The sequence below is a fragment of the Nyctibius grandis genome, chromosome 19, assembly GCF_013368605.1.
Source record: "Nyctibius grandis isolate bNycGra1 chromosome 19, bNycGra1.pri, whole genome shotgun sequence".
Taxonomy (NCBI): domain Eukaryota; kingdom Metazoa; phylum Chordata; class Aves; order Nyctibiiformes; family Nyctibiidae; genus Nyctibius; species Nyctibius grandis.
In genome coordinates, this window is record NC_090676.1 from 5,918,055 (window position 1) to 6,062,233 (window position 144,179).

General features: G+C 41.8%; 3 protein-coding genes across 8 annotated transcripts; 1 reads left to right on the plus strand and 2 right to left on the minus strand.

Annotated features, from left to right (window-relative positions):
* Window positions 1-3,525: 3,525 nt before the first annotated feature.
* On the minus strand, window positions 3,526-13,498 carry RAE1 (ribonucleic acid export 1). 6 transcript variants are annotated; one of them, XM_068416318.1, is made up of 13 exons: window positions 13,254-13,351; window positions 12,791-12,887; window positions 12,533-12,637; window positions 11,602-11,694; window positions 10,023-10,109; window positions 8,953-9,039; window positions 8,649-8,720; window positions 7,992-8,099; window positions 7,548-7,654; window positions 7,387-7,462; window positions 6,656-6,850; window positions 4,955-5,040; window positions 3,526-4,370 (listed from the first exon to the last, which is right to left on the minus strand). In XM_068416318.1, coding segments are annotated over exons 1-13 (1,161 nt in total). In that variant the 5' UTR covers window positions 13,301-13,351; the 3' UTR covers window positions 3,526-4,369. The 6 variants fall into 6 exon arrangements, with proteins under 6 accessions (XP_068272419.1, XP_068272417.1, XP_068272418.1 ...); XM_068416316.1 differs by having other exon boundaries at window positions 3,526-4,479; XM_068416317.1 differs by having other exon boundaries at window positions 4,949-5,040.
* A 1,608-nt stretch (window positions 13,499-15,106) lies between these two features.
* Window positions 15,107-28,779, minus strand: SPO11 (SPO11 initiator of meiotic double strand breaks). The gene is made up of 12 exons (XM_068416371.1): window positions 28,682-28,779; window positions 26,014-26,127; window positions 22,995-23,083; window positions 22,323-22,389; window positions 21,996-22,104; window positions 19,728-19,764; window positions 19,396-19,505; window positions 18,403-18,502; window positions 17,851-17,888; window positions 16,217-16,293; window positions 15,902-16,013; window positions 15,107-15,226 (listed from the first exon to the last, which is right to left on the minus strand). Exons 1-12 carry the CDS (start codon window positions 28,777-28,779, stop codon window positions 15,107-15,109), a joined length of 1,071 nt encoding a protein of 356 aa, XP_068272472.1.
* A 28,398-nt stretch (window positions 28,780-57,177) lies between these two features.
* On the plus strand, window positions 57,178-102,424 carry BMP7 (bone morphogenetic protein 7). The gene is made up of 7 exons (XM_068416237.1): window positions 57,178-57,691; window positions 81,927-82,119; window positions 92,990-93,138; window positions 98,042-98,239; window positions 100,118-100,194; window positions 100,853-100,963; window positions 102,275-102,424. Exons 1-7 carry the CDS (start codon window positions 57,178-57,180, stop codon window positions 102,422-102,424), a joined length of 1,392 nt encoding a protein of 463 aa, XP_068272338.1.
* Window positions 102,425-144,179: the final 41,755 nt, after the last annotated feature.

The window sequence follows — 144,179 nt, forward strand, 5'->3', positions numbered from 1 at the left end:
AATATACAATCATAATCTAGACTCAAAACTAATATAAAAGAATATGACTCACTCAATCCTCAGAGGAAGCAGACAAGGATGGAGGCATCGCTGGCCCCCAGGAGGTCACGGGTATCACTGTGGGGTGCCGGGGACCTTCAAGGCCAGCAAGGAAGGGAGTAATCAGCCTGGCACCCAAGAATCTTGAGGCTCGTAGGGAGGGGAAGAAGAAATCTGGTTTGTCTACTTGGTTCACAGGACCTTCAGGGCCTGATAATGAGGGAAAGGGAACGAATACATGACCCGCTTGGTCACAGAGAATGGCTGCTTGCCTTATAAAATGGAGTTAGTTATGCTAACCACATCAGCAGGAGTCAGGAGCAGGGGCTACTGGTCACATAGGCCTCAGGGACAAAATAGCTACACGGGGTAAATAAGCAATTTAAAAACATACCCAAATCTCGTAATTCAAGACTATTTCTCCCTTTCATTATCTGGTGCATTTCCCAGCTTTGAAAATGAAAATAAAAGAGACACTGCATTTCAAATTGTTGGAAAGAAGTGCTCTTAAGTAGCTTATCACTGAGCTTACCTGTTTGTTTTTTAGTGAAGTATTTTTATTGGCTTTTTTCTTTCTTCCTTCAAGAAATCCAGTTTAGAAAAAAACCCCTAGAGTTGCTTACCAGTTTTAAACCTACAGTTTCCTACGATAGCAGTATGAAAAGTAGTCAAGTTATTAAGATTTGTCTTAGAAAGGGAAGTTAATTACAACACTGGGAACCAATAGTCAAGCTCATACGCTAACTCACTCAGCTCCACCCTCACCTAATTCTAAGCTCTTAAAATGTCTGGTCCCCAAACATGCCACCAACACCTTTCATAGTACCTAGGTTTCCAAAACTCAGGCAGCCATACAGATGTCTCTCTGAGCAGCTAAAAGAGCATCTCGTCGTTTGTTCTAAAAAGGTCTTGGTTTACATTTATGGACAGATATCATGTACACTCCTGTAAAACTCAAAAAGTATCTCCATCTTGTATGTACCTTCATCCATTCTGAGTATTTTGGGATAGCTTGGTATTACAAATAACTGTATCTTGCATTATAGCACACGTGCAGTAGCTCTGCACGGCACTGCCAGCTCCACACAGAACTCCAGTGCAGCCAAGTGTGCAGGAGTCCACGCTGCAGGAAAAGCTTTCAAGAAGCCACCAATGCTGCCATCTTCTGGCGCAACAGAAGATTTACAGCAACAGCTTTAAATTACACCTTTAGAGCATTTTGTGCAAACTGCAACTGCTAGTGTAGAAAATTTTATTAGGGAATTGTTTTTATTCTGAATTTGATCCATTCATTATTTTGTGTTGCAGCACTGATGATGATGCTTACCTGGCTGGTAAACTGAACAATCTAGGGGAAATGTTATGCACAGTGAATCTCCATCAAAAACTTTTGGAAGAAGGTAGCGTTAGTCTTACTTAGCGAATCTGGAGATGTAAAAACATAACAGCATAAACCTTAACACTTCACTTTGCCCTGGTTCGTCTCTACAAACAGCAACAGCAGAAAAGCAAACGAGAAATAAGTGGCTTCTATAACTTCAAAGGCCAGACAGTGTAAACCTTTTGAGACTGGTTTGACACAATTCCTTACAGCAGACCGTTGCCCAAGCACCTCGTCTGCGAACAGCACGTAATCACAATTAAATTGAAACAGGTCTAAGCAATAGTTTTATTGAAATTTCCCACGTACACCTAACCCCACCTCTATCCCAAAACCATACTTTCTGGAGAATGACTCTAACCTGTTTTCCTAGCTGAGGAGCTAGGCTGGAGTACTCACCAATTCAGCTATTGTGTTTCATCTGACAGATGGTAAATTAAGATACTCTGCCTGACTGCTTGCCATTGTGCGAACACGTCTTGCTTTCATTTGTGAAAGCTTTAGCAGACAAAACTTTTTGACAATTGCTTCATTTTCCAAAATACACTTTATTAAACCAACATGCAAGACCACTGACATGTGACACTAACAGGAGGAAGGTTAAGATAACTCATCTGAAAATGTTTATAAAATGTCCCCATTTTGGGGGGCTTAACTGAGTCGCTCTTTATGCCAAAGATTATTTATCTGCAATAAAACACAAACATTTGACAGCAAACTTTCAAAAAATTAATGAAAATGAGTTATTTGATAAATCTAGCATTCCTACGGTTAGCTTTGTGTACACGTTAGAATCTTACATTCTATTTCATTCAGGTTTTTTGGACAGGTAACTGCCATTGAATAGCAAGTTAATACTCCAGAACCAGTGCTAACACTTATTTGTGTGTGAATAAGCTCTCGCTACATGTTTGATGCTTGAAGGGATACAGCTGTATGTACTTTACAAGAGAACCTCGCAATAATTCCAGGGAGGAGTAAATTGCCAGTGCATTCTCTTAACTTGGGTAATGGAAAACAAATCAGTTCAAAGTTTGACTCTGTCCTCCCAATTGAATATATCTAATGAGCACAGCAACATAATGGAAAATATGCCCTTCTAAAATTAGACTGAACAATTAATGTGATGACTACTTAATTCTGAAACCTCGCTGACAGATAAGGAGAAATTGATTCCAACAAGAGAATAAGAACTCAACATATTAATACAAAACTGTGCTACCAAACAAGAGAGACTTACCAGTGCTGGCTTCATAATAAAAATATATTTTGGCTAAACTTAGTATCCACTTAAGTAGGTGCAACCCCATCGGATCTAGCAGAAACATCCCTGCTGAACTACAGTAAATCTATTTTCTCATCACTCGTTCACATTTTTAAGTATTTAAACAAAGAAACAGATTTTTTTAAACAAGAAACAGATGATACATTCCATTTTCCCTGTTTACACCAGTGGGAGTCCTGCACACAAGATTTTTTTTTTTTGCCATCAATGATCACACACACTCAACCTTTAGCATGCAATTGCTTGGTGATATTCATTTGAGTGGGAAGACTGGAAAAATGTGCTAACAACCAAAGATTACAGTATAACTATCACAACCTTTAAAAATAAAATTCAACAAAATCAAAAGAAATGTTTGAGCAAATGACCAGCTATTGATGTAACTGCTGGAAACTTTTTCGTATCTTAAAGAAAACAAATAGTCCATGAATATGAAGTCTAAAACCATGTAAAACATAGAAGTAGCAGGAAAAAAACTAACTTGAGAAATATAACTCAGAAAAGAGCACCTCTAAACAACAGCACAGTACACTTCATGGACTTTCCTCAACTATACCAAACAAGAAATACACACCCAACAAAAACTGATGACCGCTGTAAAGAGAAGAGTCTGAAGTTAAAGGACCAGTAAGCTACAGAGAGTTTGAGGATAGTATAATTCATTTGTACTAAAGACAAATTGTCAGGTGTTTGGCTGTTGAAATAGCAAGGAACTTGATTCATTCTCGTACAACAAAAGGCCTTTTACACTAGTCCTCTTAATTCTTTTGACGCAAAACCACAGGAATCATTCATAATGAAACAGCAACTGGAAAAAGCATTAGATTTCCAGCTCAAGCAGCTGGAGGAAAAGTACTTTACTTGCAGAAAATGTATCTGAAATACAGTGAAAGGACAAGCTGCCTTTAGAAATGAAGCACATTACCTTGCCCATGTTATTATAATAGAACTTCTGACTATAAAAAAGCATTTAGTAAAAATTTTATTTGAAATGTAGCATGAATCCATAATCATAAGTGTTACAACATACAGTTTTACAGAGGATTTTTACAATATGACAGATATTTCTATACCTGCGCCCCCCACTTAGTCATTACCAAACAACAGTTAAACAGGAATAATAAGCATTCACTTCTAAAAAGAAAACTTTGGCATGTTTACAAATGGCTAGTTAAAAGTAAACAGTGGTAGATTCAAGTCAGAAAGAGACCCACTTGTTTTGTTTCACAGCATTTTTGATCAGGATGAAACTCACCAGCACTATTTTCTAGTTAAAAAATGAGTCAAAAATGAGTCTAGTCAAAAACGAGTACTTTTTTTCAGTCCAGAAAGCCCTGTTAAGGGACAAAAACATGTTGAAAGAGATGTAAAAGAACCAACTTTTAACTCTAAAAGGTGTCAGTTTTAAAGCAGTTTAGGCCACTGGTATTTTGCACACATTGTTTTGGTCATGAACAAAACAAACCCTTTAATGGTTTGCTCATGCTACTGAACTGTCTATCACTTGGCACAACTGACAATTTCTCTTTTGTACTAGAGAAGCATGAGTGTCGTTGGCCCAAAAGTTATGTCCATCGCTGGAGTGTTAATAAGAACTAAAGTAGAATTTGCACTCGCCCATCTTCTGTCTTGAGTTTCTGTCACTGCTGTTGGCCACTTACGTATCTACCAAATTAATCCAAAAAAATGAGGGAAAACAATTTGAAAGGCATTTCTTCCTTGCGTACAGTAGACAGTATTTCCATTTTAAAAATCAGAAAGCAACGAAAGAACCCTGGAATAATAAGTAAAAACAAGCCTCCTTTGAGAAGAATTACTTGCAATTCTTTAAGTACTTACAAAAAATACAGTATTTATACAACTTCTCCAGAACTATTATAATTAACATATTTTAATGTAGTACTAATAAAATAAATCCATAGATACAAACAGTTGCACTTATAAGCAGGAATACCTAACCCAGATTGAGATTTTGCTGCAATTTCATTATTGCTGTGGAACAGACAGTGCTTAAGTCATGTGAATGCTGGCCTCTCTTTCTTATAACACATTGGAATATCTAATTTGAAAAAATGTTCTCCAGCAAGTCTGAACACATTTAATGTAATTTTTACAGCTCCTGCTAAATGTTAGCGATCCAAAGTTGACTGAATCGTGGTGCAACAGGGCACAAATGACAGAAGAGCAGTGGAGTAGAGGCAGGAATGGCAGAAAACCAGTAGAGTAACACAAGTCAGACTTACACTCACTACTTCTTATTCCTAGGCTTTAATTCTTCTGCTGCATTTCGCAGAAAAATGTAGTTTTTCTTTTGTGGATTATAAAATTCATGACCCTAAAAAGAAAAATCATCTGTATTTACTCTCTTCAAAGAAGAAACATCAGCATTACCTTAAAATCTAAGAATATGAATATTCCATTAGTTTGGTTTATTAAGATTTAATCTTAAAGTCTTTAAGGCCAGATATTGGACAACACTGGTGGATTAGAAACAGCTTACTATAACAAGTAACTACAAGAATTGTGCATATGAAGTAAAATTTAAGGGATGTTTACCCATTTTTGAGGTATAAAAAAGCTTTTCATAAAAGAATAACCACGTATCTCTAAGCTCTACTTTAGAGATGCAGCATAAGAGCTCAATATGATTTTTTTTTTTTTTAAATGTCATTCTAGGCAGAGAAGAAACTAAAACTTTAATGGCCGTCCAGTTTCACTTTATATTTTCTACCTTTTAAATTAAATAAGGTCACATTTTTTCAAAGTGAAGCCCAAGTTCTGTAGGCAACTGCAAAAATACTTCTGTTCTCCAGCTGCATATGCAAATATACTATTTTGCATATTAACATTATTTGTATACATATTATCAACTCAATATGCAAGTATTCAAATCAGGGAGAGTAAACACTAATAAAGTTATTAAAGTTCAACACACAACTTGAACATTACCAACTCCACTTGACATAAATGGTTCTAGAAAGGAAATTTAGTACCTACTGGTTTTACTACTTAATATTGGTTTACAGGTCTGAAACATGTCGGTACGTAGCTACCATTGCAGTCTACCCCAGCGTTTCAAACAGAAGAATTCATCTGCTCTAGCATCTAACAAAGTTATCTTACTTTGGGCAGCATCCAGAAGACTAAATACAATGCAGTAAATTAAAATTTTGCTCTCTTTGTGGCACGCAATTGAGCTCATCTGTGTAATTTCTGCATTCATTTCAGTCAAAAAAACATGGAATATTATTCTCAAATTTAAAAGCACTAGTTACAACAGGAAAGTAATACTTTCAATGGAAGTTGCCATTCCATTAAAATCAGTTACATTTCAACCTTGCTACCCCCTTCTTAAACTATTAAAAAGTATTGATTTTCCATATATTATGGTTTGTTGTGATTCTCTTGCATCTGTATGATTTATTGTTGAGTCAAGTTTGGAAGAGAAATACATAAATAAGTGCCACCAGAAAGCTGCACTGAGTGGTACTGGAAACTTAGTACATGGCACTCAAACACTGGTTTAAGTATTTATAACCACAGTCACAGATTTTTTTAAAGTTAATCTGCACAAGAAGCGGAGATGTGCATTTCAAAGAGATTTGTGGGAACCTGTTATGGTGCCACACTGCCCTATGACACTCCCCACAGCAGAATGTGTGTGAGCAACCAGAATAACTTCTAAATCATGAATTTACATTTTGCTCATCCACATTTGCAAAATAGCATTGTTTAGCAATCTTACCCAACTGAAGCTAAAAACCAAAGAATGCACAGCTTCAGTGTTAAATTTCACCAGATGCCTGAAATGACCATTGTAATTTTTCTTGCATGCTTGTGACATTAGAAAGCCTCAGCTACTACTTATAAAGAACAGTGAAAGCCTCATGTGAAAAGGATACTCTTAGTTGTCAACTGCAAGTATGAGTATCTGTCTAAACCTTTCTTACCTTTGACCAATCGTAACTGGAAGCATATGCGAATATATTGCCATTATGGTTGAAACAACAAGCTGATATTGGCTGGTCAAGTTGTTCTGATGTTTTTAGCTTTGTTCGTGCATCTTTATCCCAAAAGCTGAATCTACCATCAGATCCTACTGTTGCAAGAGTACCATGGACAGGGTGAAATGCTATCCCATTTACCTGAAGAATCACGAAAAACACTATGTAAAACACCACACATATGAACAGGTGATGGGAACACTCACAACACATGTCCTGAATCCCGAGAGAGGAAATACACAGGAGAGATTTTTTTTCAACTAGACATAGTTCTTGGGTGTTTTTAAACGTTTTCAGGTATGTTCTCAGGGAATAAAAAACAAAACAAACCCCACCAAAGCAACAAGGAAAGCATAACCTTTTCTGTAGTACCTAAAAATTCAATGCATAATCCCAGTACACAAATATATTAATTATTGTTTCAATATCAGCAAAATTAACAGGTGTCATCTCCAGCAAGATGACTTAAGGAATGATTCACTGGGTGCTTGTTTTAAGGGAAGTACAAAAATTTGTCTTTCCTCTTAATGTATGACTATGATTGGTCTTTAAGCATATGTCCAAGATAACTTTAGGCAAGATAAAAGGTCAAGGAGAACAAACAATTCATAGCCAATTTTATACTGAGTGTATATTGCCCTGTATAAATGATCTAGTGGTATATGCTGAATACTTACAGCATAGATATCCTGAGGTGCTGATGTGTTTGTTCCATTGGAGCGATGACATTTGAAAGTGAAATTATCTTTTGCACTGGGGGGAAAAAAAAAAAGTCTTTTTACTTTCCTCACTATAAACTGAGCAATAAAGAAAGGATGTTTTATTAAGTGATACTTACGGATTTGGGGGGTTGATATAATGAATAGCTACTCTTCCTTCAATACTTCCAAGGGCAAATCCAGTAGGTTTGTTCACTTTGTCTTTAAAAATAGCAACACAACGATGCTAAATTTGAGAGAGAGAGGATTTTAGACAGCGGCTGAGGGACAGATTTTCTGAATGCTATTTTCCATGGGGACACAAAACATCACATATATCAATGCAAAGTAAGCAAAAACACACACAAGGTCAAGAGATAGGTCAAATTCTGAGTTTGGGCGACAGTATTTACATTTCTAAATCCTTATGAAGATCAGCAATAGATCAATGGCAAACCAGGACATGTGCCATGCCAAGATAAAGTTCTTTGGTTTTGAAACACTGTTTGTTTTTACCAAAAAATGGCAAGCCCAGAATTCCAACAATCTGCATAAATATGCTTGTAATAAATATAGTAATTTACCTGGTGTTTAAGAGGAGATTCTATTCTTCTAAATTCAGAAGGCTGATTCTCTAACTGATAAACTATCAAACCCCTTTCTGCAGTGGCCACAGCAGCCATAGGATGAACCTGGATAATGTTGTAAAATAGGTTCGAAGAGAGACACTTGTGTTAATACCATGGCAGAGAATTCTATTTATTATTTCACAGAAATCCCTGAAGAAGTTAAAGTAATTAGACTACTTTCTGGGGGAGAAGGAGGGCAAGGGGAAGAAGAGAAAGAGCAAAGTTAATTTCTAGAAATATCTTCAAACAAAACAAATCAGCTCTTACCTGCCATTAAAAAATTAAACATATCAAAAACCTTCTCATTACTAGCTGACCCTTCCACTGTGAATCACAATAGTGGTATACAAACTCATCCAGAAATAAGGGTAGGTCAGCCCTAGTGCTGATTTGGTTTTGGGATGCTAGGACACTAAGCATGTTTTGTATGATGCAAATACCTGTTTTCCAGAGGCCTGATCAAGATCAATTTATATTTTCTTGCTAAAATCACACAGAGATCGAATACAAACAGTCAGTATTTAGTGCTAACCTACAGAAGCCTGAAAGACTGCCAGTTTGCTCATATTCCCAGTCATCTACCTGACACTAGTATCATATATCATGCCTTACCACATCTGCACAGTAACATCTTTCAGGGAGCTGCAATGTCATCATAGGTGTTGGTGAACGCGTATCCCAGAACTGATGGAAGCAAAAAAATGAACAAACTTATGCTTGGAGTTGAGGATACACCATTTAAATTACTTTAGTAAAGAGAATGCAATTGTTGCAAGTTGTTTCATTCTTGTCTATAGTCAGAATACTGCAACTCTGAGTTGAGGCTATGTTATTAACCTGTTTTTTGTATTAGGATTTAACAAAATATTTTCACTTCTTTGCTTTGTGTCCATTTGTTCAGGTAAAAAAATCATACCTTCAAAGTTTTATCCCAGCTTCCTGTCATCACACAGCTATAATTTGGTGCTTTAATCCAATGGATAGTCTTCACAGGAGCATCATGCTGAAGAAAAAAAGGACAAACACACATACATTTATTAAGATAACACTCCACATTTCTTGTTTATGCTCCTCATATTTTTTGTGTGTGTTTACACTTTTTATCCATTCAAGAAATGTGATTCATTACTTCAGTCACAGCAGTTAGGATAAAGGTTGGTCATGACCTTATTGTGTTATTTAGTGCTGTAAAATCACCCACGTAAGAAAAAAATGGTTCGTGGCACAAAGAACTTCAATCAAGTCACCCTATACAGGAAGATGGTCACAGCAGAAATACAAATTATGAACAGCAGGGCTTTCTATTTATTTATAAAGGATATTATCCATCATGCTACAAATCAACACTTTGTAATAAATAATGTACTATAATTAAACTAATAAAACCACCAGCTTCTTCTGACAGCAGCTACAGAAGAAAGGCCTATGTTAATTACACCAATAAGATTTAAAAATCAAGGCTGAGAATCTGAATTTTATCACCTCAAATAAGATACGAGAAGCAATCATTAAAAGGACTTTCTTCTTAAATTATGTAACTAGTAACTCATTTTAGTCACCATAACTACACATGCTATGAACAGACAGTCACTTCTAAATTGAGAATGTAAATTATAATCCCTGTTACTGCTGCAGCATAAAGCTGGTATTTGTGAAGGTGAATTCAATGATTTCTTAAAATTTTATTTCACCTATAATGCAGCAGGGTGACTTAGTGAGATCACTGCAGCAATGGAAAGAGCCCTCTCAAGTAAAATAGAGGAAATAGCTGCACAGGTTGTTCAAATCACTTTGATTGCAGGTCTCCCTATTCATGTGCATGTCAAGATCTCAAAAATATAAGTAGTACCCCACAACCTCTTCTTCATACAGCAGTATCTACTTCAGAAGCACTAAATATTAGCTTAATTTGCTAATAAAGGTAGCTTCTAATAAAAATAGAAAAGGAAAAAAACACACCTAATAGCTTGGAGATTGCTTACTTACTTGTGCAATCTGAATAGCTTGATTACTGTTGAGATCCCACATTTTGGCAGTTTTATCACAGGAAGCAGTAAATACTTTACTCCCATCCTAAAAAACAAGAAAAAGGCCAAGAGATTAAATACCTCTACCATGCAGCATCTATTAGAAACCTGTCAGGGATTGCAAGACAAAGAAGAAACATAAAAATGGAAATTTATTTACAACTGTATGTGATGGTGGTGCATTTAGGGATGCCATCAAAACAGACATTTCTCTATGCTTGCCCATTACCATTTCCTTATACCTACCCATTAGTAACAAAGGTTAGGTATGAACACACAAATGTTACTTGCTCAAATACACTGAACCAAAATACTCAGTGAATTTTTTTAAAAGAAGAAAAAAATATCCCATAGGTAATTTTACCACTGCTTTTTTTTTTTTCCCCCCTCTGTTTTGAAACATCATGCAAACACTGATGTCACGGTTTAAAGCTGGGCCAGCTATTAACCAGGTGGCAGATGCTCTCTGTTAACCCTCTCCCCCCCCGCCCCAAGGGAAAGGGAAAGGGAAAAGGGAGAGAGACTTATGGGTTGGAAAGTTAAAACAGTTTTAATAAACTATAATAATGAAAAAGAATATAATAACAATAATAATAGAAATAACCAAATATATACAAATATGTACAAAACCAAGATCAAGAGCTTGGAAATCCTCCTCAGGCAGAGTTGCTCCCCCCAGTACAGGCAGAGGGGAAAAGGCAGTACCTCCCCCCAGCACAAGCAGAGGGGAAAAGGCAGTAGCTCCCCTGCCATCACACCTGCAGGCTTTTAACTGGAGAATTGGCAAAGCTGGTACCAATCAGTGGGAGACAGGAGGGCCCCTCCCTCCTGGGCCCCACCTCCAGGAGGCAGTGGGTTAGTGATAAATAGGAAATTGAGAATGACGTGTATGGGATGGAATACCTCGTTGGTCAATCTTGGGTCACCTGCCCTGTCTGCTCCTCCCTGCAGGTGCGAGCCCCCTTCTGCTCTTCACTCATAAGCAGTGAGGAATTTAGCAGTGACCTTGGTTTCTCTAAGACTAATTGGCCTGGTTTGGGCCAAACCAGGACAACCGATAACTGCCTTTAAACATTTTGCTAGTCAAATCACAAATAGCTAATTTCAGAGATTGTGCACCGTTGCTGTAAACATGTTTTTGCAGAATTCCATGGGCCTGGCAAAATCTTACAGAAAACCACATTGTATATTGCAAAATACAAACAACATACAATGGAAACTCAGCTTAAAATACAATACTGTTTTATATTCCAGGTTCTCCACTCAAGGCCCTCTGTAAATTTTCTTTTAAACGAAGAGAGAAAACTGTGCTACCTATTATCTAGGTTTTAATACATTCTTACTTTCAGATTCACTTTTACCCTTATATGCCCATGCTAGTCTATTCTATCAGGACCTGCTTAGCACATATTTACAGTAACATAAGTCTATACAAAATCATGGCTGCATCTACATGTGGCACTCGTGTCTGTCTGGAAACCACATGCCAACTATTTAGAGTTTTGAGAAAAATTGTTTATTTTTAAACAGGAACATACATCACTCCAGCAGCCATCTAGTACGGGCCCTGCGTGCATCTGCTGAGCCTTCGGAATTGTCTGTCCATTATCTTGAACTTCCCAGCAGCGAACCTGTAGCAGGAGAAGCGTAGACAGATGTAACATATGAACACTAAGAACTTAAAAGACTTCTCTTCTTTAAGACCCTAGCCTTAGCTCATCCAACGAAAAGTATTATTATAAACACCAAGCTTTTTTCAGAACTAGGGAAACCTTATCTTCTCTGATTATGTTCCTTTGATCTGTACAGCCACAACCCAACCCCACAACTTCAAATCCTCAAAAGTGCCTTATGATCATGTAACACCTCCCAGTGCTCTCCTAGAGAGCCCTTAAGTGTCAGCTAGGAAGAAGCTGCCTGCTGCAGGCTACCGGCCAACAGAACAAACACATCAGTTAAAAAATGTGCTGACGTTTGTCTTCCTCTCCCTGTTTGTGCCAGTTGGGATCTCACTCTTCAATCCAAACAAACTAAGGTTCCTGGAACTAAATCTTTCTCAGACTACACTGTCAAACTGGATGATTTACCATTGTGTTCATGGTTCCTTCACTGGGCAAAGCATAACTATGTTAGCGTAATTGTATAAGAAAACGAAGCTAAAAACCAAACAAGTAGGAAAAAGAAAAATCAAAGTAATAAAAACCTAACAGGGAAAACATTGACTACATATTCCAAGCTGAAGCTTAAAACACACGGGCAGAGGAATGACTGAAGATCACAACTGAATTTCTCAGTTGAAGCAGCTCAGCTATGTCAAACTTAGTGCCTTGGCACCAAACACAAATTTTGCAGTTCTGCAAAGTGGAAGATTTTCAGGTGCCCTGGCACAAGTCTTTAGGATCAGATTTTGCAGTTTAGGCACCAATGCTCCCACTTTATTCATCTGTAGGTCTGATTGTGAGTACTTACATCATTTGCCCACGATCCTGCAATGAGAAAATTACCCGGCAATGTTGGCGGACTAAATGCTAAACAAGATATGCTGTCATCAGGTGGAGATGTTACTTCAATATCCTATAAAGGACAAAAGACAAAATAAAATTAGCCACATTTGAAAACTGTGCACTGAGATCCTATTAATTCTATAGGGTGAGTTAGTAGGTACTGCCATCACACATTAAAACACAGCAGAAGGACAGAGGTTCCCATGGGGGCAAACGCACATACCTTCATGGGATTATGGTTATCTGCAGTCGTACTGCCAAACATGCTGGTACCTCCAGAACTAAACCCCGACGTTGATCCAAACAGACTCATCCTTGCCCTACAAACGAGGAAAAGGCTGACTGAGTCCTGCGAGGCCCTCAGGCATCCCTAGGGTGTCTCACCGCAGCCACTGCACCAGCACACCCCTCACCGCCCCTGAGAGGCACCCAGAGATATAAAAACATACGAAATTTTTTTTAAAAAATCGCACTTTTCGTTGCAGTTGGATCCCTGCCATTTCCCGCTGCAGGGATGCCTCTCCAGTCCCCACCTGGCGGAAGCTAACCCCGCCATGCCCCTCAACCCAGCCCCGGCACCCCCGGGCTGCGGGAGACCCAGCGGCCGGGGGAGCCCCGCGCCCGGCACTGCCCGCCCCGGAGGAACTCCCCCCCGGCACACGGCCCAGCCCCGTGTCTATGCCTACTGCCGGCCCGGCGGGGCAGCGACGACCGGCGTCCGAGGACGCGCCATTTCGCGGGGGTCCCGCCGCTTCTCTGCCGGCAGGGCAGAACCGGCCGGCGCGGGGAACGGCCGTTCGGGGGAGTGCATTGGAGCGGGGCCGAGGGCGCCGTTGCCGACGCTGACTCACGCGTGTAACGGGCCCCCTCGGGCCCACTGCCTCCAGCGACGCGGCCCAGCAGCTAAAGCGGCAGCAGCGCGAGGGCAGGCCGCGCCTCTCTGCGCAGGCGCCGCGGCCGGCGGGGCGGTGTCGGTGCCTGCGCACTGGCCAGGCGGGGCGGGCAGGGGCCGGGCGGAGGGACCGAGTGGGGCTGCTGGAGCCCGGCGGAGAGGCTGCGGCCGGGATGTGTGCCGGGCTGGAAGAGCCCAGTCCGGGCGCCGTGCCTGCTCCCCTCGGCCCGCTGGGGACCTCCGTGGCGCTGCCGCTAAGGAAAAAGAATTCATTACTTTTTTTTTCCCCTGCGCTGTGAGGAGCGGGCTCAGCTGAGCAGTGACGGCTGTAGCGCTGTGCCAATAAGGTGTTTTCTTCCGACGTCGAGGGAGAACAAGTGGTCAGAGGGGTCGAAACGCACCCAGCTCCCCTTGGATACTACAGTGGCACTAATACAACTACTGCAGCTTGGGGAAGCGTCACCTATTTAAATTAAAATCGTGTTAACCTTTGGTAGAACACTGTGACAAGTATTTTGGAAACTCACTCTCATGAAAATAAAGGCCGCCTTGAGGTCAGACACAGAAAAGCTCTCTGCTGCTGAGCCCCGCGGGGGCCTGCTGCCTGTGCGTTGGGCTGGCCCTTGTGCGGTAACCCCTGTCCCGTTGCCCCCGCTGGCGGAATAGCCATGTATTCGGTCTGCATCTAGACTGACTGTGCACCCGGGCTCTAGGAATTATTAGCAGGTAGTAACACTGCTACTCTGCAGTAAACCAAAAAGAATTTTAATTCTTTCTGAATTTAATACTGGTGGAACAGTAGTAAAAAAAAGAAAACCAAACACAACTAGATAAGTCTACTGAAAATACTACCTGTAAGATCTGTGCTGATGACTGTATAGATCAACTTCGGAAATATTTTCTAAGCAGTCAATTTGGTTTCCTCACATACAATTTATTGTACTCTTTAATCACCACAGTTACCGGCTCCTTTTTACTGATTTACAGCCAACTAAATAAAGAACATGAACAAGGGATTCTGTTATGATGTGCATCATTAACAGGCTTGTTTATTAAATTCTTAATCAGTAACATCTGCTTGCTTACTTGTTCATTGAAGACAAATAGTAATTTGGTTGCCAGAACATTTATAGCTGCTTGAGGTAAGCAGAAGTGAAGAATTACCTACGACTTTTTGGGTTGAGTTTACAGCAAACACAAAAGGCCACAATGCTGTACCTAAAATAATTTCCAAAAGGAGGCACGTGCAATAAGTTGTAAACAAGATCTTTTACTCTCTTCAAAAATAAAAAGGTTGGTACAGCATCATCTCGTGCTTTAAGACAGAAGGCAAAGAAATTCCTTGAATCATTTTTGAACTTCTTTGTGGCCGGAAAGAACGTATCTCATTACCTTTTTAGGTATGTACCATTGCATTTGGCATTGTTACAGTGCAGAAGCCACAGAATGGAAAGAATAGTATTCTGGAAAAGAATCATCATTTCTCTTATGGTTTGAAAGAGCAAAAAGAGATAATGATAATCTAGATACAGTGATAAAGAAACCTAACAAGAAGCTGAAGCATACTCCTCTCTCTGCGTTTTTTTCTAAGAGCAGTCAACAAAATAAATAAATCTCAAGAAAAACATTTCATTGGCAAACAAGCATTCATAGCCATCCACCAAATTGCAATTTGTTTGGTAAATAGACTCTGGAAAGGTAATCTGATGAAAGAGAAGTTAAAGCTTGAATTTCAGCCTTCAGTTTAGATGCCGCCATAATTTCCAGCTAAAAAAAAGAACAAATTAATGTGTGATGCTGTAACAGCCTGATCCAGGGTGAGGTAATTATTTAAATAAGAATTACACTTGTTGGATGTCCATGTAGAACTGTAAAGTTAGCGTTACTGGAAATGGTGCTGCCAAATCCCTGTCACTGAGCTGAGATACACTTTACTGTATGTCCATGTGTTCGCTAGTGTGTACCTCACAGTAACACAAGCAATTTACAAGATGAGGATACACAGGAAGGAGAAGGTATACAGTGCCTGTTCTTCCTTTCTAACCATTTCACACAATATATGCCTGAATTGAGACATAGGTTTTTAAAAGCTACAGGTGAGATTAGAGGCCTAGTACTGAGTAGGTAACTGCTGTAAGCATTCCCCTGCTTGTGAAGACGTAATTTATCCTGTAATATTTAGGAGAGCAGTAAAATCCCATGTACAGCATGTGATCATCAGATGGCTAATGGCAGAAAAGCTTAAAATGCTGCCAGTTCTGGCCCACTGATTTGGAGAGACAGTGGGCATGGGCTTACTCAGTCTTGCCTTCTTTTAGGGCTACAAAACCTTACTGGTTCTGCTATACTTAGAGTTTGTCATCATAAAGAGGAACAGGACTGCAGACAATAGGATTTGTCCCGTGGGGAGCAAGCAATAGGAAACAATAGGTTTATACATACTTCTTTTTTCCACATTGGCTGACAAGCAATGTAAGGTCTCTTTTGTATACTTGCTAACTTATTTTGATCTTGCTTTGTAAATGGAATCAGGACATCTTTGCATATATTTAATCTGAAAAGAAAATAAAGTATTTACATTTTCTCATATACTTAAAAAGTATTTATTCCAACTTATTTCTTTATATTAAGCCAAAATAACATATGAAAATAATGATGAATTTAAATGTCAGTTATCTTTTTGTGCATTAAGCCAGATTGCATTTCCTGTCTATGAAACAGAAGAATACTTCTGTTTCTTTTGGGGAAATAACTAACCTCTTAAGATCAGATGGAAGGAGACCAAGCCACTTTATAGCTGGAACGGTGAGATGATGGGCCTCAAAAGACATTGACTAAAATAAGAAAGGTCAGCTATAACATTCAGTGACTTTTAGTTTAAATTATTTGAGATATATGCCTTCCGAGGTCATGGTCAGATTTTATTACAAAGATAGTTAGGTATTTTCACTATCGAATGGTATAGGAGAAAATAGTGCAACTGAAGCTTACAGTATCCCCTTGCCGGAAAACGTTCCTTCGCTAGGACTTGCACCCTTCAGCCTATGACAAATTCTAGACTAGTCCGATTTAGGCTGGTCTAGTCCGAATAGTTTTGTTTTGTTTTTTATAGTCAATATGAGTCTGATTGCCAAAAAAAAAAAAATTAAGCCAGGAGGAGCAATGACAATCAAATCTGGAAATTTCTGCTGGAAAGTACTACATCATATAAAAATAGCCCAAACAAAGATTCGTCTGGTCCAGTATCATGGCTACAGTAAATATCTTAGGGAAAAGTGTAAAAACAAATAAGCAATTAATGATACTTCTCAGAATACTCCCCCTGCTCCCAACGGTTTGTGACTCCAACTTTCACCAGAAGTGGTGGTGGTGTAATACCTGATTGTGTCAGGTTGCTTTTAGAATCCATGAAAAATTTTGTCATCTACAGCACCCTACAGCAAAGTATCACCGTTAAATTACATGTTGTATAAAGGAATATTTCAACTGTTTGTAATGAACTTGATGTATTCTGGTTTCATTTGATATACCTGTTGCTCTGTAACTGAACAAAGTAAACTTTGAAAGGAATATGACAATTTAATTTAATCCTGGAAGATGGTGTTTTGTCAGTTTAAACACCTTTGTGGAAGCGCTGAAAGCGTGACAGCTTACCTGAATACTTGGGAGTTCTGTCTCCCTGGCTGTCCTTGAGGCATACGTTATGACATACATTTGAACTCTGACATCATCAATCTCTGACAGTTTTCTGAAGTGTGTTTGTTTGGTTGGTTTTTTACTTTGGATGTTCTTTCTCCATTGCTCTACTGAACAGTTCACCCATCTGCTCCTGCCCTCTGCCTTCACCTTAGTCTGCCTGCCTTCCATATTGTCTTCCTGTACCTCATCTTTTAGCAGTGTAATATAGTAATACCTTCTTGTCCCCTTTGTCTCTTCTTCCATAATGTTCCACACTAACACATGTATCCATAAGCAAATTCTCACCCCAAACCAAAATCTTTACCAACATAACATGACTTTGTGGAGAGTCACCCATCTCACAAGTTATGTCCTCCTCCTCCCAAGGTCTCTCCAGCCTTCATTTTTCTTCTAAGGCAGAAACAGAGCAAAATGGAGAACACTGTTCTATTTGGACTCCTGAGAACTGCCTGTGCAGCAGGGAAAAACTGAAATACAGTTAAATGAAACACCTGACGTTGTTATCCAGTTTCTTTCTGTTGCAGGAAGAAGCCATTTCTGCAGATGCACAAGGCCTAAAAACTCTGTCTTTGTGTTGAAACAAAATGATAAAAGGCAGTAGCCATTCTAACAAAGGCTGTAACATTTCATACATTCCAGCTTCAAGGCTGGGCTACAAAACAGTGTATTTGAAGTGGAAAAATTATACTCACCACAGATCCATATTTGTAGATGCACATTATTTCTACACCTAGGTTGCAGAATACCAAATGTCAAGTGTCTGTTTTATCTGCACACTGGGCATGTTTAAGAAGACTGCATTAAGAATTCAATTTTATGCATAACAGTTGTGGCTTTATGATTAGTGAGGTTCTTTATGTTTTACAATTAGTTTTAGAGTATGTAAAGATAATCAGAATTTGAGCATAATATGTCACCTTTATATAGTTCAATGTTTCACGCTGTCTGTGCATAGTCATTTCAAAACCAAGGATAATCAACTCTCTTACATCTTGTCCAACATCTATCACAAAAAGTGTCTTTCTTTATCCTGTGTAATCTGTATCTCTTAACACTATTGCTTTCAGCAGCTGCTTCTCAGTTTGCAGTAATCTTCCTAATTTCAGGTGGCATCAGTGTAGATACATAAGAGATTTTCTACATTTTGTGTAAGTGAATTCAGATTCTGAATTCAAACAAAGGCATACACACTCACACACACCGAATCCCTCATGAAATGAGTTATAGAACCTCTACAGATTTACCGTGTGGATCTGCATCCATAAGGGTGAAAACAGGAATTTGAAAACTATCCCACAGCTTTCTGACCAAAAGTCGTGTATTAAGATCTGGTACGCCTCTTCCCTAAGGAAATAAAATAAAAGCAGACAGTTTTAAGTTAATTAAAAACATCTGGCTACATATGTGTTTACATTTGTCATTTAAAAGCAAGCAAACAAATAAAATGCTGGCAGAAATATTTCTCCAGCAGCTAATTTGCAGGGAAAGTTGTATGCTCCCATTTTGGCTCTGTGAGGAGGGAAGGAGGAATGGGCCAGGGAGGAGCACGGCATGTGTCCTGGATTACAGGCAGTGTAGACGTACCATACATTCCTCTATTTAAGGAGTTAATTTGTAAGGTCTGGAAGCTGGTGTATAGATGCACCCTGATATCTGTATAAACTGGTATAAAAAGGCCACTTTTTTCTTCTCAAAAATATTTATGGCACTAAGGAAACAATATAAAACAAGTTCTTTCTATGACTGACTATAACTGGACAGTATGCTGCGTAGTATAAATCCTTCTCTCTCTTAGGTATGGGGATATGTTTTTATCTCGTTGTGGGCCAAATTTGTCCCAGAACAACTAGGTATGCATATTCAATTTACACATTCCTATTAATTCTCCAGGCTTCATAGCTCTTTCAGTACAATCCAAAATTGTCCAATTCTGTTTCATTTGAGTTTGCTAAACCTAGGATCCTGAAGGTTACTCAACAGTTAAGTCCTTCTGAGACTGAGTGGGGCAGCTGCTTTGCAGCAGCACACAAAGTTGATAAGCTACCAAGCTCTAAGGAGATGTTTGGAGGAAATAAGTCTTTAGAATGTGTATTTTGTACTTCTACCAGGATAATAAATTTTTAAAAAGTATCATTAGACATGTTTCATATTAGTTTTATTATGGTCTTATGACCAAGTTTGAGCACGACTACAAATTCTTACGTCTAGCTAGACGGTATGAAATGTAAGATGCATACCGTAATCATTATACATGGGGACAATTTATGGCAGAAGTCATCATCCAGGAGTCTCTGAAAAGTTGCATCTTTTTCTACAATTAACATAAATTTGGCTTGTGAGATTAAATCTTTGCTGTTAAGGCTAGCTGCATGTAAAATGATCCATCGCACCAATCAATTAAAACTAAATGCTCTAAAATACCTGTTCTGGAGCCAAAAGCAGTAATCGTGACTCAATTTCAGAGCCAACAAGCAAAGAAAAAATTACCAGAACATTGTTTAACTTGGAATATTCTTTGGTTTTAGTTTATTTTTTCAGTCTACAATGAGAGTTCTTGCTCAAAGGATACTTTTAATTCCTTGAACATTAGATGGCACAGTGACTGCCTAAAACAACAAAAATGAGATTAATAATTTTAAATAGAGAAAATGATATATTTTAAAATAACAACGTTAGGTAATGAAGGACACAATTAGATCCTGACACAACCATTCATCTTCTATATACAAGATCAATCTTGACATTTTCACCTCTTTATAAGCGTATTCAACCATTCATATCCTGCTCTATTGTATGGTTGTGCAGGAGTCCTCCTGACATAACAAGATGCTTTTCAAAAGTGTTTGTGCTACTGTCACAGAAGATATGGGCATTACAGAGATAACAATGTCCTGATTAATTTTTTAATCTGTCTTAGCCAGAAAAAAAGTGTGCTTGGTGTGAAGATTGCAAATTTAATACAGGCTTAAAACATTTAAGTATTCCTTTTGGAAGACCATTAAATCTTTCTTTTATTAACCTATAACCCGATTTTATAACTATTTTGGAGCAACAATTTTAAGACATAGTAGTGTTTACATCTCATATTAGGATTGGCTCAGTCTTGCAAGCATATGGATGAGAAAGCAGGAACTGAAGGAAGAACTTGGCAAAAGAGTATGTACATATTGAAGTGTGTGGTCTGTTTTTACTTCTGACTGCTAAATCACCTCCAGTGCCAGGGTGGAACAACTCAACAAATAAAAATACGAAGAGCTGTAGAAGAGCATTAATAACAGGGGTCTTTACGCTCTGCTTAAAAACCAAGTGTAATAGACAGCTAAGTTTATCTTTCCATTTTGAAATTACCGATTTAGGCTTACAATGAACACATTTTTCAGGAAATCATGACAACAGTCAGCAAGTCTCAGTTCTCTTTAGCTCAGTACCACCTCTGATAAAATTACTTGACAATACAAGCCCTTCTAATTCCTGTATAAGTGATAATCCTGAGACCCAGCAGCCTGATATTATATAGCTTTGGTTGTACAGTGCTGGGCACATGAAGACAATATCAACTCATATGCTGACAGAGTATTGTCATTTAACTTCTGTAAATAAGAACATAATTTGGGTCCAAAAAGAGATTTCTTTCTCTGATTATAGAGGCTCAGTTCAGTTTGTCATCTGTGCTGTTGCTACTAGAGGAGTCTGCCCAGTGTGGTAGGAGCAGCTCATTGACGACCATACGAGTAGGTTAATGCATGCTGTAAGACTTGTTTTCTTACTCTGCCAGAAATCAGTCTATCGTGACAGAAACTAAGTATGTTCGAGTGCCCAGGGTTCTTTCATTCAGACCACTTATTTGACAGAACATTGTAATATAAAGCCTAAGATACACAATGTATATGCTTTCCTCTGCATGGCTCCCGTGGAAGAAGGTAGTGCCATATATCCAAAGGATATATTCCTGGTGAGTACATAGCTGAGCTTCAGAATTGCAATACAGTTGAGCAATACTATCTCTTTTTTTTCACCCAGGCTGTAATATCTCAATTTGCCAGGAGCACAGGTCTGTATAATAAATGTATACAGTAACCTGAGCTAGAAGTAGTGCAGGATATCATGCAAAGGTAGATGCTATGAATTACTGTTACTGTTCTACAATACGTACTGTTGCACTGCAGGTACAATTCACTTTTGTACCATCTTCCTCAGTATAACTTAAATTACCAGCAACAAAACCTTTAGTTGTAGACAGCTGAAAAAACAGTAAGTTGTAAACAGTAAATTGGAAGTTACATGATGTTATGTTACTATATTACATAGCAAAACAAGAAACTTCTGAAAGGAATTCTGACCACTAATAAGCAGTTATCAACTGCCATCAGCCTTTTAAACACTAAGCAATGTTGTCGTCATCATGGATATAAAGGCATACTTACAATAAATGATGCTAACAACTGCATTTATAGATCCAAAGGCATGAGATACAACTAAATTTGAAAGGTTTTTACATCTTTGTCATACTTTAAATTTTCATTTGACCCCCAAGTTAGCAAATTGCTAAACACTGAAGTTTAAGCACTGCCTTCACTAGATAATAGCAAAAGGCTCTGTGATTTCAGCTGGCAGTTTGTCCCAAACTCTTTGGAGCAAGCAAACTCTATCAATTTTCTCTGAAGAGAGAAACCTTTTGAGGGATGTGATAAACCATAATTAGGTTTCATTTGCACAAATGACACTTTTGATTTTAACTAAGTATTTCCTACTGATAACTTTTCTTGATATTTCACCTTTCAATTCAATCTATATGATTTGGAAATAATGACAAAAACATTCATAATAAGCCACTTACTATATGTAGACTTCTCCGAGGTATCTTAAGCATGCAAGAAATGTCATTGATTATATTGTCCACAACACTTTGGCTTCCAAACAGTAGTGTATCTGAATAATATATATCTCTATCAAGACAAAATATTGTATTCGTAATTATAATACTGAAACAGCTCATTTTCATTCTCATGAGAATTTTATAGAGGGCATGGATAATCAGATCAACCTGAAGCATTTTACGTACAGGAATCCATTATCCTACAGGTTTGTATCCTACATGCTGTTTTTCACAATAACATTCTTAAAATACAACTTTATCTGAAATTACAGAAATGTAGTATGTTACCTTTTGGTTGCGTAAGTATTGCTCTGCACCATCTTATAGATCATAGATAATATTTTGAGCATCAGAGCTGAAAAAATATATTTTACAAAAATATTTTATCCGTTTTCAGAAACGCATATACAATAATTTGTCTTATATTGACCCATATTTGTGTCGCATAAAATAAAACTTTGAAACTTATTTTAATGTGCTGTGAAAATACAGAGAGATTGTACTAATCAAAAGACTCAATAATTTCTAGCATAATTAGAAAAAATATGATGGAGTCAAGTGAGGAAATGTATGCCCTGCTGTCCAGGCCAAGAAATTAAATGGCTGAGTTAGAAAAAGAAATTAGCTTATTGTCCATATTCCAAGGTTCCTTTACTAGCTAGCTTTTTGAAGAAGGGTGATGTTTTTACATTAAGACCTTTTAAATATGCCTTCAGCTGATACTCGTTCAGGGAGGGTAGAAACTGTAAGTATGCTGTATTAATTTCACTGTCAAACACTATAATTTAATAGAGAAGAGAAAAGCTGAAAGGCTGGTCATAATATCTGGTTATATTAGCCATACACTTCTAAATCACAGTGCATAATATTGTTTTAATTTCCTGTTGTTTTTTTTTTTAACAAAGTTTTGAACTAAAATACAAGAGAAAACACGAATTCCGCTTTCGGACTTTAACTTACCAAATTTTGGTGCTGATCTAGGGCAGTCACTCCTTATTTGTTTTGTAGTACAGTGTGGTATCATCTGTAGACCTACAGAATCTTTAAATCTGATACATTGCAAACAAATATAATAAAACTGTAAACTTATTGAGTATATGTAAATTGTTCTCTGCAACGTCATTAAGACCCAGACCCCTTTCCTATAATCAAATATGCTAGTGCTATTTTCAGACTCAGTACAGAAACCATCAGTTTGGGTGGAGTTCGAGTGGCCAAAGGAAAAAGGCAGGCAGTAGTCATCATTTGCCAAAAATGGCCCATTCAAAACATTACTGAACTGCCCCCAAACTGATCATTGGCTTCAAAACATGAAAGAGTTTCTCAAGAAGATGCTTCGAGACTGAATTTAAGCCTAAAATACCTAAGTTTCCAGACAAAAGTAGAGACAAGAAAAATATTTTATACATGTTTATAACTGTTAATATACCAGCATCAATTATTATTTAGCATAAAACCAAAGGAATAAATTACAGGAAAAAATGTGAATCATTATTAGAATACAAATCAAGTCTGACACAGTGACTTTCTGGCATAGAATGTATGAAAAGTGTTATTATTTCATATTACAATAATGTCTGTTAAATTATTATCAGAATAACTAAATTATATTCCATTATTAACTTTAGGAAACAAAAATGTGGTCCATCCTATTCTTTAAACAGTTATTTAATCTAAATGAGCTCCATCATTTCGTGCTTCACCATTTCATGTCTGAAGGTGCACATTTCACCAAGAGAATCAGTTATTTTTCTTAAGGACACTTCATTATGTTACTTAAAATTATTTTAGTGCCTCATGATATGACAGCCCCATCTTTAAGGCATTCTTTTTCATTTCAGAGTTTTGTATGTGCTTTTTAAAAGTACTGGTGGTAAAACGGCCATAATTTTATCTAAAAACACGTTTCTAAATTTCTTTGTCAAAGGTGTTGCTCCGTGCATCCTTTGGGTGGCAGAACACACCAGGCACATGGGGAAAGTGACAGCACTAACAAACAGCACAGCGTAGCATCTGCCTGACAGCTTGAAAGTAACTTTCTTGCCTTTGTGCTGCAACATTTAAAACATATTTGTGCATTTCACTTGCTCGCTTGGGTTAAATAAGAAGCGCTCCTTTCCGAAAGCAGTACGCTGAAGGACCCGGTCAACGTGGCTCCCACAGCTGTTTCATAAAGGCAGCTGCAAACTGGCACTAGATCGGACATCCAGCAATTCTGCCTGGGATTGCGTTTACCCCAGCAGAGTAATTCTCTATAAAATCTTCTTTCCACTAATAGGAAATCTATTTTTTTAAAAATTTATTTTCTGGAAGGACACAGCTGGACAATGGAAACTGTACTGCTTTAGGCCTGGCATTCTCACTGGTTGACATCATTCTCAGGTAAATACCTCTCTGGGCATCTACAAATGTTCACAAGGAATGTTTCAAACATGAAATCATTCTCTTGTTCTACTAGATCCTGCCCAGCAGATTCCAGCTGTGTAGATTAGGTATGAAAAGGCTGCCTAAAAAAAGAAAAAAAATGCCCCACTGACTATATTTTCTTCCACTCGTATTTTGGCATTCTGTTTTTATTTTTGTCTATTTATTTTTATTTTAATCTTCTTAAACTGCTGTATTAAAGTGGGATATAGGTCACTGTTCAATGGAAATGCATATCTGAGATTACATTTCTCCACCACAAGTAATAGTTCAGGGTTTTTTTTTAATGTGATTGATGAGTTATTTTTAACATACTGTGATGTTAACTTGTTTTAATTTGAAAGTTTTTCTCCCTATGTGTTCTCATGGGCAAATAACATCTCACATTTGTGTTTCTAGCCTGGAATGCCATTTCCCCCGAGATTGCCAAAAATTGCAAAACTTTGTTATAGTATTTTAATTTTACAGACATATGGTGAAACATTTTTGTCAAACTATCAAGACACAAACCATTAAATTCCCTGGAACATACAACCCCTCAGTTAACTGATTACCTTCAGGCCCCTCAGGTTTTTTGATTGACAGAAATTAATTGTTCTCATTAAGTGAGTATTCCACCGAAGTGTTACGCCTGGAAGGTTCGCTATGCTTTCTCAACTCCAAATGTTTGTAATGTGTCCACTTACAAGCACCTCTGCAATCTTATCAATCTAAATATCCTTTAACCCACTGACCTCCAAAGTTATTACAGGGCAAGAAATAGATTTGTGTCTTCCTTTATCCTTTTGCTTCTGTATTATAGAAAGCAATTAATCTCTCAGTTTCAGGTATTCTCAGTTTAAATGACCTCCTTGGAAAAACACTGTTGCACAAGCAACTTCTACAAATCACCAAGTGTGTTAGAAAGGAGAACAGTTTGCTTTTTCTCTGATCCTGTCTAGATAAGCTTGCATAAGATCTGAAATTTATATAACATATTAGAAACTTGGTTTGCTTTCTTTGGCTGGTAATGAACTTAGAACACAACACGGAGGTAAGAAGTACAACAGGAAGAGACGAGATGCATCTTTTCTGAGGAACAAAAAGATAAGATTATCACTATAATTTTAAGAAATAAGATGCCATGAGGAAAAGCAGAGAAAAAGAAAAGAGGAAGCACAGAAAGGGCCTTGGAGGATGAAATTGCTAGTAATTGTTTCCAGCCTAAAACAGATTTTTTCACTCTAACACAACTTATAATTTCTGGTTTCTACTGCTTCCAGAAAATGATTGTTTATAGGACCTCCCTTTCCTTTCTAACCCCTATTACAGTAGTTTTACATTCCCCTTTATGCTATGGCCTGCTATTACTTAATATATGATGTCTGTTCATGCAGAGTGGTTACTAAGCATTACTTTTTATTTGTCCATTACTTTTTAAGAAGTCAAATTATTTATTGATTCTGATACTTATAGAGCTATGTATGATTAACTTTTCTGGACATTACATAATCAAATTTATATTCATGACATTTATATTAATATAAGGCAGGACTTTAAAATATATAGTACTTACTCTATGTTCCTCCAATCTGATCTGTTAGCCAGTGTGAGGACAGGTGCTTTGTTTTGGGCCACGCTTTTAAGTACATCTTGAATAACATTTTCTATTGCTTCAAGAACTTCAGAACTGAAATAAAGAAAATGAATGACACAGTTCATATGATAAAATCTAGCTCTACTTTGAGTTTTGATCATCTATCCCCACTCCTACAAAAATCATGTAATCCAAAACTGCTTCAAGGATATATTTGTTTCAAAAATGTGGAGGAACTCTTTTGTTTTTTAATTTTGTTTTGCTCAGTTTCCCTAAAATCTTTGACTTTCCATTCCAGATGCGTGACTGAGGACACAATTAAAAGTACGTTTCTATTCAGTCCTGAAACCATCAAATTTTTCACCAGCTGAACTTTTAGACCAACTGGCTGGTTTGTGACTAATGATTAATGTTTTACTATAAATGATGTAATATTGGCTTTGGCTATGATTTGGGCTAAGTTGTTTTTAAATGCTGTAAATTTAAAAAATGTTCAAGAGTACAAATACTTCCTGTTACACCGTTGCACGTTAACCTTTTGATCTGCTGCCCTGAACAAACTGTTAAGGGATTTAATTATATGAAGGCTTAGTCTCAACAGGTGCACTGTGAAGAGGATAGAATCTGTATCTTTCACCTAAAAAGACAAAGTAACCTCGCAGCAGATCCCTTACAGCAAAACTGTAGGCTGGTTTGAGTGTTATGACAGATGCTTTTTATTTTCATAAGCAATCTGACTCCAACATTTCAGCTGTCCTTAAAATTACAAGTGTACTACATACCATCATAAGTTTAGGTAGGAATTAAAAGAATAGACAACACATATTTTAACTCAAAGTTTTATCAGCAAAATCCAATTTTTTGATTAAGTAATATACTAAGAAAAGATGAGTCAATACCAGTACACACCACACAAAATTAATTATCCCACTGTTACAAAACCAGCAAGAATGGTTTTTAAAACCTAGCTATGAGTCTCCTTAAACAATAATGAAGTGTTGGTAAAGCTCTGTTCTATCAGCTGAATATGTTTCTTCCATTTTGCAGCTCAGCTTCCACTTACTCCTCATTCTGCTGAAACTAGATTGTCATTTTTTGAAAGCAATTTCTGGAAAGTGTTAACCTTTTATTTTAAAATGTTATTTGTAATAGTGTCTGTATAAAAAAACCCTACTCGTATTACTAACAATTTTGTCCAATAATGTTAAACCGTTCAACAAACACAATGCAAGATTTTTTTCTGTTTTTCAGATGAATAAACTTGGACACAGAGAGACTAATGGCTTTCCAAAGGTGAAGCAGTGAAGCATTTGCAGTGCTGATAATACAAGAAGGCCTGGTCATGCAGCCAATACGTAAATTCATTTTTTACTGTATAATAGTTTCATAATCAAGTCCAAGATTCCCTGACTTTCAGACTCATAGAATCTTCCTCCTAATTAATATCCTAGATCTCACTGCCATATCCAAAACAGAAATTCTGTTAAGCACAAAAGAAACGGTTGGCTGGTGAGCTAAATGTGTAACACTAAAATAGGTAAGTGAAGCTGACTATGGTGCATACCTCCAGCATAACAAAAATTAGAGTGCTGAATACAATAAAAATATGTATGGGCAGATGGATGAAAGAACAGATAGGTAGATAGGAAATCTAAACCATGTCATTGCTTTGATACTTATAATTGTTTTACTTATTCATTTGGTTCTGTCCACTGTAACTGTCTTAATATTCCAGATATACTTCAACGTTTGCTGCAGAATTCAAAAGTCCAGGTTTCTGTTCCAAACCTAATTTCCCATTTATTGGCCAACAGAAGCTGTAAATGTAGCAAAACAGGAGGAAGAGGACAGCAATTCTCTGTGTACCCCCTGCTGATATTCTGGCTCCTTTTGCAGAGATTAACTGAATTTTAATAAGCAAACATACAATACTGGCCAAGTATGTCTACTTAAAATTCACTCTGGTTTAGTTAACAGCAAAATCTGAGCAGGGAAGGGGCAGGCACTGTATATCTCACAGGGTTTGCCTGATCATTTCTAGTGTGTTGCAGCATGAGAAGATACTTGTTTCTGTATAGTACAAGAAATTATCTTCAACATTAATAGCATAAAAGATTAATATTACAGCACATTTAGCAAGCAAACAATATAAATACACAAGAGAAACAGTTAGAAATAAAAAACTGCAACGTAATAAACCAACACACTCCAAACCCCAGAACCGTACATCGCTAAAGCCATGCAGTTCCTATACTCTGCCACAAAGACTAAGAACCCTCCAAGTCATAATTACTCTTATTATTATTATCCTTTTCCTTTTAAAATACTTTTAAGATGCTCCCTGTCCAGCCTCTGAGGCTGATATACCGTGTATGGAAAGACTCTTTAAAAAAATGATGAGTTTTTTGTTAGTGAAATTCAGTATATTTGTATTGTCACGGTTTTCTGTATCTGTCTGTAACTAGAGACTTTTTGGAGAGGTGTGAGGGAACGGAGATGCTGTTTGCAGTGTGAGAGCCCCTTCATGTGTTTTTATAGGGGAGTATGTTTTTCGCTTTTGCACTAGCCCAGTAGGTGCAATGGTGCACTACCTACTTAAGTATTACCACAGAAAGAGAGTATGGGTGCTATTTTTCACATCTTTTACCTGGGGACGTGGCTCTCATAACCAGACAGACTTGTTTCCCTGAAGCTGGCCTTGTTCCCAGCCGGCACTTCAGTGGGACACACACTATGGTCCTCCATGAAGGTTGGGGCAGACCAATCCAACTTCTCTGGAAGGGATGAAGCCATGTTAAAAAGAGGCAAAAGAGATTACCAAAGAAATTCGAAAAGGCTGTTCTGCATGCTGGACATAAAACTCATGATCTGAGGTCAAACCATAGGGACGGAGAGAAAAAGAAGAAAATTTCTGTAGAAGCCAAAGTCAAGGTTTTCCCGCCCTTCCCAACTGACCGAGGGCTCTTCCCGCCCTTCCCGACGGCTTTTCCCGCTCTTCCTGACTCACCAATGGCTTTTCCCGCTCTTGCTAACAGACAGGAGATGGCCCCGCCCACCCTGACAGGGACCTTCTCCCGCCCTTCCTGACTGACCACATTCGCTGGGAACCGAACCTCAAACCCCTCTCTGGAGCTGCTGTGCGTGAGCAGATATTTAAGCACAAACTTCACAGCATGCAGATCTCGGGGTCACTGGAGTAAACCCGGCCAAAGTGACTGAACGGCTCATCAATACTTTTCTCATCCTTTCTGAATGACCAGCAGTTATTTTCTTCCCTCAATATCAAATGTCTTTTCCTGACTGTTCTCAGCAGCGGGAAGAAAGCTGAAAGAGCCGAAAGCTCCAGTGCAACTCCAAGTGTTGAAAAATGAGGTTCCTTCCCCAAAATGGAATTTGACTTCTATTGAGATTAAATATTTAATACTATTTTTATAATTTGCCTTCGGCATTCAGAAGTTTTAGAACAGACTTGGGATATGTTTTCAAATCTTTCTCAATACACTGTTAAAAGCTTGTGTTGCGAACAAATAATAAACCCCCAATTCTAAGAGTCATGAATCATCGGCTTCCAAGGAAGCCAAGATTTAAGAAAAAAATGCTAAATTTTGTAAGGCTAAACCAAGACTTTTATGATTCACGTGGCATCCTTGGCCAGAGGGCATCACTTCAAAATGGACGATACGTGGCCATAGACAGGCTGCGGATTTGAAAAGAAACCCCACATTTGATTATCATTTTGGTGTATTTCGTACCTGTTGTCTTTAGGTGTTCACTCTTTGCAATTTTAAAAGGAAAATGCCATACTTCTGGGAGACCTTGTGAAGGCCAGAGGAGTGCACCAGCGTGTAGCCAGTTCCTCTTCATTGCCGAAACAGCCCTGCTGCAGCCCCGGGTACTCCTGGAGAACCACATGCTTGGTTTCTTCAGTCGGTTTTGAGTGCAGAGATCAGGGCTCCTTCACTGGCAGCTCGATGGTGAAAAAAAATCAAATCCGAGGAATTTAAACTGCTCTCACCTTTGCAGTTATGATATGCCAAAGTGTATTTTCAACTTCTAACTATGCCACCGTAATTGATTGCCTGATAGTGGTCATTCTGAGAGTGTTAGCAGTTACTTAGGAGATAAATATCTTAAAGGCTTGTCCTTTCTAGAGAAAATTTTTTAAATCCCATTGTTGATAACATCGTCTTTTATGCACAGCAGTCAGTAATGTTGGAAGCTGTGCTGTATCTAGCTCGCTGCCAACAGCATTTCAAATGTTGCGATGCTTAGACTTGTTAGCAAATTAGATGACATAGTGTTTAAAAGGTTGGAGGCAGTTGGTTTCTCCTGCTGTTCCATTAGCTACTACCCCTGAACATTTCTTCTTCGGTACTCGTAAGAGTAAGCAGTCCAAATCCAGCTTGGGTAGGTAATTAAAAAATTCATGCATTGATTTATTCAAGGAAAACCTCAGGCTATGATGATATAAACACAAGGTGCTTCAATTAACAGAGGCAAGCAAAAGAAAGGGGAATTAATAAATTGAAATTTTCAGATCTTTCATCTTAAGTCTTTGGCCTTTGGGTACCTTGAGATCACTCCGGAAATATTTATGTAAAATTTCTGTAGCTCTTTCCAACAATTCAACATCAAAATCAACAGATTTTTGTTTGATATAGAACTGACAAAATTATATCATGCTCCTGGCAACAGATTGCAAACAAAATTATATACATCAACTTCTGAGAAGCTAATTTAATGACTTGTCTCTTCTTCATAGCAGCAAACAGCGACTATAAAAAAGCACAACCAAAATACTCAATGCTTATACCTAAGTTAACAAAACAGACTGAAAAGCAAGCAACAATAACAAAAATTTCCATGCTTCAACCTTAATATTCCACACATATATGTAAATATATATATACATATATATAACCACATAAATTAGTATCCAGAATATGACCAGTAAATGAACTACAATCAATAAATGAACTAGCAGGTTCATTTCCTAAAGCCCTCTTTCTTTATTTATTTATTTCCCCTTTTTAAAAGCTGCTTGCAAAAAAAAAAAAAAAAGACTTGCAGCTGCAAATACTGACTGCATTTTTTATATATATTGGAGGGAAAATTATTAGGAAAACAAATAATGAACCATTTCTAAATGTTAGGATGGAAAGAAAAATGTGAAAAAAAGCAGTGTAACCGATGCAGTTATCTCAATGTTTGTCTTGCTCCTACAAAGCTGTGCAGTAGAGGGCACCACAGATGGCAGAGAAAAGAAGATTACTACTTTGAAGCAGTTAAATTTAACACTATGATTTCACTAACCCTTGATAAAACAAGTATGATAGATAATGAAACACACTCAGATTTGTTTGCTTTAAAAGACAGCCTGTTGCCAAAAAGTGCCCTTAAGACTGACTCCTATTATAAACATATGCTCTTATCAGTATACTTTTGGAGGAAGCTCTGCTACGAAACAGTCTGGATGAGCTGTCTGATGCCAATTGCAAAGTCTGTCTGTAACTGCTGAAGAAGAACCTGTCTGGATCAAAACCTGTTGCTATCACTACACAATGAAAGAGCTATACAGAACAAAAAATGTGCAATTATCTTAGTACCAAGATTTTAACTGCTTGTTACTGATCTCTCGTATATAAATAACTGCATCAGTAGCATAAATAATATATCAAATATGTAAAATCATATTTATGCTTTTTCCTTTTCTTCACTGCACACCTTATCAAAAGATTTTCCCTCTTTTCATATGGAGTCTCTCACATTAAGTTGATTGCTATGGTAAGTATTTCTCACCAAATGGTCTGTCCTTAAATCTTTTAATAAACTGGTAGGCACACCAGTGGACCTGATATGCTTATTTTCAATTAATGTCAAATAGCATGTGAAATCCAGTCTTTCACTCAAGCCTAACAAAAAAAAGGGGAGACCTCTGTAAAAGGCAGTGATTCAGTGCAAGCAGAAGTATTTGGGCCAGATAGGAGTGTTAAGGAGACAGATGAAGGCTCAAAAACTACAGTAAGAACAGGAAAAAAAAAAAATCTCCACCAGCCATTTCAGAGCTTCTTGGGAATATGGCTACTGTGCTCCAGCAAGCTTCAGTTTCTTTCCGGCTTCCTTGATTGTGATCTGGACAATCCTTGGAAAGACAGACATTTTGTGAGCCAGCAGATTTTACTGTGAATAAGTTAGGACAAAACAGGAGCCAGACCTATCTCCTGCCAGTTACCTGAAAAGTTACTGATCTTTTTCTAATGAGCAAAGCCCAGAGAAACAGGAGGTGAAAAGCCATTCACTGCTAACAGCTAACAACTTCAGATGGGATATCTCCTTCCAACTAACATCTTGGTTAAAAAAACACCCATAAAACTAATACATGTTTTCAGTTTACCTAGCTCTGGAGTGAGAAACACCTGTAAAATGTTTATTCTGCAGTAAGCCAAATCACCATAAGAGGAAGTGGTTTTTTGTTACCATCCCTTCTTTTTGTGTTTTATCTTTCAGCCAGAAATAAACTCTAACAGGCCTTTCTTAAAAGGAAAAGTAACTTTCATCTAACCTCTGTCACAGTGATTTTGAGATCCAACATTTCCTAATGCTTTTAGGGGCAGTAATGTATCTTGGGTGGCAGGGCAAGACAGGCATTTGAGACAAAGAAACACAAAGTAAATTAAATAAAATAAAGTTTTTTCCCAAATTAGCATAAATGCCATATGCGCTCTGGTTCATTGACAATAATTAAACTGCAAACAGGCAGCATTATGTGACTGAACATTCGAAGACATAATTTTTGTGAGAAGTCTGAGCTTGTCCGGTACTATCATAGCCATTATTTCTCATTCCTAAACTGCTCTCACACCAAGACAGGACACTCCTTCAGCCTGATTCTCCCTCTGTAGTCCCAGTTACTGTATCAACTTCTTACACTTGTCGCAGTTTTACAATGGGAACTGCAGACTGTAGCCATGTACCCTGCCTGAAAGAAACCCCAGCTGTAGCATCTCTAAGGCTTGGAAAAGTCAGACAAAAATGAGAATAGGATTTTCTACAGGCAAGTTGGGCATTCTACTACTTTTATTATTCTTTTGAAGAGCATGTGGAAGAACATAGAGAAAATACTTTGAAGCATCCAAGCCTCCATGTATCATAGAATCATGGAATAGTTTGAGTTGGAAGGGGCCTTTAAAGGTCATCTAGTTCAACCTCCCTGCCATGAGCAGGGACATCTTCAACTAGATTAGGTTGTTCAGAGCCCCGTCCAACCTGACCTTGAATATTTCCAGGGATGGGGCATCTACCACCTCTCTGGGCAACCTGTGCCAGTGTTCCACCACCCTCATCGTAAAAAATTTCTTCCTTATATCTAGTCTGAATCTACCCTCTTTTACTTTAAAACCATTACCCCTTGTCCTATCGCAACAGGCCCTGCTAAGAAGTTTGTCCCCATCTTTCTTATAAGCCCCTTTTAGGTACTGAAAGGTTGCAATAAGGTCTTCCTGGAGCCTTCTCTTCTCCGGGCTGAACAACCCCAACTCTCTCAGCCTGTCCTCATAGGAGAGGTGCTCCAACCCTCTGATCATCTTTGTGGCCTCCTCTGGACTCACTCGAACAGATCCGTGTCTTTCTTGCACTGAGTGTATGTGTCTGCTGAAAATAAAACAAAGAGATTGCCTTGCTGTTGAAGAACCTACAGGTCTCTCACATACAAATAATAAATATAATTGTCTATATTTTGGACAAAATATTAAACTCTTTCTCTTCAGCTTCTCTATCAAAATCCCATGACAGCTGAATAATAAAAGAGATCAGCCAAATACATGGCGCCACCCTCTGCACCTAGCGCCCAACTATTTCTAAGACAGACAAACGCCTATCATTTACCTATTACCCCATTTTTCATTGCTAGGAATGGCAATCAAATTAAAATCTGGGCTGAAGTGCTTATATAGCAGCTAAATAAATAATAAGACTAGAGGACTGTGGGTGAGTTACAGCCAATTCCGTCCACTCTCTCTGGCAACTCCCAGAAATCAGCTGCTGTTATTGTCTGTACAGTAAGAATCTGACCAAACCCACTTGTCAACAGTGGTAAGTTCTCAGGTAGCTACATGTCATAACATAGAAGCAGTAATAATACCTAATGAATTGATTTGTAAACATCTATATACTTGTAAAAATCCAAATCTGGTTTTAACTGAACATTGAATAAACATGTTATTAGGAAAAAATCTGATTAAAAAAATGTGTTAAAGGGAAAATATGTTGAAACAAACAAATGGAAGACATTTGTGCTAAAACATAACTGGAAAGCAAGAATGTCTTCCGTGTTCATGTGACAGCTTGAACATAGCGGTCTTAGAAACAGCTGCACCATTTCTTCTGGCTTTCAAAAGGTAAAATGTCTTGTTTATTTTCTGTTTTCCTTTTGTTGGCAAAAACCTAGAAAGCATGAAAACTCAGGTGTGATTTTGCTCTTTAAACCCAAAAATGCCAGCTGCTGTACATTAAAAATACTTGAGCCAAAATCTGTGCTTTCATTTATATGAATGCTACACCAGCGCTGTCATGGGCCCAGATTTATGCTAACAGGTAACACTCGGGATGGACTTTAGACCTTTGTTATTAACTATTTAATAATGCCTGGGGAAAATGAAGTAAGAGGATGACGTAGGAGTCATTCTGACACTGAGTCCTGTGGGCCGTATAAATAACGAAAAGGGTGGGGCAGTTGATTAACAGACTTCTACTTCATTTTTGGAAGCCTAGATTAAAATCAACTTTATGTCATCCTTTAAAATGCATTTGGTGATTTTAATTAAGCTATGAACGTTAATTGGTCCACACCACAAAAATGCCAGGGGCACTGTGATGTGATTTTGGATAAATGGCAATCTCTGCTTTTGAGGGTCCTACGGCTCAGTAAAAAATAAATTAAAGAAAAAAATAGCACAGATGTCTTATCTTGGTTTGCTCAGGTTTTTTTACTGGAGGAGAAGAGAAAAACCATGATTCAAATATAAACATGAATCCAGCCCAAAATGTGTCTTACCGAGTTGTTGTATAAACAGTTCTGGATGCAGGGAGATTGTTAACTGGGCTTCAGTGAAGACTTCCCTGTGCTGCCTTTCCAGGACACATTTTTAGTCCGTTCAAACGTTTTTCAAAGTCTTTCTGTATATTTATAGGCCACTCTTTTCTCTGTACTCAGAGCAAACTCGAATGTGTGGGCTGGATGTCCCTGCTGTAAATCATCTTCTGTATTTGGGCACAGAGGAAGGTACGACGTTTTGCTCTGTTTTGCCTTGTTTCACTGCTGTTGGCGATGAAAGGTACCAAGCATCCTGAGTTTGGCTTGATGGATCTTCTTCCAGGCAACTTTCTCTCTGCTGGTTTAGGACTGGGCTCCTGAAGGTACTGGACCAGAAGAATCACAAGGATATCTCACAGCCAAAAATGTATACAGCTCACAGCTACAAGAACGTGTTAATTAAATGTTTGGTTCATAAAACTATGGAGTCTGTGCACATACATACAAACTCCTACAATATAAAGCTCTCCCTGGCTCATCTCATGTATTGATCCCAAAGGGAGTTCAGTGCTGAATGTGGGCCTTAAAGAATTGAATAGAACAAATTTATACTAGTCTCTGAAGACAAAATCTTCTGGCACAAATAGGAGTTTGGAGCTGTGAAGTAAGGGCTTTTCTACACTGGAAAATTGACTGGAATTGCTATTGCAGAATAAGCTATTCTGCAATGACTTACCGTCTGACCCATGACTTTTCCAGACTGGAATATCCACACAGGGAGCTATTATGGATAGTTTATTCAGAAATAACTATTGTGGTCACCTTTCCCACACAGATAAATGCACAGTGTCCATGTGTATCTGTAGCAAGGAAAAAGCTTGGGTTTTTTATGGAAGAATACTTTTTGTCTGATAGATAACATGTGGCAAATGGTAAAGTAGAAAGGGAACTTTCAATCAGATTGTGATGCAATTGATTAAGACCCTTTATTTAATTTACTCATATAAGATATATTATTATAATTTACTATGATTACTTACATGCTAAGGCTATGTCCATTACAGGATGTTGCATCAGCTTAACTAAATCATTTAAAAAAACCCCATATCTAATTAAGTCAGTGCAAAAATATTAACAAAATTACTTGCTGTAGTCTCTGATTGACAGATCTCACATCTCAGTCATCAGCCTTCTGATATCATCGTACACATTGTTAGAAAGAAATATACAACAGTTCCACGCCTCTGCAAAAGCCAAGCTTTTTTGGTGTTAGCACATTAATTTTAATAACCAATAAATAAACAATAAATAGTCACTTGCTGTCAGCAGTACCTTTTCTAGCTTAAGAATTCCTGTTTGTGCCTTAGGCACAGGTGGATGACAGGTGGGTCTAGTGCTTGTTACCAGAGAGAGAGAGTTCCTTTCTAAAAATCTGATGTTGTGTTAATTTATTATTTCAATATTTTTCTGCGTGTCCTCTACTCCGTAATGTTAAAGGGTCTATCATGCATTGTGCTGGAATGCTTCCATGTTTGGATCCACTCATGAGGAGTTTTGAGTGCCAGGAATGCAAGCTTGGGACCCTAACACGTCAAGGAGAAGAAATAAAAAATAACTGGTGTAGAAATGGCATCGCTGAAGATACTATCGTCCATTCATTAGTTCTAAGAAACCAATATTTAAAGCTTTCTCTATAAATTAAGCTAAAGGTTTTCTTTCAGCCATTTAATAAAGTTTGATATTTCATCAGAAGGAAAACTAACGTGCTCATCAACCAATCCAGATTCTTGCTTGGTGTGGAGAGCTGGATGAGATCATATCCTCAGCAAAATTACAGAATGCTAAGAAGCAACTCAGGAGAGCCAATTCCTAACTCTCACTTTAACGACAGGGTGCCTCATATTAGTGATGTAATGTAAGCAAATAATAGGTGCTGCTGAACAGCTGCTATTACACTATATTGGCTCTTCTCTCTTAAAGATTCAAGCAGGAGAGAACTGTTCCTTTAAGTAAATTGATTTTCTAGATATTTCAGCCATATTATAATGGCAAATACATCAAAACCTTCATTTTGACTTAAAATAATTGAAAAAATTATTCCATTATAATTAGTTAATTCCTGTAGAACATGCTTATTCTATGGAGACTACATTTGCCGAAATGTAGATTTACTTCCAGAAAATGGGATTCGCCAAATTATACTGTGACATGTAAGGAGAGTAGTAAGAAAAACAAAATGTTGCCTCTTGGATACTTCCAAAATATTTTTTAGTTTCTATATTTTTTCAAGGGCTCTTGATTATAAAGATTTATAAAGTAAAATAAATATTCATATATATTCATATATATTATATATTCTGACAGACAAAGGAAAGACTTTATATAAAGCCATTTTTGCCAACAAGCAAAAAAAAGTTGCCACAGGAAAAGAAATATTTAGATTCACATAAATATATTAGTAATAAAATTATAATTTGAATAATTAATAGGAGGAAGACAATTACACCACATCAGTTGTCTGGAAGGATCCATATCTCTACAGATTTGTGTATGTACTGGGATTACTGACACACTAGTGAAATACAGGCACTTCTGGTCTGGCATTTGGAACTAATTCTAACGGTTCTAAGAAGTGCTGTGCTGATGGTATGTTTTCTGGGAATCCTGGCTCTACCCATGGGAAATGATGGGAATCAGATTGTCCACTCACACTGACAGAATGAATGGCCACAAGAACAATTTTGTATAATCTCTCTGGGGAGAAAAAGGCTGTGGCAAAAGGATTCCCAGGGAGCCCTGGGAAAAAAGCAATGAGGTTTCATTCTGGTGCAGCAATCCATTACAAGATTATTACCTAAACCCTTTCATGTCACTGCTACCCTGGGAAGAACCAAAAGAGTGGATAGCAGGAAGAAAATGGTAAATAGAAGTTGGAAAGCCAAACCAGACATCTATCAGGCTAGAACTGGAAGAAACAGGACAAAGAAAGGCCAAAATAGTAGAATTCAGTTAAGCAAACAGGTGGAATTATGGAAGAAAACATGACATTTTTTTTCTATTGGAACGTATGTTGGTGAACTAGGGCATAGCCTTCAAACTCATAGACTTGGGGTCTGAAAGATGACTGACCCAAAGGTTTTCATAACACTCTGTGCCCACCTTTTGGTTTCTGTAGTGTGCATCTCTCAGGAACTTATTTCACGTTCATATTGTACTTATTCTTCTTGTGCGGAGAGAAAAACAACACAACACAAACCAAAGAGGTCACTGTACTCATATCAGATGGATTTAATCACAGATAATGTAGAATTGAAAAAAAAATCATTTACATGATGCAAAAGCCAATATTTATAGAGATTCAAACCAATTTCCAATCCTAGTGAAAAACTTCTCATGTCATAAATTAAATAGTGCCTGTTTTACAAGGTAGAGTTCTTGCAGAATATATAGTCATGATCCTCATTCATACTAATTTTCCACTATTATGAGGTAACAATAAAAGCCTTGATTTTTTTTTCCTGTGTTACAGATCATTCAGTCTTCTGATGGTGACTTAAACTGAAAGTAAACTTCTACTTTGAAATGTTATGTTTGTGTGTTTTGTATGACACACCTGTAATAAACACATTAAATGATATACTGAGGTCAGTCATGCTAAAACACTGTAATAAAAATATTTTCTGCTGAGTGTTTGAGAAATTATTATCAATAACTGTTTTCAAGTTTTCATAAGTGTAAAATCCCAAAATGGACTTGATATTTGAGAAACATTTCTGTGGAGCACAAATGCATCTTTTTATTGTAATTTTAAAAAGAAAAAAACTGTAAGTTTCTCCAACTGACTTCCTAGGTAAGAGATTTGCCTATAAATGCAGTGAGGCAGATTGGTGCTAACGATATGTAAAGTTCATCTTTGTACTCCATTCATTCTCACATCATTACTGGCAAGATTAGTAATAGCGTATTTGCACTGATTTATACGAGCTCTTTACAGTCCCCAGGGCACAGAGGCAGAAGTTATTCATCCATGGAAAAACCTGTCATACTCTCCTTTTTTCTAGCCATGCCCCTATCTATGTGCTAATAGAGAGATGGCATTTCTGTCACTGGAGTATCCTGCACAGAAGTCAACTTCTCTAAAGGCAAATATAATGGAAAAATATGGCTTTGCTAACAGTTGGGGAAGGTGACCTAAAGATGACAATGAGGAAAAAGCTGAAGTTCTTAAACCCTTTCTTGCACTGATTTGCCCAGGCACAACATGCTCCCAGACATCTGTGTGTGCCAGCACAATTTGGCAAGGAAAAGGGCAGTCAGCAGCGGTGGAGCAACGCAGGGACTCCGGAGTGAAGTTGGACATATTCAAAGAGATGGGGCTGGTTATACTGCGCCCAGTTTTGGCTCCCCCAATTCAAGAGCAGTGTGGAGACTCTAAAGCAGAGGGTTACTGAGATGCTCAGGGCCAAGAGCACATGACCTAAATGGAGATATTGAGAGTGCTGGGCTTGGTTATCCTGGGGAAAAAGAGGCCAAGGACTGATCTCTGCCAGAATGGTAGTCACAGAGATGATAGCCAAGTTCTTCTTGGTAGGTAGTGTCATATGACAGAACAAGGAGCAATGGCCATAAATTACAGCGTGGGAGGTTCAGCTGAAAATTAGGAAAAAATGTTAGTCATTTTTCAGGCATTCTTTGAAAAACAAAAACAAAAAACCCTCAACAACTACAAAACCAACACCCCAGTATGACTACAATTGAAAAACCTAATATAAAATAAAAATTGCCATCCTTCAGTTTCTTACTGTTTCAGATATCTCCTACCTTCAATATTACACTATTACACATATTTTATCACACGTGTGTTACATACATATGTTACATATGTTACCTGTATGCTAAGTTTTCGTTTAAAATTCTTTATGCAATTAGTAGTTGACAGAGTGCCATTTTTTGGTGAGGAATGAGTTCTTCTTGTACAAGCGAAAAGCAGAAGTGCTTAATTTGCAATGTAATATTGACTATCATCTCCTTGAATCAAAAATTAGCTTTTTGTAATGAATTCATTGAATTGTGTGGTCACCATTGCATCACTTTGTCCAATGGGAAAAAGAAAAAGTTGGAAAGAAAAGAAAAACTATTGAAAGGAAATTGCAAAAATCCACTGGCCCAAACAATGTCAGCATGCTAATTAACTAGCAGCAGTTACTTGAATAATCAAGACAGGTTATTTCTTGTATTTATTACAGGCACTTTCAGGTATTTATTACATCAGCTGTAATATTTATCTAATCATCTGTTTAGAACACCACATTGGAACATGTGTGCTAGAGTAAAGGGGTTGATTTTGATCATTGAAACTGCAGATATTCTATTTAAGGTACTTTGTGACACCAATGAGTTTCCACCTTTCCCTTAGGATTTTAAATCTACTAGCACTTTTCAGACAGCTTATACTAATTTTAGTGCTTCCCAAATGCAGTTCCAACCATTCAGCTTTTCAGTACTCAGTGAGAAAATTGGTTTCCTTTCCTTTGCATCTTTTCAGTTTCCACAGACCAATGGTTAGTATTTTCAATACAGACTCTCCATTCAAGAAACACAAAATGTTTACAACGTGGGTGACATAATTATCTCTACAATGTTAAAACCTGAGGTGGATCCGCCTACAGGCAAAACAAGGCTTTCTGGCCATTTGATTTCTGTCTTTACAGAAAATTTGCAATGGTAAAGATAATGACTGGAGGCACGTAAGTATTGGCTTATACTTTATCAGATCAACTAGTGTTTGCAACTATTTTTTATGGAAAGTCATGCCTGGGAGTTTACCCCCATTATACTGAATTCATCAGTTTGAATCTGATTTAATAATGTCTCTGTACTTCAACATACTGCTGAAAAGACTCATGAATTGGCACATAAATTTTCTTGATGAGAGGAGATTTTGTATGAACTTTTTAGAGCAGCTGGCAACAAAATACAAGAAACATCCACCATGCTTCTCTGGATTGGTCTAAGAGGTGGAAAAGTAGGAGGAGAGCAAACACCACAACACTTTGTAGTCCTGTTTGACAACTAAGGGCTAAAGTGCCTCCTGCCTCTATTCTTAATAAAAAGCATAAGACATATTATACTTGTTAATCCAAAGTCCACCTAGCCCAATATTCTGCTTCTGACAGCAAGCAATACCGGACATCATGAAAAGAGTCTAAGAAAAGCGTCTAGTGATGCCTTCCCAGCATACCCTCCCAGTCTCCTTCTGTTTATGACTCAGGGACTGCTGGAACCAGAGGTGGTGTCTTTGTATTCACTGAATTTTTCTTCTATGGACTTTTTTTTACTCACTGTAAAAGATGCATCTCCTTGAACCTGCTATCTGCTAGTTAGCTATGATGCCCCTTACTGTGTTGAACAAAACAGTGAATAATCAGCCTATGCCCACCTTTTTCATGCCACTCAGCTGTTTTTTTTTTTAAATTTTGTTACATATCCCCACACTGCTTTCGCTGACTCCTATTGTCATGGACCAGGTAAAAAAAAACAAAAAAAAAAGAAAGAAAAGAGGTGCAGAGGAAAATGGGAAAAAGCAAAGACAGAACCACTTAGGAGCCTGAACCAAGGCGAAGGGAACACAGTGCTCAGGACATTTGCAGGATGATAGCTGGGACAGAGAGTAAGAGCAGGAAAATGGGCTGGGAAAAAACACATGGGATGGAGAGTGGAAATCCCTAAATGACAGGAACTGGTGACAATTCCAGGCAAGACCCTCTGTCTTGTTTTGGATTATACAGGTACTGAGATTCAGAAGGAATTTTGGCCATATGAACTCGGCTGGAAGCTACACACTCCCTCTGTTCCTCTTTTCTCCCATACACGTCAGCTCTGCAATCAAATGAAAAAATCAGTTTTTAAATTCCTTAACATTTGGGTGTACATAGGCAGGTTTTACCTCCATTATACTCCCTGCAGTCCCACTGATTTCAGTTGATGGGAATCCAAGATCATAGTTTGGCTCCAAGGACATTCAATGTACAGAAGTACATTAAGGAGGTATACCATTTTTCTCACCACTGGAGGGAACTTTTTTGCCCTAGCCTGAAAAAGAACTTGAGTGTGATTAAGACAACATAAATTATTATAGAGAATTTGATATACGTGTAAATGTCTCCAGATATTTAATCAATGGGGAAGCAGTGGAACAGGTTTGGGCAGCCTACAGGTTGATGACCTGTTCTGATAAAACCTGGCTGGACTATAGAAGTCATTCAATATCCATCCTTGCTGCAGTTTCTCATGGCCAGCTAGCTACATGGAGCACAGATTCCTGATTTTGTTAGACTTTAACTTGCCACCCTCATACAGGTTATTGCATTAGGATAGAAGAAAGTAATTTGAAAGGAACATTGAAGTTTTACCTACCAAAATAAATATACTTTATATATACAGGTTGGGATGGAGAGGAGGAGACTAAGAAATATTGGCTAGGAGTCCTACTATATGCATAGACATGAAATCTTGGCTGCCCACTGTATGAGCTAAAATGTTGGATAGTAACAGTGCTCTAGAAAAGATTGAACCCTGGGGCATACTGTTAGGCATGATGGATTTAATTAGCAGGGTGTGTCTAGAGGGAATGAAGGAGATTCTTCTCAGGACATGCCTACACTTGAAACTGTGTGGTTTTTGTGCATCTCTGTTATATGGTTTGAAAAAACTATTGTATGATCAATGCACACATACCTCCTCACAGTACTGTCCTGCACATAAGATAGTCTTATTTCCTGTCACTGCAGTTCTTCATGTAATAGCAACATACTCCTTATGAGCTTAGTTTAATTTCTCATCTTGTTCAAACTCCTTTAGTGTTTTGTGCTATTTCCCACATGTTCAGTTGTGAGCCATTTCACACCTTTTCAGTTACAAATAGAATAAAACCTGGCAGATTAGTGTGCAACTGAAACAAAAATACCCAGTGAAAATGCTAATGCTACGGTTTTGCCTCTGATCAGCAAACTACATTAAATAGCACATTTCCATTTATGCAACAGAAGATTTTGTTAGTCAATAAATCCATGCAATCTTAGAGGAAATAATTAAATCTTACATAACTGGAGTTTTGTTTCAGGAAATGAATTTATACCAAGAGATTCAGTCTCTTAATTGAAAAGATTTAGTGTGTTTGCATTCCACTTAGCAGTTTTGTTTGTTCTTTAATTTGCAGGAGTCCATACTAGGAAATAATTTAACAAAAATGCCAAGAAGAAAAGGATGTGCATAGCAGGTTTGTGTGCACAAAAGAAACAGCGTCTCTTGAGCTATGCTTCTAGTTGTGACTCTTAAAGACCTCAGAAAATCTCTCAACATTTACACGTTAGTTGCTCTGTCTGTAAAATGGAAATTGAGTACTTGGTTATCTCACACAACCACTTCTAGTGTTGGTATCCATAGAACATGCAGTTGGTAAGTGCACTACTAGTATTACGAATGTAACAAAATCAAAGAAAGCAGGATAAGATTTCATGGATGGGAAACACTGCCTTAACAAGAGCCTTTTTCACATGTCTTTCTCTCCCGGACAAAAGATGAGGAAATTACTAGTAAATGCATTAAATTGTATTACAGGAGGAAAGAAAAGCTGCCATCTTTATATTCTGCCAAGAGGAGAAAACCAGCATTGAGTTGTACTACGTACAAAAATGTTTGTATATTGAGAGCGATCCTGTATCAAGCTTGTGTCCCACTGTGGGAATTTCATTTGCAAGAGAACTGCAGGGATTGTTCTGCAAAGAGCATATAAGCCTACGGACCCCCCTGCCTTTCCCAGGAACTCTTGCTGCTTAGCTTACTCTTTCTGGCTGTGAAGTCTGAAAAGAGTTCACAGAGGAGCAACAGGATCAGACTTCCCCTCTCACCTTTTGTTGCAGAAAAAGAAAAGGGTTTGATCCAGTCCTCTAAAAACACCTCAGACTGAATTAGACCACAAACAAACCCATATTACACACAAAACGTACACTCACAAAAACCATCACCTTCCTAACTGCGGGAATTAAAATCTTTAAAGCTCCTATTTACAAACAAATATAGCCAAATATCTTTAAGACCTAATACAAATGATACTGAAATTATCATTCGCTATGACTTAAATAAGTATTCCATAGGTCTGATTTTAGCTTCCGTTGAAAACTGACGTAAGGAACCACCACCCATGGACACACAGGCATGTACACGTGCACATACTTCATCCAACCCACCACTACCAGTTCCAGGTCACACTGATTAACACTTTTCACATAAACACACTTTTTCTTATTTGAAATGTTAATGCCTGCTTAGTGCAAGGTGAAAGTCTATCCACCGATAGAATCCCTTAAGAGTGTTAATTAAACAGGACAATAATAATCCACCGGTGATTTATAGGGAGGTGGATTACTAGACCATAGTGGTTGGTCTGATAGGCATTTATTGCCTACTTAACCATTTAAGTGTAACAAAAAAAAAATCATTGTGGTACAAAAGGTGATGAATGTTTCTGCTAAAACAGTCCATTAAGATGATTCATTAACATTACAAAGAGGTCTGCAGCCTGTGCGCCACTTGGAGCCTGTAAAAGTCTGGGAAAGTGAGAGGCATTACCATAGGAAATGCTTTATGCTAAATGCGCGCTGATAGAATCTAAAGTCCACTTTCTGCAGATAACATCGCTTCTTACATTTTGCACTACAAGGTCTAAGGATGCTTTGTACTTCTCAGTTCTCCAGCTAGAGAATGTATCTTCGTAACAGAGGAGTGCGGGAGGAGAGGAGTCATAAAAGGCACAATGCTCTGGCATACATGGGAGTCCCCCAGCCTTCCCTTTGAACCCAGGCTCCTGGAATGCCGCATCGCTGGTTACACCACTGCAGAATGACATGGGAGTCATGAGTTATGGTCACAACAGCTACAACTTTATTAAATGCACATCAAATAAAGCTAGCGTAATGATCGTTTCAGGTCAAATAACAGCAGATCCCTGCTGTGTAACAGCAAGGAGGTATACCAGCTACAACTGATGCACGGAATTGTAGAAGGGTTAAATCAGCGTGTAAACATATCCAAAATACCAAAATTAAGACCTCAATATTTTCCTAACAAATTATTCCCTGAAAAGTAGAGGGATGAAGCTTAAGTCTTTATGGATTTATGTTACATCTCTTACACCTCCCTGCTGGAATAACCCCAGCTGTCCTCCTGTCCTCTGCCATATCACACTGCAATGCCTCCAGCCCCCTTCATCCTTCCAGACTATCCCCCCTACCAAGTATCTCTTACTCTCTGGGGAGTACCCTAGCATGCCTTGGCACCTTTCCCCTAGCCATCCCCTGACTTTTTTGATTTGGCAGCTGAATAAAACAGTGCTTTCGCCAAGGAATATCACAGTAACGTGCAAATCCCTCAAATGGCTTGCTATTGTCAAACACAATGAATAATTGCTGAATTCTTCCTTCTTCCTCAATGGGAGCATTAATAAGGATTCCTTTCTCTACTTAGATGCTAATTCTTGCAAAACTGGTAAGGACATAGTATCTCCGAATCATCTGTGTAACCTGTGACAAATGTGTCAGCATATTGGAAACTGGGACAGACAAATAATAAGATTGTGTAAGTAGTTTCCCTAGGGAGCCAGACTAAGAGGCATGATAGGATCTCCACTGACCAGAAGTCAGTAGAATCTTGTTTATACATTTCATCTAAAGTAGAGCATCACCCAGTGCTTCCTAAATTACAGGAAGTGTGTGCAGCACCTGTTGAGACTGCCTGCGTTAGCTCAGAACAAGCTAGACCAGGTTCTAGGAGAACAAGAAGGAAATTGCACCAGCGCTAATAAATTCTGCTTCTCAGTAGGTGATCAGACTATTTTATTTCTCAGTAGGTGAATTAGCACAGCTATACCAAATCCTGGGCTGGAGATGACTTAGGTAGTTTTGCTGTCCCTGCATGGTGTTCATTTTCACTTCTAGAGACTTCAGTTGTTCAGAAGTGAATGTTAAAAGTGAAACATTACAGGTACTGAATCTGTACAAGGGAATGGAGCTGAGAGGCACATGTGACATCAAACATAGGTACCACCAATATCGTTCAATATCATTTAACTGCTTGGGGAACTGAGCAAGCCACATTTCATATCTGATGCAAAATATATTTCCATTTTGTTCTTTTAGGAAAACAAGGCATTGATTGAATACCTAATCTGTAACAACGCTTTATTACAAGGCATGCTGAACTGGATTGACTTCATCTACAGTAATGGGACAACTGTTTTCAAGTAGGGCCATTAACTCTGTAATCAGCTTTCCAATAACCAGTTGCAGAAATTGTAAACGTCTTTAAAATTAACTATGCTGATTAATGAATTGAAAGCGCTGAGGCACGGAGAGAGTGTGCTGTTGGAATGCACGCTCCCCACCTCTACATACGCTTCTAGATTCCCCTGGGACACTTGCAAGTCTCAGTTCTTATTCAACAACGCCCAAGGGTGCACAGCACTAGGGAAGTGCATTTGTGGTAGGATCAGTCCTGGGTGTAAGACAGAGAGCGGGGAGGAAGGAATACAAACTAGTGCGAGGTTAGCAGGAGCACAGGCTAAACCAGAAAGAGAAGCTGAACATGTGTGTCCAGTGGAGCTGGATGAGATTCAGAGTGGGACTGGGAACAAGGATGAAAGGATTGGATTGAAAGATCCATGTTTGCAAAGCAAAGGAGAAGAGCTGAAATTTCAACCCAATACATTTTCTTTTTTTTTTTTCCCCTACATACTGAATTTAACTTAATTTCAGTATTAGCTGAGAGACAGATCATCAGTTTTTTATATTTCACTCTACATATTCCTTATGAAGTGTCCACAAATTTACACACGCAGATTTTATCATCCCAGACCACATTTCACTTGTGATCTCTTCTTAAACCCACAAAAATACTGAAGGTAAATGCCTCACATTCGTGCAGTAGAGAGGTAGATCTCAGCTCAGAAAAGCTGGTTGGGAATTTTTGGACAAAGTACTTTTTGCCATCAAAAAAATGCCAAATTGTCAAAAATAAAATTTTTAAAAGTAATATATTGATTTCCGTGGAAATATAGTTAGGCAGGTTCAGATATTTCTCTGAAAATAATCTGTTCTGAATGAGAAGAGTAGAAATGTGAATGTTACTTCATTCGCTCCTAAAGTCAGAAAAATACCCAAATGTATGATAGCTCCCTAACAAATGCAACAGAATAAGTGGCTGTCTATTCTCTGTGCAGCTACTTCACTTTGTTTAAAAAAAAAAAAACCCTAGGCCAAAGACAGACTGAGTGGCCAACCAGCCTGGTGACTAAGTCTCACCTATGAAGCACGGGACTCCAAGCAAGCTCTTTTTCAATCCACTTCAGAGCCCACATTTGAGTCTGACAAAAATAATGTTGAAAACATTATGTCAAATGTCTGCTCCAAATCCCATAAAGTGCTACTTGGATACAGCCCAAGTAAATACCCTAGCCACTGGATGTTGGCTATTCTGGGATGTCTCATTCTTTCTATTCATGTTTTGCTTTTTAAATCATTCTGTGACAAATCTAAAACAAATGTCAAAACCGTTAATTTTTTATATACTAGATTTTTTTTTTGTTTCTGGACAGCTCTAATTCTCAGTGCACCACCCTTAACTCTTCAATTCATTTTTTCTCTTATAACTTGATCCAAGTTGCTGGCCTTTAGAAGAGTGAGACACATTTAGCTCTTGCATAGGAAAAATTAATTTGATTTGTGCATTCTGTATTGTCCTATATCACTGATTTTTAAAGTGTGCTTCACAAGCATTTGGGGCCCATGAGCTACTTTTACAGGGATCCAAAAAGGTAAATAAGACAAACTGCTTTGATATGACATAATTCACTGTTGCCAAAGTCTGCAAATCAGAAAATTTTAAAGATCACTGCTTTGTACCAATATACCGGTGTCCTACTGTTGTTAGTATAGGTTGAAAGCTTGCAATAAGCTTTCATTTGCACTAGGATAAATAACTACTAACATTATTAAAATCGAAGAGAATCACAAGATTGTTTGAAAGATAGTACGAAGAATATTTTGGCTCAGGAGATTCATGTATAACCAGATTCATCACTTTTAAGAGAAAGCAATTTTGCATCAAAGTTAATATAAAGTTCATGCTGTTACTTTTTCCTTATCTTTATCCTAATGTAATAATTCAAAAACTAGTAAAAAATTATCTTCTTTCACACTGTTGTTCTTCATGATTAACAGTTATCACATCTCTAATATAACCCCTAAACGTGAGAGTTTCTAGTCAAAACATTAAATAAAATCTAGTTTACATGGCATTAAACACAGTTAGAAATCCATCTGTTCATTTATTCTGATAAAGTAATTCCTGTAAGCTTCTGTAGATAGATTCAGAAGACAAGGTGTTTTCTCAGCCTATCCACCTGGACTTCTCAACCAGAAAGCCTCTGAGGCAGCAAATTTTAGTTAGATACAGTTAAGTCTTTTTTCAGAAATTTTCAGTTAAAACAATCCTCAAATGTGGATTTTTGAGTAAAGATGTGACAAAATTAATACTGTATCATCATGCTATCACATTACACATTTACCGTATTTAATCCTGAAATCTTGATCTACAGCATTTTGTACAATGCTTGCATGCGTACAAATAAGAAAAATGCAATTGCATTCATGGAAAACATTGGGCCTCGGCCACACTGCTACAAAAAATGACCGTTTTCACAAAAGGCCAGGTCAAGTCTCAGCTGCTCTTCCTCAGAACTGTCCTTTAACAGAAGCATTTTCTCTATCCCTAGCGCAACAACACAGCTTGCAGTAGAGAGGCGAATTAGGCTCTGCATTTTATTAGCTCCCTTGATGTCCAAACTGCTCTTCCATACATACCAAATATAGTAAACAGTAAGTGCTCAGCTTTCTGCTCTTGCCTCAAGGCTTAGAAAGAACTTGCAAATCCTCTCAATTCATTTTAAGTCCCCATTCCTTCCATTAGACTTGCTAACAGTATCTTTCACAAAGATTCTTTTGTTTCTACTGGAAATCTCTTAAAGATTTCTTTGACATTTCTCTTTCTCTCAGTATCCTGTCACAGGGCACTAGACCTTCATCCTGCACTTACCCAAATCCTTCCTTTTTCCAAGACACACTGAAACCTTCCATCCCAGTCTCCTACGAAGGAAGAGTGGGGACACTATCCATCACCAAATAACAAAAGCCCAAAGCTGCAAACTGCTGAGCCCTTCCCAGCAATGGCAGAGTGCCCTCAGACCCCCATCGTGGAGACCTGAAGGTGTTCTGAATCTTGTAGGAGTTACTTTTCTCCATGATTTAGCCTGTACTCAGAATATGTGGTTCCTGTCTTAACGGATGTTCTACACTCTTCTCCTTCCATGATCTCTTCCTATCTGTTTCCAAATGAAGCAGTAGCTCATGCTTTAAGTTAGAAATATCCCTACTAAATGAGATGCTAGAACGCAAATTCCAGCTTCTTTCAGAAGAAACTGGCATTTCTATTGCAAATGTAATCAGTGTAATTCCCAAATCATCCAGATTATGGACTTTTGCCTGACCTATCATCGCTTCCCAGTTACATACAATGAAGACGCTCTGTAAATAGGTTTTTGTTTAAATGGAAGGTCTTCTGCACTATTCTTCTGATGTATTCAGGACACACAAACAGGGACAGAAATAATCAGGAAGTGATTCATAATCTCCATAGCCCTCAACTGCGTGAAGACGCACTGTCTGTGCTACACGCATCTGTACAGAGGGTCCTACAGTTACCCATCCGGAAGAACAAGAGTTTGGTCCTTGGTGGTTTCAGTTTGTCACTATATCTGCAGTTTCTCTAGAAACTAAACAACTGAAACCTTTTCCCTGCTCAGAGCTTTCCCCTGCTCATGATAAACACTTTATTCACAAAGATGATTTTTACCCCCAAAACAAACGTGAAGATCTTGCCGGAATGTAAAAATCTTAACCTCTTTGGACTTTAAGCTTATTTGAAATTCGAAATGTAACAGATAACAACTAATCTCCTAAAAAAAAATTTAAACTTTTATATAGAACTCATAAGAGTCTATTTTATAGCCCCTTCATTTAAGTAAATAAACAAACAAACAAACAATCAAACTGCTTCCTTCTGCTCTTTTCCCGACAATCCAAATATTTAGAACTCTTTATAGGATGTTAATTGTGAAAATTCATGCTTTTAAATTATTATTTTTGGGTGCCTTGAACAACAAAAACAACAGATTCTCTCTTGTGGTCAGACCACCAAAGCGGAGTAAAGTGCAGTAACTCTGAGAGTTTCTGCCCCATGTTCTGCTCGGCTTGTCCTTTTGAAAGGGGTCTCAATGCAGAGCCTTGTTGAGACCTCCACTGGTGCCACTGTTTATAGAGGGGGTCATTAGGAACAGTTTAGTCAGAACAAAAGGGGGTTTGTTTCTATTGTCCCGCTTGCAGTTTGACAATGTCTTAACTGAAAAATTATCTTAATAGTCTAACAGTATATATTTGCCTATGGGGCTCAGACAACTGCAGAAAAGGCTTTGGATGAATGCTGAAAAGATGCCCTTTACAAAGCAAACTCAGTGCACGCTAGGCCCTATTTAGCGAGCAAAATTTTCTAACTGAAGATTTAGAAGTCCCAGTCTCAGAAAGATAAACTCTTACAGCGTTGTACTTAAGTATCCTCCACAAAAAGAGCAGCGGTAATACCAACCACCCCATAGGCAGTCACGGGAGAGCCCCAGGTTAGTTCCTCAGCTGGTGTAAATAAGTGTATCTCCCGTGGTGCTATGCCAATTTACACCAGCAGAGGAAACAGTCCCTTCATATTATTTTAAAATCCCCCAGCATAAACTTTTGATTAATGATTTTCTGCTGCTAAAGCTCTGGGAGATTGCTTCATGCAGCCACTTGTAATGTGGCAAACCTCCTCCCTCAGCCAGACCAGGAGCTGGAACGTTCCTCAAACCATGGAGAACTGGGGCCAAACCGTGCTACTCTGCGCAGCTTGAGAAGGGATTTTTGTGGCCAGGGCTTTAGAGAATTGAATGAATCTCCAACTTCCATCTTGCTTCAGACTAGTTCAGAAACACTGTTATAAATCATCCCAGATATAAAGAAAGTTATTTTAGAGGCAGAACCAGAGACAAAAAATGCACATTGTATCTCTGCAGCCCCATGCAGCTCCAAATTGGCAGCTCAGAACTTCCAATTTGAGTGGCTCTAATATGTATTCAAAACAAACTGTTAAAACAATTGTTCCTATGGAAATGAAATATAAATAAAAGTAGAAGCTGAGACCATATTAAGATAATGCTGGACCAAATTCTGTTTCCTGCTTATTTAAATGTGCGAGATAAGCCTCAACAGGAGAGAAACTGTGGGGTGCAGCTGTTGTATATAATCCTGCTTCCTATAGACCTGTAAAACCCACGGTCTCCAAAGATCTCTCTGCTCCAGCAGCAGAAGTTTTATGATTCAGGGGCATGGTACATATGGTTTAGCATACACACCCCAATTTTCCATGCAACCTCCCCTGTTAGGATTACTAATACTTGTGGCATGAGCAGTTTGCACAGCAGCTGTGCAAGGGTTATGCAAGCATTTATGTACACATCGGAATAAAGGCACAAAATAATGGTTCTTTTGAGGTATTACTCTGCACCTGCCTGAAGAGAAAAAGTAAAGCCATCCAAATTTGTCCCATTGCATTCTACAGGTCAGAATCAGTTATTATTGTTCACTTTGAAAACAATGAATAGGTTTTATATGCTTTTTGTACATAGCTGAGTGTAAAAATACCAAACATCTCTATCTTTAGTGAATACAAACAGCAGAAAACTAAAAAATACTCTAGAAGACATAAATATATGTTAATAAGAAGAATCCTGATTGTCTGATGATGGACCGTAGAAGCAAAGATCACCATTTATGATAAGAAAACGTTACAGCTACACAGACTTTCAGGCGCACACTGCCAAGGTGCTGCAGCATGGCTCAAGTCTGCTCCCAACAATATGACATATGAGTGTGTTCTCAGCATAGTTTATCACAAATATAAGCCTAAGATTTCAGATGTTCGGATTACAGCCTTACCAATGAAGGAAATGCCTGGGCTTATACCAAAAACTTCAACCAAATCAAGTGTGCACAGAATAATTTAATAGTGCAAAATTAAATTCAGTTTTGTTTGGGCTGCTTTAGCAATATATGGACCTAAAAGTGGTCCTACATTAAACAATACTCATATGTATGTATCTGTGCTACAGAAATATATTACTTAAAGACATTATAGAAGTATACTGCTGCATGCACACATACACATGCTCTACCAATATGCAATTACGTATACACGTATATATATAATATAACATAGGCCTATATTCAAGCTGTATGTAGATGTATGATAAATATAATACCACAAATGTTTCAATGATATGAACTAATTTCTAATGTTCTCTGCAGTAAATAATAATTTAAAAAATCCCCAAAGAGATCCAGTTTTGTAAAATGAAGTCCTTTGAACTGTGAAGGACAGAACTTTGTCCACCTTACTCAGTCAATGAACATTAGATTCAGTACTACAGTCCCATTTCATAAATCCAAAGACCATTTTCTATTTTAGTTATCACTAGCATCTCCAGAAGTAATAATGCCCTTTCACACTCCAAAATACAAATTTCATTTCTGACTGTCCTCTGATCATCACCAATGAGAATCAATACTTAATTTTTAGAATGTAATCAGTGTAGTCCAACCCCGCACAGTTCAACCCAGATCTGTTCAAATTCCTGGATTAGAGCGAATTATAATGGCTTACCCATAATGCGATTACTTTCATGATGGTGAATATGTTCTCAGTAATAACACTGAAGAGATGAATGGGAACTTTTGATAAGAATGATCCAATATAGCGTAATTAAATAGGCAAGCTAATTATGCATTCTTACACAAATAATAATGCCATTATTTTTGTTATATAACTGTTTTGCATGCGCAGGGCCCAGACGACCAATCCAAAATTCCCCAAACACATGCTATTTTAGTGGGATTATTTGGAAGAAGAAAAAAGTTTGCTATAATTTAGGACTTGCACTTTGTTCAAGACAAATGAGAGAAGATGCAAAACAGAATGGAAAAGAAACATGGTTAAAGTTAAAAAGAGGACATCAAAGTAGGGAGGCAAGTAGCTTGAAATTGATTCAGCAGAAAAGAGGAAAAAATGCTTTGTGTCTGATTTTTAAAAAGTCATTAAATGAGTTTGTGAGCAGAGCCCACGCTTGTTACTGCCCATTTGGTAAAACTGAATGCAAATGGCCAAATTCTGCCACTGGCATATGCCTAATACAGGTACAGGATGATCACAGCAGCACATACAAATTCATCAAGCACATACCTGCACATTTTTTGTATTGCGTGTTTTAAAATTAGACCCTTTATCTCCTAAGTACATATTCCAATTATACTGACTTCTACAGAAACAAAAACAATGGCAGGAGTTGGTACAAAAATCAGATAAGAGCGTACACGCGAAGCTCAAAGAGATCAAAAAGTTACTCAATTGGTAATGTGGCTTGCACAGAACCTCAGAACCATTGGGAGTTTGTTTTTATAGAAATTATCTGAAGCAGCAAGTGCCAACAAACAGGGATTACTTCATCATAAGCATTTAGTTTTCCTTCTCAAGAAGAGAAGGACAGACAACAGAAGCAGAGAAGAGTAAGAGGAAAAACTGGTTTCTTAATTGATCCAGGAAGGAGGAGAAAAAGACAATGACACGAGGGTGCCAATATTTCAGCAACCTGTGTGGAACTGATCCTACAGGAAGAAGGACGGGGTTTACTCAGCAGGCAAGAAAGGGGGGAAGAGAAAGACGTCCATGAGAAAGGCAATCCAGTTTGTACCTTTCTTGTTTGAAAGGTATTTGAAATTCAAGCTCAGATCTGAGGACCGAACCATTGCAGTTTGAGCCTCATCATCCTTTATTGTGTGCAGCAGAATAAATGCTGCTCTTTGTTGTGTCCTAAAGCAAGCTGAAGTCAAGAGCTGAGGACCTCACATTCACAAAAATGATTCTTTAACAGATTCCCTTTCTCACACACTCCTGGAGTGTTTTTATTAGGCTGTTTTAAGAATACATGCAAGCAGTACCCCCACTACAAACTATCAAAGGATCATAGAAAATACTACTATAAAAGACCAAACTCTCTCAACTATTCCTAAGAACAGGACAGAGTTGCAGCATTGCTCCCTCTTTAAAGAGCATATCCTGCACTAAATCAGGATGTATCTAAACTTGACCAAACCCAGACCACTTAAGCAAACAAAACAAGAAGGAAATAAAGTCAAACATCACTTTTTCAAGAAATCTGTCAAATAAAGAGGCTTCAAGGTTTCCTTTTCTTCCTCTGCTGTTTCTTCAATAACACATACAGCTCCAACAGTCATTACCTAAGGTGTTAACGAGTCAGGATCCAAACCTCCCTAACTATCTTTTTCTTTTCTTTCTCTAAAAGTGATATCACTCCAAAGCATGACACTGACCTGAACTTTAGTCAGTTTTTAAATGGGAGCTACAAGCTATGCAGGTGTAAGTAATTCAGGCAGCAGAGACACCTGCTCTCCAGTCCACTGCTCCATCCCCACAGATTTTTTAAATCTCATTGTCCATGACGAAGGCAAGTCTCCTCACCCTGCTGCTTGATGAAAGGCCAACACTCAAAAGTTGGGAAAAAACAACTGCCTGCAAGGAATAAAAAAGTAAGTGAAATCAAGTTCTCTGCAGCTGAAAGGGAGAGTGGAGGACCACTGAATCATGTCTGCCCTTCCACCACCAGTTTAAGCCAATCTAAGGCAGCCCAGCCCAGACACCCTCTCCTTGCCCCCAGCTGTGCATTCCTGTGGCCTCCCTAGTTCCAGCACAATACGCAGTCAGTCAGAACAAGGAGCTGATCCAGCAGAAAATTAATTCAGCAAAACCAAATACATAAATGGTTAAAAAAAAAGATTACTTTTAAAACCAGAATGAGCTTCCTGACTTGTGTGTGGATGTAAGAGTTAGTACTGGCATTGGGGAGGGGTGGGGTTGCACAGCTGAAGGTCCAGGCTGGGGTTGGATGAGAAAAAACCCATCTTTCTCATGAGGAGCCTGGCTTTAGATCAGCTTAAGTTGATCTAGAAACCACACCCTCAGCAAGAGAGCAATTTAGGCAAATACCTGCCTGGTTAAGAGCAGGTTAGTGCTGCTCCTCAGGAAGTACAGAAGATGCTAGAGAGTTTGATCTTAACTGGGCATCCAAAATGCAACTGCTTAGGTATTGGTGCTTTCATTAGTGGGATGCAAGGGGAAGGCAGGGACAGGGGTGGCATTTGAGCACCCCTATTAGCACCAGTGACTTTAGCAAGTGCTCTCATGTTACCTAAGGTGGATGCGGCTTCACAACCTCTCTCCCCCCACCATCCTCCCAGAGCTTCAGCCATTCCTAAATGTGTGTTAGGACTGAGCTAGGAGCTTAATGTTGGTGCCACCACTATTTCAGTAGCTCCATGAGTCACTTCAATATCATGCCTCAGTTTCCCTGTTAGTAAGAGGTGCATATGCACGCATACAAACACACTAAATCACTCAATGTGTTTCCCATGCAGCTTTTTTGACTAGTTACATGCCATTTACATAAGGATCTTAAACATAAAGAGCTAAAAGAAGTGCTGAATATTAGTTTCCAGAACAGATGCAGGATCTGGTGCTGGATACTTCTGGACATTGCTCATCTGAAAACACCAGATGAACAATCTATCAAAAAACTAACACTGACCTCCTTTCTTTCCTGCCCCTCTTCTTCCTCCTTTGCCTAAGGAACGAATCTTAATGTCAGCATAAACTTAGTGTGTATATATGTATGTGGTTTCTGAAATTACCTTGGGCTGGATTCGGTGACCCAGATAAACCCTTCTATCCTGCCTTCCCCTTGCTCTCCAAGTAAGATTTGGGAAGCAGTAGTCTAATTTACTGTTGCAGTAGACATCTACCTGGACTAATCAGGACTGGAGGTCCATTACTGTGGATGTTACACCCGCTGAGTTAAAAAGAATAAAAGTCGCTGCTTTAAAAAGTTGACAATCCAGTTCAAGACAGTAGTCCACAAAGGCGTGTACCAGAAAGCAGAAGGAAAGGGGAAGGCGAGAGAGGAGGATAATGTGATGGCATAAACCACCCGTGTGCACAGGTTGATGGTTCCAATCCAAGTAAATGCTGCTGGTTTTACAGCTCTCCCCCCCTCGGATTTCCAATGTTTCTCCATTAACTTTCCTGGCTGCCAGGTGGAAAAAGTGACCTGGGGCTCTATGCACACAGACATACACGCCTACATGCGTGAATATATAATCATCGCATTTTAAATAATTTAGTGGTGTTGGTTTTGTCCTGGACAGTCTCTGCCCATCTGCACTTCTTAAAAAAAAAAAAAAAGGTGGAAGGGAAGAAAAAAGCTTGCCTGTGTATGCGTGTTTGTGCAGACAGACGATACACTTGCATCCATAAACTCTCTGGGAGTCTGGGACCTTCCTTATACATAAACCACCCTCCCTCCCGGGGTGTCTTCTCCTTAATGACGTTCGCGTTAATTTAAGCCCTTGGGACCGGCTCACCCTCTCCCCCCAGCCAGCAGCCTCCGCAAACATCCTGAAAAGCAACCTGATCAGATGTTCCTCCTCTGGGCAGTCACAGGGATTTTCTCTCCCAAGCGGTTTCGAGCGGGCGAGCGAGAGCGCTTGGGTTTTCCAGCCTGCTCCTCCCACCAGAGACAACCTCCCGCTGCCTCCCCGCCGCGCAGCGCTGCACACACGGCTCCGCCGCGGCGTGCGGGACGCGGGCAGAGCGCGCTGCTCCCGCTCCGGCTCCCGCTGCCGCCGCCGGGGGAAGCGTCTCGGGCCGCCGCCGCCGCCGCTCCGTCCATGGGCCGGGGCCGCTAGGCAGCCCCCGCCGGCGGGCCATGAGCGGGCTGCGGCGCCTCTGCGGGGGCGCGCAGTGAGCGGCGGGGCCGCGCCGTCCCTCCGCGGAGCTCCGCGCCTCGCATGCCGGTGGGGCGCGTCCCGCGGCGGGGCAGCCCCGCGCCCCCCGCGCCGCCCCTCCGCAGCCGCCGCCGCCGCGCCGCGATGCGGGCGGCGGGGCGCGGGCAGCCCGCCTCCTGGCTCCTGGTGCTGGGCGCCGCCGCCCCCGCCCTCTGGCTGCGCTGCGTCCTCGCCGACTTCACGGTGGACAACGAGGTGCACTCCAGCTTCATCCACCGGCGGCTGCGCGGCCCCGAGCGCCGCGAGATGCAGCGGGAGATCCTCTCCATCCTCGGCCTGCCGCACCGCCCGCGGCCCCACCTCCACGGCAAGCACAACTCGGCCCCCATGTTCATGCTGGACCTCTACAATGCCATGTCCGTGGAGGAGGGGGCGGCGGGAGCCGCCGCCGAGGAGGGCGAGGGCTTCTCCTACCCCTACAAGCCCATCTTCAGCACCCAGGGGCCACCCCTGGCCAGCCTGCAGGACAGCAACTTCCTCACCGAGGCTGACATGGTCATGAGCTTCGTCAACTTGGGTGAGTGCCTGCCCTCGGCGAGGCCCCGGGGCTGGATCTGGGATGGCCGGGCAGGGGAACTGTGCCGGGGGGAGGCTGGAGCAGGGCCCTGGCCACCAACGGGAGGGCAGGGGCTGGTGGCGCAGGTGGCCCCGGTAGGGAGCTGTTTCTGCAGCGGGTCAGATGGGTGGCAGCCCGCCTGGGCGAGGAAGGGCAGGTAGTGGCCCTTGGAAAGGCGGCTGCTTGGCGAGGTGGTAATTAAATGGCAGCAACATGGAGAGGGCTCTGACTTCCCATTATGGCATTTGGACAGCCACAAGCTCCGGCCATGCTCCACCCCGCACGCTGACACACCAAGTTCTTTGTCGTCTTCTCCCTTTGATAGTTACTTGCCGCACCTCAGAAATCGGATTTGCAGGTAGGAGTTGAACGGGACAATTAGCAGGTCTGTTCCACATCCCGCATGGCCAAGGAAGACACGAAACCCAGGCAGGACCACGGGTCCCAGCGTGGCCCCCAGCGCTGGGCTGGTGCTTGTGTGGGATGCAGAGCCATCAGGGCTGCTTAGGCGGATGGTTCCCCGCAGCATCCCAGCGCCGTGCTCCCTCGGACGAAGGGGCCGAGCTGCTCGCACGTGTTTTCCTAATGACTTGAGAGGGATTCCACAGTAAATCCTTATTTATTCCTGCAGCTTTTCCCGTTGACCCCAGTTTACGCAGCTAACTCGCCTCTTTTCACAAGCACATGTGGATGGGTTTATGCAAATGATGCGCAAGTTGGTATGCTTTGTATGCAGCTCGCTAGGCCTCTCTAATTGGATGCCACGGCCCAATCTGATTTCTATTTGGTTGCTGTAGATTGCACACCCGTGTGGACTGACTTGGCCGGATTTGAGTAAAACATTGTCAGGATGAGCATTCTATTTTAAATATATAATTATAGACCTGGTTCACTCTGTCCATTTTTAGACCTCGTCATGTGCAGCTCTGAAACCACCACACGTACAGATTGGGTGCCTGCAAGTTCAAGACAGTTTCTGAATAGTATTTCCAAAACAAGATCAGCTCAAACTTTGTCCCAAACAAAGGGACACGCAACGCACGAGAGGAGCCCACCTCTGGCATGTAACCCGCTAGGGATTACAGACACCCCCATTGCCAATAAATCCATTAACAGCTTTAGGGATGTCACTGTTCTGGACACTTCCACTGTCTGAAACTTCAGAGGCAACAAAGATTAAATCACCACCTAAATCACCACCTCTCTAATCCCAGCGCTTTAACTAACTGAAAAAGATCAGTAGCTCTAAAGGCTCTGTGACACCCGTTAATAATTATTAGACACGGTAGCCACCCCAGCACAATTCTTGCATGACAGGGAGACACGGGACGCTGTGGGAGAGCTCTAGTTTGCATGAGCTGCACCTCCTTATTGACTACCATAAGCTTCACAGCGGGAAGCGCTGCATTCCATCTGGCCTGGGGGCTGCGCTCTTTGAGAGCGCTGGTGCTTCCCATTTGGAATTACAGTGTTTGTCTAGTTGCTGCTAGATACTTAAGCTGATCAGCAATGATACATTTAAAATCAAATATTTGAGCAGCCAAAAGTACCAATGGCAGTCAAATATTTGACTGGAGAGATAAGAGTGATCTTGCTAACATTGCTCTCCGTGGTTCTTGGGTCCCACACCGTGTACAACCAGAGCGCAGGGAGAGTCCCGAACAGAAGACAAAGATGTTGAAAGAACGATAGCGAAATTCACACTTCGGTTGCCATTTCGGTAGGGAGGAGGGAACCTTTATGAAACATGTAAGTCCTTCATGGAAGGGAGTTTAGATCTGGGGGGCAGCTCTGCTCGTCGGGTGTAGTTATTTACAGCATAACTTTCGTCAGTGGAACTGCAGCGCTCCCATCCCGTGCTTCCTAGGTAAGGAGAAGTCACCTTTGCAGCCCATGGAAGTTTTACATGAAAGGAATTAATATTCAGGTCCCTGATTATTTTGAATACAAACGAGTGGAATTGATCCATAAACTGTGAAATAAAAATTACACTTTAGCTATGTCTAAGTGAGAACTTTCTATAGAGCAATTTATACCTGTATAAAGTGTACGTAATCAATCATTGACGTCCCGACGCGATGTGATGACCACAGGGGATATATTCATTCATTTCAGCCTGCTGGGTTTTGCAGTCTGCTTAGAAATACAGAAGTGTTCTTTCCACAAAATACTTAATTATCATTTTATTTAATTGCTGTCAGCACAGCCAGTGAGTAGTAAGAGCGCAGACAAAATCCAATAGTTTTAAGAAGAGCAGGTGGAATTATTACCGGCAAGGCACATTTTGGAGGTTTATCTGTACTGTTTTGTTCCCTTGTCAACAGTGCATGCCAGGACGAGTTTAAAAAGGACATAGATCTATAATAGCTTTCTTCATCGCTGTGCACACCTTTCATCCCATTATAGTCATCGGTCTTTCATCTTTGTAGGACAAAGACAGGCTTGTTTATGGATGTTTTAATGAATTAGAGCAGCCACTCACTCCCATATATAGTCAAATACAACACCTGCTTTGATATGTACAGTTTTCTATGACATTCAGGGAAAATTAGAAGATCTATTGTAGAACTGATTTTTTTTTGGAGATTTTCGACAATGATCCCTTTTAAAGCAGAGCTGAATTGCTAAATGCAGACTGTAGTAAACTGTGTCCTACTTTTGTAAGAGAGACTCTGTGAGCATTGCATTTCACAGGTAGGCTTTTGTTACTATACTAGAGCCATCACAATGAGGAAGTGTCACAGCATAATAAAGTCTCATCTTGGGATGGAGGAAGTAAAAGTGAGTAAAGAAATAATACTTTTGAATTTCAATAAATAAAACATGCTGTTCCAGACTTCCAAATGCTAATCTACAAATACACTTTTTTGCTTTATTCTTATTCTTCATCTATCTAGTTGTACAACTTTAGAGGAAAAAGTATTTAAAAAAAATATTTACACTGCAAGATTTACTGGGCTACACAGTAAAAAAAAAAAAACAAAACAACCACCAAACCTTCCCACATTGATTTCTATGGAGATACTGTGTGTAGTTATTCCAGAGAATTTATACTGGGTATTGATAGGGAGGAACCAGAATACAGGTGCTCCATTTCAGGGTTATGTTGCAGGGAGCTTTGTACTAAACATGAAATGTTACTGTAAAATCTTGACAATTAATTAGATTTAGATTTATAACCAGTTAATTCACAGGCTACATTTTATCTCAGCTTACACCTGTGCTAAGATGAATGGGGAATGGATTTGTGTCAAGAATGAAGTTACACGTAAATTAAAAGAGAATTTAGCCACAGTGGTCTGATTAAGTTAGTCAGTTAATTACTGGCTAATTTTCTAAAATTTATTGCTATAATTTCAGTATTTGGAATTTCGTTTTGGATCCTGTCCAAGTACAGTTTACAAACTGATCCGGTTTAAAAACTGAAAAAACGCAAAGCATTTTTTTGCACAAGTTTAATTTCAAGTTTATAAACAGCAACTAAGGAGTAAACATCCTCTAGATTACTTAGACCCTCTCTTCTAAAAATAATTGAGTTGTCCTTATGTGGGTAATCTTGCCTTGGTAAACAGACTTGCTTAAAATATTTTTTAAAAGAGTCGGCACAAGTGATACGCAATTTGTTAATTTGTCTCGTGGTTGATTATAAAATGAACAACATTGTTTAATCCTGGCAAAAAATAAGGGGGGGGGAAATTAGTCATTCTTGGAAGGAGCACATGAAAGTGGCTTTTGTTAATGTAAATCAAGAAGCTGAAGAGCCCCCAAGTTTCCTTTTATTTCATACCATCTGGCTATCCTTTTTGTTGACAAGTGTTTGGCATAGAGAACCATCTCTTTTGCCCTTTAATAACAGGCTTTAACACTGTAGGGTATTAGAAAAAGATTCTATAACAGTTAAAAAATTTCCTTTGGGGAATACTTTATAAAGTGAGCACGGGCTGCAGGCATTTGCAGCTGTAACCTGGCTTGTGTTAAAATTTGGAAGGGGCTGCCTCGCATTCCAGCTCACTACAGGCCTTCATTGGTGTACAGCCAAAGGTTAATATAGATGTCACACAGTTTTTCTTTGGAGAGCCTCAGATATAAGAGTACGCGTACAGCTGTGTTTTTAGTAACCCTTTCATAATCACTTCTTTTAAACCTCATTTTCCTGCTAATATAAATCAAAGATTTTCAAGGATATTTGACCTGGATTTGAACTTATTTGATCTTCACATATTTCCCACTTGAAACAAAGCAGATTAAATGTTAGCCCTGGATGCCTGGTCATGATCACATGGTTTGTCCATACATTAGGCCAAGCCCTCAGCTTTTTTTTTTTTTTTCTTTTTCTCCTCCACCTACCGCTGTTATAAGCTCTCAAGCCTGAACAGGTACATCCTGTAATCGTTTCGGATAGTATGGATATATGCAACACTTGATGGTGTAAGATTAGCTAAAGTAGAAAGCTTGCAGCAGACTAAAGGTATGAAGTACACTGACCGTGCAGCGAGTAACCGGCGGGTATTCTGTGAATGTACAGACCTGTTCTAGCGAGAAATTAATTCATTTTCTAATTTTCAGGTGCAAAATGGCAGATCAGAACAGGAAATATTTAACTCCGCCATATGGGTGCGGTGGTAGCAGAGAACGGAGCAGCTGAGGACAAATGTCCTCATGCAAGGAAAAAGGACAAGGAAATTGTCCCCATCTGCTCGCATGCTTCTGCGGCGGGTTTATCACTGAGATAGGGTCTCTCCTCCGTTCCCACACAGGCTGTCCTGGGGAGGTGAAGCCCCCTCTGGGAACTGTGGTTTAAAAGCCAAAACACAAGAGCCTGTAAAGTGCTTTGAAGGAGACAAGCCGTGATGGCCAGATCTTGTGATGCTCGTAACAGGAGTTGAGCGCAAGTGAAGCGTACGGGACCTGCTCCCACCGCGCTCTGCTTGCTGTCGGATTTGCTTGTGTGTGTGCGTGTGTGTGTGCATCCCCCCATCGCCCCCTTTGCAAAGGAGGTTTAACAGCCTCTGGGCAGGCAGCATGAAACCAGGCGTTACGTTTTTGTCTCTAAATAAGCTCAAAACACATTTTTGGGTAGGGGGGGAGAGATGTGTGAGAGCAGGTTACACAAGTGGTTGGAAACATTAATTAAGAAAAAGATTATAACTGCTAAAGCCTAGTCAGGGCCGTTGACAGGCTTCTTTTAAATAGGACACTGCGATGTTTTAGTTTAATACATTCTGGCAGTGTCACTGGGGTTAAGGCTAATACTGGGATGTGTGGATCCTGTCATGTTATTGTCAGGAGGAATGCAGGGATTAGGTTTAAAAGTGGCGGTGGGTGAGTGGTGCAGCTGTGTACACTTATTATAAAAGATTTAAGTCCCACTGGTAAAGTCAATATATTAAATTGCAAGAGCCTCTGTTTTTAATTAGTTTAAATCAAATATACTGTTAGTGCCATTATGGCTTCCATCCTTGGACCAAGTGAGGAAATGCTAATATTTATATGGAAACTGTTAATTTGTGGTGAAAATGATAACACATTTAGTTTTACGCATCTAAATTGTTCTAACTTGATGAATACCAGTGAGAAATTGCAATGACGGATGAAGTCATTTGAGCAAGAACACAAGTAAGCAAATTTTGATAGCAGGCCAGATAAAAAGATTACCTGTTGATACACAGCATTAAGAGACCACAATATTTTAAGCCCTTTCCAGTGGTACAGTCCTCCTCTCTGGGGCCTGCATCAAAATACTCATGTGAATTAACAATCTATTTTTTTTTTACATATATATTTTATATATATAAAGTGTGCTATTATATGTATATATTTCTTCTCTAAAGGGAAGGAAGTTCTAAAGAAATGAGTGAGCTGTTTAAATTAGTTTCAGGATGAAGATTTTCATTCTACAACTGTTTGAAGTAAATGGGACTACTCACGAGGACTAATCACATGGATGAAGTTCTGCACACGCATATGTTTGGAAAATGAAAACCCAAGAGAAAATTCTTGGCTAGGTCTTCATTGGTGTAAACTGTCAAATTTCTACTGAAACTGGCCCTATGGTCTCATTTATACAACTGTACGTCCAAAGTAATTCCCATAAACTCCCTCTTGATTTACACTAGCACAATTGAGAACAGAATTGGGCCAAAAAAATGACCCTGCGTTGAAATAATGAGCGTGCAGTAGTTTCTGCTAGAGCTTCAAACAGTTTTCTCTCCTAATCGTGAGATTGTTTTTGAGGGAGGCTTCCTTTGCTGCAAACAATCAAAACATGAACCAGCTCCTATTAGTCACCGCTTATCATTATTAGCCCAATCCATGTTGTTGAACTACAGCTGAATTCCCATCTTTGCAACAAGCAGAATTTAGCAAATAATGTTTGACAAAAATGTGAAACTGATATTTCTTAATACAAGACATATTTCATATGGAGAAACTTCAGTGATGAAAGATTCCTGGTATCAAAATATCTGAATCACAGTACAAATAAACAGTGTGTTGTAAAGACTGCAGGGCCAAATTCCGTGCTGAAGTAATTCCACTGAAGTCAGTGGAGTTGTGCCAGGAGATAAACTGCCATCTAGATTTTTTTGGTGTACACGTGAAAACCAGAAATGTTTAAGATTTTCTCAGTAAACATCTTTGCTACGAAAAAGGTTGCAGGTAGCAAAGTTTGAACCGATTCTAATTCAAGTATCTTTTTTGTAAATACTCATTTTGTTGAAGAAAACTACAAAGTTTGTGAGACCCCCTTTGTTTGGGTATATGTTCTACAATTGTTTATACATAAATTTACCTGATTTACAGCAGGTAATGTAAGAGGATCTTGGGTGTGAGCTCATATGATCAAGCCCCACAATACTGCACCATGCATGTTCTTTTACACATTTGTGTCTACATGTTGAACTCAGTGAAAATCCTTTGGTGATCCAGACTGAGTGGATTGAATTAATGGCAACTTTGAGACTACAAGTTTTAGTGTAATTGCTTTATTGTTTTGGAACCAAGATGCTTACAATCCAGTTCCTGTGCAAACATGTTTAACGTGTGTTAATGTGGTTCAAAACCAGACCCTCTCCGCAAAATTCTGCTTTTCATTAATTGACATCAGTAGCATGGTACAGTATTTCAAAGCACTGGCCAAATATAAACTGTGTTTCTAATTTCCTTACTTCCCTGTGTTTGGAATGCCAATGTTAATTTGTTCCCATGGAAGAGTGAGAGCTGCCAACCACAGTTTTATATAAATGGCTTTACAGTGCAGGGCTGCCAACATTAAATGATACTTAGGAATTTTCATGACATTTTGTATTTAATGCTTGTGTGTGTATGTGTGAGAGAAATAGAGAGGGAGATGTGGGATGTTGAACGGCACAACCACCGATGATCAAGGCAAATGTTTGAGGAAATTTATCCTTTGAGTAGCTGTTACTTAATGTTTCTTCTCATTTAAGATTTTTTAATAACCTATCAGTTATTACATCGCATATTTCTTCTGCCTAGAAAAACCTGTTTTGCAGTGAATTTTTGTTGCTAACTATCCAAGCAGTTCTATGGTTCCCCCCAACTCCCACAATTTTAGTTATTTATTATTAGATGAGCAGTAGGGCTTTTGTTTATGTTGCTATTCTGATCATTATGAGCTAGATTGTAAGAATGTGATTTTACTCAGCATGAGAAAATGTAAAAGCAGAAAAAGCTGCCACAACTAAGGAATGGGGTAATTAACTGATTTTGATTAAAACTGCCAACAGATGATTTTTCTTTAAAAGAATACGAGTAGCTAAATAAAATGATTTGCTTTCTTAAAGAAATTAAAGCATAATCATAGTTTCTTTAGTGGTATATACTGTCTTTGTACATGAAACAAATCTGAATTTCCCTTTAAACAAATTTATTTTAAACTGGTGATGGTGAAAACAAGGTCTGTTTGTGTATTTCTCCTTTTATTCCTGGAGGATATTCAAAATACAAATTGTTCATGTTTCAGTAGATTCCTCTTAATGAGTGCTATGGTTTATCTCTGAGTTCTCCCGTTTTATTGGAACAGGTGCAGTGTCTGCCAGCTGTGCCAGCCCTGCGCTATACCAACAAACAAAGTGGTGTTTTGGTTCACTGGATTTAAAAGTCTCCTGAGAGTAAAGAAATTAAAGAGAAAGAATTTAGAAAGTGCCTAGTGACGGAAAGGCACTTTGAGTAATGTGCTTTGTCACTCAAGTCTTCCCGTAAATTACCTTAAAGTATTTCTACAGTGTTTGAAAAATTTTATCCATAGAGTATTAAGTTTCTGTTGCATCTTGGAGGTCCCACACTATTCTCCATCATCTTTATCTTACCGCAGTAGCTTCCAAGTTAGGCTCTTTTGTTGTCAGGTTGAATTAAGTGTTACAGGAGTAAAAATTCTTTTTTCCTTGCCTTAAAGGAGAAGAATTGTAAATTTTCGTTTTTTCACTGTTTCTGATTGCGCCTCATTTAAAAGATACTGCAAATAGCCATCCAAGTTTAAACAAGATTATGTTGTAATTAGACAGACAAACTCATAATTATTTAAGGGCTAAGCCAACAAGAACAACCCTTTCAGGTTCATTTTGACAGTGTTTATCCAGTGTATCTGGAAAGGCTTACAATTAAAGTGCCTGAAGGGTGGGGATGAGATTTTTCAGCATGCAGTCAGTGCTATCGGGTCCACCTGGCCTGGGAAACTATGCAGGCTTTGTAGTAGAGAAAATCCTTTAACTTAGATCTTCATGGCAAGCTCTTAAAAGCTACCTTCCTTAAAAAAAAAGAAAGGGAGGGGGAGAGGGAAGGGACCGCTTCCCTCTAAATAATAATTAAAATGAGCAAGTGCCTTCTGAGGCTCTTTGTGACAAGGGAACACTATCGCGCTCATCAGGCTGATAATCTTGCAGTGCATCGTTTTTGTAAGTTTTGCCTGTTGTGCACAAGTGCCTTTCACATGAGCAAAAAGTTTCCCCCTCGTTAGGCTGCAACCTCCCGACGCACGATGCTGGTCTGAGTTACACCTCCACGCAAACCCGCTGATGTCACCAGGCAATATCCTCAGCTGGAGCAACCTGGCACGAGGCCACTGCAGCAGTGAAGTCACCACAACTGACACCATCCAAGGAGCTGGCACAGTGTCTGTACCAAGTTTGGGGGGCTGTAAATGAGGTCGAGCTTTGACTCTGTTACTAGAGCCAAATCCTGCCTTCAGCCACCTCGTTTCGTTGGCACCAGTGGGGCTGCCTCCGTCCTCTGATTTTACCAATTGTTCTTCCCACAGCACAGTGGCAGTATTTAAAAGAGACCAGAAGAACCCTGGGAGAACTACTAAAAATGCTTATAAAATAATACAGCATCAGTAGTTGGGAGTTATAATTCCAATGGAGAGACAAGTTTCTCACTGAGCAAGGACTGGGAACAGGGCTGGTGGATTTCACTGCTTGTGTACCTGAAACGCCCATTGACTTTAATGAGTCCTTTGGCACCCCGAGGGAAAGGAAGTTCAAGTTTATCATTTAAATGGAAGATTAAAAATTACTGTAATTTAGAAATTCTGGTGCTTACAACTTAGTAGTGTTCAGATACTTTTGTATCAGCATTTTAACAACAATTTCTTTACATCAGCCAAGTATCTATAATGCCACAGATGACAATCATTCACCACTAACAGGAATCAACTCCTACTAATCGTATCTGTTCTACCCACGTGCTCGATGCCAGCAAGCTGCTCCTCTCCTGGTTCTCAAGGTTAAGACTTATTGCTTCTGTCACTCAAAATATTCTGAACATTTTCATCTTGCTATTTTTGTTTATTACTGTGCAGTAATTATAATCCCACAGGGACTTTTAGATGTTAATAGAGAGGACTGCACATCACTTTTCCTGAAGCTTGTGTGGCACTATAAACATCATGCTGAGTTTTAAGTTCCCATTTCTGACCATATCCTTAAAAAATCCAGCATTTGTTAAGAAAAAGGAAGGGATTTTTTTTTTCTTTTTAACAAAAAGAAATAGAAAGAAAAAAAAAAAGTAACTTTAGCCTCATAATCTGCTAGCTACATAAAGCAGTAAATGGTCAGTTGAGACAGGGAAAAACCAGAACTGCTGGAGATTTGTTGTTTCCTTTTGGAGGAAACAATAAATATGCCCACTTGTACTTTAACAACATTACTGCTGGGCCCCCTAATTACACAAATATACTTGTAATAAACTGCAGAGGAGAAGAGCTGAAAAAGAATCATTCAGTACAGATCTTTCTCTTCAACTCAAAAAGAAGCTTTTCAGTAATCACTCTTTTAAATCTTGGCCCAAATCAGCAGATGAAGATATTTCAGCACTACGTGATGAATCATTTGTCTCCCGAGACAGGTGAAAAGGAGCAGGTAATCAGACATGTGGTGTAAAACTTCTCTCATTGGTGTGAACATAACTTTGACCTCTGAATACAACAGTTCCTCCAACTCAGGGGCATGCGTTATAATCAAATTACAGGAATACTAGACTCCATCTCCACAGAAATCTCTGACCGTTACGTGACATTAAAACCTGACGCAGGGAATACAGAAATACATGAAAGAATCCAGAATGATGCAGGAACACGTTCAAGCAACCCCCCAATATTTTTTTAGAAAACAGTGACTGTCATTTTGCTCGTTAGTCCACAACTGTGAGATGAGAGCTGTTTCACTGAAAATATTACAGAGCAGTGGAAAAAATCTAAGTCAGTGTGTCTAATACGCTGAAAGTCTGTCCTCCCCGTATTGGCAGTTGTAGTCCAGCAACTGAGAGTAGTGACTGGTAGGCAAGAGACCGAGCTGGAGAAGAATGATCTGTGTTCCTGCTCCTTGAGAGACACTTCCATAAACGCTATACTCTCATTTCTGTGCTATTTTTAATAGCTGCACGCAACAGGACGTGAACTGCGTTCCCTTCATTCATACCCAGCCCGTGTGAGGACACGAGCGTGTATTACAACAGCTGATCTTTTACCCCAGAACTGCAATTGCAAAATTGTTTTTGAAGACACAAAAAACCCAACACAAAACAGAAAATGCTGTTGTTAGGGGCTGACTCAGGAGGCCTGGATGGCCCAACCCTAGCGAGAGGCTCGGTGTCAGGAATCCAGCCCTGCGATCCACAGTGTGGTATGCAGGGCTAGGTGCTGCTGATGTCACCGATGGGCTTATCTTGTACCGAAAAAAAATTCCTCTTGTATAATAGAGATCGTGGGTGGGAATTAAACTGAAAATAAATCTTCTCCTAACCTTCAGGTGCTGTTATGCCTGGGGCGTTGGCCACCAACATTTAAAGTGTAAAGGGGGCACATGCACACACTCTGTACGTGCATATATATATATCACCGAGTCACAGAATCCATCAGGTTGGGAGAGACCTCTGGGATCATCGAGTCCAACCATTGCCCTGACAATATCTATATATGTCTTCCTGAGGACATTCCTGAAATAATAGTTTAAACTTGCCATCGCTCTAAGACACTAGCATTTTACATCTACCAAGAGAAATATATGTGGATTTCATCAACTTACAGATCTTTAACATTCATAGTTCTCAGGCTCATATACCAAATTATTACAAGAACAGTCCCCTGCCTATTTCTCCATAAAAATACATGTGTTGCACAGCAAACATTCCTAGAAAGCAAAAAGATCGTACACATAAGCCAGGAGGCAAAAAGACAGTGAGTGGATGTGCGGCAGCTGGCAGCGAGGATCACTGCTGGGCAATGACCTGCTCTCCAGTCCCCGTGCCTCAAACCCAGGAGGCTGTGCTCCGTGCCCCACCTGATCTCAGCTATCTTGGCTGCACGGAGGAAACATGATGATCTCAAAGAAAAATGTGAAATAGGTCACAAAGTCCCACTTTTATGAGAAAGGGCACTCTGGAGTAGCTTTTTAAGCAGTAATAGAGGTCTCTAATCATTATTTTCCAAAATGCTTCCTCCCATCCCTCCAAACACTGTATTTCTATCTAATAATCCTGGCTTATAAACTGTGTTAATACCACTGGACCTCCCACATACAGAACACCTGAAGAACATGCAGTAGATGTAACAGTAAGGATGCAAGGCGAGCTCTGCTCTCGCAGGGATTTCCCCTCCGGGGCAGCTGGACCTTTCCCCTGAATAGTTTGTTGCCCCTTAATCTCCCAGCGCTTGCCTGACCGAGGAAGGCACAGATGGTTGTTATTGCATAGACAAGCTCAAAAGGTCCAGCCGATTGCAGTCGTATGGCACAGCTCGGAGTGTGTACATTCCAAGTTGAAATTTTGCTGATTACAATCAAAGGCTGAGATTCTTATCTGACGGCCGTGTGCCTGATATCGACTGGTTATTTTGTAATATCCCACAAACTACTTTCTCAACAAAACCAGAATCTGGGATTTCAGCTAAGAAATCCAGCAAGTCGTATGGTTTCAAACCTGGAAAACTGGTTCTTGAATTATTTCCTTTTATCACAGTAAACCACAAAAAAGGGTCGATTCCCCGCGCCTGCGACTGCTGCCGTGTTCCTCCCAGAGAGCCTGTGCAGGTGTAGACCCACACTCTGGAATATTTGTGGGATGCTGGTATTGTGGCAATACAATATTAAAGGAGGATTAATTAGAATTATGTTATTTATTTGGGCAGCTGTTCAGTAGATGAAAGGAAGTCTAATGCAAATGAAATGAATAAGCCTTCAGAGGCCAATGTGCAGTCACTTCTCCGCTCGTGTCCCTTAGCACGGCCGGTGCAGAAATGGGCACATTCCTGTGACAAAAATGAGGCATTTGAAGATTCCACCAGCTGAACTTTCAAGTGTTGCCAGTAGATGCACAATATATACATGTGCTTTTAAAAGACTTTTATTTTGAACTCAAGATGTGAATCTATGGTATTAAGGAAAGCAGAACAATCCTTTATTTAGCTGCACCTGCACCTTAATGCCTAATGAGTTTAGTCTGATGGAATCCAGACCTCAGGAAGGATTATAAATTCTCATTTGATTTCATTTACTTCTAAAATACCTTAAACCAGCTGTACCAGTCCAGAATCCAGTGCTTCTTTCTGTATCAGTTTTGCAAATGTTGTTGAATCTTTTGCTGAATTAAGTAACTTTATGCTATATAATAATACACCAATAGTAATAAGGAACAGAAGGCAACTTGAAAAAAAATCATGTAGTGGAAAATAATTAGCAGCATATAAGCTTGAAAAGCATCAGTTTACAGGCACAACTTCCATAAAGTCCTTCATGCTCTGGAAGCAAGATTTGGAAAAAATTGAAACTAAGTTGGTAGGCAGCATGCTCTCGCAGTGGCCCGGTGTAAGGCCGAGGAGGCTGACGTTGCAACGGTGGATGAACACGCTCTCCGGGGCATTAGTGGTACATGTAGCCATTTCTGTCTGTTGTGTATAAACACATCAGAGATGTTTGGGCAGTGACCTTCCCAAGATTACTGACACTGACTGTTCATTATGAGCAGTATATAATTTATCAAATATATTTGAAGCTTTCTTAGTTTGCCCCAGTGTAGTTACTGGAATGCAAGAGCTTAATTGGATGCTGTGGCATCTCTGCATGATCAAATCACTGCATTGAAGAGTTACTATATCATGATTTGTTTTTTCTTTGCATGTCCTCTGCACATGCCGTCTTGCAGATCAAGGTGCCTGTGCTGCAGGCTCCCAGCTTCCTTCCCTTGTACAGACATCGGGGTATCAGGGAAGCTTGCAGTGCTGCTGCCCTCACCCTCCGAGGATGAGCATGCGTCCAGACAACAGTCACTGGTGGGCTTTCTTCCTTTACCCAAGGTTAGGTTAGAGCTGGCTAAAAACATTTCAGAGAAACTTTCTTGTCTTCCCCCTTAAATGAAATTTGGTCCAAGCTGAAGATCTGGTTCACACTTGGAAGCTTTCAAGAATTACCTGGATCTTTTTATTCCAAAATTTGCATTTCATCCCAAAAAGCCTGTTTTAGGTTTCCTTGTGGTAGTCTCTTGTGCTGCCTCTTATCTCCCTAGCTGAATACACATTATTTCTGACCAGATCTGTTCAGCCACTTGTCTGTCCTTCCTTGGGCCTGGGGATTTGTTTCCATTTGCTCAATGCTGTGTGTACAAGCAGACAGGGCAGACTGCTGTTTTTTGCATCAGTGATTTTTTGAGAGGCATCCAGCCTCAGAGCAGGTTACAGGAAGCACCTTGGGCCCCATTTGTCTGCTGGTTGGACTGGAGGATTATTTTTCTCAATGAACCATATAGTCACTAACTTTTTTCCCTCTTTGTGCTCTGCAACCTTCTCCCCCTTCAGACACCCATCACCCTGCTTTCTCCTCTACACCAGTTTTCTGTGCTGTGGCTGCCACCTTGCTCTCCACTGTCCTGACCCTCATCCGTGATTCCTCCCCCTCCTCCCCAGGCTGCCACTATCTCCTTGACCCTTGGATGCACTGGCAAAATGTGTGACTTGGAGTTCACACCTAACGCTGGCACAGCTTCCCCTTGAAGTTGGCCTCACCAGATACAACTGTCTGATTTCACAGCATCGTGAAAGCAGCCTTGCTGTCCCTCCTAATTACAGAGAGAGCGGTGTAATGTAGCAGTCATCAATGTTCAAAGAGGGAAAAGGAAAATGTATTCCTGCATCTCCACATACCTCCCACAGCTGCATCCAGAGGATCTAGGGGATGCATTAGACAGCAGCGCACCCCTGCTCTTGGGCTGCGTTATTCCGTGCTAGGCATTACAGTGCAGACAAAAGAAAGCAGCAGTAACGGTGAGCTTCTGCCTGTCATTTTGCTCACTGCTCAGTTTGACTACAGGGACGTTTCTAGTGGAGGGTGTAGAGAAGAGCTAAGGTTGCCTTTGGTGGACAGGAAGCTCTGCAGCTGCCTTAGCCTGCCCTGGGCAGCCCAGAGTCCCTGCAGGGAGCTGCAGAGTCCCCGGCTCCAAGCTGCTGTCCAGGTGCATCCCCATCTTTCAGACACACAGAGAGAAGGAACAGCCCCAATCTGTCAGTGGTGCAGTCTGTCGAGAGCAAATACCAGCCTCAGTTAACCCCACTGCCAGTAACCGCACAACAGCTTGAGCCATGTTGCAATGGCCACAACGCTGGCCAGCTGGGAGGACACAGGAGGAGCCACGTTTTGCAGCATCACTGCAGTCCCCAGTTTGCCTCTCTGTCTCTCTGGAAAAATGCCACCCCCAAGGTGCTGGGAAAGGGAGAGCTGCTGGGGGCAAACCCCCGGGTCAGCACTGTCCTGGGTCCCCCCCTTCCTAGCAAAGGGGCGAAGAGAAACTAGATTTAAGAGGCTGATGGGGAAGGTCCTGCAGGAGATTTCCTTATATTGCATTCCTGGAAGATGAAAGTAGAAATAGAGGGAGTCTGTCTAAAGGAACAACTTCATGAACTCCCGTCTGTTTCTCTCCCCTGTCACCCCCCATTTCTCCATTCCCTCACACACCCCAAATGCTGCAGCAATCCTGAGTGTGTTACAGCAGCTGCAGATGGATTGCAGCACTATGTGCTGCCGTGTTTCACGTGCTAGGACTGCGAATAAGGTATTATGAAGAAACACAACTCTTCCCTGCTTATTTAACTTTGCTTTCCCCAGATACACATACAGACACTGCAAACTCCGCATCAGAATTCGCACCACGGTCGGTCTGTTTACTATTAGGAGAATTCCGTGTTCACAGAGCAGTCCCACGTGTAAATTTTTCACAGTACCTTTCATCTAGTCTGGCTCTGATTTCAGTAGAGAAACCACAGCGTAAGCGGGTACCGATCAGGGCGCACTCGGGAAAGAAAATGGATTACCTGTGTGTAACCTGCCTAGATATTTCATGGATGGTCTTTAAGGAGAAATAGTTTTACCATCCAGCATTGCCTCAAAGTGCCTGCAAAGAAATCCCGGCAGGGGAATGTCTCTAAGTGCAGAAGGCAGCACGCACGCTTCTCTCTGTCCTTTCCCTCCTGATGGTTATGTTTCCCCTTTGCCATCTACCATCCTAAGGAAATTTAACTCGAGGTCTCCTGGGTGACACGTGGGGCAGGAGGATGTGGTGAGGTGCAGCATCCTCTCATTCCCCCGCTGCGGTCCTGGCAGCACGGCTCTGGGGAAGCAGGTGGCTCCGCATCGCTCCCCGAAGCCCTGCCTGAGGCAGGTACGACACTGACCCTGACACTGGAAAAACATCAGGAAGGACCCAGGCATTCTGGTAGAGCAATACCAATTTCTGCCCTGAGCAGTCCTTGCTAGCTGGAGTTTGACTTAGTCAGGGAGAACTTGCTGCTGCTTCAGAGATAATTAAACCCATCTTCCCTCAACCCGCTGTTTGTACACGCACAATGATACCATTGTTCAGAGTCATGCAACACATATGCTGACATTAAAGTGTTTAATCTTGTAGTACAGTATTCCATTATTTTTTGGACATCTGTACATGATAGAAAGGGTACGTATTAAGGGATTTGTTGACAAAGAAATGGCTAATGCTGATACATGTGTGGACTGAAAGGATCTTTCCAAGTCGTGTTCAGCAGTAGGGAGAGCGCTCCTTCCCAGGCCCGAAGCCTGGCACAGATGGGATACGCACTGCTGCTATTACCACTTTACAATTTATAACAAGGAGTCAGTGTTTAGAAGAATTTTGGAAGCTCCCTGCTGGGTTTGTGGCTAGGTGGTCTTGCTGGCAACACCACCTTCATGCTGAAAGCTGAAAAAATGAAGTGATGGCTAAAGGAAGAATATTAACTCCAGAGGGGTTTTTTTCCCCCATCTCAGAGTGAAAATGCTTACCCCGGATCGCTTTGCAAAGTGAGCACTAAAGAATTTCGAACCCCCTTGTTTCTAACCTCTGGGGGTGGGGTCAGGATTTATGGAGCCTGGTTTTCATCTCATCTGAAATTAATGCATTAGTCCTGCTTTCCACCAGTGGACGAGGCAGGACTTTGCCCTGCCACACACTGGATTTACCACGGAAGAAATAGCTTATCACCTTCACCTCCCTTTGCCCAGCTGTAAAATGGGTACATGAGCACCAAGCGTCTGGTTGCAGGTTCCCTTCTGCTGAGCACTGCCTTGGCTCAGAGAAGGGCGGGCGGGGAAGCGACCATCAGGACAGGGCTTCAGCAGATGAGCCCAGACCCCCCCGAACGCCCGGAGGTCTTGGGCCTGTGGCTGAAGGACGGACTGTGTTTTGAGAAGTGGCAGGATGGCGGCATTCCCTGGCGATGGGATGCATTAATGAGTTATAGATAAACCACAGGCTATTTTTCTAGTAAGCTTATCTCACAGACCAAAATCAAGGATGATTTTTTTTTCCTTAGGTTTTTCCAAAACCCTGCAGTAGCTTTTAGATGAGCTGGAGAGCTGCAACTATACACTGGAAAAAAACCCTCCAAATGCTGTCTTTTATCACTAAAAAAAAAAAAAAAAAATCCCATCACACAACCCAGGACATCTGCTCTACTCCATTTATAGGACTCTCAATTTATATTCTTTAACTGTTTCTTCAAATATTTCTTTAACTGCTGCTTTGGCTGCCTGATGTCAGCATGTAAATCTTGTAGCCGAGAGGATGAAGCAAATGAAAACCAATCACAGAACTTCACATTCCCAAATTCTTGCCATTATAAATTTACTGCCACTGCCCCTGTAACTCTTGCTGTCAAGCACAATGAGGAGGGAAACATGTGCATTAGCAGACCGTGGCCTGGCATAACATTATTGCAATCTTTATTATACTCCCCCTTTTCCTCAGAAAAATATAAGGACTGACCTTGCACTTCTTGCTCAGTCGGGAATCCCGCTGAGCCCTGTAGGCTCTTTCAGCTGTGGAGCCCGCTGGATCCTTCCCCTAATTGGTTTCCTCCTTCTTGAACCTCACTAACATAAGGAGAAAAGCCCTATATTTCATAAGTGACATGGTTTTATCCACCAATTTAGAGACAAAGAAGCGCAATTTATAGAGGGAACATTTAAAGCCTGTTAATTAGAATCCCATCAAGAGGTCTCAAATTTGGCATCTGGAAAATTTACAGCGCAGTTTCACAACCGCCGCGAGCCCAGAGCCCACGGGGTGGCCCTGCCCTCCCTCCCGCCGTGCTGGGAGGTCCCTGGTCCTCCTCCTGCCACCGCTGCTCTTGGGGCACTGCGGTGGGCTGGGTGAGGACAGGATCCACCTGAAAACTCGTCTGGGGAAGGGAAAATTATTTTCCAGTTGAATCCATTTCCCAAGGGAGACAGCAGGGTGAAGCAGTAGATAGGAGTGGACCTTCCCTTTGAAAGCAATAATGTACATAGGCTAAAAATGCTCGTGGGACCCCAGGCTGAGCTGGTGGTCCCAGGGCAGCTGGTTTCTAGGAATCTTGTGCTCTACACTGAAATGATGCAAGAGAGTTCCTGAAGTTTTGCCTTGGATCTCTAGGGGTGGTGATGGAAGGGATTAAAGCTAATTTTTTCTAGGAAAATTCAAGAAAGATTTTGCACTGCTGGATGGAAACGGTGTAACTCAAAGCGTAGTTTGCCCTTTCATGAAAGCCCTAAGCCTAAAACCAATGCACTGGACAAGCCAGCCAGCCCTCAGCCATCTCTGAAGAAATAGCGCTGATTTTCTGCAGCTATCAGGGGCAAAGCAGATAAAGACTTTCCTACCCACTAAACTCACCTATGTGACTTCTTCAGTCCCTGGGGCCAGGCAGGCACAGGTAGACTCTGAAAACCTGATAGACCTTGATGCCAGAGTGTAGCAGGTTGTTTTTGGCATCCAAATCTCTGAGGGGTTTCGCAGGCAGCTGCTGATGGCTCTGCAGTCGGTCTCCCGCCTGGCTGAGAGGCTGAGGCGAGGGGGTGTTGTCTTTTGGAATCTATTTTCCTTTGACTTATCTTTCAGTCTCAGGAATTCAGGACCTTTAATCTATTTGAGATTAAAGTCCTTTACAAATCCCTTCTGGCCTTTTTTGGGAGTAAAGAAGTTACAGACACCCTACTGCACATTCCTTTTGGGGCTTTTTTTCATCGTAAATGAAAAACAAGTAGCACTTTAATTGTTGTGAGCACTACAATAATGAGATAACTACTCATAAAGTGCCTTATAAAAACAATTAACATATTATCAGGTGAAAGTGTTAACAGGAAAATTTAAGTTTTTACTTGTTTAAATATTCAAAATATATTCCAAGTGCATCACCCAAACGTGCCAGGGAGGAGGAGGTATGGAATTACCGAAGCTTTCCCAGTTTGGCAGCCTGAGCACAGAATCTATTCATCCAGTGTTTACTTTGCTTGTGAAAAAGAGATTTTTTTACATCTTCAGAAAACAAGAGTGTAAAAATACTTAGGTAGGTAGATTGGCAAAAGTAAGGCCTCCCGTGAAATCCATTGCAATTAGTGGGAATATTTCTATTGACTTCCCTGGGGTTTGGATTAACTCTTTAACACTTCTGTAATAATTATTTTTTGACACAGTCAGTCTTGGAAAATTGTTGCTGTGATTCACTGGTTCTTTGCTTGACACGTGGAGTTAGTGATTGAGATTGTGCTACTAACGGTATGGTTTCTTTGGTTGCATAGAGAAAAATAATAACTACTGCAAGCTATGTCTCAACATCATCTTTGCTGTCATGTGTCATGCCTTGCCTACCGTCAATCCATATTACAAAACCAGTGACCCACCAGTGTTTACAGAATTAGCTCAGGTCAGCTTTCCATTTACCAGTAGTGATTTACAAAGTAGCTGAAAATAGTTGGGGCTCTTATTTCTAATCTCAACATATTTTATTGTGAAAATGACCAAACATGGGATCAGTTCAAGTTTCCCAGCTTTATGCTGATGTGTCATTTGCTTTAGAAGTTTGGGTACCGTGGGGTGTTAAACCAGGATCACAAGACTTTCTGTCCCACATTAGCTTTTTGGTACTGGTTTCAACTGTATTGCTACAAGTTCTAGCTGTAGCTACACTTTTTCATCCCTGCATCTTAATGTTTTCAAGTTTTGTATTTGAAAAGAGTACACTTTAGGGCACGTCAAAACAAGTACCAGGAATTTGTTGACATTTTATCTCCAGCTTTCCCATATTTTTGCATCTGATACCTGGCTACTTCACACCTAAGCACATGTATCCATCCTGTTTTCTTTTAACCACCCCTGTTGTTGCACAACTATGCCATCCTGCCTCCTCTTGCATCACCACAATGCCACAACAGAGTCGGTTTGGAGAGACAAAAGACTTCAGAGAGATCAGAGCCCGATCTGTATCAGATAGAGGAGTGCAGTCTTTGCCACATTCAGATTGTGGACAGATAGTCAAGGCCAGACTTTCAAAGATGCTGAGCTTAATTTGCATATTTGCCACAGAGGCGTGGCAAATTTACTGGTAACCACTAACCTAAGATATGTGCTTGTTTTGTTTGGATCACCTTAGTTGTCCTGCACACTTTTTGGTGTCTTGCTTATTTTCTCATGAATCTGTTGTTCTGCTTCCATGCTACAGCTTTCAAGTTCTATCATCTCGACCTTTCCTTTCCTGAAGAACTATGCCAAAGGGAGTGTCTGATGATCCCCACCTACCATAGCTACGATTAACTGCCACACTCACCATGCCCAAGAGTTATTTTGCACCAGCAGATTTTGAGCCATGTGTTAAATTAGGTCATCATTTGTCTACAGTGGTTGTGTCTCCAAAATGCGCTACCACTTCCAGAAATGAGGAGAGGTGCGCGTTTACACATGCATCACCTGTGAGGGACTTTGGATTGTTTCTTTAGGAGAGGAAATCCACTGGTTTCCCACAGCTAAGGCACACAGTGTTTCATAGCAGAATTATTTTTCAAGGATGTTCTTCCTTTTCATATTTTACAACCTTTGATTACACATCCAGAGCTTTGGCTTCCTCTCCCAGCAGCTGCCTTGCCAAGGCGTTTGAACTGTGACAGCTTCTGAGCTGGAATTTCCAATGTTTGAAGTTAGGGACTGGGCTAAAACCATTCACCAAAAGCCTTTGGGTAGTAGTGATTTATAAGAACTATGAACCTGGGACAAACATGAGTTCAAGTTCTTTGGGCAGAAGGGCTATTAAGTATCCCCAGCAAATATTCATATTGCTTGATGACTTTTAAGGGACCTTTTAACACATAACGTCTGACAAATAGCTGAGATTAAGTCCTTCAAGAATGACCAAGGGTTCTCATTATGGTATGTTGTGTCAATAGGGATCACAGATTTTATAGATCTAATGGAGCAACTGCAGTCATATTCAAAGAGCTGTAGCAATTCGCTTGACTGTGAACACTTAAAATACCACTCTCCCCCCTCCCTTTTTTTTTTTTCCTAAACACCCTCCCTGTTCAAACTCCTCAGGTAATTAATTGGAAACGACCCAGTTGCAGTGTTGTCAAAGGTCTGACTAACACCCATCAAACCCAGGAAACTCAGACTTCTTGAGCGCTCCCCTGCTTACCTCATGCTGTTGTGCTTAAGATATTACTGGGGTCTACAAAAAGTGCACGATCATATATACTGTACCATATGTTCACAAATACCAACGCCCAGCAGCATGAATTAAGGGTAGGATTTCAGCCTTCATAACGAAGAGTCTTGCTTTTATGAGTTCAAGTCAGACCCTTAACGTTATTTTAACATAGATTTTGGTGTTTAATTATGTAATAAGATTTACTGCAGTCATCTAACGGATGTTGATTCAGGGTCAGTGTTTCTCATAAATTAGTTCTGAAAGGATTTGTTACTTCTGGGTCAGCAGATAGGTCCAGAGTGCAAAGAAAAAGGGGAAAAACAATAAACACTCAGTTGAGGGGTTTCTTGGGATTCTTTCTTCAGTTACATATCCACATATTTTCGTGATCTTAATGACTATAGCCACAGGAATGTTTGCTTTAACACTAAAGATGGCTCAGCCCAAAACCCTATATCCAAACATCTGCAAAGCATGGGAAAGTTCAAACTTCGGGGCTCTTTATTTTATGACCCTGGCTGTTAATTTTTCATACTAATATGACACATTTTTTCTAGGGCTCTGCAGTGGGAATCACTGTGAAATCTATCAGCAACCGAAAAAGTTTCATCTTCCTATGTTTGTTGTCAGACTTTGCATATGAAGTGCAGCTAAAGACCGGTGTTGGCCGATGTAGTTGTCATCACATATGTACACTGAAAAGGTGCACCCACCTTCCTTTGAAAATTCAGCCTTCCCATACCTTTGGAAGCAAATCATATTGGTACATCCTACTGCTAGACCTCTCTATAATACACCCTGCTGGTGATGTTATCCATAATATAACGAAAACCATACAACATTATATTCATTCTTCTATAGTTGTGGTTAAAGGAGCTATTCCATATTAAAATATTTTTTCCTCCCCTCTATAATTTAGGCGCAGACAAATTCCTTTGAGACTGAAGTCATGCTCTTTCTATCTTATTCTGCTGAGAATACTTTGGAGGAAAAGGATTGAGGCACATTTAATAGTGTTACTAACACTTATAGGGCAGTTTTAGCCTGCCAAGTGTTTTACAAACGCTGGTACATATTCACAATATACCCCCACTTTAGAGTATGACAGACTGAGTGATCTCCATGAGGCTGTGTGAGATGTTATAGCTAGAGGTACAACTATAACTTTGTTTATTCAGCGCACGCTAAGACTGCCCAACCTATAAAATCATTTGCTGAACTTAACCGCTTTCATCTTGGAAAGTTTAGGGGTTACATACCTAAAAATCTCCTCTAAGATGAATCCCAGCTATTAGTAAGAGTATTTCCCTGAACAGCAATCACCTAACTGCGAGCCCTGGACTCCTTGCAGAAGTAACATGCAAGAGGAGGAAGAGCCTGTGGCCAGCTGCCGAATCTCGGCCAGCAAAGCAGCGCTGAACCTGCTCCGTGTAAGCGCCTGGACACAGCCCGGTTCCCGGAGGCTCCCCATGCTCCAGCCCTGACCCAGTGCTGATACACAATTGCACCGTACAGCGCTGTAAATTTAAATAGCACTTTCCAGACTCAGGCTTGAAACTCCTCTTTTTCAGGAGTAATTCCATTTAAGTCAATGGATTTACACAATGGATTTACTGCTGCCAGAACAGAATCACGCCTGTAGAAAGGCACATGCTCTTTGCCAAGAAAATCTCAGAGCTAACTACTTGAATTGTGCAGTCGAGCTGCAGGGAGGTCAAGTGGACAGATGACGGGACTGAGACGTATGGGAAGTCCCTGGTTCAAACCTCAGCTCTTAAAATGACATGCGGTGTGACCTCTGGCAACTGGGTTCATCCCTTATACCTGTTTCCCCATTGCCCTTTGTCCGACTTGTCTATTTAATTTGGAATTTGTTCCAAGAAGGGCACTTCACTTCGTGTGCTGGGCTGGGGCACCGACACCTCTCCTCCCCCTTGCTGGAGGACAGTCTTGAAATCTTTGTTTCCTCACATCACTGAGCCTCAGCTTCAATATCTACAAGCAGTGTTACACGAGACCATCAGCTGCCCATCAGAAGACAGGCAGACCTGTCACTCGGCAGGATAACGCTCCCTCCTAACACTGTCTTGGGAGGACTCTGGCACTTCTTGTTATTTCACAGTCAGGGTTGGGTGGTGGAAGAAGGTCCTTGAACATTTGCTTCACAGCCGTGATCACTAAAGATGCTTTAAAATGAAAGGTCTGACCCTTCAGAGTGGGGCTGTTTGTGATGAATTCAGCTGGCACGGAATGCGGGTCACAGGCACAAAAAGCCTCAAGGACTGGAATTTGTGTATATTTGTGTGTGGGTATGTGTGTGCGGGTGTATTTTCAGAAGCAGAGTCAGGCCAAGAAGCAGCACTCCTGAAAAGCCCCATCTGTTTCCTTCAGCTCCTTCCCACAGCAGCTTGGTCGTTATCAGTGGCAAACGGCCAGTCACTTGTCAAGCATGAAGCTGCCAAAAATCATTAAAACACAACAGTCACCCATACCCTGTACCAGCCAGCTGTAAAACTGTTTCAAAGAGAGTCTGATAAACACATATATGCTTATAATAGCCCAGATAGAGTCACGTATTTCCTACGGGCTTTAATGAACCGAACAACAGCGTGAGATGCTGCAATCAGATATTCTTGCCCTTTTCTGTTGTGGCAACTCTCAAGCTTGTTTGATAGCGAGGGGAAAGGGAACAAAGCAGGTGGCTAATGGGCTGTTTTTCTGTTTCAGTGGAGCATGACAGAGAGTTTCACCATCAGCGCTGCCACTACCGAGAGTTCAGGTTCGATCTCTCCAGAATCCCAGAGGGGGAAGCAGTGACGGCTGCCGAGTTCAGGATATATAAGGATTACATCCGCGAACGCTTCGATAATGAAACGTTCCGGATTAGTGTCTACCAGGTACTCCAGGAGCACCCGGGAAGGTGAGTGACCCACAGGCAAATCCCGATGAAAGCACAAGCACAGTATGTTCCTTCAAAAAGTTATGTCCAATATTTTTAGAAATGCTGGTGCTATCAAACGTGTCTGAAGAGCTAGGCTTTGGCCTCAGGGTTGTACAGCGAGATCTCAGACAATACCAACGCAGTGGGCATGTAGCTGCCACGTCTGGCCAGCCACCGAGGGCATGGGGAGAAGGTGCCCTGTGAGCCTTCCCCTGCCCCAAGGAGCATCCCCAGTGCTGTCGCTCTTGTCTCAGCGAGCAGCCAGTGGCTGAGGAGCAAACACGCCTGGCTGTGTGCTAGTGCAGGAAAAGATCATAAACTCAGAGTATTTCAAGATTTCCGGAAGACCTACCCTCTTCCTCCTGCCGCTCATGGATCCTGAGGCAGCAAACCCACATCCGAATGCTTCCTTTCTAATTGTAGCTTAATTACTAGCCTTTTATTACCGAAGGCATTCAAGATCCCTAATTAACAAAGACAGATGACACCATGCTTTTTATATTGACTGATTGTTTTGCGTGTGCAAAACTACAAGATGAGCTATTAAATCCATTCCAAGCAATTATTAATATACGCCAAGCTCCCTGACAAATCCTCCAGGGAACTTAAATAAGAACATATGTTCAATTTTCTCATCTGTTTTTAGTTCCAATTAATCAGCAATCCCAAACCATTTATCAAAGGCACTTAGTTTCATTTGCACAGATTTCTTTTACGTACAAACCCTACCAAAAGTGAGATTGCATTTATTTACATGAAAAGTATTTACAGTCACATGCTAGTCAGAAGTTATTCTCTAGGACTACTAAATATGAGGTAGTAATACTACAGCCCTAATTTATGTTTATGAAAAGAGCAACACTAGGGATTTAAAAGGGGGGATTTATATTTTTATAAGAGCTATAAAAAGGTAGAAAAAAAGTTTTGTGTTTTTTTTTTTTTATCCATTAAGATATGACAGGAAACCTTATTAACGTTTTTAAATGGCGAGAATTTCTACTGGCTTTGCTGTATGGTAAAGCTATTTTAACTATTGGTGTGTTTTCTTCCACATCTGAATTCCAATTTTATGGGTCAAAACTCATGGTTCTCTTGGCATTTCTAATGACACAACTATTTGCAGAGTTTGGCGACTATGCTAATATTAATCTGTTTTTATCAAACAATGATAACTCAAACTATACATTTCAACCAGGCTTTCTTAAAGGAGAAGGCAACAAGCCTACGCAACGTGCGTAGGACCCATTAGATGTCCTGTTTACTACAAGCATTTCAGTTTGTTCCATCTTAGGCCCTTCTAGAGATAGAAGCCTGCCTTTACTGTAGTTCTTGAGTAGCTTATATAGGTACAAGCCTGCAGGGATGACTTTTCACTCTTGGGAAAAGCAGAAACAAGATCTGTGTTGGCAGATGGAGAGGCCCTCACCAGCATGCCAGGGCATTAGGGAATTGTCAGAAACCTGTTCTTGGAGTAAATATCCTTCATCATCACATGCCAGGCAAGTTCTCCTTCAGATCCTGATTAGTGAGGTAGGTGCCCACCAGAAAACTTACCAACAGAGTTAGGATGACATGTATTACCTTAATTTTAAGATGATTCATCCACAGGTTTGTTAAAACTATGTTTAGAGAGGGCTACAAGGTGCCTGCTGGGCATAGTTATGGGTATACAACTGCTTGGAGCATCAGGTGTTTCTGCAAACCGTCTCCTTCACAAATTCTTATTCCTAAAGGAAAAAAATGTATGCAAAGGGCAGGCATATACATGAACCACTGGCTGGAAGAGGTGATGAATCTTGCTAATTATACAGATGTTCCAGCTACAAGATTAGATGCAGTTTTACTGCGTCATATTCACCACAGGAACACTTCTTTTAATGAGTGTTCCTGCTTGTTCACCCTTTGCATACATTTTGGCACAGGCAACGGTGAGTTTTGAACAGTTTGTCCTGAAAAATATTCTTGTTGGTTTGGATTGACCAAAGGTAAAAATATTGTCCCTAACATTTGTAAAAATATTTGCTCTTTTTCTGCATTTTTCCACTGACATTTTCCAACCGCCTCTGTCACAGACCAGTCATCCAAGTCGGTGTGTCATTGGGCAAGTGGAGAAAGAAAACAAACTCTCTCCAATGTTGATCAAAAACCACCCATTCACTTTGATGCTTCCTTGGCTGTTTGTCTCATCCTGAGCAGGCTGGAAAGTCAGACCCATCTGACGTTGTTAGCAACAAGAGCAAAACAAAGCCAAACCCTCCCCCCCACGCAGGGAAGAAAACCTTTGCTGGTGTTTCGCTTTCTAGATTCTTCTCCCTAGAGCATGGCAGGTGCAATGGCCACCAAAGAACCAAATGGCTTTCCCTCTCCCTGTGCTCTTACGATGATACAACAGCAGTGGGATCTCCCAGGACATTGCTGGAATTGCCTTTTGGGATCTGAAACACCAGGTATTCTCCTGTTTAAGGGCACAGGAGCTCAGTGCCAGGCTCCCCAGAGGCAGTGACAGCATCGCCTCTCCTGCATAACACAGTGGCACACAGCAGAGATCAGGAGAGCTTCTAGGGCCACAAAACCAGCATGGGATGCAGCTGGAAAGCCTGAGCTGAGACTGACTGGAGATTTTTTCCTTTGAGGGTGAAGAAACTATTGGATATGCTGAAGGCTTGATTTTCAGTTAAACCTCAGATGAGCCTCCAGTTTGGAGGGCGTGATGATGTGCCCTCAGTTCAAATAAACCATAAGTACTAGCAGCTCAGCAATTAATGACTTGCTTTACGAGTTCAGACAGGTTGGCAGGTATCTAACCAGCAACATCTCTTGTCTGCAATTTATTGTCGGTGAAAAATAACAGGCATAGGTCTTCCCAGACAAACAGCTGCAACCACAGCAGACTGTGTCTGGAACCCTGCCCCTCAATAGTACCATCATTCGAACACAGGGTGGAAGCTCTCCTCCATCCGCCTGCTCGGTCATGGGCAGATAGATGCCTAACAACTGTGGCAGTAAAAGTGAGAGCCCGGCCCCATCCTTTGTAGCAGACAGGATGCCACTCGGGACTTTGACTAATAGAAATTATATCTCTGACAAACTGAAGATATTGCAAGGCAAGCTTTTCAAACTGGCAACATCTCCTTTATAAAAAGGCATGTACAGCATTCTTTAGGCACAAAGCATCAGTTACTCACTTTAAGCAAACAAGTACATTCATGAACAAAAATGTTCCCAATATCATAAACACTGTGAAAACAGTTGATGTTTTGACTAATATAACATGTCTCAAAGCTTTCGTGTGCATAACTCAAAGTCCAGTGACTCATGTCCAACTCCTGTTTGGTCTTCATGTTCACTCGCCCAAAAGCCTGGGAAAGAGTTTTATAAAGCCAGCAACTGGTGTGAGAAGGGTGCTGAGCAGCAGGACATCAAGTCCCTGTTTGTGGTCACAAACCCTGCTAGTGGGAACTAAAGGTTGCCATCAGGGAGCCAGGTGCTGCTGAAGCTCCTGGGTGCTGTGGGACAGTGAAGCAGGTTCCAATGCTAGGGAGCGCACATCACAGGGCACAACGCTTGCTACGAGGTGTTGAAGGTCATTTATCTCAGGCACCTAAAAGCAGGAACCATGTCAAAATAAAGCTTATGGATATGAGCCTGAGAAAAATGAACTCTGATGCTTTTACACTAGAATCATGAAATAATTCGTGAACTACTTTGCAAAAGAAATATCCATTGCCCTCAGACTCTGCTGTTGTAAGCGATGGCCAAAGAAAGAATTTCAAAGGGGCTGAAGTGCTGAAGAGACACACAATGGCGTAGTGGGGTTTCTAACAGCCGCTAAGCAGGCTGGATACCTAACTCCTATTGGAATTGATACGAACTTGTGTATTTTCAAAAAGGACCCCAGCAGTTCTGGGGCAGACTATCAGTCAGGGCATCATCCTCAATTTATTAACCTGAAGCTGCAGAAAAAATGCAGACTGTATAGTTCCCCTCAACACCAGAGCTCAATCCTGCCCATCTGTCTGCACCTTCAGAAGCTAAAATACCTTGTCCCAGAGTTACATCTCCGATTTCACTGGACCCAGCACTTGCACTGTGGAGTAAATCCCAACCCCTTTGAAGTCGATGGGAGTTTTGTTACTGGAGAGAATAAAGCCAGGTACTTGACCAGCCTTTGGTAATTGAAATGTAGTTGCTACATGTTCACTTTGCGGCCATTATGGATTTCACAGGCTTCAAAGGCAGTGAATGATTTGAACGCTCATGTTACCAGCCCTACAGAAAAATAAGATCTTGCACGATGCATTCCTGGGTTTGATTTGCAGCTGGAACGCTTTAGTTTGTACTTCAAACTGCACCACTTCTGCACCCAGACCAAACCTGAGCCCCTCTCCAGACCCTTTTCTCTCTCGTTCATTGGAGTCTGTTTCCATGTTGTGGGTTGACACATGTAATTCTAGTAACTAAGAAAGGCTTAGGCCCACCCAACCCACGAAGCAGATGTGCCTTTCTTCTGGAGCTTTTTTAAGTACCAGTATGATTATTTTAGGGATGGCACAGCAAAGAAGGGTATAGTTTGTTTTAACATTGTGCCCAAGCACCATGACAGTATCTGCAAGTACTACAGCATCTAGAAAGGCACTGACAATAGCTTTAATTTTTTTTTTGTGACTTATCTGCAAATCAGTTGATAACTGTTCTCATCCCGATATGCTCTTGGGCACAGTAGCAAGGGCACTTTAGCGTGGAAACCCTGTAGCTCTCCAAGAACAGAGCTGCATCTAGTTACGTCTTTCAGACCATTCCTAAAAGCCGCTGCAGCCTGCAAAACCTCTGACAAATGCTGAGCTCGCTTAGCAAGGCACAACTCTTCACAGGCACTTGGGTAGCTGCGGGAGGCATTCTGCATACCCCAGTGGGCTCTTGCTCAGCTAAGTGATGCACTAATGAACAGCAATTCAATGCTGAACAGAAACAGCTGTATATAAAGTGTCAGAGAGATGTGTATAACCTCATTTCTCTCAGCACTGCTTTTACATTTAGGGAACATGTTGCATCTCTCTGTAACAAACTCCAGTTGCCACTTTTAATCAGCCTTTGAAACCTAGATCTTGCCCTTCTCAAACACCACACAGGAAAGGGAACACGACTACTAGAGACACACAAAACAGAATTAGGAATCTGCTGAAATTTTAAAGTGAATTTAGTATCTCCTAAGATTCAACAAAATTTACAGAGATCAGTTTCACTACCAGCACAGTCAGTTTTCAGACCAGTCCTTGGAAGCCACCTCCAGCAAACTGTACTCCCTGTTGTGGCCATCCCTTCACCCAGAGGAGACCCCAGGCTGTGCCGGGCTGGCGGCTGCTGCCCGGGAACACGGGGAGGGTTTTTATCTGCGGGGAGGGAGAGGGAAGAATAAGCCGGGGATCCCGGGCGTGCAGGGAAGGGAAGGTGTGGGAGGAGGGCTGCAGCAGGTCTGTGTACAGAGGGTGTTGCAAACGTGCCAGGGAGAGGCCCAGGGAGATCCTGGGGCCCTCTCAGAGTAGGAAAGTCTGAAAAATATTTTCCTAAGCTTGTCTTCGGACAGCTGCAGCTGACTTTAAGCAATGACACCAAGAAAACTGGAATCTGGATACAGCAGTTTTTTAACCCAAACAGATGTCTTCTAACCCCAGATCCCCTCTCACCCTCCCAGGTTGTCCTTTCTGCCTTCTCCTCCCTCCATCTGCTCAAACCTGGATGTGAATTGCCCTAATCCCCCCATGCCAGATCTGTCCTTGGGCTGCCTGTTAGGAAACTTGCTATCTTGCACCATGCCTGTGACCCAAACAGCCCCTCTAGGGTTAGAATCCCAGTCAAGAGGATGGGATTATGCTTCTGGCATAGTGGCTGTAGTTCACATGCCGAGTCAATAAGACATTAAACATATCCGTGCCTCAAGTGTTCCCCACTTTAAAATGGAAGCAGGAGGGTTGACCCATATTTGTAAAGCATTCGAAGTCTGTTGTAAGGGGTCACGGTATGGTTATTGTTTAAAGCACTGTTAGATCTGTAATTCCTCAGACCAGCAGGTAGAGTTGGAGCAGTGCAGCAGCCGGCAGCCTCGGTGTGCCCTTTGGGCTAGCAGATCACCTGAACGCAGGCAGGGGACGGGAGCACCTGCTGGCAGTGACCCTGGGCTGGCTGCTGCCAGGACACGGCCGGGTGAGCTGGGGCTCCAAGTCTGCCCGCAGCCCAGAGCGCTAGCACAGCACACAAATCAGCTTGCCTTGCAAGGTAATGAACGTTGCCAAGAGTCACCTTCTCTTCCGCTACCTGTCCTTCTTCCCATTTATTTTTATCCCATTTGGAATTGCTCATTAGTGTTTATTACCACTTGTCAACCAGCAGCTTGAAATAACAGAGCTAATGAGGGGGATGTGGAAAGCGAGTGAAGAAAACGGATGCAAAGGCAGGTACTGTTTGGTAAGAGGGCAGAGCAGTATAGACCTTATAGCATTTTAGTTTATAAATGCAGAGTTTCATCTCCTGTTCTCCCTTGCTATTGCAGAATTGCCCACTCTCATATTTTCACTGCGTCTCTCTTGTTAGTCTATGTTCTTTCTCATGCCCCAACTCATCAAGGCAGGTGATTAGGAGAGATGCTACATTTCTGATTTTTGGATACGTTTCTAGTCTTTATAGCTACAAACCAAAGTGCATCCTAGAGACTGAAAAAATGCCCCAGCAAAAGGATAAGAACCCAAACACACGATTTTCATGAAGGTTCTTGGTTGTTAATCCTTTTTCTTAGATTTACCACATTGCAACGTGTCAACTCTCTTCCTCACTGTTTCCTTTCAGCATACTCTTACTTGCCTTTTCTGTATTTTGTCTCCCCTTATTTCTCCACTCACCCCCACAAACCTCACTTCTTCCAGTCCTTTTCTCTTCCACTAATCCCCTGTGATTCCCTTTCTTACCCACTCATGCCACCTGCCCTCCACATCCCTGGTCACACACAGCCCTTTGACAGCTTCAGCCCTTCCACCTCCAAAACTCCAGCTGCTTTCCAGACACTATCTCACATGCATCCTCCTCAGCCACCCTCGCTTTGCAATACTTGTTATTCCCCCTCGATTCCACAAAACACCAAGTTCACTGAGGAAATTTCATAGACCACACAGCAGTTATATGACCTGTAGACAAATTTTTGGGAGTGTTTCTAAGAGGAGGTGCCTCTCGTTTCTGGCATCCAGCACCAGACACTGCCAAAGCAATCAGCAGACAAGTGCCAACCTCCTGTCTTCATCCTAGGCTCCATCGACAGCCTGATGCTTGCGAAAACTGAGCTGAAAGCCCTGAGTTTTATCATTGCTAAAAGCTTTGACACTCCTGCTGATGTAAGTACGTTGAACGCTGAGCCCTTTTGATGCGGTCTCAACAAAACATACTTGTGGTCTGGATCCAGACTTCATCATTTATGTAACTCTAATCTAGACATTAACATTTCCATGTCCCAGCTTAATTTTCTGTAAAATGAGGATCATGTGCCTCTTCCTATCTCTTGGTCTGGTAGGAGGTTCAGTACCATTTCTCACGTGATCTGAAGTTCTCAAATGAAGGGACTGAATGCAGGGCCAAGGAACTAAAGTGCTTTTCTGTCTCCTGGTTGCAGAGCCATTATTCACATTGCTCCAAGAATGCTCTAAATATGTGTCGAGTTGGTAGGTAAGGTACCAACAGGTGAGATGTGTGCTAGAAACCTCTTCCCTTTGTGCTTAGATCTTTGTCTCAAACCTAAAACCCAAACCAGCCACATTAGACTTAACTAGCACTGTCTCATATGACAAGTCATTAGATGGGAGCCCTCAGAGCAAATTTTGTTTAAGTCTAAGCAGAATAACATTTCTGTTCCGTGTTTTTATGTCTTGTCCAACAATGATGTCTAAAGGGCTTGCTGTCTATCAGCTAGTGATTTAACGCTGTTTGCCATAAGTCTTTGGAGAGCAGGACATTTCACTTAAAGGGAGGTTGTTCCTTTTAAAAGAATAAAAGGTTTCTTTTCATCAGAACAGGCGCCCCAAGCTCAGGAGCCTCTGCTTACAACACTGGTCAGGTTGTGCATCCCATCCCTGGCTGCTGCTGGTGGGCCAGAGTGGAAAGTACTAATCCAGGAGTGCCTGAACTTCTCCCAGAGAGCATCTGACATGGGGCCTTTTCGGGTCCAAATGTTCCAAGTGTGTGTGGGCAGGACATTTCCCTTTAGTGGGTCCCTTTGATCTCTCTCACTTCAGGCTTCCCCTCCAGGCCTATTGTTTGCACATTGCTGTAACTACAGGAAAACAAACGCATTATACAATTTCCCAGACTGACTCACTCTGGTACTTGATGCCTCATGTTGTCTGGTTACCCTGATTGCATCATGTCAGCATGGGAAGCTTAAAGGCTGGTTTTTCTGAGTAATACTGCAGTTGAGCAGTGGCTAAAACCAAAAAGAGTTATCATTATTGCTATTATCTTCAACCTGCAAAGTACAAGGGAGAAAAACCAAGCAAGCCAAGTCCCTATTAACTAAACCTTGTGTGAATCATGAGTTCCAGTCAGGGGCCATGCTTAAATGATGCAGTATGTGAATATAAAAACCCTTTACTTCTGGAAAATTGGACTCAGCCACTGGAACGGGCCAATCCGTACTACTCCCTCATCCCCAGCTCCTCTGGGAAGCGTTTTGTTCAGCGTGTTGTAAACAGGGAAGGGCAGGAGGTGTCTGCGCGGCTGCGTCATGCACAGTGGGAACAGGGCCATTGCTTCTGGGTGGGGATGAAACCCCGGGAAATTTGTCCCACGGTTAGAGTTCAAGCATCTCACATTCCTGTAGCTAATGTGTATGTGGAGGGAGAGGTTTATACCCATGCTTTTTATCTTCAGCTGTCCTAGGTGCACCCAGCAAAGCTGACTGAGCTTCAGCGAGCAGCTCCCAACACCTGGGTTGAGGCTCTCCATCTCTGCATCCTGGCCGCTTCCCGAGCCACCCGCTTTGGCTGCCCAAACATCCGCCAAAATACTCCCCATAGGATCCCTTACATGTTAGCAAGAAAGTGTTGCAGCAAGTTCAATTCTGATGTAGGGCTTCTTCCACAAACCAGAACTTTGTCTAAAAGAAAGCAAAACTCCCTCTCTTGTGCCTTCCTCCATGGCCGGGCCGTGCTGGGCAAAGGGAGGAGTTGCAATTGTTACAGTCCCATGCCTGCAAAACATCTCTTGCAAGCATCAGACCTTGCCTCCTCTTTCTGAATTGAGCTGACACAGAAAGCCACTGCTTTCCCTCCCACATGCAGCACTAATTGCACCCTCAGCAGCATTGGCTCTATCCAGGTATTCAGCCGTGTCGTATCCAAAGGTTAACAGCGTCGTGTGTTGGTGAGAAGACGACAGAATCCTCTTCTTACGCACGCTGGGCAATGCGCTCACACGCTCTGCGGGAACTAATTTCAGCAGTTTAACTTCATGTCAGCCAGCACAGAGCCAGAGGCGGTGACATCCATTAGTGCACGGAGGAAAGCCATCATCTGTTACATGCCCTGGCCCACAAAGGTTGAAAGGAAAGCTAGATAGTAAAAACGTTGCAATAAAACTCCATTTCTGTTTCGAGTCAGCTGTGTGGGACAAAAGCCTCTAATTTCTTGGTACCTCACAGGGAAAAGAATCACTAAAAGCCACGAGACAAAGGCCTCCATGCTGACAGCACTTCTCAGATTCATTTTTGATCACTTGATATTTCATGCAAACAGGAGGCACTGTGTAAACTAAGTTAAATATATATATTTGCACTGACAAATGAATAGTGACAAAATTAATAAGGCAGCCTTGAAGCTTTGAGGACATGATCAAAGGGTTTTCCAAGGATATTTCTTCATTCAAAAGGATATAATTACACTTGAACAAGTTATCATGTTTGTGCACTGTAAGTACAAAAGCAGCTCTTATGGGACTTGTCTAGACACTTCCACCGTCTTTCTTTGTTCTTCTTGTAAAGTCGTTTTTTATAAAGGAACTGCACCACTACCCAATTTTTTTCACTATTTCCATCCAAGTTTTCTCTCTTTCCTAATTTCTGACAAGAGAAGATTCCTTCCTTTACAGAACCTGTGTTTTCTCAAATTTTCATTTTGCAGAAATTTTTCAGGAAATGTTTTGTAAATCCAGAATGATTTCACCCTTTTCAAATACACAAAATCCTCTCTATTTCAGATCTTTCTCATTTTCCGGTATTAGTTCTTTAACTAGAATAACTCAGCAGTGGCCTTTAAAAAAATTAAGCAACGAATTGAAAGAAAACTGCCACCCAAAGTAATGCAGACCTGTGACTGTGCAGAGGGTTATTGCCTCAATCAATTATCTGTAACCTCAGACTAACAAATTTGAAAAACCATTACATATGTTAATATATGCACACCAGGGTTCCAGCTGGCTTGCACCAGTGCTACAATTATGCATAAAAGTCAGGAAATCATGAGTGGAAAGGATAATGAGCAGCATTGTCTGCCCAATTACCAAGTTTGCATATGCAAACAATAATTTTGCAAATCTGTGCCTGGCAAGTGTTTTTTTTTCTGAAGTTGCATCAGCAGCTCTAAGGTTAACAGTGACAGCAAAGTAACCCAAAACCACCTCAACTCTGCTTCAACCCATCCTCCCTTTTTTAAAGAGAAGAAAAGCACTTCATCTGAAGGTGATCAGAGGGGAAAGCATGCCAGCCCATGACCTGCCTATTGCAGACGAAGCGTGTTGCTTAAAGCATGTATGTGAATGCCTATAGACACTCCAGTGGAAAGCGCAGGTAACCGGGGATTACGCTGCTTTTTTTCAGGGATTCAGATTTGTTCCTGCTCGACTCTCGAACAATCTGGGCTGCAGAAGAAGGGTGGCTGGTGTTTGACATTACTGCAACCAGTAATCACTGGGTGGTGAATCCCCAACACAACCTTGGCCTGCAGCTATCCGTGGAAGGCATTGATGGTGAGTGTCAGACACCGACATCAATCAGTGAGTCTCCGTTTCAGATATACGATTCCCAGCCAGGGGAAGCCTTAACCATTCAGTACTCTTTGCTTTGAATAGGATTCCTTAAGCATGTTTTTCCTGAATTTGCCTAAGATGCAAATAATAATAATAAAAAAATAATCCACAGACATATTTCAGGTTAAGGATGTACTCAAATGCTTTGACAGACTGGTAGCCTGTCTGCAGTCATTTCAGTATTAGCTGTGTGCACATCCCCATCAAGGTATGTATATGCTGCTGGCTGATTTACGGGTAGTGCAGTCAGGTTGAGGAGAGAGGATGAAACTGTGCTATGTGCAAAGAGACACAACTGAGTGATGTAGAAGGCTGGTATTAATTGGCACAAGAGTCCTTTCAAATTCAGAAAACGGCTAGGAACCATTTTAACTTCCTCTGTGGCAGTAGAAATGACTAGTAAAGTCATGCCTGGTCTGGAGTAGGTTAACGGTTGGACTTGATAATCTTAAAGGTCCTTTCCAACCAAAACGATTCAATGACTCCGAGGTCTGCAGTGTGCTGATAGTGCAAACTTCTGAGGTTTGGGAATGGGTGGGAAGACCTGGCTCTGAAACATCTCCAGAAAGGATGCGTTTAGAATCAGGTGGAGAATTTTCCTAACCAAGTCTTAACTAAAAAATTGTGCTGCTTTGTCTTAAAGTTAATTTTCCTGATGGTCACTTGGAGACTTGTGCAAGGAAACCAAAGTATCCTGGATCTTCTGGGGTGTTCCCAGGACTTGGGACCACCCGAAACTGCCTGGCTGCCCCACAGGAGAGATTAAGCAAAACGCATCTCAAAACTATTATAAATACATATCTGGAGAATGAAAGTATGTCCTTAGATAACTACATTCAGAGTATCTGTGATACCACTTGCTATTGGTTTTTATGCAACACTCTGAACATTTCCAGTAAGTAGCATTTTGCATAAAGACTGTGCAAAGCAGTTTTGAAACAGGCAACCTGCGGAGAATCATTTACATGAAAGGGTGATTTTAGTTGTGTGAGACCTGCGCACACAGAAGCACACAGGGTTTGTTTTAACCTGCCCTTTCTAAGTGATCAGTGAATGCAGAAACCCAAACACAGATACAAAGCAGGAGCTTCACCATGGAAATTACTAGTCCCCAGCCCAATGACAGATACCTTTTGCCACCTTTGCATAAAGATTCAAATTCCACCTGGTTTACAACTTAATCTTAACTCTTAAAGCTAAAACAGTAAGGCAAATTAACAGCCAAGACAAGCTTAACCCGTTTTCAAACACTTGTCCTTGTTTTTAGTTTCCAGTTTGCCTCCTAAAGGAAATACTTGGAAGTACAGAAGTTGTGTCCATGATCATGGCACATTTGTTCAATTCTGGTTCACGTATAGGAAAACCATCAAGACTGAGCCCAGAGTCCACAGAAAAGCGATAGCTAGAAATAGGCTTAATATCTCCAAACACTACAGATACTACAGTATGACACTCTTATACCGATAAAGCCTTCTGATAACTCTGTCCTCCTCTATCCTCACCTACTAATTTTACAGCAAAAGTCAATCCCATTTTTCAGCATTAAGGAGGAAGGCAGCTGATTTATGAATACGTTACAGATTTCAGTGGAGACTTTTCAGGATCCTCCATCCAAGGAAATGCCACAACTTTGCACACACTTACAGTAACTGCTCTGCTGGAGCAATCAGGAGTGGACCCTTAAAAGCATAGTGCCAGAGCTATCACAGATAGAGCTTTCAAAGACAAAAATTCCCAGTCTGTTATTCTACTCAATGAAAATTAGTAATCTGGTTTCTTTTTACACTCCTGAAAAATCTATCTGAGTTTGTAAAGGATTGAAATAACATAAAAAGTAACTTGCTGCTTTCTCAAAATAGATTAACAAAATACTTTAATCAGCCTGTCATTAAAGTTAGAAAAGCCAACTTCAGTGTTTAAAAAGTAAATACAGAGATACAGGACATGATTTTCCACTTGTTTTCTGTAACCCAGTCCCCTGGCAGCACACCGTTGCACTCACAGTTCTCCACCATACACTTGAATTTTTCTATTTTGAATGGCAAGGACATGTCCTTCCTTGCTCCCCAAGTTTCATTTTGGATTTAGACCAACTGTGTGCACTAACAAGAAAGCTGCTTTTATACCTGGACTTCATATGAGAATCATATGCTGCAAACACAAAAGGATTTTGATGCAACACTATATGCTTGGGCAACCCCCAAAGCTTTAAGTGAATTAGAAAACAAACAAAAAAATATTTTCTTTATATCTGTCATTACATATAGAGATCTCAAACCGTGAAGCCAATACAGTCTATGTAAAAAAAATTCTGACATCATGAGCACTGTCCAGATGAAATTATACAAAAGAAACTAATTTAAATGATCCTTCTATTTCTTTATAGTCTTGCCAAATAAGTCTTATCAAAGTGTATAACTAGGGTGGAATCAAAGGGTATTTGTTTACTCTTAGAAAACGGGGATCAGCTCAAGCAGCAAGCAAAAGAAATGTTCGAGTGACTCAGTAGCCTTCAGCGAGCTCTCAGCCCAGCACCGAGACGCCTTGCTTGGCAGCAGCACATGGGAACAGCCGCTGCACACTTAGGTTTACTTAGTTTATTACTTAAGATCTCATTTTTGACAGTATTAAAAAAGCAGCTATGTAAGAGCAGATAAAGCCATGCCCTCTGGTTCAAGAGCACATCTTTAATTCTTTTGGGAGGAGTTTATCATTGTCTAACGGGGGCTGCATATGTGTCCTTGTGTTTAACCTTGCTTCTGGATGTATAGGAAAGTTAGAAAGTGGATTTTTCCCATCTTTGTTAAAAAGCAATATGCTGCTTCACATACAGAGCACTACATGCCTTTTTTCCCTAAGGAAACTTTGCCACCATACTGGTCTTGAACATGACGTGTTGGTGTTACATGAGGAAATCATTGGTCAAATGCTCCTTATGGCTGCGCTAATGCAAATCCATTGAACGTGCCAGTGTGGAGCTGGGTCCCCTCCCTGCATCCTGCTGACCTACTCTCTAGAGACGTGGTACAGGTGAAATAATTCACACTGGACAAACCACAGCCATAGATGTACTTGCTAGTTTAAACAGCTTTGGGAAGCAGAAAGGCTGCTTTGAAAGGGCAGGAGAAGCCCTAGGAGAAGCATGCAGTGAGCTCTAACTCTCACAGCTGAGCTTGTTTAAAGGAAATAAGGCTTCGGTCTGGCAAAGCCTGAGCACAAGTGGAACTACTTATATATTTAGCATTAGCTACTTGCTTAAGCAGTTTGTGGGCTCAGCCTCAAATGTTTAAGATGAAAACTGTTTGGACTAGTTTCCAGAAAGGAGTTTAAGCAGAAGGCGAGGAAGTTGTTGATGTGTGTCCACATGTAAATTTACGAAAGTGAGTTTCTGCATTTGCTATTTTTGCCCCAGCATTCCTGGTGCCATGTCTGAGATTAGTTTTGTTTTATCGAGTTTGCAAGGCCTGGTCCTGCTCTTCCACACAAGGCATGCTGTGGGACCTGGCCACGCCGGGCAGCCGTCCTGCTGCCACACTCCCATTAAAACACCTCTCGAGCCCGTCCTCTCCACAAATCCCGTGTATTGCAGCTTGGGACTTGCTCGCTGGGCTGCACACTTTTAGAAAAATAGAGAATGGGCTCCAGCTGAGGCCGGTCCATTTCCTGGCCTTGAGCTTTGACCACAGCCCCCTTGTCCGAGTCTGTCACATTTACCAATTTTTTGGCTATGTGCAAGAGCAAAGATAGAAACAATTTCATAAAGACAATAATTTATGAGCCTTGGCATTTACTTTACTCATCTTAAAAATAACAGTTATAGAATATTACCTAGAAATACTTCAGGTTACCAGCTGCTTTTCACACAGTAGTTAGAAACTAGTAAGATAAGGAAATTTTTGTCAGTGGACTAGAGCCCCTCGCCTGCTCTCCCTGCTCAGGCTGCCTTTCAGGGCTTCTCTAAGATAGCGTCACCTTTGGCACGTTTGATTTGTAGCTTACAAGGCTCAGCTCCGTCCTTAGCAAAAGGATCACAAAAGCTGTTAACATAACTTTGACTTAGCAGCAGTACTCCGTCACTTGGAACAGAATAATTCTGGAGATCACCCCCCATTTCACAACAGCACCCAGACACCCTTCAGAGGCAACAGGGAGAAATGTGAAATTTCCTACTGCCACCCGCTCATTGCGTCTTTTGTAAATAATTTCATTCTACAGAGAACCCACCTTATCATCTTTTACCAAAAATAAAATTATTTTAAAAGCCCCAGATGAAGGAAGCATGAACAATAATCAATAGTTTTAGAACAAGGTTATCAGGTACAGTAGCGCTGAGATACGGCAATAAGCAAAATGTCTCTAAATGTCTGAACTATTTGTTTCTCTCAGCTACAGCATATCTGGAACTCTGTCAACATTTCATACAAGGCATTTTTATTTTAAGTTAATAACCTTGCAGTGGGAATTTAGTGTTCCTATGGGCTGAGTTTTATGGTTCCTTTTATAGGATCACTTCAAATTATAGGTTGGTGAACTTAAAGAAACCCCTCTAAAGAATGCAGGAAAAGTTAATGCTAAGCGGATTTAGGGTAAAATAGTTATATGTAGGACTATTTTATGTAACTTTTACATGCAGATATAAAATGAAGTTAGCTGTGCTGAGCTGCTCTTGTCAGAAGCAGCTTTGCCAATTAAGTCCAGGCCCTTGATGGATCAATGTGTACAGCCATGCCTAGGAATCACCCTTACCAGCCAGCCAGCAGCTCTCCTCCTCGTTACCCTTAGTGTGTCTGCTAAAAATGAAAAGTCACTGCAGGGCCTCTTATTAGTCCATTCTGTTATTAAGGGCAAAGCATCAATCCCAAACTGGCGGGTCTTATTGGAAGGCACGGCCCACAGAACAAGCAGCCCTTCACGGTAGCCTTCTTCAAAGCTACCGAGGTCCATCTCCGCAGTATCCGCTCCGCGGGAGGGAAGCAAAGGAGCCAGAATCGATCAAAGACGCCAAAGACCCAGGAAGCTTTCCGGGTGTCGAACATGGCAGGTACAGCGCGGGTTGCCGGGTCAGTGTTTCTGGGTGTGGGATAATGTGGGAATGGTTTCTCCCACATTCAGTCTGTCTGTTGTCTCTTTGATCTACCACTAGTGTTCAGTTGCTGGTTTGAAACTACTTGGGATTAGGGATTATTCCAAAAAAGTTAGAAAAACAATGTTTCTTTGAAACAATGTTAAACTGAGGGATTTTTTTTTAAAAAAAAAAACAAACAAAAAAAAACAAACAAACAAAAAAAAAAACAAAACAAAAAAGGCACCTATCCAGAAAATCTCCTTTTCTCCCACATGAAATAAATTCTCATTTTGAAATGTGAGATAATTACATTAAAGAAATAAGTGATCAAAATGATATTTCAGTGGATCTTAATCAAAATGCTGTAGATTTTCAGAGTTTGTGTTTTTAAGTTTAGCCCCCAAAAAGTTTAGTAGTCCCAAAAGTTTTGCACAAAACCCATTTGTTGCTGAGGATAACCATAGCTATTTTGGGGGGAGCTGTGCTTCCTAATATGGAAGAGAACTCCGTCAGACATTTGAAATAGAAACGTGGCTTAATTACGAGATACCTCCGAATAACGGGCCCTTGGTGACCTTCCCAGCAGGAACTGCAGCGCAGGGCCAGCTCCAATGAGGGCAGTGGCAAATTCCAGCTCCATTTCTGTGAGCGCTTCGCTGAATTGAAGGAGAGCTTGCAAGAGGTGGAAGGAAAAGGACAATATAGGACACAATATCATCTTGTGGGACTCACCTCCACCTTGGGTTGCTCGGGGTTACCTGCAAGGCTATGGGAGAACTCTCTCCCATCAGTCTTGTTGCAGCTCCCTGATATTTAATCGGGTCATTCCTGTCCTAGAGCTAATGATGTTTTTCTACAGCCCTGGTGATAGATGTGGCTTCTCTGACCTGCCCACATGTATGTATTTCTGTACCTCTCACTGAAATCCTAAAGTCTCTTAAAATGGTTTTCCGTGGCTTATATTTCTGACCTCTGGGCTTTGTAGTTCCCCAAGCATAGATGGTCTGCATTTAAGTGTGCATTTGTATCATCTATTTGCTATATCAATTCAATTTTTAAAGGCTCGTAGTGGACAAAAGAATTTCTTACTTTTGCAAGTAGGTTGGAAAAGTCCCTGTAACCAGTGTCCTGCTTCCAGCTTGGGGACCTCATGTTAAGTTAGTTTGCAACAAGAGTTGAAAAAATATTTTCTGGTACTTCTAGTTGGGTCTCCAGCTCAGGCTCTATGTCCAGGATGGACACAACTTTAAAATTGCACTGATAGTCATGGTTATTGAGATCCACGATTCAGACCCATGCTTTATTCTTTGGCTTCAGCGTTGTCACCCATTGCAAGAAGTCTGTAATCTGGATCCAGCTGCACTGGACAGAAGAACAGATTCCACATTATCTTAATGTCATATGTTGCTTTTGTAGGCCTGAAGGTGCAACTATCACCAGTAACGCAGGTGTTGCAAAGACAGGAATTTAGGAAATAGGTAAAAGGTGCCTTTCCCTATCACTCCTTTCACAGGTTCTGCTTTTGTATAGTAGGCAATAATCAGAGAGATCTGCTTTTTGCTAATATGAGATCAGAGGAAGACCAGGAAAAAAAAAAAAAAAGCTATTTTCCCCATGCCTTTTTTGGCTTTGCACAAAAAGCTAGAGGAGCATTTCATATGTATCGAACCCAGCCATTATTTTATGACTAAACCCGAAAATGTTAAAAAAAAAAAACACCAAACAAAACAAACTAAAAAAGAAAGCCACAGGCGCAACAGACGAGCAGTGATGCCCCACTCCCTGTTAGGGCATTGCTGGGGGCTGCGGGTGCGGGGCAGCCCAGCCTTAGGGCCACCCATTCTCCCCATGCAGAGAACAGCAGCAGCGACCAGCGACAAGCCTGCAAGAAGCACGAGCTCTACGTCAGCTTCAGGGACCTGGGGTGGCAGGTAAGAGCTGTGTGTGACCGGGGTGTGAGCTGAGGTGCCTTTGTGCATCCCTTATCGAGCTGCAATAGTGAGATAAGCCAATAACTGGATATTTTTTATATCCCTGAGGGAAAAAATTGTATATTGCCTTTAGCATGCTTAAGAAGCACTTCTGCAAAGTTAGGGTATACAAGTATTTAGTGTGAGACTGGCTAGAAACTCTGCACACTTAAGGTCCTTTTGAGCAGCTGGGGCCCTGAATTTCCCCTGGCAGTGCTGAACACACACACTGCTCTCTGTTTTCACCTACCAATTCTTCTAGACCTGGTTAAAGACATTTTTGGTTCTGAAAACTTGTAGCTGCCTTTCAGCGATGGGTGAAGTGATCCTTGTGGGCAGCCGGGAGGACACTGCTGAATGGATAAACAACTAAACCCTGAAGTTCAGCTGCTCTGTGGGCACGTTTGCTCAGTGGGATGTGTCCCTCCAGGAAAAGCAGCCGCTTTAGAAGCATCTAAGATAGCATTAGAAAGGCCAGTGTGGCAGATTTTTATTTTGCAGGCCGCTGTAATTGTATGTGGATGTATGAATTGATAGATTGATGTGCTGTTTTGCTTTTTGTTTCACTGCACAATATTTGTGTCTTTCTCCACTATCTAACATCTTCAATTTAATCAAGGACTGGATCATTGCTCCGGAGGGCTACGCTGCATATTACTGTGAAGGAGAATGTGCTTTCCCCTTGAATTCATACATGAATGCTACAAATCATGCCATTGTACAGACACTGGTAGGTGCACTGTAGCTCCTAGTACAGAGTTATGCTTGGTAGGTGCTACTCAGAAATAAGTTTATGTATAAAAATATCTCTAAGCCAACAAGAGGAGGAAGGTCTGCATTAGCTCGTGAAGATGCCTGCAGCATCTGGCTCAACATGTCTGGCCAAGTGGCCTGAATTAATAGTTGGCTAGGAATTACCCTGTCTTTGCTGCAAGCATTGACATGCTCTCTCTAGTTTAAAAGGGCCCTCTGATAGACATCTTAATGGTGGTATAGTCCCACTGCATGAGCAGGAAAGAGCAGGGTGTGAGATCCACTATCAGCATCTCTTGGAAAAACTCTGTAAGGATCCACTGTGTGCTGCCACCAAAAGCAGATTTGGGGGCAGTTGGAGGAAGGGGTCAGTGAATCCCAAAATTGCACAGCCCAGCTGCTCTGTGGGTGTATTTGTTTTATGGAATTGTGCAAAGATGTCCAGATGGGAGCCTCAAGCTGGTGTGTCCTTATGACACAGCGCCTGTGCTCAGGGGGACTGTTGGCTGGGGGCCACTCAGCCCCAGCTGTGTCACCACAGCTCTTGGCATAGGCCAGAGGACACGCTGGTCCCGAGTACCCTGGTGGTGCAGCACCCCCAGCTGACCTGCCTGGATGCCCTCCCCTACCCAGCTTGGGTCCAGCTTAACAGCCCAGGCCCCCAGCACACATCTGCAGGGCATGAGGAGGCTCGCTTCACCTCTTCACCTACATCCTGTGTCCTGTGCACATCTAAGGACAACATGGCAAAAAGTATTTGAGGAAACTAGAAGCGTCTACATTTCCAAGGGTAGAAACATCTACATGTTTTTCTCCTGGTAGATTACTTTTTATTTGCCTTTCCCCTCACCCCTCTCCTCAGAGGTCCCACAGCAAGGAGCACAGGGGACCCAGAGCCCTTGGCCACCATTGAGTCTTGGTGCTGCAGCCACAGGGACAGGGGCCCCTGCCCAGAGCTGATGGGATTTCTCACAGAACCTCACCCGCATGTACTGCAGAGTTTATCGTAACTGGTACACTTCTGCAGAATGCTGACTGCTCTGACAAATGGGTATTTCTCTAATGAAAACCTGCTTCACTGAAAGATTTCCAACTAGATCTGACTTGGGTGCGTGCATCAGCCTCCGTACATGCAGGGGACATCTGAAGATGTTTGTACACAAAGCCAGGTGTTTGAAACATGTCTGAGTGAGCGTATGGGAAAGACAGAAGGTTTCCTGGGAAGGAAAAATATGAGGGAGGAAAGGGGAAAAGTAAATCTTAACATGCATCTACTTTCATTCTCCAGGTTCACTTTATAAACCCAGAGACTGTGCCGAAACCCTGCTGTGCTCCTACACAACTCAATGCCATCTCAGTGCTCTATTTTGATGACAGCTCCAATGTAATCTTAAAAAAATACAGGAACATGGTGGTACGAGCATGTGGCTGTCATTAGATTGGTAGGAAAAAAAAAAAAAAAGTTATTTGTAAAGAGTGTTTTTTGTATGGCTATGTGGGGGAGGGAAAAAGGTTAGCACTCCAGCAATGGGCTTAAAAAAAATCCCAAACAGTTTTTAGGACTGGGCTTCTGAAAGTTCAGACAATGGAACAGTTTCTGGATCTAAGTGGCATTTGAACACATTTTGTTTTAGTTTAATACAGACAATGAGCTTGTAAACTGAAACAAGTCAGAGAAACCATTTAAAACCAAATCTGCCTACAAAATTGGCTCCTGCGATACATACTTGTGCAAATGAGTCTTTCTGAAGATTGCAAACTCACCAGTGTTGATTGTGAGTTAAAAAATAATAATCTACCCAAGGTGAGAATATGCTGTGACTAATAAGCATGTGTAGTTCCTGTAATACAGTTTGCAATAAAGTAAGTAAACAAAATATACCTGGAGTGAACAGGTATTTTGTTAGAGAATTATTACTTCCATCCCTCTGTTTGCTTCAATTTCATAAGCAAAGATTGATTACATGCAACTTCCAGTTTTAAACTATAGCAGCAAAAGCTATATCTGGATTGACGCAAGTTCAAAGGACAGATCAGTCTAAGGAAAAAAAAAAAAAGGATTTTCTAATTGGCAAGCAAAAGAACTGAAGAAAATAATTCCAAAGAGCAAGACTTTTTGGGTATACTTTTTTTGGTCAACAAGGAAAGAAATTTCCTCTAGCAACCAGAAAGAAATATAATTTGCTATGCACTCGAAACAGGAAAGCAGCAAAAGGTAAAGAAACAGGGACTAAACCTAACATTTAGCTGGGGCATCCTAAGGAGTTACAGAGTTGTGAAAGCCAGCTAAAGATCCTGCTTCTGTTTGGAAAATGTCCATTGACTTCACTGACCGAGCAAGTTCCAACACTTTTTCAAAAACGTGGAGGCTCAAGTGCAGAAGGTGCTGTAAGCCGGGACGTACACCCAGCGCCACACAGACTCAGCAAGAAACAAGGTAGGAGACCTTATTTTCCCGGGTCAGTGTTCACAATAAAACCCCTGCTCTATTATTGGCTTCACCTTTAAAAAAAAAATAACAAAATAATAAAAAAGCAAATCCCTTTTGAGAGCCACACCAACGAACTGGAAGCAGGAGCAAGAAAACGTCCCCTCAAGGCTTTTCTTTTTCCTTCTTTTAAAGTCACAGGTTACACAAACATCACACTTATGTGATTAAAACTCAATTAAGTTGTTGTGAATAAGAATACAAAGTAGCAGCAACCAATCACAAACCGATTGAACATTTTGGCATACGCTGCGATTATGAAAGTAGGATTGGCGTAAATTTCACCAGAGATAAAAAAGAAAATTCTGTCCAATAAAACACCAGGTCCTCAGCTCACCCAGCCCTAAATCTCCAAACTTCAAAAACTTAAACCTCCAACAGACGGGTCCAGAACATAATAAATCCCTGGCGATGGTTCTCCCCGCACAGTGAGTGGACAGGGCGACGCAGCCGCAGTGGGAACTTGGCTCCATGTCTTGCCTTAGAGGAGAGTTAGAGAAAGAAGATAAATGAACGCAACCACCCGATTCTGGAGATCAGTCACTGCTCTTCTTCCTTTAAGTCACAGATCAAATCCAGACCAGATGCCTCGCTTTAAAAAGAATAAGCAAAGAATGAAAAAAATTACTGTCTACGAAATAAATGGGAAACTTGTTTCTGATGGTCTAATTCTAATCTCATTTAAGTCAATTGGTGTTTTCCCAGCAGTTTTCTCAGTAGCAGGATTAGGCTCATGGGAGAGTGGAAGTCTCTCCATGACTTCGGCAGGTTTTGGACCGGGGCCTTGGCGAGCAGTTGCCACATTGCCAGACGTGCCCGGCTTCCAACCCAGGCGACTCAAACATCTGCAGGACCAGCCTGGCCGCGACATGCACGCTCCACAAGCGTGACTCCAGCAATCTCCCTGCTGCCCCAAGGTGAGACATGGACCAGATAGTTAGAGACAGCAGGACACCACCTGAAGCCTAAAGACCACCTTTCCCTCGAGCCATCTGCGATAAACAGCCAAGTCAAAACTGCCCTCAGTGCATCTCAGAGGGAGGTATTGAAATCACACGGATACATGACATTGTACGTGTATATACACCAGTGCTTCTGTAAACCTCCCAAAGGAACTTAAGGTGCTGCCTAGAAAGTTAAAAGCTAATCAGGCCGCATCTTCCACTATTTAGTAGTCATGGATTAGTTTTTCTTGCGGGTCTTTCAGTGTTGGTGGTCACTGCATTGGTGTATTGCATTTTTAACTTGGACCACGGTATCTTGCTGTATAGTATTCATATATTAAATATTATGTGGGGATTGTTTCTGTTTTGTTTTGGGTTTTTTTTAAACATAATAACAGAATTTCTGTTGCTAGGCTCAACATCAGCTTCGCTGTTTGTACATTTTTATGTAAATAGTTGTCACAAGCGGAAGAAGAATTATTTATTTCCATCTCTGAATTCCTTTTCAATCACATCCAGGAAAAATGATTCTCAGTTCCTAAGCACATTTGTTTCCTTATTTAAGAAGATATTTATTAACAGTTGGCAAAAATGCATACACGTTTCTGGTTCTTTTCATAGAGCAGTTGTCAGAAGCCTTTTGTACAAACTAGTAAAATAAATCATTGCAACTTTACAAAAGATACCCTGACAACATTGTGTATCTGTGTGGTTATTCTCCCTATATTCGAAGAACCTTTTTGGCTGGGCAATATTTCATCCCAAGCCTCTGTTTTCACGTAGATCAATCTCTATGTACGGGCAAAATCAGCACATGCCACTATTTGGTGCAACTCCTTCAGCCCAAACACAACAGAGAGGGAAGAATACAAAAAATATGAATATGTTTTGCAGACTACACTGCAAAGATCCGTGATTGAATTATAGTGCAGCTGTCAGCAGCTGTTTCAAAGAAGCAGGGGGTAAATTAGTTCTGTTTACTGCTAACATAGTTCAGAGATTTAGTCATCCCAATAAAATTATAGAGGCACAAGAAAGGAAAAAAGAAACTCCAAAGGAACATCAGCCAAGAAGCTGACATTTTCTAATTTAGATTGTTTTAGCATATTTCAGAGATGCTGCTGGCATGAGGTTTCCTACTGTGGATACCACACCGCATTGCTATGGAGGCGGCTGAAAAAAAATAATGGTCTAAATCCCTGTATTAACTAAAGATTGTATCTTCAGGGCATAACAGCGATTTTGGGGTTCTTGTTTACTTTGAACTATGAGCAGAGTTGTGCCAGTTCATGTAGATGCATTTGCTGATTCAGAGGCTTAAATCATCAGCGTTTTGGAGTTAACTACTATCTTTCACAAGCGATTACAGATTCATAAGTAAATTTGCCTCCTGCACTGATCTAAAGTCCAGCAAAGCATCAGTGGAAAGACCTTTATTAATGTAAACGCGGGTTGTGTATGCTTAGACTAATTGTAGAAGGAGGACCTTCTGGTATTTCTCTGTATGGTCCCAATTCTCTGCATTTAGACTCAGTGTAAATCAGAGGTGGTTCCAGCAAGGGGAGGAAAAATTTTTTAAAAAAATAAACAAACACACCAGAAAAATCCTCCTGCTTTACAGTGCCAGTCTTGCAGCCAACAGAAGCTTTACCACTAACTTCAACACGTCCAGCCTTATATCATGAGATACCGGTTGGTTTCCAGCTCTGCCACAAACGCACGCAACTTGCCGGATTTGCTTCGTAGCAGCTTTCCCGGCCCGGGAGCCAAAACTCTGTTCCCGAGCTGGTTGCAGCCTCCCCTCGGTTCTCAGCGCTACTGTGGCTTTGTCTCCTCATCTACTGTTCTGGAAGAGGAATTCTTGACATGGATACATACGCTGCCATAAACTGGCAGGGCTGTAAAAGCTAGTGAACCAGCTTCAAAACGGCTAGATTTATCTGAGTAATGACATTTTAAAGCACATTTAAAACATTTTATAGATCAGTTATTTTAGCTTCCTTTCAGGCCAGACTTTGAGGATGTTATGTTTGCTTAATTGAGCTGTTTTAGATCTCTTCCAGTACTGACGATAGGATCCTTTTGTCCCTATGCAGAAAGGCATCTCTGTTGCTGCCAACGTTCATATAATAAAAGATAATGATTTAAGTAAGCTTTAGTGTAATTTTAAGATTTCTGATTTTTATGGACCTGTCAGCTGTAAAGCCTAAAACTAGAGTGGGAGAGCAGAGCTCGCACAAGCGCAGCTCGGCGTTGTTGCCAAGGACTGCAGGATTTCCTCTGCTGCTCTGTTCGATGCTTTCAGCTCTGCCTGCGATGGGAACAGACACTTTCTGGACAAGTAAAGCCAAGAAGACTCATCTTTTGAGTTCAGAATTTGCATCCTCTGTACGTTTCCATCCAAGTACCCTGCTCGCTGACTTCCCTTGCTGCCACAAACACATTATTCTCTGTGTCCAGCCATTCCTTTGGAGAGAAATTCTGCCCAGTTAAGCTCAAAGGAGCCTGTTTGAAGTTTTATTTATCAGGTAAAGATTGACAAGACCTTGAGGCAAAAAACTAGGAGCACTTTATACTACAGTCATTCATTACCCAAGTACAAAAGCAACACAAATGGGTTATTATGGCCACTTTGAGTTACTCTGTTTTAAATAAAAATATCTATTCCCTTCTTCACCTTAATGCAGCAGAGTTTGTATTCCTAAACCAGCATCTGAGAAAGATCAGAAGTTTTTGGATAACACCTATTTAATGCACTGATTTGTTTCCTAGTGTACACACTGGTTTTCCTAGGGTCTATTTGCTAATCAGGCAGTAGGACAGACTTCTTAATTTTAATGTTTTGAGAATTATTTTGATATCATGAGGTTTGCAGTTTGGGGCAAATCTGCTGTTTTCTCCAGTTAATAGAATCCTGATGTTTGAATTAATTCCATAAATGAAGACAGCACAATCTTTAGACAGCTTGAATTTGGTTTTATATTTAAAAGGAAAACAGGACAAGGCATAGTCAGATTCATCAGCTTCACATTATTTTTTTCCCCATCAGGGAAAAGTGCTGGAGAAACTGGGGGATAAGAAGTGGCTACAGCCTCCATCCCACAAACCCTTAGAAAAGTAGCTGTGCACTTGACTAGTTCTTGCAGACATGGTTAAGCATTTAACCATTTGCAGGATAAGGCTCTACATGGAGCTGCTTGGATTAACCTCACCCTCAAAGAATTGGCTTTCTTGTCTGCAATAAAACCCAATCCCAGGGCAGTCAGCAGTAATTTGGGGAACAGAGCAGTTGTGCCTGGAATTGGGAGGGGGCAAGTGGCTGTATTCACTGCAATGTCCATAGGCTCACCCGTAATTAAAAACATGCACTTACCCTTTCTGAATGGGGAGCTGAAGCAACTCCTGAGTTAGCAGCTCTGTGCTGCTGATAACTTTGGGCTAATGGTCTTATTTTAAGTAGCTCTTAAGAAAAAGGGGGCGATGCCAGGAGCTCAGCAGATCTGTAGTGCTTTAGCATGTCAGCACCTGTAGCTCAAGCCCAGCACTTCAGGTTTATGCTAAATTTCCAAAGTAGCACATACAGGTTTGGGATGTCACTGTGGTTGTGGGGTACAAAAAGCCTCACAGAAACATTGAGAGCCTTTCGATCTGGCTCCCCACCTTCCCCTCCATTGCACGATCTCTCTGCTAAGGTCTAGAGCAGGCAATGGCCTTGGTAGTGGCCAGACACTAATGGTGACACCAGCAAGGTGACCTTTGGCTTGGATAATGAAGGCAAACTGTTTCAGGCTGCTGGATTTATTCCTGTGTTATTTGTCGCTGCTGTGTCAGGTGCTTCATATAAAATACGTGGAAGCAGAGACATTCAGTGTCTGGATTCAGTTATGAAGGGTCAGAGCTCAAAGATATCATTTCTCAGGTCCCAACAGTTTAAGCCATTTTGTTCAGTGTTTACAACAAGCTGTAGACAAGAGCAGAGAGGTCAATGGCTCTACATTGGTCTGGCTTGGGCAGCAGTACTAGTCAGCCTCTTTAAAAAGATATAGTTGGGCAATTGCTTAAGGAGAACATATTCCTCATTTTAGCTTCTACCTTTGACTGTATACTAAGCATACAAGAAAGGAGCACAAACCAACATACTCAGCTGATCCAAAACTGACAAATGAAGAGTTTTGCTTCCGATTTGTCTATCTATTTCTCACAGTGATCTGTTGCCACTACTGACCTATATTAGGTACTGAAGCTAGAATCTAGCTCTTAAAATCCACTGAATTGAGTTGTTCTTCCTTAACAGGGCATGACCTGGCTGGACTGCAGTTTTAGGACTTAGTTACTCCAAAGCTGTATTTCATAAAACCTCAGGGCTAAATCTCAGAGTGGACAGCAAGTAGAGGTGCCGACAAGCATTTGTGAGAAGAAGCAAGCAGCTACTCACTTTGCAACTGTACAAACAGGTGTTGAAATCCATCTTGCAGGCCTCCCCTGGAAAGCCGGTCAGTGGTTTTGGTGAGAAGGAACATTACACTCACAGAGGTTGGGCCACCGTTGACTTGGAGCAACTTTAATCAAGAGATCTTTTTCCTAACAGAAAGGCAGGCTCTCCCCCCCCCACACACCCCTTTTTTTTTAAATTAGAGAAATGCACAAGTGATTCCAAGTTCAGCCCATCAGTTGTTTTGGTTTCACATGACTACTGAGAAATCAACTGTAAAAGCTAGTGCAGTTACATACACACATACCATGCACAGAACGTGAACTATAAATACTGGCAGGGAGTCTGGTTTAAGAAGCTGCAGTTAATGTTGTGTCAGAACAGCCCTTGGAACCCCCATTTCCAGAGATTTATATTGCAGGGGGTGGGGAGGGAATAAATCCGATTTTGCTGGAACATTGCCTACAACTTCTCAGCCATAAAGCCTTTATTTATGGCTGTTACACAGCATGAAGGATTCAATTTGTCCTTTGTTATGAACTTCAGTGGATCATGTAACTGTTTATTTCCAGATATTTTAAAAAAGTTGGTATTTTTGGTTAGCAGGAAAAAACAAAGCTCTTCATGGTCCATACCAGTGGGGATGTGCTTAGACCACAATTGATAGAGACAGTACAGTGTGGTTCCAAAGTCCTGCAGTTTCTTCCACTGGGTGCACAGAAGAGGATGACATAAGGTAGTAAAGGATTTTCATGAGGTTGGTATGCTTGGGGATGAAGTCTAGGCTGTGGTATCCCCCACCCCAACCTCCACCACCTCAGTCCGTGGTACGTGTCACTCAGTCGTGATCTTGCAACCATTCCAGTCTTTAGTTAGGAATGGCAGCCAGCTCCCTCCGAGAGCTGCTGGAGGGACTTCTGCGCAGAAGCAATAACTCCAGCTTCACAGGAATCAGTGGAAAAGTATAACCAATCCAAGGCACAAACTGGATCAGCTCTTCCCAGCTTTGTGAGATTTCCTGCTTCTAGTAGCAGCTGAGAACAAGACGGTCAATAAAAAAAAAAAATACCACGACCAGAGAGAGGCGTGTGTCTTCAGTGACACAGTGCACTTTGCAGCCCGATTCCTCTGCAGAGGCAACGTGGAGTCGCAATGACAATCCTATTAATTAGCACTTGCAAAGCACTCTCTCTTCAAAGTGTTTTTATTGGAATTAGTTAAAAAGGAAGAAGATTGTATTTTGCATTCATTTATTTCATGTTTCTCATCTGGCTCAAGAACAAGCCTTGGGAAACCTGTTGTTTGGGCAAGAGGTAACAGCTTCAAGTTAAAAGAGATGGAGACTCCTTCTGGGGAGATGTGGGAGACTGACAGCAAGTTAAGCCTGCAGGTCAAATGTTATATTCTCCAGATGGGAGTGACAGTCTTTGAGGAAGCAGATCTGGTTTTCCGCTGCAGAAAATGAAAAGAAAAACAACTCCACCAGTACTGGAGTTGCTTTTGCTTCATTTCCAGACCATGTGTCAGACATACTCTGATGTCTTCTCGGATGTGTCCTCTTTCCCTTTGTGAAAAGGGGTAGAAGACAAGGGAAGTATCAAGTCCATGATTCATCTACCCCTTCTTGAAAGATGCTCAGCAAATGGAGAGCTGGAACAGATGATGAGGATTGTCATCATCTAGGTCAGTCCCTGACTGATCAATCAAACACAAGTTCGATATGCAGTTTGTAAGAGCATGGCACAGATATTCTGTGGTCCCTTACCACACTGCAAGCAAGACACAACATCTCTCTTCTGCAGATACACTTGGACAAATTAAAAAAAACTTTAGTGCAAACCACCAAAGAACTGTGTAAGCTACAGGCTTTCAAGAATAGACCTGGGATGCTGATGCCCCTACAGCAGGGGCACTTGCTAAACAAAGACATGAGCACAGCACCCTGCAACTGGTGGCAGAGTGGTCCCCTTTATTGCAAGGGCAACTGTTTTTCGAGTAAGGCTCTGAAGCTGAATGTAATACTTCCTATTTCTCATTAACAAAGCAAGCATGAATGGGCTTTGCTGTTCCCACTGCTTCTTGATGGCAGCAGGGTATAGTTCTCCCATCGGTGGGGAAAGCAGTAAACTTGATGACAGGCTACCACACCTCTAAGGCCCTTAATAAAACTGTGATGGCATCAAAGATCGCACTATTAGAGAATGCGTCTTACAGTGTTGTTTAGAAGAGAAGGGATTTCAGGTGGCATGGAGGTCCACTGGCCATGAGTAAGAAAGGAGGCATCCAAGACAGGTTGATGGGGAGCCACTGATTGTACTGGGTGGTTGCAGAGAGGAGGACCAAACACTGGGGAGGCAGGCACAGACAGTTCTTTTACCACTTGCAAATGAGCTAACTCCAGTCCTTCTGATGTTTATTTTCCAGTACTAACTTCAAGCCATCTTCCTGAACTGCCAGATTTTTTCCAGCTCCTAGCCTCTTTCAGCAAGTCCTCACCACTGCTGTGCTTTGGATACCCTTGCAGCCGTATATGTATGTGTGTTTACATGTTTCTAATACATATGTGTGTGTATATACAATTAATAAAAGCAAGGTAACTTGACTACTGCTCTAAGAACTGGGGAGTTGAATCCCCATCTAGGTTTGGAAAAGGGCTTCACAACCCACACTAGCCTCAAGCAAAGCCTAGAAAGTAGCAGTGGGGAAAAAAAAAAAATAAGCAAATAAATATTGTCCTTTTGCCAGACAATAGATTTCTGCGGATCAAATGGAGCATTTCTGCTGATGGAGCTAACCCGGAGTTACACACTGAGAAAGGTGTAACATACCCAACATCTCTTCGTTATGTCTTCAAAACACCTTCCACAGCACTTCCTTGCATACATGTACAGGTACCACAAACAGAAGCAGTCTGGCCCTCACTGGTCCTGTTGCCACCTGGGCTTTGGCAAGCCTTAAACTGTTTGATGCTTCTTTTAAGGTTCCCTGTTTTTGGAGCCAGGTGACAACAATATTTCATTTGATGTAGCTTTAGCTTTCAGGTCTTTGGAAAGTTGTGGTAACCTATGTGTAGGGTTGTTTCTGCAAAGACAACTATTGATACCCAAATCTCTGTTTACATACAGATTCTGAATTCAGCTCTATCTCAGTAAGGTTTTATTGCTTTTCAGGAAACATACGACTTCCCAAACACAAACACATCGTGGATGTGATGTGCTGTGCATTGAACAGCTCTTTCCTTCAATCTTCAGTGTGCTATGTGGTCACTGAGTATCAGACACTACACTTACTGCTCCTAGTGCTTAAGACTTCAAAAAAGTGATTTTGGTTGATTTACTGTCAATGTGACAGTAGTGACCTCAAGGGCTCATTCTAGGCTCAAGATCCCCCAGTTTTGTCAGCCTTTACTTGAAAATATACGGGTTAATTGGACAAAGGCATGGCAAACCTTTCCACCTCTGTTCCCTGCCTCTGAAGGGAGGGTAAGAATGAGCAACTTGCCAGAGGTCTCACACACACACTTGCAGAAGAGTTTTCTGGGTCAGGACCTTGACAGGCTTCCACACTATAACATATGTCATATAAAACATTTAATCAACATCTGCCTCTCCCACCCTCCTCTACATATGAGAATCTTCTGGGAAAAATAACAGTTACTCGATCAGTACAAAAATATTGAGCTACAGCTCTTCCCTCTTCAGTCAAATTAAGGAGAGACCTTTTCTGTACAGTGAAGACTGATAAACACCGTGCCCTATACTTTAAGTCTTCGTTGCTGGTGCCTACCTGAATTGCTGCTTCCTGTTTGCTTTGGCCTCTTCTCAAAGCAAGCAGCACATATAATTGCACACTGAGAGAGATGTCTGCCTCTGATCTGTCTGACCAGTTTCTCCCAGCAGTAATTTAGGAACACCTCTGTTGGTAGTAGATTTAACCAGCAAATGAGAGCAGCTTTAGGATTCAGCCATCTTCCCAAAACTGAAGGATTTTCCCTGTTCAATAGACATTGTCACATTTGGCTGCCAAAACTGTTTACTCTGCTGTGAATTGTTGGCCAAAATGAAGCTCAACTGCTACCTGAAGCTGTAACTCATTGAGGCCACCTCATCCTTGAGAGGAAACTGCCATATCCCACTTCACTGTTAACTTACAGGGATCAGACATGAGCAATGCAGAGCTTGGTCAGGCATCGCCAGCACATCCCTCTGGGGACAGCCCACCCCGCACATTCAGAGCTGCACATCTCAGTGCCAACACCATGGGTTTCTCACTGTGCCCTGGCCTTTTTCACCTATATCCCGTCTGCTTAGCTCAGGGAAAGAGTCCAGCATGTTCACAATCACTCAACAATTTAAGGAGAGGACACTGCTGGCGTGCACCCAAACCCCCACAGCTGCCTGGCAATACAACCATCCGGTGCCCACAGCAGCCTGCCAAGCTCCCCACTCTGCCCCATCCATTTTCTTTCCTCATTTACTTGCTTGCATTAACATGAAGAGCAACAGCAGAAAGTTTGTGGTGATGGGACTGGAATTTCTCAGTCAAGTTTATTTTAACACATCTAGAATACTAGATATCCATGAAGCTATATATAGAGATAGAGCTACATTACAGAAAAAAAAAGCCCTATACTTCTGAAAGCCACAGGCCACAAAGATAGATTATCTGAATTACTGTCATTACCGAAATTGCTAGCTAAAGAAGAAACTTCCAAGCACCGTGCATCACTCTAGCAGTTTGACTATAGGAACCACTGTAATTACAAAGTATTTTAAATCATGCCAGTACAAACAAGATCTGGAAATGGAAAATACTGTGCTAGTCATTGCATCTGGAAATTAATGGTTGGCATGGAAATGCATGGAACTGGTTACTCATGCTGAGCAGTGGGCACAGTGAAGTCATGTCCACCACCACTCCTGATTACCTTTGACTAAAGGCAAAGGTTATTTCCACAGTCTCACCCACACTGCTGGCAGCATCCAAATCCATGTCCTTCTCACAGAGAGGACTGGCATGGCTGTTAGGGGAATCTCAGCTCACAACATCCCCAAGTGCCAAGAAAGGTGCGATATGCAAAGGCCAAGTGGCAACATCAGCCACACCAGCCCTGATCCAAGTCTTAAGTAGGTGCCCTTCGGTCTGTTAAACAGCTTGCCCAGAGATATGGTGGATTCCTGGCAAGGACCAATGCTTGGACTCATGGTGACCCACACTCAGAGATCATTCATACAGAATATTTTTCATCTCCTCCAAAAGCTTTGAGGAGAACATGGAGCTATTTTCCCACTGAAAATACATGTATCCAACAGGATTTTGTGATCCCTGCAGGAAGCCCAAGATCAACATTGCCAAAAACACCCATCTCAAGCGAATGCTGTCATCATCTCTTACAATACCAAAGCAACATTTAAGTCCAGTAATACACAAAGAGGCATTTTAGTGAGGCTGTTTGGAATAACAAATTTTAAGAACTTCTTACTAAAAACTTTAAGAGAAGAGTTTGTAATCGAGTAATTTCCATTAAAAACGAAAAAAAAAAAAAATCTTTACAGCAACTTCCAGAATAGCATTTCTCCCCAGTCTCCATAAGAGGAAATAGTTATGGGTATACAGCAGAGAGAGACAAAGCAGAAGTTCATCCATGTACATCACACCTAGCATGCTACAGCCGTGATAAACAAGCAGCTAGCTTCCTTCCCCAACTCCGCTGTCCCAGTTGCAGGTGTGCACACCAATAAAACTGTCCTGCCTTTAGGGGCTGCACTCCTTCCTTGCACAACGTCCTGAGGACTAATCTCCAAACGCGATCAGTCTGGAGAGTGGCTGTCCTTATCTACTGCTGAGCAGCTGTTGTGGACTTCTGTCTACAAGATCAAAGGAAAGCTTATTCCAATAAGCCAGCATTACTCAGAAAGCTGGAATCAACTCGCCCTGGGACAGAGCTCACCACGTCCCACCCAGGGTTGAGGCGCAGACCAGCAGTATCACTCCAGCCAGAACTGCAGGCTGAGCTCTGCTATCCCAAGGACATGAGCAAACCAGCTTTCAAAGGCAGAACATCACTTCCTACTCTGGTTTCTGCACCCCCAGTTCCAAGCAATGCTTTTGGTCCCCTACATGGATAAAGCAACACCCACTCTTCCCTAGAGGACGAGCTCATGCTACAGCAGCAAAATTCAAAAGTTCAGGTTTATTTTGTTTGCAGGGTGGGAAGAGCTTGCAGGAACCTTCCCTACTCTGTGTTGTATTCAACCCTGGCAGTGAGTAGAGCAGAGAGGGCAGCAGCAGAACAAGGCACAAAACACACATCCAGCAGACAGATTTTGCTAGCCACAGCAAGTGAGGCAACTGCCTAACTTGCCTCTGTATATAACCAGCCCCAGTCCTGGTCATGACCAAGAAGGGGGTGAAGCCAGAGGAAATCAAGCACTTGAATAATAATTAAAATAACATTACTCTAAAAACACTGCACAGAAGCTCCCCTCACAGGATTCACAGAGTATTTTAAGCTGTAGTCTGTTCAGTCACCAACCTCAACATCCCAACACCTCTGCTTCCAGACTCATAACCAGGCTGGCTGAAGACCAGCAGATACAGGTAGAAGAGGCTGTTCACCTACTATGTCCTACACAGGGTGGCAGCTCTGCCCAAGACTGGACTCCTCCAGACCCTACTTCTGGCCACTCCATCTATACCCCCACATAAACCACACTACCATATTTCTCAGTCATTCCAAACTACTATATCATTTTATTTAGGAATACAAAAGGTAAACTTACCTCTCCAGTACCAGTCACCTTTTTCATTTCCCCCCCACAGAATCTTCTCAAGAGAAGCAGGCTGCAACACCAAGGTAGCACCAGCATTTAGTCCTTCCAGGGAAAAGAGATCTCACACCTTCCTGAAGTCAACAAAGTACCCAAGGCCATGAGACCTTTCACCTCCTCAGAGTGAACCTTACCCTCTCTAACCAGACCTGAGCAAGGAGCCCTCAGCTCAACTTCTCAGTGACTGGTTCAAAGTCCTGTAACTCAGGGCTTTCTCGGAGCTTCTGATTTTCCCCTCATTTGGTGATAATTTACCCATCAGGTTTTCTCAGTCACAAGGCATCATTTCCTCTCTTGCAGGTGGTATAGCTTAAGAATGGAGGAGCCTGTATCTGCCCTTCTCACAGGCTCCAACCCCAAAGAGCTCACTGACAAAGCAATTAGCCATTTACTATGTGCATGCTGTTCACCTTCACCTTGTTGTATTGTGTCATTACACAGCCTTTCACAGACCCCCTTTGCTGCCCACAAGAAGCCACCCACATGCCTGGCCCCACTGTGGAGGGTCTTTCTGCCCTACACCACTGTGGGGACCGGGAGGCACCCGCCTCTGTCCTGCCTTCCTCTCCCTGGGGGCTCTAGCAGCCAGGTCTGTCCTGCCACCAGCACGGAGAGGCAGGAGAGCCAGGTGTGCCTCTGAGCGGGGGCTTGGCCTGCTTTCACATGGCCGGTTGGGCACCTGGGGTGTTTCTAGTGAGATCACTGGTTCCCTGGAAAGCCTGGTGTAAAAAAAAGTAGATTTTTTCACATCCCATGGCTGGCTTGCAATAAGGATTGCTCCCAAAACAGTCCTCTCCCAAGCTTGTCTGGAAGGTTGGGGGGCCCCACGTCTGCAGCGGGGTTGGGAGCCCTGCCTGCTCATGTGGCATATGCTCACGGTCTCGCATGCCCAAGGCTGCACACAAGGAGGTTTGGCAGAGGCACAGAAACCTTTTTCCCCTCACCCATTATTTGAAAAAGCCATCGTAGGCTGCGCTATCTTCCCCCAGTCCTATATCAGCCTCCCAAGCACTTCCGCATCTGCCTCTAGAGCCATAGCTTCTATGATGAGCATCACTTTAATGTGGTCTTTGTTATTTTTGCATCTGGGTTCCACATTTAGGAATTCAGCACTTTGCGATGCAGCGGGGATAGAGTGACAGCGGGCTGAACCACTTAACTGGTTGTTTACCAGTTCCCCTGTTTTCTGCATATAGATTTTCCTCCAGCTGAAACTGATAGGCAGGGCTACCCACACTCCTGCAAGGCTGCGTTTTAGCCGTGAATGTGAGTCTAAGGATTGCACTAGAACACACAATGGCTTAACACAGCCCTTACTATATCTTAAAGTATTAACACAACATTTCAGAACCTACTACAGAAGAAGTTCCGATATTTAACTTTGATAATTGCTACATTCACTTCTGTACTTTAAATAAGATGTAGCTCAGTTTGATGTGGAAGGTGTTGGATCTGGAGTCTTGATCTCTATTTGTCATCATCCACTACATAGCTTTGGGCAGGAGGCATCAGCCACCAGTGCCTCAGTTTCCCTGTCTGTAAAATTTTTATTTTGCAAACGTGGCAGGATTTTTAAAGGGACTGATATGATAAAACAGGCTGTAAAGCATGCAAAGCCCTGGAACCGTATGCAAGAGGGCACAGCTTACGCCAAGGAGCCTGGTGAGGAGTAATCACACCCGGTGAGCAGATAGGCATGAGGGTAAGCCCTGAGTGGCTGTAGGTCCTGCCCAGTCCAGCTGTCCCAGACCAGTAAGCAGACCGCCTGGGATGGGTCACTTCCAAAGCAATAACAACTGGGAGAACACATAGCAAGTTAAAAGTTGGAAAGTATTTGGCCACCATCCACCTGTCCTCACACAGGCAATGAAATTGCTTTCTCTCTGCTACTTTGTTGAACGGAAAATTTACCCTCTCCAGATATCTGTGATGTGTCACATCTCACAGCCTGGTGAGGGCCAGATCTACCAGCTGAGGATTTTGTAGTCCCATTAGGGAGAAGAAGGGAGTGAGCTGATCCCATGGCTACGGAGAAATAATTAAGAGTTTTGTTGAGTAAGATTAAGAAAGCAAAGAACTGGAAATGGTTCAGTGTCTTAATTGAAACATATTTCAAATTTTCAGTTTTATTCAGATAATTTTCTTTTTCTCCACTGAAAAACACCTCTGAAATTAAAAAATTCTATGAAAAGGGGTGTTGTATAAATAAAGTACAGATGTCAGACACAGGGAAGAATTATTTTAGGTTTAGATTTTTGTCAAAATTTGAAGGAAAGCTGTGTGAAGAATTTTTAAAAACATACTCGTTTTTATCAGAATTTTCTGTTAAAAAGTAGTTCCCATTTTTCAATCTGTTCTCCATAAAAAAGCAAATTTGAACTTCCCTGGACCTGCAGTTTCTAGAAACCAGGTTTAAGTGTAGGCATAAGACAACTCCTACAAGCCAACGGCAAGGTGACTGTTTGCAGGAGGGAGCGCGAGAGACGCAGGAGCCGGCTCTGTTGATGGGAAAGGCTATCGCAGCAGCTATTCTAAACTCGTGTCGGTTTAAAAACAAAGCCTGTGTTCGGCTGACTTTGGGATGGAAGAAGATTTTGACTCACTTCTTAACTGCTTAAGGGATTCAGTCATTCATAGAAAACAGCGGGTCTGCACGGGTCAGCAAGTTAGGAAACAGGGGTATCCCCACCGGCTGCGGGACCGGTCGCAAGCGCAGCTCTAACGGATTGAGCTGGAGTGCCTGAAGCAGCGCCCAGAAAGGGCTGAATATTTGGCAAAATTAAGAACAAAGGCGGCTAAATAGACTGTCGAGCGGTGCTGGGGAGATCTGAGGATCCAGTGGGACTTTTCTGTCACCCCTTTTCATGTTTGCATGACAGCGATCTGGGACAGACCTAAATCATGGTTTCCCACCGCCTCATACGCACTCCGGAGTTCACATTTCTTAAGGAAAGTTGACGCTACTTTGAAAGCTTGTCTTGTTTTCTCTAATTCAATCCGGAAAACATTCATATTAATACCAACAGATACCGCCTACACGTAAATCAGAAAAATTAAAGGGCATTGCAAAAGTGACTGTTTCCAGTGGTCAGATTAGCTGCAGACGGAAGCAATTCAAGATGCATTAAAACTAACAGGCTGTAATTGTCCAGAGGCATTGTCTCGCAGCGCAACACTTCTCTTTGGCTCTTCAGAGAGATTTCTTGGAATTTTTTCAATCACTCTTCTGCTTGAAATATATGCTATGTTTCAGATCTTTCCTTTACATGTCACAAGAGAATGAGCTAAAAGTTCATCAACAGCCTATGGCAACATCTCGGAGAAAGTTGAAGTCATTTCTTAATGCCATTTCTTATTAGCTATCATTATTGTGTAAACGGTGCGAGTACAAGAGCGCAGGAGGTCTGCTGTTAATCATTACGAACCTTGGTTTCTCCCTGCCTAGCAGTTAAACCTTCAGAATCGTTTCATTTCTTTTAAATATACAGAAAACTGGCTTCTCCCAGACCCTTGGGTGTTCTAGTGAATAATACCGTGAACTTAGTTCTCAACCAGCTTGCTTTAGTTAGTTAGTTAGTTAGATCTTCTATTTAAAGATAAGTTCCATCCCACCCTTCTGCAATCTGGTTATGATTACTGGTTACTGCCACCCGCAGACTGATAAACTTATAACAGCTGCATTGCAGGAAATCACCTCCAATTCAACCCTGATGTTGTAGGGATGTCTTTAGTTAGCTTAAATAGGCTTTTAACATTCATTTTTTTGTGTGCAAAACACCTATCATTAATTTTGACTCGAGAGATCAAACAGTTAACAATGTGTTGATCCTAGCTTACTTTCAAGTGATGTATTGTATCATTTCTGAGAGTTATGAGGGGTTGATATTTTCTTTTACTAATGCATCAAAGTCGATAAGTGAACGGGGCAAACCCGCGTCCTGGGAAAGGAAGCTATTAACAGCTCCGCTCGGAAGGTTCTGAGGGCCACATTGCGTCATAGCCCTTGAGTTTATTGAATGTTAACTCTTTTTTTTTTCCTTAACCAAAGGAAATGAGTTTCTATAATCCTCTGCTTTGAGCTGCATCCTCAGTGGGGTAATGAAAAATGACCTACGCCATTTGATAGCACACTACTTTGCACACAATAGATCTTCACAAGAGCAAGCACAATGCAACTCCGGCTTTTTCTTTTACTTCTTGTTGAAATGCACAATGAATTTATTTATTGCTGATCTAAAAGGCACCAGAACAGAACGGGCACAGCAGGGGAATCGCCCGAGTTTAACTTGGCATAGTAAGAAAGCAGTCCCAGAGAAAACGACCAATGTTCAGACCTGGGAGAGCAGAACATTTTTATAAGGAGGATCTTGAAACGGTGGGTTCACGCGCATGCAGAGAGCAAGGCAAATTGGTTCCCAGAACAGGCATCTGCTTCCTTGCAAACTTTTTTTTTTGGCAGAATTTGTATGTGAGTTGGGCATGTTGAGTGATTTATGGGGCCATTAAACATACACTAAATCAATCTCTATTAGGAAAAAAAAAAAGCTCCATGTACTTAAAAAAGGCCCTCGAGCTAGATTTCTGAACCCAAGGTCTGAAGTTGCAAGGCAAAATGGTCATTGGTAATTTGGAGATGTAACATGAACTCAGTCAGTCAATTCGGATATGATAGTTTTTAATGTTCCATGAATCTAGCAAAATGTGTATCCAATTAACTACTACTAAAGGACCTTATTTATAAAATAATACTTTTGCGGTCAGGTTGCGCTTTTTCCATTCATTTCTGTACACAGTTCAGGTTGCAGATTGTGTGTGTGTGATTAATAAAGACAAACATCCGTTTTGTGCCGGCTGCTATTGGCACCGCGGTGCAGGGCTGGGCAGCAGGACTACGAACAGCAGGTTTGTCCCCATTATCACAGTATTAGGCTGGGAACAGAGGTAGGAGAAGGGTTTCCTGCTGGAACTAAGAAGTGAGAATTAAAGTAAAGAGGTTGTCCTTTAATGAGGGATCTCTCTAAGGGGAAGATACAAGTGCTGAAAACACTGAGTTGGCAAAAACATCCACTATTTACTTAGTGCTGTTTTGGAGCTGAAGAAATTAGTAGGTGGTACAAATGTGTCATTCAGTCCATAGGAAAAACATCCTCTGAAAACATATCTGAGTTGTTTAAAGGATATGCGCAAAACGTATGCATCCCAAAACAGTCCCTTTTCCAACATACATTCTAAGCCCATGCAGCGGGCAGGCATTCACAAATTTGGGCAAAAAGGGGTTTTATGAACTCCCCTCTGAATTGCCTATGCAAACAAGCATAACATTCAAATGGAAACAGGCCAAAAGTATTTTGTGAATAGAGCATTAAGATTTTTTTTCCTTGACGTGTTTAGGGATGGAAAATCTGTAGCAAAGCTTGTCAGAGAAAATTCTCATATATATATGTATGTACACACACATGTAAGTGCGTGAGAGAGTGACATGTAAAGTTTTGACACACTACAAGATGAGATGGCAGAAACAGGAATGCTTTGTGAATCCAAAAGCATTTCTCACCCAAGTTCAGCTTTTTATTGCCAGCTTTTCTCCGGTATTGTTTTCAGTTACATTTTTTTCTGATTTCAAAACAAAAATGTTCTAAGTGTGAAATGTCTGAGTTTCAAAAATGGAAAAAAACCTTTTTTTTAAAAAAAAGGCAAAACAAAGCACTTGGTAAAAACAGAGAAAGAAAAGGCAAAGGAGTGAAATTGTAACAGAAGCTGATATGGATCCAAGAGAGGACATTTAAGTGATGAGGCTATCTTTGACTTACACAAGAGCCCTGTCCGTCCACGAGAAACCCTCGAACTCCACCACAGCCCATCACCTCCTGGAGCACAGGGGTCATCTGGGGCAGGTGTCTGGAGCAGAGAATTAATTTTGTGTGGAATAGAGGCAATGGAAGTAAAGTTTTGGATCCCACTCTCATGGCTACAGGATTCAAGAGTAGTGACAGCTGAAGACACAATTAATATAACAAGTCTAAACCAGGTAATTGGCAATACAGCCTAATTACAAGGAAAACAGGTCAACACTGGATTTCTCCTGAGTACACACAGATAATATAGATGGTTTTCTAGTATTGTGGCAATCAAGTGCATGCTCATGAGACTCACATTTTGAGAAAATACTTTCTGGGAGAAGTAGATCTTCTCCAGTGGTTTCTCTCTAAAGACCAGTAAAACTACAACAGCATCAATATTTGATAAAAAAGACACTACAGACACATTACTGGATTAGAGGGATGTGCACGAGGATGCTCCTAAAACTGTAGCTGACAAATTTGCAGCAGAAGATAGAGTGGTGGAAACAGAAATGGGGCAAACCACAGAAGAAAACTTGAGGTTGAGAGGTGTCTTGAGGAAATCTAGAGAAAGGATGAAATGTGTAGGCACTTCCCAGAGCTGAATTAGAAATCAGGTTTGATTGAGTCTTCCCCAAAATGGTTATTATTTTCTCAGGATACCAACCCTCACCTCCTATCGTTTCAGCTCGACGCTGGTCTGCACCCTCCCCTTCTCTCTAGCCAGTCTCCCTGGGACCAGGGTGGTCATTGCTGGAGTAGAGATGTGAATGGGGCTGCCAGGATTTGCTTTTCCTTCCTGAGCAGTCACACACAGACACTGGGAAGGACAGTGCTGAGCACCCTTGGCTCATCACCAGCAGGACATACTGCAGGAGATAATACTCATTAGAGCAAGCAGAGCCTGCACACATTACCCCAGGAGCCTTTGCTATTTAAAGGGAATTGAAAATAATTGAAAAGAAGACACTCATCTGGAAAGTGTTCCTTGTCAGCTTCGCTTCCTATGTGAATGAGGCTCCGGGGAATACGTCACGCACATATGCTTCTGTCTTCCCAAGGCCTCTTAACTTTTCAACGCGCTGGTTATGTTTAACCACACTCAATAGTAGCGATTTTCAAGTGCTGAATGAGAGAGGTACTGTTGGTGAAACCCCCCGGGGTGCTCCTTCCTTGCTGGCCACCGGGATCCCTTGTGGGAGAGCACCCTGAAGGACACTGCAGCCAGGCAGGCGTGCTCAGAGCTCACGCTTGCTGGGGGACAAAAAGCCCAGGAGAGATGAAGTGCCTTTAACTCAGGGACTCACAGCCTCTGCCCTACATGGGGGCCACATCTACAGCTGCAGGGTCTCTTTGCACCCAAACGTTGCTGCCAGTGCAGTTCAGGCATGAACTATCCCAGGATTTTCACCAAGCCACAATTTCTTTCCTCTCCTGCCTGCACAGCTGGTAAAATACCCAGAACCTCCTTTGTACATCCTCCTTGGCTTTTCTCCTCTTTTTCATTTGCATTAAAAAACAAAACAAGCCAAAAAAAACCAAAACAAAACCCTTTTCTTTCTTTCATAGCAAATGGAAAACCAAAATAAACAGAGAAACAACTGCCTGCCCTCCTCCCTCCTCAAACCCTCCAGGCAGCTTGGAGGTAGAATGCCCTTTCTAATTTCATTGACAGTGCTGTTGATATATAGGGTAATTTTATCTTAACAACCTGTAACAAAGGATAAGACAGTAGTCGTCTTACATTCCAGACAGTAGGAGATGTTTACTCGTTCTCCCAGCAGACTCTCTCATCATTCATCTAGACTTTATTAGGATGCCAGGAAATGGGAAACCTATAATTTAAGAAATGTATCACACAGGGAAACTTCTTCTGTTTGGTAAATAAAAGGTAGCTGGGGATTGGAGGTTAATTTGCTTTTTAAAAAATGTTCTTACCAGTTTTCCCCATTCCTTCCCAAAACTTTACCTTGAATTAAACCTTTTACAGAGTGTGATATTGAGCAAAAACATCACCGGACACTTCAAGAAGGACCTGGATGTATCCTCCTAACCCCAGGACTGGGCACGCGCCGCTGCTCTGGGATCCCACGCTAGCCAGTTCGCAGGCTGTGCTCACAGCAGTGGCTGCAGCACACAGCAGCCTTCTGGGCATGAATGTGTGTCTATTGGCAGGGATTGTTTTTTGTCTTTATCTTTAGAGGTATCACATTGTCCAGGATAGCAACATGCTCTGAGCAACCTCCTTTTTTGGGTCTGAGAGGAGGGGAAGGGAGAAGAAAGCACATATTTTGTGGCAAACATTCTTATGGGTTTTTGCTGCTTAAGTGAGTTTCACATGAGCGTTTATTCCTGTTTACGTAGCTCAACATGAATGCCTGGCTTTGATTTGAGGACAAACTGCCCCACAAACTCATGAATGTCTGAATTTAACCTTCACCTTTCCCCCCTAACCTCCACTCTTGCTTTTCTCTTCATAATTGGTGACATTCTCACAGCCAAATTTAATAAAATACATGCTACTGAGAGTGAACTTGATTGTGAGCACATACTGAGGCAGGGAGAGATGATGTGTGATGCTGGTCAGTGCAGGGGAGAAAGTTCCTTCTAAAATCAGATGCTAGAACAGAATTTCTGCTGTTTCTCAGTGGCCAGAAAACCATTAGCGAATGGATAAATCATGTCCTGGCGCTACCCATCAACCACAGCTTGGCTTTTCCCTCTGCCAAGTTAAAAAAAATGCCCAAATTCATCAAAATCAAGTGCTTTAAGTGCCATTGCTTATGGATCACAGTTCCTGTCACACCATCATTCCATGTTGATTGCAGTGTTGTTTCAAGAGATGATCAGCACCTCCCTAGGCACAGCATGCTCATCCTGAAAGGAAGCAGTCACCAATTTTGGATATCCATCAAAGGAACATTTTTTGCTTTAAGCTGTGCATCAGACTCTTTACCCTCCAGTTGTCAGCCAGGAGCATGGCTTTCTCTGGCATACTTCTGACATCTGCCACTGCAGTCGTGTGGGCTGTATCAACTTCACTTATGCTTAGATTTGGCCATGTGGTTTTGAGGCTTCTCACCCTACGGCAGTCTCCCAAAGAGTGTGGTCTTTGTCATCTTCCAAGTAGCCATTAAAACTAGAGTTGAAGTCAAGGTTATGTTGTACCACAAATGTTTGAAGAGCTTCTTTGCGTGCTATGTAAAGCAAACCCAAAAGACCACTGATGTACTTAGTAGGTCAAATTCATCTCTGCTGTGAACTCCACCTAATCCAGTAGAGTCACTGGAGGGGTGAATGTGGTCAGCTCTGTGATTATTAAAGGATGGATAAAGACCTCTCACATTTAGACATATCCGATCATAGCTGTTAAATTGTTTGGCACAGGAGAAGAAAGACTTTTTTTTTTGCTTTGCATTTATACATAAGGTCCACTTAGATACGGACTGCACCAGTGGCAGCTTGCTGGAGGCAGCAATGGATGGAGGTAATTTATCCTGTGTATTTGTTCCCTGAAAGGAAATTTAGTTTTTAAATGCAGTCATCGTGGGATAGGAATAGAAGGAGGAGTTAACTGAGAGGATAAAAGGTGTGACTTTAACGACAGGAAAAGCAGAATTTGTGAGCTCAAACTAATGCAACTTCCAAACTCAAATAGATGTCACCATGGTGACAAAGCCTCAGACTTCATAAATCTTTTCCTCTTCCCGTTTGTGGTGAGCTCTGGTACCCTCTTAAATACATCCAAAGACTTTAAAGAATCATTGGACACATCAAGTAGACGATTTCCTCATAATAACACTCATTACATATGGGGAGAAACCACATCTCAAGCTGCCTTCCTGTCTCTGAACACTAAAGACATGAATTTTGGAGTTGAAATTCATTGCCTATATGAGCGTCACTTGCATAAGTATGATTTCTAGCACAAGAATTCTGGTGGGGAAGCCTGTGGTAAGCACGTTAGGTTAATAATCCTCAAGATCCCATTTGTCTCAAGGTCTGTGAATCCAAACTTGGTGACTTAGACATGTGCCTGTAACTAGTGGTTGATTTAATACCGTTCCAGTGATGAACTGGAACTTGAATAAGTCTGCTTGGGTTTGCACAGCCTCAAGACATTAACCTTTTCAGACAGAGTTAACCGGTGTACATACACCTCCGTGCACAGGCACATGTACTTACACCTCATTCTAAGCACATCCCAGTAGTCCATAGCTATCACCAGCTCAGGACTGCTTGGAGACGAATGTAAAACCTGTTAAAGGTTCGTTCTCCTACAAGTTATTTATCCCCCCAAGCAGTCCTCTGGGCAGAAGCCTCCACAGAAAGGCCTTGACGTTGAAGCCCTAGAAGTAAAGGTTCAAAAATCAGCAGGAAGAAGCACCCTTCACTCTAGCCCCACATCGGTTTATTCCTGCGCAACGCAAATTCCTTGCACTGAGCCATGGATCCACTGCAGAGCATCAGATGACTTAGGCAAATGTTTCCCCTTCCTCCAGCCCAGAGTGGAGAGCAGGTAGGACCATCCTCTTCCCACTCCCTCACAGTGAATTCCAAAAGCCTACGAGTGTGCGATAAGCAGGTCCTGATGCCACGACAGTGCGGTATTAGTCCCTGTGGCCCTTATCAGCGTGATGCTCCCTCCCGCATTCCCTCTGCTGTTTGGCTGCTCTTCAGCCTGCAAGGTTTAACAACAGGAGCATTTTCATCCCCTCACTGCAAACAGCAGCAAATGAAAATAGCATTTTGATATCTGATGGAAAAATCTCTTTAAATGTATAGGATGCCACCTAAACCCGAGACTCGCAGCAGGTTCTTCTGTGAAACCTAACCAGGTTTGGGCCTCAGTGTCAACCAGATATGCCTTGCTCAGCATTTGCCAGCTACAAAAATGTCATGGTCTTGAATATTTCAGGATTTACTGCTGCAGAAACTCTCCAGTGTCACCTTTCTCCCCTTTTATGGCTCAGCCATAATCTTAAATTCAACTGAATACAAAGAGCTGCCTGTAGAGAGCTAATCCTAAAGACGGAGCTTTGTGTGAAACTTGGAGGGAAAAAAAGAAGGAAAAAGAAAGAAATCACTGAGAAGGATTGGCAGGAGACACAAATATTTTTGGCTAATTTTTGCTAGTATTCTCGACCCTGTTTAAGGGCTGAACTAAAAGGCTCCTCCTTTGCCCTGGCCCATTCTCACACCATGTATTCACACAAGCAGATCATTCAGCAAACAGTAGATAGTGCAAACACAAGCTGGGGTGGGAAGCCCTGCACTCTACCTGCTGCGGGCACAGGTGTGGGAGGCAGACAGCTGAGGAGCAGCAGGCTTTCCTTCCGGACATGTAAGGATTAGCCACCAGATCAGCAGTGAAATCCAGTTTTGATAACGCTGCAGTAATGCCAATAATTACCCAGCAAAACCAGCCTGTAACTCAAGTCCTAACTGCATTTAAAGAGTTCTTGTTGTACCCGGGGAAGTGCTAGGTTTGGGTATGCCTTGGTAAGCTGAGCAGGCCCGACTGTCCCAGATGTCCTCGTGCTTTGGGGACCTGCTCCTGCCGAGCAGTGTCTCGGAGCTGGAGCAATGTAAACCCAAGCTGCTCAACGCTTTGCAGAATTATCAGGTGTGTTGACCTTAATTTATACAGGCTGTGATCCAACCCTTTCTCACATTGATGTGCCTTAAGGTACATCAGGTCTTCCCACCCTTTGGTCTTTCCACCAGGTTCAGCTGAGTGACTCTGAGCACTGGGGCACCTTGGAAGACACTTGCTATTTTCCTCAAGAAGATGCTGAGCAGACAAATGCTGCCTACAGGCACCAACGTATTCCCACAGGTATTAGAAAACAGGAGGCAGATGGATAATTTTAACCTTAAAAAAGAATTCGGTAATCACCTCTGCATTTCACACAGTAACAAAAGCCATGCGCTCCCCAAACGGAGACCATCCTGCACATGTGAAGTCAGTGACCTTCATTTCAGTTTGGGAAACCCATCAAACAAGGAATATCTCCATAAAATACTGCACTGCGTATTCCTCCTGGCTGTACGGAATTGCCTCCCAGCATTGCTGCCCACTTATTCCAGGAAATTAAAACGTAAAAGACCCTGAAAACAAGTCAAAACAGTTGGAAGCTAGATAAAAATATAAATAATAAATAGCAATTTTCTTTCCTATTATAATAGTACAGCATGGGTGTGTAAACAAAAATGGGTTTTATAGTTTTTCCTCTCAGATTTTAATCAGTTAGCAATTGGCTTACTTTTTAGTGTTTTTTAGTATTATTTAGTATTTTTTAGTGGGAGTTAGGAATGTCACTCATATTATGGATGCTGAGAGGAAAGCAGAATTACCCTTATGCTATCTGGTTTTACCTCACGGTGTGTATATGAGCTCTGTATACAAAGCTTCGTAAGAGAGACTTTCCAACAGAGCAGGAATCCCACACTTGCCAAGCGCTCAATACTCTCAGCCTCCTGGATCCCAGAGAAACTTATAGACATGGTCTAGGATGACCCCAGTCTCCTTTTGATGCTTACAACTCAATTTTGCAATTGCTATCCAGGATGGCTTGTGAAACCAAAGACGGAGGATGATCAAGCTTTTATGGGGAGCCTTTCTACTCGCTGCAAACCGCAGGACGCTGTTTTACAGTCTGTGCCTCTTTGATATATGACACATGCTGCTGTGTGGGTGCTTACCTGCTAAAACTGTTTTGATTTGTCCTTTTTCTTTCTTGTCTGCATATGGTTCGTGTCCATGAATACTTTGCTAATCTCTCATGGCATTTTTTAAGTAGCTAAACTGGTTTTGCCCATGCTATTTTTGGTGTGCTGTGCCTTATTGGTACCTTGCAATTAAAAGAATCCAAATTACAAGTGAAAAATATATTCTCTGCTTTTAGTTATAATCAACTCTTTTATCACAGAAGAATTAAAAATATTAATAGACAACATAGAGCTCTCTACAGTCATTTTACAAAGCACTTCCAATTGACCTAGTGATGAAAGAGTAAATGAGTGCTTTATGAAAATATTTATCTAAGTGTAACAAATAGGCAAGCCTGAGATTAAAACCTCTGCAAAGAATCTGCAAATTATATAATATTAAATCAATTATAAAAATAGCACATTTCAACCCTTCAACAACAAAAAAAGATTAGCAGCCCTGTGCTGAAGACAAGGAGTTAAGAGGCAGTACCACATTCTCAGGAAACCAAATCCTTACCCAGGAGTCAGCTGAGCTGTGCTCATTTATATCCCCTGAGAATCTGCATCAATTAAAACATTTGGTCAATGTTATATGACATAGAGGAAACAGGAAAAGATGCTAAATGCTACTTTTGTGATTTATCCATAACACTGTATTTCCTCAGCGTGACTTTGCCTGGAAATGGGCAGCGCTGCCTGCTGCCCCAGAGCCAGGAGAGATGCAGCAGCATCACCACATGTGACTTGAGAAAAATCATCAATCTTTAAGTATGGCTTTGACTGCTCTGAAGGGACCAGCCTTACCTCCATGCATGCGCCGACTTACAGTTTTATGCACCTCATACACACCCCTGTCCAGGTAGGAGCTGTGAGAACCACAGATGATCTCTAACACCATGGGATGGCTTTTCATGACTCTGAGCATCTCACAGCACAGGCTGTCTCTAAGGAGGACCAGATCACAGCTAATTAAATGCTAATAAAACCCCACCCTCAGCTGCAGAGACTGCAGCTGCTGTGGGTTAATGCAGAAACAGGCAAGTGGGGAAGGAGCTGATGAATGGCAGAGTCCCAAGTAGCAAATGCTGAAGCACCTTGACAAAAATTAGGGTCCCCGTGGGATGGTGGTGGCTCATGTGTATGATGGGAAATACATCAGGGAGTCTGTGGGGACAGCAGGGCTTCGTGATAATTGTGGGTTTCTCTGGAGAATTTCCTCCTTCCCAAATGAGTAGTTGGTGTCAGATGCCTTTTCATGAGAGAATAAAAGAGAAGCGTCTCTGGTGGAAAAATTGTACCAAGGAAGGTTTTCATGATGCTTAGAAGCGAAGCAGGAAAGGAGCTTGCTGAGACCAGGACACTTGGTACATGTAGGTATCCAGAGTGAGCGTGTGCCCTGTGGGAAGTGCAGCTCCTCCTCTCCTGACCTGTGTCTGCACTAGCACTGGGACATAGAGGTGCTGGGGGCAGCTGGGAGAGGACTGCAGAAATGCCCACAGCAGGGCCACAAGCCCCGCAAAGCCCTGGCTGGAGGCCCCAGCAATACCAGTGGCAGGAGAAGCAAAACTCATTGCCTAGCCCTGTTTTTTTCTGAACCTTTATTCACCTGAGCAGGCTGGTGCAAAGCCCTGGTGCTGCATAGCAGGGTACAACTCTTGGGGACATCCGCTATGACTGGGAACGGGGAGCACGAGCTGTGGGGTGCCCTCGTGGCCCCATGCATGTGGCGGTGGCCCAGCAGAGCCCACGCACTTCACAGCAAGCCCCCGCGCCAAGAGTGCAGGGTGGGGACAGCTTACGCCAGCGCCAGTGGAAGAGTCTGCTAAGCCCTGGCCTCAGGAAATCCTGATTTCCAGGAATAAAAGTCTCTTTCATCTTATAGGCTGGTCCTTCCCAATGGTTTAAACTGAGAGGACCACATAATCCTGTTTTTCTGTGGGGGTGTTTGTAACCCAGGGACAATGTGTAATCCTGCTACAATCACTTCAAAATTCTTGGAGGAGAAACAAGCGATGCTGTTATTTGTTATTACCAACAAAATAACTGGTAAGCAGTGTCCCAGAAGGCTGAGTAAGAAGGGGAGGATCACACTGCCTCACACAGCTCCTGCTGCCGTTCCTCCTTATGTCGCCTTTTATTTCAGAAAGTCAAGCAGAAATAAATGTTTAGATCTCCTGTTGTTGTGATCTAAATATCTTCCCCCATGGTGCAAGTCATTAGCTCCCTTGAAATTTTCAAAACCAAAATTGCTTCTTCTGATTGCCAGAGCTAGACCTAAATATTAGAGACGGCGTGCTTGGGGCATCAGAATGGACATTTCACTATTCACTAAGGAATCATTGTGGATGAAAGAATAAAAAGCTGCCATTTCTGCAACTCACGGGAACCATCTCACTGTCAGTAATATCAAGGGATATTGTTTTGCTTAGATAAAATAATTTTGCCCATTGGGATTGAGTATTTTTTTACTAACTGTCTTAATGAACTGAGCCAAACAGTTCTCACCTCCTGCAGATATTACTTAAGTGGGATAATTTCACCCCATTCACAAAGTGAGGTTGTGACAATATTGGTTCTTTTCCTTGCTGCCATCAAAAGCGTAGCTGCCACAGAAACGCTCCCTTAAGGCTCTCTGAATTCAGTGAGCCTTGTCCTGGGGGATGCTGCCTGCCTGTCCCTGTGCCACCCCTGGGCAGCGTTTGTCACTTGTCACCGAGATATCCAGGCACCTGCGAGAAGACAGCAGGTAAATCAACTCCTCTACCAGAGCGAGGAGTGTTCCCAGCCCCTGAAGGAAAATCCCAACCCCCTCCTCCTGCCCTGAGCAGAGCAGAAAACCTGGGGGAACTTTGCTCGCACAACCCCATCCCCAGCAAAGCTCCGGACACACCGATTCATTTACCCATCTTCCTGCTCGGATTTACTTTGAACACTCTTTTTCTTTTTCTTTTTTTTTTTTTTCTTTCATGCAAAGCAAACCCGGTTTCACGGGGCACCCCAGGATTCCCCAAGGCAGCTCAGCCCCGGGGCGGGGGGTCCGCGCCCCTTCCCCGCTCCCGGTGCCGGGGCCGCGGTGCCCCGGGCGGTGTCGGGCCGGGCCTGCTGACCTCTGCCGGCAGAGAGGGGTCTGGCCGGGGAACCACTGCAGCACCGCAGCGTCACTGGGAGGGGGGAATACAATAACCCAGATATAATGTCGTGGTAAGTGGGAGATGGGGCAGAAAGAGACCAGGACCGACAGGGGTTTGCTTGGGCTCCGTGTTCGTGCCCTGCAGGAGCAGGTGGAAAGCCAAGAGCTCTTGGGGAAAAAGAGAGAAAATAAGAGGTAGAAAGGAGAGGTCTTAGCAGGAGAGGGGAGAAAAGGAGAGTGGCACAGCTTAGACATACCGACAAATCAAGGCACCTCCACTGCCCCTGCCATACCTGTCTCCTCTGCCCTCCAGACCCTCTGACTCAGCCGACACACGCTGCGCTCAGCAATACTTAAAAAACAAACACAGTCTGGATTCTTTTAAAAAGCGCTCACTAAGCTCCTCAGCTGGCATCAGAGCTGGGTCTGTTTGCACCAGCAGGTTTCTGTAAGTTACCCTACAAGTATAAAGCCACCCCAAACCATGTGCTGCCTGGTGTGGGGTGAGGCCACCGTAGGAGACGAGGGACAGGCGGGTGCCCATTGCAGTGCTGTGCGGCTGAGCGTGAACAAGCTGTCCAGGGTCAGCCCTGCTCTTGGAAAGCGAAACTCCATGAACATACAAGGTGCAGACACTGACACTGGCCTTTTCACGCCCTCTGCTTCAGGCCTGAGCATGGGATTGCTGCTCTCTGGTTTGATGCACAAGGCCTGAGCAACAATTTCTCTCATAATGTACCCGGACTGCTGGGGAAGAACCTGTATAAGTGCTGCCAGATTGGCAGTTTTTAGCCAAGTATTTGTTGCTTTCCTTATAAGAACATTTTCCAACTACTCCACTTTGGCAGCCCGAGTGAACTTCTGTGACATCTCTATACCACACACGACACTGGAGTGGAAACTATTACTGTGCTTCTAAACTGGACGGGAGCTGCACGTGTCAATTATATCACACAGAAGTGCTGCACTGAATTTGGCATATAGTAGGTCTGCATTAACAGAGGATAGCCAGAACCAATTATGAAACCAATAACTTAGCTAGCCACACCATAAATGATCCTGCTTTAATTTAAAAAAATATATTTAACTAACTACATTTTATATGGATGCAGTATTCCTTTTTCTAACCTTTGCCATCCATCTCACACAATATCTCACATCATTCAGGGCACCAATCTGGTCCACAGGTCCTCTCCTTTAGGCTGCTTGTCACTCCAGCTAACTTATGTGTTCATTTATATATCTATATCTATATGATTTTTCTGTTGAGAATAGGTTGTCAGCCTTCTTCTCTCCTCCCAGACGAGAGGATTACTGAGCTACTCCTGATCTGTGGCTTTGGCCTCTGGCATCATTCACCTTCAAATGGGAACCCACAAACCTTTCACCTCATTGAAACACAGTCCCTGGGTAAATATTTTGCTGTGCTTATTGTGCAAGATACACTGGATGCCAATTTTACCTTCTGATTGCATTGTTGCTGGTAAGGGAGAGAGCGGGAGGGCACGGAGGACTTGCTTTGGGACTTCACTGCTGTACCCCAGCGCTGCAGCATCCATCCTTGTGCAGAGCCCTGTGGAGGCCAGGGTGGGCTGGGGACATAACAAAGCCACGGCCCCGAGCACTGGGCAAGGACAGTGCTCACCCACTTGGCATCTCCTTTGAATGATCTGTGTTTATTGGACTTAAAAAAAGGCTTAAATAACTGACGTGCATTTTTTCACAGGCTATATGTAGTGTGTGACATGGAAGAGAGGGGAAGAGGGCAGCGAAGGGCGGGCTGGGGAAAGGCAGGGAAAGGCTTCCCGGTGGCCGCGGGCAGGGGGAGCTCACGCTGCACCGTTAGCGCCTGTCCCTCCACCCACAGCCTCTCGCTTCTTGGCATTTCGCATGTTTTTGCAATAAAAGTAATGCAATCTATCGCGTAGCACTGCCCAGTTACTCGCAGACACCACAAAAGCCTTAGTAAATACGATAAGCAAACACAAATCAGCCCAACGCAGGTACATGCCAGGCCGTCTCATGCCCCACATTGTTAATTACTATTATTTTGGGAAGGGGGACTGGCCTCACTGAGCCTGAGGCCCCTTCTTGTGTGCCCACAGAAACTGGTGACAAGCAGTGCCTGGTGACAGGGACCCTGCACCGGTGCGTTGGCAGTGCAACACAGGCTCTTGGCCACAGGACTCGCCCGCTCGCCTTGCTACAAGTGTCTTACACAGATAGGCAAGGTTTTACTACAAGCTGAAAGTCCACCGGATGATCCGCTTCTATACTTTGCTCTTAGCTTTAAGTTTCAGAATAAAATGAAAATTCAATTTCAAACACAGGCAACTCGAACCGTGCTTTGAGCACAGAAGAGTACCTTCGCACTCACATGCCTCCTTGCCATCTCAACATGATTATGAAAGGATTTTTGCTAGGTTTTCTCTTCACGTCTCTTAAAAAGAGTGACTGGTTAACATTTTCTCTGGGAGAAATGTGGCCTTGTTCACATAGAAATAGTTCCTTAGGGTTGGCAGATATATCAGATAAATATTCAAGAGGACTCTTATAAGCTACTCCCGAGTTAATAAAATAATAGCAACAAGGATTAGTTATCTCCCTCGATACCTTTCCAAACACATCCTTTAGAAGAATAACTGCTACAGTGCTGATTTAGCATTTCCAAATTATTAACATTCCTATTTTAGCATCACAGAAGTTTAATTGCTGAGCAAGTATAAACAATGAGTTCCAGTTACAAAATTCTCTCATACACACAAGATTTTTCTTCATTTTTTTAATTACATTTTATTGCCTTCATTTTGCAAATGGCAAAAGCACAATGGCTCCCATTATGAAGCTAGTTTACTGTAGTTTACTACGTGAAGAGTTTGCGATAGTCTTTATGAGATCTCTAGCAGATCTCTGATCTGCTGCATGACAACACTTTATAAATCTTTGCTCTGTTTTGAGCATTTGCAGTATCTCACAACACAACGGGCTAACCCATGTTCAGGTTTGCTGCACAAAAATGTCTTCACTTGCTCATTTTCTCAAGATTATCTCAGTTTTCCAGCCTGAGCTGATCCAAACCCACTCCACCCAGTCCCAGCACACACAAAGATTATTCCAAGCCTGGGGCAGAGGAAAGAGCTCAGTATGCTCAGTGTGAGCTGTACTGACCATGCTCCGTGCCCGCAGGACCGCAACAGCTTCATGGTGGGGACAAGTGCATGGGAACGAGTCCCTGTGCCCAGTTCTGCCCCACTGAAGCCATATCTCATCTCTGCTATCAGAAGCTTTTGGTTTCCTGCTGTGCTGAACGGCAGGGGCTGAAGGGGATCTTGTTTTCAAACCCAGCGTGAGCAAGGCAGTTCCCCTGGTCCGCTAATTTACTGCTCTCCAGAGGTGTGAGCGACATGAAGCCCAGGCTAAGGCTGCTGCCTTGTGTGTGACAACCCCAGCTACCCTTGCCACCGCTGAGCACCATGCCCTGGGCGAGGGGGACCATCCTGGCTGCTTTTCCCTGTGACCACGTGCCTGGCAGGGGAAGGAAAGGGGGCAAATTTCATGAGCAGCTATGGTGCAGCTTTCTGCACCGAGAAGGACACGGCCCTGTCCCCACTGCACCCACCTGGGGACTGTCCTGTTCCCTCCAGCCCCCATAAATACCTCCAGCCCCAGCAAAAACCACCACAAAGCCCTTTGCTCTCAAACACGCTGAGTTGCCCCTCCACTTTTTTCACTTATTTAGTTGAGTTTTTCCTCCGGATTTCCAAAGCTCTGCGTAACTTTGTGCCAGGCTTCCCCTGTCCCTCTGTGCCCCAGTCTCACCCATGCCTGTTTCTGCTGCCTCTGCCACCCGGGCTGTACTCCTTGCTATTTTCACACTACTCCAGTTCCCTGGATTAACCTTCTTATCAAAATGCAACAAGCTGTCTCCAGCTCCTTTACAAACCATATGAATATCCACCTGTTCCCTTGACAGTAACCATATGCCTCTCTGTATTTGTGCTGCAGCGTGGGAGGCTGCTTTGCACTATTTGGGCAAGATCCAGCTCCTACTGAAATCAAGGAAAAACTTCCCATTGATTCCATGGCACTTGTACCAAAGCCTCAGACTGTAAATTTAATGGGATGCTTTCTGCATGTTTCAACTATTGCAGCACATCGCACACATTTAGGACTCTATGGAAATAGTCAATAATGATTATCACTTAATTGCAATGATATAACACCAGCCACAGAGATAACACTAGTGTTACCATCTCAGAAGGGCAGCACAAAATCACTGTCTGTATAAAACCCCTTTATATGGCAGTGTTTAAAACACCGCATGCAAGGAATTATAGGCACCTAATGATATAGACTTCAGCTGGGGACAAATCCTCACAAGTGTAGCTCTCCTCAGTGACTTGAATACAGAAGCTATCTCTGTATCAAAAGAAATCTGTCTACACTATTTGTGCAGAATCATAAACATAATAAATCTTGCCAACTCCTCTGTGAACTGGCTATTTATTGCACTCATCTCCGGGGCTTTTTGATACCGGAGCTGGAGGCTGCAAACATAAATACTGACATGATGTGTTGCATATGCCATAACTTAATTTACTGTGTTTGATTTGAGGCTTTGTTTTGGAAGACCCTCAGCATCTAGCCTACAGGCCTCCCTGCACGGCCTGGGAGATAACACAGTGATCCCAACAAACCCCATCAGCCTCCCTTACACCCGCAGGAGTCCAAATGACGGCGTGTGCGTGCGAGCACAGCTAGGCTATGTACTTCCCCTGCCAGCACGAACCAGCAAGGAGGGCAAAGACCAAAAACCAAACCCAGAACCATGTCCTGGCAGTTCATCTGAACTGCCTGAGCAGAGGAGGTGTGCAAAACATGTCCCACCCTCATCATCTGTTATAGGTGGTGGCAGGAGGCTTCACATTGTGGGAGTCTGTCTGCAACGTGAGAGCCACGGTCGGGCCCTCACTTCAACCCTGACATCAAGCCTGGCAGCTGATTTGAGGTACTAAGAGCTATACCCAGGCAAAACCTTTTTATTAACTGAAAATGCCATTTCTTCAATTTCAAACAAAAGAAACCTTTCCAAGGCAAGTGTCCCACATCCAGGGAGATGGTTCCCCTTCCCCGTAGGTCAGTGGTTAGAGCAGGCACGCAGCACAGGGGAGATCCAGCCTCAGAGTGGCCGGTGCTGGAGGGGATGCTGAAACCCATCTTTTACCATCTCCCCCAGACTCAGTGACCATTTAAGGATGTGATTTAGGGGGAGAGCTCCAACAGGAGCTGTTGGGACTCCTGGAAAAGGCACAAATCTTTTTCTTAGAGAGGTGATTTCTAAGGTCCAGTGATTTTTTTTTTTCCAAAACACAATAGCAAAGATGGGAACTGAATGCAGCTTTCCTGCATCTCTCTTGCCTTGAACTTAGGAGCAGACAAGAATACATTGGCACTTCCACCTGCAGGTCAGTGGTTCCCAATACTGGGCCTGTATTTTTGCTATTTCTTTTCTTGTAGAAGTTTATGCATGAGAAATCTTGTCTCAAACAGCTAACGAATTTCAACAAGAGCAGAAACACTAATTTTCTGGTTCCAGTGAGAAAATAAACATATTCGCTCTGCTTTTATCTGAGAAGCCCTCCTTTCTCCCTCTTTTCCCCATGGTTTTTCATTGCTAACCCTAACCTGAATAAAAGGAGTTACAACGCCTGGCTGATGTATCACAGAAGCAACCTTTCTGTGTGTGCTTCGTGCAGTGTACCGTCTCTGCCTTTGTCTGCAGTGACCTTTGCCTCAAACGCACCAATTTTTGTAGTGTATTCAGAAGTGAGATCCATGTTGTAGGAGGGCAGGGCTCCTGCTGCAGCCAGGGCTGCCATCCACACAGGAGGCAATATTGCCATAACTGGTATAAAGCCCACAGGCACTCATAGCAAGGACTCTGTACAAAGTCCATTGCAAAGTATCGTGTCTACTTACATCATGCATCCAACTGTAGGTTGCACGTCAGCTAAGGAAATTGAGAAGGATGACACGAGCTGAACTTATCCTTATATCTCTCGGGATCCAGAAAAGCCACGGTCTCTTTGATAAACCTGGAAGAAGAACAGATAATTTAATCCAACAGGTTTTTTTTGGGGAATCAGTCTGCACGCTTCTTGAAGTGGTGTTGTTTTTAATGTGAAATGCTTCTCTGCTTTTTGCCGCTGCTGCCTGACATTTTCCTTGCTTGAAATACAGGGAGAGATGTCAACAAAGCAGAGGGAGATGACCTGAACAAGGCAGGGGCTTTCATGCTGCCCAGTTTTTTCAAAAGCCACTCATGAGTTTGGGTGCTGAATCTGACACATCTGAAAGAGGCTGTGTGTGCGTGAGGTAAAGATAGGACGCACTGTTTTGGATAAGACAAGAACTGACTTGAACTTTCATTGCAACTGAAATAAAATCTGACAGTGCATTTAAACATTTAGCTAATTTATAATGGGAAAAAAAGGCAAAACAAAAGTCCACATTATTGTACTCTTTTCCCTAGGCATGCTGGAGCATCAAAACCTCCAACAAGAGCAGGTAGTGCTGAAGTTTAGCTGTGTGATAGCTAAACCTTCACCTCTGATCATCAAGGATCTCTGTACTTCTATGCCTGAAAAGCACAGACCAGTCAGGAGAAATGCCAGCTGGGCTGTACACAGTGCACAACTGGCTTGTGCATCTGGGCTGAACAAATAACTATCGACTCGGCTTCTGCAGAGCATTCAAGGGACATTATTAACTGCACTAGAAAAATCAGTGAGGCAGATTCATATGCAGGGCTGAGTTTTCCTCTGTATCTGTCCTGCTCCCCATCCCATTCAGCACATCAGTTTATTCAGCACATCAAAAATTGCCAGACTTCACCAATTATTCATTTTGTATACAAACAAACATATGAATATATATATAAACCTCCCCTCTAGCTGTAATAAAGTGGTTAAGCAGAATGTAAACCATCATTAATATAACATGAGATTCACTATAAAAATGTGAAAAAGGATGTATAGTCCCTCAAATATGTTTTTTATTAGATTTTTGGAGAGAAATATGACATCCCTGTTGTTTCTAAAACAGAACAAATTAAGAGATTTATCTTAAGTAATTGGTGCAATTGGTAACTTAAAATACAGTCTAGTGCAGAATGACTGACTTGTTTTCTCTGGCAATTTCCAAGTTACAAGAGCCCGGTGTCTATTTTACCTTTTTTCATAGAGCTATTCATTACTTTCTGATCGACATTAGATCTTCCTGAAAGTTCAAAATATTAGATCTAAAATAATGAGCCTCCCAAAGGTTTTCTGTAATCAGTTCAATCCTGCCTGTGGTCGCAGCAGGGAGCCAGGAATTCTTAAAGTCTTAATCAGAGCTCTGCCAGTAATTTGCTGAATTACAATTAGTGCAAATCTTTCAAGTTGTGCTTTATTTTGAGTCCCAACAGTATCGAGCAGGCTTATGGCAGACACTAAGGCTGAAACTGAGCCCTGTAGGAGCAAGCACAAAGTTTGCCACTGAGCTGACTGGGATCAGGATGTCACCCACAGGTCTAGCTTGGAGGTGTTCTGCTTTATGAACAATCATGATGCTCTCTGCCAGCTCCTGCAATGGCTTCAGCAGCACTGAGATAACTCGGGATGCTGAGCTTCATATTCCTGTCGCAAAAATGAACTGGTCCCCTGTACCTTCGTAAATCCTCCGAATTTATAAAATACTGGAGGAGTTCACAATTTCCTAAGGTGCAAAACACCCACAAACTGTTGAAGTTTATCATTTTTTAAAACAAAAAAAACTACAAAAGCAGAGGGTTTCACAAGCTAGTTGTCCTTTTGGTCTCAAATTTTCAATTTAAATGAAGACTCTGCTCTTTGGTTGCACAGGGCACATCTTGATTCCTCTCCCTTTTAAAACTCTCACTAACCTCCTTCCCATTGCTATTTCCCCATTTCTTCCCCCTGGAAATACTCATGACAGCCAAAGGGCTGTTCCTGGGCTCAGATCACATGAAGAAACACCAGCTCCAACAAAGTTTTTTCAAAGACAGAGGAATTGTCTTCCTCTGTCCAAAGACAGATCTGTGAGGACAGTCTGGGCACACTTTAACGTCCACAATCAGGTATCGTGTCCACGGAGCGCAAAAGAGACACATCCTCCCTCTCCTGGCCCAGAGAACATGCACAGCATCTAAATCTCACACCCTGAACTCGGCTTTAGGATTAATATGGTGCCTCCAAGTAAGATGTTGATGTCACTTTGTCAACAGATCTAAAACCAAAGTCCCCTACAGACCTGTGCATAACGTCAAAACAGACGAACACTTGAGACGGATCATGCGTGAATACTCTGACAACTCCACAGCCTTTACATCGTACAGTTCTGTCTATTCCCAGTGTCTGAGGACGGGTGGCAAACAGAATGCATTTAACAAGAAGAAAAAGACATTAAACATCAAACGTCCCTTTGCTTCTGACAATTAATTGAGAAGAAAACCTCATAATCAGTTGCAGATTTGTCTCTGTGTAGCTAGCGTGACTCCGCTCAATTATCACACTGCAGTCCAGAGCGAAGAGTTTGGTTCTCATCTTTGTGTGACTTGAGGATGGGGAGGCAGCAGACAGAGCTGAAAGGTTAAAGGTGGCAGGAGGAGGTCGCCAAGGGTGGCACTGTCTCTGTGTTAGACATAAATAATACAAACCAGTGTGGTCTTTGGTTTATAACCCAGCTTTAAACCCACACTTTATCGGGAGCTGTCAGTGAGGTGCTGGGAATACGCGTACAGAAAGCTGCCCTGCACCAAGGCAGCTCTGCGCCTGCACCGAACAGCGCAGGGGCTGTCGGTAGGACATCTCAAGAACATTCCAGTATGAAGAAGCTGCCCCTGCTTTCTAGTCCCTAAGCAGTCCCAGTGCCAGTCAGTCTCTCTTGGTCTCTAATGGAGCAAAACATCCCTGTGTGAAAAATCACAGCCATTTATTCACGGTCTTGCAATTGCAGTGTCCTCTTCCACGTCAGGAGGTATCGCCCCAGCCCCTGTCAGCCACACATCGCTCCTTCCCTACCCAGCTGAGTCGGCTAAGACTTATTTCTGAGATAATGTGGCTGATTTTGGATGGCATGGTTGGGGCAGTCATCACACCGTTAGAAGGATGTGCTCTCTGACAGGGAGGCAGGCTGGGGCACACTCTCCTCCCTCGAACATAGCCGGAGTCACTCTCATGGGGCGTTTCACCATTGCCCTCACTTCGGTTGTACCTTACACAGCGCAACAGAGATGTTAAGAAAACCATGAAATGTCGCTGAAATTAAAGCTTGTTGATTCCCCCATGTTAACAGCAATTCCTGCAGCTACAGTCTCGGCCACTGCCCTGTTAATATTTCACGGCACAGACCGACCGAGCACAGGCCTGTATCAGTCAGCCCTTATTGCTTTAACACCGTGATGTAAAACGGATAACACAAATCAGCTGATCAGAGATACTCAGACCTCATCTACACTTGCCCCTAGAGTGACATAAAAGTGTCAGTACTCCTGACCTTCCTCCCACGTGAATTTGTTCCTTTACATTCTAGCATTAACTGCGTTGAAAAAGGGGTCCCTGGTGCAGACAGAAATTAATGGCACTGGAAATGATTCAGGACCTGGGCCGAGCAGCAGTGGGAACCAGCAGCACTGAGCACTTCCAGGGCAGATTCTGAAGAGACTTGGCTGGACCCCAAGTGACAGAAGAAAGGCAGATGTGCCCTGCCCTCCCTGACACCTTGGCACTTCCCTCAATCCACAGGTTACGTTTGCTATCACCTGAAAGCAAAAAAGCCTTATAAGTAAGCATGCAAATGTGCTAATCTCTTAGGACAGCACATACATAAAAGCAAGTGTCTATATAAATGATACCCCTCACTTCAGTCTGAATTTAATCATCAAAGGAAAAGAAGCACATATTGTTTGGTCTTTTACTAGTCAAAAATGGCTGGTATTTAATAAGTCCCGGAGCCAGATCTCAGTAGGACAGGCTTTTTACGGGCCAGAGGCACCTACCGTACCGTCCCTTTCCACATACAGCCACTGACCTGTGTCCAGCTGATTTGAATTTACTTCCTAAATCTGATGCTTCACCCACTTAGATCAAAAAAAAAAAAAAAAAAAAAAAAAAAAAGAAACATGGCATTTCTAGACCACAGTTCTTGGTGTCACTACACATTACTGATAATTTAGGAATGCTACAGAACATCTCAAGTTTAAAGTACTTTCATGGTTCCAATGGAGAGCTAAAACAGATGGAATTTCAGCGTGACCTTTCAACCTACCAGACACTGTTGACCCAGATTATAGTTCAACAAAGCTGCTCCTGGATTCGTATTACATTTGGGGAGAAACAACAGGGTTACTGCGAGAATGGATACGCTGCTCAGAGGCAGCTCGATGGCTGGCTCAGAGAGCTACAGGATGGGAACAGCATGTCTGTCCTCCTCCCCGAGCAGACGTCTTTATGTCGAAGTAGGTGCTCAGTGCTCAGAGAGAGCCTCTACTGTCTGTCATAAAATGCTGGAAAAGGAACTCAGGAATGGGAGAAATAACAGCTGAGAGACTTCACTGGGAAATCAAGGAGCAGGTCAAAAATCAGTAAGAAGGGAGAAGCGCTTCAGTTGAAACCCCACTTTTTCCAAGTTCGGGCTTCACACTATAAAGCCAGAGCTGAAGGCTTTTTGGTGGTGTTCAAAAGAGGCCAGGTTTTATCACAGAGGTGGCTGCATTTCAGCAGCGGGTTAAGAGATTGCTACAGCCGGCCAGCCCAAACAACGTGCCCACCCAGGCTCCACCACAGTGAGCCAGGCTCGTCCGTCTGAGCTGAGACAGTGGGAGCTGGAGGGGGACAGTAAACCACCAAGCACTGTGGCATCCTATTGAAATTGATGAAGTTCCTGTCAATGTGCTATTATTTTAGACATTGCAGCACTAAAAATAGTGCTTGCATTTTTTTTAGCAAGCTTGTTGTTTTCAGGAGCTCTGAAATATAAAGGGTTCCATAAGTGCTAAGAACAAGCTTGTGAAATAGTCTCACTGGAATACAAAACCACTTGAAAATACTGTTTGTTACATTTCTCTATGAACTCAACAATAGACTATGCAGACCATTTTGCTAAAACGCTAGATTTATTTCACTTAAAATTTATATTACTATAAGAAAATCTAGGAAAACACCCCCATGACACCTAGCTAGTTTTTGTCTACTCCAGATGGCAGCAAGAAATCTGGATTCTCACAAAGTGTTTCCAAAATTCTATCACCATGCCAAAAGCCTCTTCAATCTCTTTGCCCCCCACAATAAAATGTCCGTGATCCAAACCTTAATTATCTCTGCTTGTGACAACAAAACCAGAAAAACAACTCTCATGTCCTTCAAGTGGAGATCAGCTGCATGAGAAGGACCAACCTCGTCTTAATCCTCAAAAAACTGACCTGTGTCCTAATTGTGAAATCTGTACAGCGCTTTTCCAAGCAGCCTTCTGTAACTGCCGCCCACGTCTATCGCTGTTTGTTGGAGCACTGCGGGAGCCTTTGCCCCATGAGCCGACGGCAGCCAGAGTCACTGGTGGGGGCAGCTCCTCATCTCTCCAGTCCGGCACAAAGCCGTCAGGCAGAGGTAAAACATTAGGTACCCAGTGGGGAATTTCCCAATACATCATCCCAGGAGCGCTTGATGCTGAACAAGTAGGAGCTTATCGCCATGTCACTGTTCTGTAACTGAAATAGGATGATGATGTGCTGGTAACTCGCCAAAGTTTTGTGTTGCAACATTTTACAGATTATACCATATGATAAAGGTGCTGCATTTAATGAGTTTTGTCAACTCGGTTATCATTTTCACATCGCACAAAGCAAGTTTTGGGCTAGACTTAGCCGTTATGCAGCCCCTTTCATCCAAAAATTTCAAAGTGATTTGTCCACACTAATCAAGATTCAAAGCTGCCTTATGAAATATCCGTTTAGGCTCTTTAGGAGCATTAGGAACGGCTGTAGCGATCCCAACTGAAGGTTTGTAAAGCAGACCTGGCAGCGGGCAGTAACCTAAACTTTCAGCATTCACAATGTCCCCTAGCAGAGAGTTTTATAGTTTAAATACAAAGCATGTTAAGAAGAATCTCCTTTACCTTACTCTGAATCTGCCATCTGCTCCTTTCATTTGATACCCACTTGCTGCTTTCTTGGAAGACACATTCCCTACTCGCCTTCTCTATGCCACCCAGCCTTTGGAGACATCTATCCTTTTCCAGTCCTTTCTTCTCAAAACAGAAAGGCCAGGCACATGTTGGTGTTTAAATACCTGATTGCTGTATAGGTGCCAAACTGCCACTGAAACCAAAGCTAAGAACCTAAAAACCTTCGCAGAACTGACTCAAAAGATTCTGCCATCCAACACTTGTCCCAGCTCCCCCTTCGTGCTTTGGATCAACAGATGCCCTCACAGAAATAAGATATTATATGGAAAGCAACAAGCTATTCAGGTTGTGCGATATGAATTAATGAGATTAACACTAACTGCTAGATGTGTTGCTTCTCCAGGTTTACACTGCCCTGTTGGTGGGGGACATGGAAGGATGGGGAGAGGCAGAGGTTAGCATTCAAAAATAAAAGTGGTTTCTATTTAAATGACTATGAATACACACAGGTACTCTTTGCTCACTTCTCACACCTCTTATTTTCTGGTTTTAATTACTTTAAAAACTCTAATTTTAAAGGATCATTATTTCATTTTTTCTTTACTCAATTTTTTCTTGCACCCCAAATGTGG

What these genes read in the sequence shown, in the direction of transcription:
- RAE1 (XM_068416318.1), bottom strand. Translation starts at nt 13,300, where the DNA reads ATGGCGCGTCCTCGGACGCCGGTCGTCGCTGCCCCGCCGGGCCGGCA. An exon ending in AAGCTATTCAGATTGCACAA is followed by an intron (nt 9,040 to 10,022) that starts GTAAGTAAGCAA and finishes TTTTTTCTTCAG; the next exon opens with CATGATGCTCCTGTGAAGAC. An exon ending in AATCTCCTCTTAAACACCAG is followed by an intron (nt 7,655 to 7,991) that starts GTAAATTACTAT and finishes TCTCAAATTTAG; the next exon opens with CATCGTTGTGTTGCTATTTT.
- SPO11 (XM_068416371.1), bottom strand. Translation starts at nt 28,779, where the DNA reads ATGGAGGACCATAGTGTGTGTCCCACTGAAGTGCCGGCTGGGAACAAG. An exon ending in TCAGATTGGAGGAACATAGA is followed by an intron (nt 23,084 to 26,013) that starts GTAAGTACTATA and finishes GCAATGTATCAG; the next exon opens with ATTTAAAGATTCTGTAGGTC. An exon ending in TAGATCAGCACCAAAATTTG is followed by an intron (nt 22,390 to 22,994) that starts GTAAGTTAAAGT and finishes ATATTTTTTCAG; the next exon opens with CTCTGATGCTCAAAATATTA.
- BMP7 (XM_068416237.1), top strand. Translation starts at nt 57,178, where the DNA reads ATGCCGGTGGGGCGCGTCCCGCGGCGGGGCAGCCCCGCGCCCCCCGCG. An exon ending in CCGGGTGTCGAACATGGCAG is followed by an intron (nt 98,240 to 100,117) that starts GTACAGCGCGGG and finishes CTCCCCATGCAG; the next exon opens with AGAACAGCAGCAGCGACCAG. An exon ending in TCAGGGACCTGGGGTGGCAG is followed by an intron (nt 100,195 to 100,852) that starts GTAAGAGCTGTG and finishes AATTTAATCAAG; the next exon opens with GACTGGATCATTGCTCCGGA.